At 45.3% G+C, this 120,486-nt stretch overlaps 2 protein-coding genes across 2 annotated transcripts; both read left to right on the forward strand.

The window, feature by feature from the left end:
- The first annotated feature begins 12,751 nt into the window (after positions 1-12,751).
- Positions 12,752-79,743, forward strand: LOC120026453 (FSD1-like protein). The gene is made up of 13 exons (XM_038971315.1): positions 12,752-12,852; positions 28,376-28,471; positions 28,703-28,834; positions 42,136-42,237; positions 45,885-45,907; positions 49,234-49,355; positions 63,347-63,556; positions 64,116-64,214; positions 64,594-64,723; positions 69,534-69,631; positions 75,035-75,286; positions 77,821-77,909; positions 79,499-79,743. The coding sequence occupies exons 1-13, from the start codon at positions 12,838-12,840 to the stop codon at positions 79,619-79,621; spliced, it is 1,491 nt and encodes a 496-aa protein (XP_038827243.1). The 5' UTR covers positions 12,752-12,837; the 3' UTR covers positions 79,622-79,743.
- Positions 79,744-90,329: 10,586 nt separating this feature from the next.
- On the forward strand, positions 90,330-111,072 carry fktn (fukutin). The gene is made up of 10 exons (XM_038970998.1): positions 90,330-90,400; positions 91,186-91,412; positions 91,545-91,601; positions 93,194-93,394; positions 94,068-94,345; positions 94,689-94,821; positions 96,674-96,803; positions 104,938-105,071; positions 107,826-107,950; positions 110,834-111,072. The coding sequence occupies exons 2-10, from the start codon at positions 91,311-91,313 to the stop codon at positions 111,045-111,047; spliced, it is 1,374 nt and encodes a 457-aa protein (XP_038826926.1). The 5' UTR covers positions 90,330-90,400; positions 91,186-91,310; the 3' UTR covers positions 111,048-111,072.
- The last annotated feature ends 9,414 nt before the right edge of the window (positions 111,073-120,486 follow it).

Consider the following 120,486-nt stretch of genomic DNA (forward strand, 5'->3'; position numbering starts at 1 on the left):
TGAGTGAGAGGAGGGAAACTATGAACTGCTGAGTGAGAGGAGGGAAACTATGAACTGCTGAGTGAGAGGGAAACTATGAACTGCTTAGTGAGAGGGAAACTATGAACTGCTGAGTGAGAGGAGGGAAACTATGAACTGCTTAGTGAGAGGAGGGAAACTATGAACTGCTTAGTGAGAGGGAAACTATGCACTGCTTAGTGAGAGGAGGGAAACTATGAACTGCTTAATGAGAGGAGGGAAACTATGAACTGCTTAGTGAGAGGGAAACTATGAAATGCTGAGTGAGAGGGGGAAACTATGAACTGCTGAGTGAGAGGAGGGAAACTATGAACTGCTTAGTGAGAGGAGGGAAACTATGAACTGCTTAGTGAGAGGGAAACTATGAACTGCTTAGTGAGAGGAGGGAAACTATGAACTGCTTAATGAGAGGAGGGAAACTATGAACTGCTTAGTGAGAGGGAAACTATGAACTGCTTAGTGAGAGGGAAACTATGAACTGCTGAGTGAGAGGAGGGAAACTATGAACTTCTTAATGAGAGGGAAACTATGAACTGCTTAATGAGAGGAGGGAAACTATGAACTGCTGAGTGAGAGGGAAACTATGAACTGCTTAGTGAGAGGGAAACTATGAACTGCTTAGTGAGAGGGAAACTAGTAACTGCTTAGTGAGAGGGAAACTATGAACTGCTTAGTGAGAGGAAACTATGAACTGCTTAGTGAGAGGGAAACTATGAACTGCTTAGTGAGAGGGGGAAACTATGAACTGCTGAGTGAGAGGAGGGAAACTATGAACTGCTTAATGAGAGGGAAACTATGAACTGCTGAGTGAGAGGGAAACTATGAACTGCTGAGTGAGAGGGAAACTATGAACTGCTTAGTGAGAGGGAAACTATGAACTGCTTAGTGAGAGGAACCTATGAACTGCTTAGTGAGAGGAGGGAAACTATGAACTGCTTAATGAGAGGAGGGAAACTATGAACTGCTTAATGAGAGGAGGGAAACTATGAACTGCTTAGTGAGAGGAGGGAAACTATGAACTGCTGAGTGAGAGGAGGGAAACTATGAACTGCTGAGTGAGAGGAGGGAAACTATGAACTGCTGAGTGAGAGGGAAACTATGAACTGCTTAGTGAGAGGGAAACTATGAACTGCTGAGTGAGAGGAGGGAAACTATGAACTGCTTAGTGAGAGGAGGGAAACTATGAACTGCTTAGTGAGAGGGAAACTATGCACTGCTTAGTGAGAGGAGGGAAACTATGAACTGCTTAATGAGAGGAGGGAAACTATGAACTGCTTAGTGAGAGGGAAACTATGAACTGCTTAGTGAGAGGAGGGAAACTATGAACTGCTGAGTGAGAGGAGGGAAACTATGAACTGCTGAGTGAGAGGAGGGAAACTATGAACTGCTGAGTGAGAGGGAAACTATGAACTGCTTAGTGAGAGGGAAACTATGAACTGCTGAGTGAGAGGAGGGAAACTATGAACTGCTTAGTGAGAGGAGGGAAACTATGAACTGCTTAGTGAGAGGGAAACTATGCACTGCTTAGTGAGAGGAGGGAAACTATGAACTGCTTAATGAGAGGAGGGAAACTATGAACTGCTTAGTGAGAGGGAAACTATGAAATGCTGAGTGAGAGGGGGAAACTATGAACTGCTGAGTGAGAGGAGGGAAACTATGAACTGCTTAGTGAGAGGAGGGAAACTATGAACTGCTTAGTGAGAGGGAAACTATGAACTGCTTAGTGAGAGGAGGGAAACTATGAACTGCTTAATGAGAGGAGGGAAACTATGAACTGCTTAGTGAGAGGGAAACTATGAACTGCTTAGTGAGAGGAGGGAAACTATGAACTGCTGAGTGAGAGGAGGGAAACTATGAACTTCTTAATGAGAGGGAAACTATGAACTGCTTAATGAGAGGAGGGAAACTATGAACTGCTGAGTGAGAGGGAAACTATGAACTGCTTAGTGAGAGGGAAACTATGAACTGCTTAGTGAGAGGGAAACTAGTAACTGCTTAGTGAGAGGGAAACTATGAACTGCTTAGTGAGAGGAAACTATGAACTGCTTAGTGAGAGGGAAACTATGAACTGCTTAGTGAGAGGGGGAAACTATGAACTGCTGAGTGAGAGGAGGGAAACTATGAACTGCTTAATGAGAGGGAAACTATGAACTGCTGAGTGAGAGGGAAACTATGAACTGCTGAGTGAGAGGGAAACTATGAACTGCTTAGTGAGAGGGAAACTATGAACTGCTTAGTGAGAGGGAAACTATGAACTGCTGAGTGAGAGGAGGGAAACTATGAACTGCTGAGTGAGAGGGAAACTATGAACTGCTTAGTGAGAGGAGGGAAACTATGAACTGCTTAGTGAGAGGGAAACTATGAACTGCTTAGTGAGAGGGAAACTATGAGCTGCTTAGTGAGAAGGAAACTATGAACTGCTGAGTGAGAGGAGGGAAACTATGAACTGCTTAATGAGAGGGAAACTATGAACTGCTTAGTGAGAGGGAAACTATGAACTGCTGAGTGAGAGAAGGGAAACTATGAACTGCTTAATGAGAGGAGGGAAACTATGAACTGCTTAGTGAGAGGAGGGAAACTATGAACTGCTGAGTGAGAGGAGGGAAACTATGAACTGCTGAGTGAGAGGAGGGAAACTATGAACTGCTGAGTGAGAGGGAAACTATGAACTGCTTAGTGAGAGGGAAACTATGAACTGCTGAGTGAGAGGAGGGAAACTATGAACTGCTTAGTGAGAGGAGGGAAACTATGAACTGCTTAGTGAGAGGGAAACTATGCACTGCTTAGTGAGAGGAGGGACACTATGAACTGCTTAATGAGAGGAGGGAAACTATGAACTGCTTAGTGAGAGGGAAACTATGAAATGCTGAGTGAGAGGGGGAAACTATGAACTGCTGAGTGAGAGGAGGGAAACTATGAACTGCTTAGTGAGAGGAGGGAAACTATGAACTGCTTAGTGAGAGGGAAACTATGAACTGCTTAGTGAGAGGAGGGAAACTATGAACTGCTTAATGAGAGGAGGGAAACTATGAACTGCTTAGTGAGAGGGAAACTATGAACTGCTTAGTGAGAGGGAAACTATGAACTGCTGAGTGAGAGGAGGGAAACTATGAACTGCTTAATGAGAGGGAAACTATGAACTGCTGAGTGAGAGGAGGGAAACTATGAACTGCTTAGTGAGAGGGAAACTATGAACTGCTGAGTGAGAGGGAAACTATGAACTGCTTAGTGAGAGGGAAACTATGAACTGCTTAGTGAGAGGGAAACTATGAACTGCTTAGTGAGAGGGAAACTATGAACTGCTTAATGAGAGGAGGGAAACTATGAACTGCTTAGTGAGAGGAGGGAAACTATGAACTGCTTAGTGAGAGGGGGAAACTATGAACTGCTGAGTGAGAGGATCGAAACTATGAACTGCTGAGTGAGAGGGAAACTATGAACTGCTTAGTGAGAGGGAAACTATGAACTGCTTAGTGAGAGGGAAACTATGAACTGCTTAGTGAGAAGGTAACTATGAACTGCTTAATGAGAGGAGGGAAACTATGAACTGCTTAGTGAGAGGAGGGAAACTATGAACTGCTTAGTGAGAGGGGGAAACTATGAACTGCTGAGTGAGAGGAGGGAAACTATGAACTGCTTAGTGAGAGGAGGGAAACTATGAACTGCTTAGTGAGAGGGAAACTATGAACTGCTTAGTGAGAGGGAAACTATGAACTGCTGAGTGAGAGGAGGGAAACTATGAACTGCTTAATGAGAGGGAAACTATGAACTGCTTAGTGAGAGGGAAACTATGAACTGCTGAGTGAGAGAAGGGAAACTATGAACTGCTTAATGAGAGGAGGGAAACTATGAACTGCTTAGTGAGAGGAGGGAAACTATGAACTGCTGAGTGAGAGGAGGGAAACTATGAACTGCTGAGTGAGAGGAGGGAAACTATGAACTGCTGAGTGAGAGGGAAACTATGAACTGCTTAGTGAGAGGGAAACTATGAACTGCTGAGTGAGAGGAGGGAAACTATGAACTGCTTAGTGAGAGGAGGGAAACTATGAACTGCTTAGTGAGAGGGAAACTATGAACTGCTTAGTGAGAGGAGGGAAACTATGAACTGCTTAATGAGAGGAGGGAAACTATGAACTGCTTAGTGAGAGGGAAACTATGAAATGCTGAGTGAGAGGGGGAAACTATGAACTGCTGAGTGAGAGGAGGGAAACTATGAACTGCTGAGTGAGAGGAGGGAAACTATGAACTGCTTAGTGAGAGGGAAACTATGAACTGCTTAGTGAGAGGAGGGAAACTATGAACTGCTTAATGAGAGGAGGGAAACTATGAACTGCTTAGTGAGAGGGAAACTATGAACTGCTTAGTGAGAGGGAAACTATGAACTGCTGAGTGAGAGGAGGGAAACTATGAACTGCTTAATGAGAGGGAAACTATGAACTGCTGAGTGAGAGGAGGGAAACTATGAACTGCTTAGTGAGAGGGAAACTATGAACTGCTGAGTGAGAGGGAAACTATGAACTGCTTAGTGAGAGGGAAACTATGAACTGCTTAGTGAGAGGGAAACTATGAACTGCTTAGTGAGAGGGAAACTATGAACTGCTTAATGAGAGGAGGGAAACTATAAACTGCTTAGTGAGAGGAGGGAAACTATGAACTGCTTAGTGAGAGGGGGAAACTATGAACTGCTGAGTGAGAGGAGGGAAACTATGAACTGCTGAGTGAGAGGAAAACTATGAACTGCTTAGTGAGAGGGAAACTATGAACTGCTTAGTGAGAGGGAAACTATGAACTGCTTAGTGAGAAGGTAACTATGAACTGCTTAATGAGAGGAGGGAAACTATGAACTGCTTAGTGAGAGGAGGGAAACTATGAACTGCTTAGTGAGAGGGGGAAACTATGAACTGCTGAGTGAGAGGAGGGAAACTATGAACTGCTTAGTGAGAGGAGGGAAACTATGAACTGCTTAGTGAGAGGGAAACTATGAACTGCTTAGTGAGAGGGAAACTATGAACTGCTGAGTGAGAGGAGGGAAACTATGAACTGCTTAATGAGAGGAGGGAAACTATGAACTGCTTAGTGAGAGGGAAACTATGAACTGCTTAGTGAGAGGGAAACTATGAACTGCTGAGTGAGAGGAGGAAAACTATGAACTGCTTAGTGAGAGGGAAACTATGAACTGCTTAGTGAGAGGGAAACTATGAACTGCTTAATGAGAGGAGGGAAACTATGAACTGCTTAGTGAGAGGAGGGAAACTATGAACTGCTTAATGAGAGGGAAACTATGAACTGCTTAATGAGAGGAGGGAAACTATGAACTGCTGAGTGAGAGGGAAACTATGAACTGCTTAGTGAGAGGAACCTATGAACTGCTTAGTGAGAGGGAAACTATGAACTGCTTAGTGAGAGGAACCTATGAACTGCTTAATGAGAGGAGGGAAACTATGAACTGCTTAGTGAGAGGGAAACTATGAACTGCTTAGTGAGAGGGAAACTATGAACTGCTTAGTGAGAGAGAAACTATGAACTGCTTAGTGAGAGGAACCTATGAACTGCTTAGTGAGAGGAGGGAAACTATGAACTGCTTAATGAGAGGAGGGAAACTATGAACTGCTTAGTGAGAGGGAAACTATGAACTGCTTAGTGAGAGGGAAACTATGAACTGCTTAATGAGAGGAGGGAAACTATGAACTGCTTAGTGAGAGGAGGGAAACTATGAACTGCTTAGTGAGAGGGAAACTATGAACTGCTTAGTGAGAGGGAAACTATGAACTGCTGAGTGAGAGGAGGGAAACTATGAACTGCTTAATGAGAGGAGGGAAACTATGAACTGCTTAGTGAGAGGGAAACTATGAACTGCTTAGTGAGAGGGAAACTATGAACTGCTGAGTGAGAGGAGGGAAACTATGAACTGCTTAGTGAGAGGGAAACTATGAACTGCTTAGTGAGAGGGAAACTATGAACTGCTTAATGAGAGGAGGGAAACTATGAACTGCTTAGTGAGAGGAGGGAAACTATGAACTGCTTAATGAGAGGGAAACTATGAACTGCTTAATGAGAGGAGGGAAACTATGAACTGCTGAGTGAGAGGGAAACTATGAACTGCTTAGTGAGAGGAACCTATGAACTGCTTAGTGAGAGGGAAACTATGAACTGCTTAGTGAGAGGAACCTATGAACTGCTTAATGAGAGGAGGGAAACTATGAACTGCTTAGTGAGAGGGAAACTATGAACTGCTTAGTGAGAGGGAAACTATGAACTGCTTAGTGAGAGAGAAACTATGAACTGCTTAGTGAGAGGATCCTATGAACTGCTTAGTGAGAGGAGGGAAACTATGAACTGCTTAATGAGAGGAGGGAAACTATGAACTGCTTAGTGAGAGGAGGGAAACTATGAACTGCTTAGTGAGAGGGAAACTATGAACTGCTTAATGAGAGGAGGGAAACTATGAACTGCTTAGTGAGAGGAGGGAAACTATGAACTGCTTAGTGAGAGGGAAACTATGAACTGCTTAGTGAGAGGGAAACTATGAACTGCTGAGTGAGAGGAGGGAAACTATGAACTGCTGAATGAGAGGGAAACTATGAACTGCTTAATGAGAGGAGGGAAACTATGAACTGCTGAGTGAGAGGGAAACTATGAACTGCTTAGTGAGAGGGAAACTATGAACTGCTTAGTGAGAGGGAAACTAGTAACTGCTTAGTGAGAGGGAAACTATGAACTGCTTAGTGAGAGGAAACTATGAACTGCTTAGTGAGAGGGAAACTATGAACTGCTTAGTGAGAGGGGGAAACTATGAACTGCTGAGTGAGAGGAGGGAAACTATGAACTGCTTAATGAGAGGGAAACTATGAACTGCTGAGTGAGAGGGAAACTATGAACTGCTGAGTGAGAGGGAAACTATGAACTGCTTAGTGAGAGGGAAACTATGAACTGCTTAGTGAGAGGGAAACTATGAACTGCTGAGTGAGAGGAGGGAAACTATGAACTGCTGAGTGAGAGGGAAACTATGAACTGCTTAGTGAGAGGAGGGAAACTATGAACTGCTTAGTGAGAGGGAAACTATGAACTGCTTAGTGAGAGGGAAACTATGAACTGCTGAGTGAGAGGGAAACTATGAACTGCTTAGTGAGAGGAGGGAAACTATGAACTGCTTAGTGAGAGGAGGGAAACTATGAACTGCTTAGTGAGAGGGAAACTATGAACTGCTTAGTGAGAGGGAAACTATGAACTGCTGAGTGAGAGGAGGGAAACTATGAACTGCTTAATGAGAGGGAAACTATGAACTGCTGAGTGAGAGGGAAACTATGAACTGCTGAGTGAGAGGGAAACTATGAACTGCTTAGTGAGAGGGAAACTATGAACTGCTTAGTGAGAGGGAAACTATGAACTGCTGAGTGAGAGGAGGGAAACTATGAACTGCTGAGTGAGAGGGAAACTATGAACTGCTTAGTGAGAGGAGGGAAACTATGAACTGCTTAGTGAGAGGGAAACTATGAACTGCTTAGTGAGAGGGAAACTATGAACTGCTGAGTGAGAGGGAAACTATGAACTGCTTAGTGAGAGGAGGGAAACTATGAACTGCTTAGTGAGAGGAGGGAAACTATGAACTGCTTAGTGAGAGGGAAACTATGAACTGCTTAGTGAGAGGGAAACTATGAACTGCTGAGTGAGAGGAGGGAAACTATGAACTGCTTAATGAGAGGGAAACTATGAACTGCTTAATGAGAGGAGGGAAACTATTAACTGCTGAGTGAGAGGGAAACTATGAACTGCTGAGTGAGAGGAGGGAAACTATGAACTGCTTAGTGAGAGGGAAACTATGAACTGCTTAGTGAGAGGGAACTATGAACTGCTTAGTGAGAGGAAACTATGAACTGCTTAGTGAGAGGGAAACTATGAACTGCTTAGTGAGAGGGAAACTATGAACTGCTGAGTGAGAGGAGGGAAACTATGAACTGCTTAATGAGAGGGAAACTATGAACTGCTGAGTGAGAGGAGGGAAACTATGAACTGCTTAGTGAGAGGGAAACGATGAACTGCTTAGTGAGAGGGAAACTATGAACTGCTGAGTGAGAGGAGGGAAACTATGAACTGCTTAGCGAGAGGAGGGAAACTATGAACTGCTTAGTGAGAGGAACCTATGAACTGCTTAATGAGAGGAGGGAAACTATGAACTGCTTAGTGAGAGGAGGGAAACTATGAACTGCTTAATGAGAGGGAAACTATGAACTGCTTAATGAGAGGAGGGAAACTATGAACTGCTGAGTGAGAGGGAAACTATGAACTGCTTAGTGAGAGGGAAACTATAACCTACTTAGTGAGAGGGAAACTATGAACTGCTGAGTGAGAGGAACCTATGATCTGCTTAGTGAGAGGAACCTATGAACTGCTTAGTGAGAGGGAAACTATGAACTGCTTAATGAGAGGAGGGAAACTATGAACTGCTTAGTGAGAGGAACCTATGAACTGCTTAGTGAGAGGAGGGAAACTATGAACTGCTTAATGAGAGGAGGGAAACTATGAACTGCTTAGTGAGAGGAGGGAAACTATGAACTGCTTAATGAGAGGGAAACTATGAACTGCTTAGTGAGAGGAGGGAAACTATGAACTGCTGAGTGAGAGGGAAACTATGAACTGCTTAGTGAGAGGAGGGAAACTATGAACTGCTTAGTGAGAGGAGGGAAACTATGAACTGCTTAGTGAGAGGGAAACTATAAACTGCTTAGTGAGAGGGAAACTATGAACTGCTGAGTGAGAGGAGGGAAACTATGAACTGCTTAATGAGAGGAGGGAAACTATGAACTGCTTAGTGAGAGGGAAACTATGAACTGCTTAGTGAGAGGGAAACTATGAACTGCTGAGTGAGAGGAGGGAAACTATGAACTGCTTAATGAGAGGGAAACTATGAACTGCTGAGTGAGAGGGAAACTATGAACTGCTTAGTGAGAGGAGGGAAACTATGAACTGCTTAGTGAGAGGAACCTATGAACTGCTTAGTGAGAGGGAAACTATGAACTGCTTAGTGAGAGGGAAACTATGAACTGCTTAGTGAGAGGAGGGAAACTATGAACTGCTTAATGAGAGGGAAACTATGAACTGCTTAGTGAGAGGGAAACTATGAACTGCTTAGTGAGAGGGAAACTATGAACTGCTTAATGAGAGGGAAACTATGAACTGCTTAATGAGAGGGAAACTATGAGCTGCTTAATGAGAGGGAAACTATGAACTGCTTAATGAGAGGGAAACTATGAGCTGCTTAATGAGAGGGAAACTTTGATGAGATAATAGCATACATCTTGAATAATAACTTCAACATAACTTGTCATCCTATTTACAGGCTGTGAACTGTAGCAACAAGACACTGAAATTCATACCCTCAAATTGCAGTCAAACCATCACCAAACTAATTCTGAGCAATAACCTCATAGAGCTGTCCAGAGCTGATGAAGCTGCTCTGAGGAACTACTCCAATCTGACTGAGCTCCATCTAGATGGTAACAGGTTGACTGACCTGACAGGGAAGCTGTTTGAGGCCATGTCAAAGCTGGAGGTCCTCAACCTGTCCCACAATAACATCAGTAGAGTGGAGCCTAAGGCGTTGGCTGGCCTGGTTAACCTGAGGGAGCTGGACCTGTCCTACAATCGTCTACAGTCACTACCTCTACATCTACTGGATGATTTAAAGAAGCTGTCTATCCTCAGGCTAAGGGGGAACACACTGCGGGAGTTAGACATCTCTGTGGAGAGGAATCCATTAAAGGTGCTAGATCTGAAGGAGAATCCCTGGAACTGCTCTTGTGTATTTCTCAACCGGATTAAATCGATTACCGACTCAAAGGACCAGATAAGTAAGCAGCTTCTTCTATCTCTGTTAGCTTGTAATCCCCATGGTCTATTTGTTCCATTCAATGCCTGGCTGTGGTTCCTTACTTTACGCCATGCTGACATCTACTGACAACAATGTTTTAAATGAGGCCTACTTTACCGAAATTTGCCTTCATGTTGTTAGTTTGTTGATGATCAAAACCGGAATGTGTGTATTTCTTCACGAGTCTCAGATGCCACCTGCGCCAGCCCTGAGGACCTGTCCGGTAAAGGGATAATGGACAACGGTACCAGCTGCTTTTCAGGGTCATCATCAACAACAACACTTCCACCACCTACAACTCAGTCAATCACTAAGACAACCTCAGCCCAGATCACTACACACTCAGTGTTACTTGCAGTTACTACAAAGGCAAGCCTCGTCATAACAGGTAAGATAAAATATATATATTAAATCAATTGACTTGGTCTTACAGTAGATATAGTCTCCTCTTGTCTACATCATATGATGTAGACTTTTCAAACTAAAAAGCTGTGATTTGCCGGATGGATGACACGGTTAAAACACTGAATACAGCTATTGTTGAGAACAGAAGCATGTGAGAGAGAGAGGTGACCTACAAAAAATACTGTCGTAGATGACTTCAGTTATGATTCTACGGCGTCAGTCAGCAGACAAGGAAAACCGTCATCTAGACAAGAGCAGCTGCACTCTAAGGAAGAGTTCAGAACGTGACTCCCGGGTCCGTATTCATTAGGAGTAAGGGTGCTGATCTAGGATCAGTGTTGCTTTTAAGATCATAATAAATAAGATTACACAGACAGAGGGGGGGTGGGGGGGGGGGGGGGGGGGGCCTGATCCTAGATCACCACTCTTACCCTGAGAAGGGAGGTTAAATCACCTGATCCTAGATCACCACTCTTACCCTGAGAAGGGAGGTTAAATCACTCTATAACAATGTGGTCTGAGGAGGCCCCGTATCCCGAGGAACAAGGTTGGGGTCAATTCAAATTGAAAATTGACAAACATGAAAAAATAATGAAATAAATAGCTTCTACTTTCCAGGTTATTGATAAGATATTGAAAATAGACACCCCCTTTTTCCTAGATATTGAATTGGAATTTCAGTGTACTTTCTGAATTGGCAGACTTCAATTCAAATTGACCCCCGTCCTGCTGAGGAGACCTCAGAAGAATGTTAAACAGTATGTGACCCCTGGATGTTTCTGTTTGCTCAGGCGTGGACCGTGGCAGTGGGGTGCCAGTGGTGGGGAACACCTGGAAGTTTCTCCTGGGTGTGGTAGCCATCGCCCTGACCACCACTATGCTCCTCGTGTGTGCCGTCAAGTCCCCGTCCTGGTACAAGCTGCTGTTCAACTACCGGCACCAGCGGTTGAGAGATGAGGAGGATGCCGACGTGTACACTACGGGACGCTACTCTAGTTTCAGCTTGGACACGGAGCAAACGGAGACCAGCGCCCATGAGCTGGACCACGGGCTAGACGAGTTGGATAACGAGGAGGATGGATACATAGAGGACCGCTATATAGAGACTGAGGTCTATGAAGACAACACAGAACCATAATGCTCTCTGAGCTGCTCCCAGACTTCTGGTTGTGGTTATGTCAGTTTGATTTGATTTGATTTGGATATCTTTTAGTCTTCGTTTGGACTAATCTTCCAAGAGTCCTGAGTTTGGGTATTGTGACATCAAAATGATCCCTTTCCAATGAAATAATGGACGATAAATTATTCTATTCGACTCTATTCACTGATAGTATCAGAAGGCCATGGTTGTCCGTCCGTAACCCATGCATAACCTGCTGCCACTGATGATCATTTATTGTTTGGTTTGACAAAATGTGCCCCTAAAAGTTGTGTACATTTGTAAATATTTGCAAGTTTTGAAAATGTTGGAATTCAGTGAAAGGACCGACCATGTGAGGTGTTTTGAGGTTATGATTTAGGCTACTTGCAAAGTTCTACTGCCGGAGACATAGTGTAGGTAATCAACGTTTTGTCTTATTAAATATATATTTGAGTACTTACTCTCGTCTCTGTAAACAGTTAGGGTTAGGGCTGAATGAAGGAATGAATACATGAATACCAGGCGGTGATGCAACCGGTCAGGATGCTCTCGATGGTGCAGCTGTAGAACGTTTTTGAGGATCTGAGGACCTAATGCCAAATCTTTTCTGTCTTCTGAGGGTGAATAGGTTTTGTCGTGCCCATTTCACGACTGTCTTGGTGTGTTTTATTTTTAAAAATTATATATTTTTTAACTGCATTGTTGGTTAGGGGCTCGTAAGTAAGCATTTCACTGTAAGGTCTACCTACACCTGTTGTATTAGGCGCATGTGACAAATACAATTTGATTTGATTTAATAATATTAGGTACATTTCATATTCACAAATGCAAATGGTCTAATTCAACTATATTCAAAATCTAACTTTTTTCACTTTATAAATGAATTTAAACAATATGGCACTACTAAAATGAAAAACAAAAAGGCAACTAAAACTTGTTTTATTAGTAAGATTTGTTAGTTTTAGGATTCCTGGCAATGTAAATAGTTTGTAAGCTTGTTTGCATTTGACTATTCCTATTTTGTTTGTTGATATTTGTTTGTTAATAAAAAATAATATTAAAAAACCAGACGTAACCACAGCAACCGAACATTATCGCGAGACTGTGGAAATCCCTGAGAGTAGAGTGATCCATATGCAAAATCCTGATCCTCGTGCCTGAACTTGGAAGTGGACTTAGAAATCTCTGCAAGTCATCTTTAGGCCAGTGGAGGGCACAACGACTCTACGGTTTAGTTATCAAGCTTCACTAATTTATGAGGGTCGGGGTTACAAAACTATTGCGCATGTACACTAAACTCCGACCACCATCCAGTGGGATTAACCGTCTTCTTCTTTTGAGAAAACGTGGCGTGCCTGCCTGCCTATGCATTGGATTTGATTACGTTTGTGTTTCGGTCCGCGGGATGGACTCTCAAAAAGTAAGTACACCCGGCGTATCATGAACCGATATCGATTCTGATCGGCGACATTGTGTATCCAGCTTTGAAGCAGCGCGGTTAGTCAACGTGATAGTTATGTGTAATTGGACGATCTGTGAACGGTCGAAACGATCTCCAACATTAGTTCAACACGCCGTTATTCTGTCAATGTCAAATCATCAATATGCGTTCATCGGCTTTCAGGGGGTGGAAACGTTTTCACATTAGCTCTGTTGCCTGCTCGTGAAGAATCTATTGACCTGGAAACTAGATACCATCTGAAAAGCTACAATGTCTCTTTCCAGCCTTTTACTTCTTCTCTGTATTCATTCAACGGCTTGTGGTTCTGTTCGGATATTTCCTGGGACAACTCTACCCTTTCAATGATTTGACACGTTGATATTGAGATAGCCTATGATTGCACGGGTGCACTTCTTCTGTAAAGTAATTCACTTCCTACTTGCTAGTAGTATGGCTTTGAGAGTTTGACAGTCACGGCAGGTGTTAAAGTCATTCATTTCTTTATTGTATAGATCTGTCTTTACTATAGGATAATTGTCTATTTGCCTGCGTGGACATCAGACAGTCTGTTATTGCAACAACTAACCTACAAAACATCAACGTGATGACCCCCCCCAAAAAAAGCTAATTGTAGTGGTCTTTATGTTTTTATGGTCTTGTCACCCATCTCAGAACATGCTCATATTTATCACCCTGAAAAGAAGCATCAGATTTGTTTTGAAATGCAAAAGACACTTTGTTTCAAGTCTGTTGTCAAGGGACTGTATAGCAACCAGAGGAGCTTATCTTTTGGCTTCGTTTGTTATCAGTGTAACTCGGGTGTGAAAAGACATGTCCCTCTGTCCTCCTTTGTACTGGATAAATGGAGGTAGAGTAGAGTAAAAGGACAGTTTAGTCTTGAGCACGTGTTGTCAATCTAAGCTTCTTCTAAGTCTATTACTCAGTCAGAGGGAGAGAGAGGTCACACCAGTGGTACAGGTCTATTATAACTGTTAGAGAGAGAGAGAGGTCACACCAGTAGTACAGGTCTATTATAACTGTTAGAGAGAGAGGTCAGACCAGTGGTACAGGTCTATTATAACTGTTAGAGAGAGAGGTCACACCAGTGGTACAGGTCTATTATAACTGTTAGAGAGAGAGAGAGGTCACACCAGTAGTACAGGTCTATTATAACTGTTAGAGAGAGAGAGAGGTCACACCAGTAGTACAGGTCTATTATAACTGTTAGAGAGAGAGAGGTCACACCAGTGGTACAGGTCTATTATAACTGTTAGAGAGAGAGAGAGGTCACACCAGTAGTACAGGTCTATTATAACTGTTAGAGAGAGAGGTCACACCAGTGGTACAGGTCTATTATAACTGTTAGAGAGAGAGGTCACACCAGTGGTACAGGTCTATTATAACTGTTAGAGAGAGAGGTCACACCAGTGGTACAGGTCTATTATAACTGTTAGGGAGAGAGGTCACACCAGTGGTACAGGTCTATTATAACTGTTAGAGAGAGAGAGAGGTCACACCAGTAGTACAGGTCTATTATAACTGTTAGGGAGAGAGGTCACACCAGTGGTACAGGTCTATTATAACTGTTAGAGAGAGAGAGAGATCACACCAGTGGTACAGGTCTATTATAACTGTTAGAGAGAGAGAGAGAGAGAGAGAGAGAGAGAGAGGTTACACCAGTGGTACAGGTCTATTATAACTGTTAGGGAGAGAGGTCAGACCAGTGGTACAGGTCTATTATAACTGTTAGAGAGAGAGAGAGAGATCACACCAGTGGTACAGGTCTATTATAACTGTTAGAGAGAGAGAGAGAGAGAGAGAGAGAGAGAGGTTACACCAGTGGTACAGGTCTATTATAACTGTTAGAGAGGTCACACCAGTGGTACAGGTCTATTATAACTGTTAGAGAGAGAGAGGTCACACCCGTGGTACAGGTCTATTATAACTGTTAGAGAGAGAGAGAGGTCACACCAGTGGTACAGGTCTATTATAACTGTTAGAGAGAGAGAGAGAGGTCACACCACTGGTACAGGTCTATTATAACTGTTAGAGAGAGAGGTCACACCAGTGGTACAGGTCTATTATAACTGTTAGAGAGAGAGGTCACACCAGTGGTACAGGTCTATTATAACTGTTAGAGAGAGGTCACACCAGTAGTACAGGTCTATTATAGCTGTTAGAGAGGTCACACCAGTGGTACAGGTCTATTATAACTGTTAGAGAGAGAGAGAGAGGTCACACCAGTGGTACAGGTCTATTATAACTGTTAGAGAGAGAGAGGTCACACCAGTGGTACAGGTCTATTATAACTGTTAGAGAGAGAGGTCACACCAGTGGTACAGGTATATTATAACTGTTAGAGAGAGAGGTCACACCAGTGGTACAGGTCTATTATAACTGTTAGAGAGAGAGAGAGGTCACACCAGTGGTACAGGTCTATTATAACTGTTAGAGAGGGAGGTCACACCAGTAGTATGGGTCTATTATAACTGTTAGAGAGAGAGGTCACACCAGTGGTACAGGTCTATTATAACTGTTAGAGAGAGAGAGGTCACACCAGTGGTACAGGTATATTATAACTGTTAGAGAGAGAGGTCACACCAGTGGTACAGGTCTATTATAACTGTTAGAGAGAGAGGTCACACCAGTGGTACAGGTCTATTATAACTGTTAGAGAGAGAGAGGTCACACCAGTGGTACAGGTATATTATAACTGTTAGAGAGAGAGGTCACACCCGTGGTACAGGTCTATTATAACTGTTAGAGAGAGAGAGATCACACCAGTGGTACAGGTATATTATAACTGTTAGAGAGAGAGAGAGAGGTCACACCAGTGGTACAGGTATATTATAACTGTTAGAGAGAGAGAGAGGTCACACCAGTAGTACAGGTCTATTATAGCTGTTAGAGAGGTCACACCAGTGGTACAGGTCTATTATAACTGTTAGAGAGAGAGAGAGGTCACACCAGTGGTACAGGTCTATTATAACTGTTAGAGAGAGAGAGAGAGAGAGAGAGGTTACACCAGTGGTACAGGTCTATTATAACTGTTAGAGAGAGAGGTCACACCAGTGGTACAGGTCTATTATAACTGTTAGAGAGAGAGGTCACACCAGTGGTACAGGTCTATTATAACTGTTAGAGAGAGAGAGGTCACACCAGTGGTACAGGTCTATTATAACTGTTAGAGAGAGAGAGAGAGGTAGAGAGAGAGAGGTCACACCAGTGGTACAGGTCTATTATAACTGTTAGAGAGAGAGAGAGAGAGGTCACACCAGTGGTACAGGTCTATTATAACTGTTAGAGGGAGAGAGGTCAGACCAGTGGTACAGGTCTATTATAACTGTTAGAGAGAGAGAGAGGTCACACCAGTGGTACAGGTCTATTATAACTGTTAGAGAGAGAGAGAGAGAGAGAGAGGTTACACCAGTGGTACAGGTCTATTATAACTGTTAGAGAGAGAGGTTACACCAGTGGTACAGGTCTATTATAACTGTTAGAGAGAGAGGTCACACCCGTGGTACAGGTCTATTATAACTGTTAGAGAGAGAGGTCAGACCAGTGGTACAGGTCTATTATAACTGTTAGAGAGAGAGAGAGGTCAGACCAGTGGTACAGGTCTATTATAACTGTTAGAGAGAGAGAGAGAGAGAGAGGTCACACCAGTGGTACAGGTATATTATAACTGTTAGAGAGAGAGGTCACACCAGTGGTATAGGTATATTATAACTGTTAGAGAGAGAGAGAGAGGTCACACCAGTGGTACAGGTCTATTATAACTGTTAGAGAGAGAGAGAGGTCACACCAGTGGTACAGGTCTATTATAACTGTTAGAGAGAGAGGTCACACCAGTGGTACAGGTCTATTATAACTGTTAGAGAGAGAGAGAGGTCACACCAGTGGTACAGGTCTATTATAACTGTTAGAGAGAGGTCACACCAGTGGTACAGGTCTATTATAACTGTTAGAGAGAGAGGTCACACCAGTAGTACAGGTCTATTATAACTGTTAGAGAGAGAGGTCACACCAGTGGTACAGGTCTATTATAACTGTTAGAGAGAGAGAGAGGTCACACCAGTGGTACAGGTCTATTATAACTGTTAGAGAGAGGTCACACCAGTGGTACAGGTCTATTATAACTGTTAGAGAGAGAGAGTGTGTGTGTGTTATACAGCATTAATCTATCTGAATTAGCTTTTTAAGGAGTTATCAATCTCAGGTAAAAGCCATGTAGAGTTCCATTTGATTTCATGTGGATTTAGTTTGTTTCAGTGGGTTGTGAGTCTTGCATCAATGTTTTGCATGTTTTTTGAAAATTGAGCACTGCAGACTAAAGTGTCCTGGAAAGGCATGGCACCTGTCAATTTCTTGTTTTAGCTCTTCCAGGGGAATCAAACCACATTTTCCTTCACTTTACTCTTCAAACTACCCCCCACCCTGCTTGAGCTCTGTCATTTAGGGTTCTGCATTTTGACATTTTCCCTGGACAGTCAGTATTTCACCGTGGAGTAGCCGATTGATCAGAATGCTGCTGAAATAGATACAGGCCAGAGTTGACACATCTCCTAGGCAAGGGGCCTTTGCTGTGGCTACACTATCCAGTCCAGTGGTACTATTGGCCAAAGCTCAAATGACTAGTAGGCTTAAAGTATTGCAGATCCCACTCTTTTCAGAGCTAATTATATGTCACATGTCCTTGCTAAAAAAAGGACCTCCAAAATTTCCTGGATATTTTTGTTCTATTTTTCTTATTTTTGGGGGGGCAATTTCCTCCCACTTGAACTTTACTACTGGGCAATTCCATGGTAACAGAGTGACACTGAAACGGATTTTTCCACTTTAAAATGTATGTCAAGCAAAAACCAATGAGTGAAAGCCTAAGCAAACCATTGGACTACATTTAACAATCTCCACAGAAAATGTGACAAAAACAAATCTACTTGACGAACAGTGCAGATGCAAAGTTTGGTAACAGAATGACGTGCAAACAGCACTTTTTTATGTAAGCTCGTGAGATCTAGCTGGTCGTAGAGGTCAGATCAGAAAACATATTATTTCCATGTCAAGCCATGACACTCACCATCTCAGATTGTTCTCAAATCGTCCCTGTAGTCAAAGACGGGTAAAATTGGCATTCCTGAAACATTATTTTGTTGACATTTTATTTCGGCCATTTTAATTGATACGATTCAGATCATATTCAATATAAGTACCAAACATCAGATTTGGACAAAACTTCTTCCTACCAATGAGTAAGACATGAAGAATAATGATTGGTTGTTGTCAAAAGACACCCACGGACCCCCCCCCCCCCCCCACCCACACACACACACACACACCTCACGCCAATCCCACCCCAACAACCAGTATACAGTCGTGTCCAAAAGTTTTGAGAATGAGACAAATATTAATTTTCACAAAGTCTGCTGCCTCAGTTTGTATGATGGCAATTTGCATATACTCCAGAATGTTATGAAGAGTGATCAGATGAATTGCAATTAATTGCAAAGTACCTCTTTGCCATGCAAATTAACTGAATCCCCAAAAAACATTTCCACTGCATTTCAGCCCTGCCACAAAAGGACCAGCTGACATTGGGGTGGGATTGGTGTGGGGTGGGGTGTGGTGTGAGATGTGGGGTGTGATTGGTGTGAGATGTGGGGTGTGGTGGGATTGGTGTGGGGTGTGGTGGGATTGGTGTGGGGTATGGGGTGGGATTGGTGTGAGATGTGGGGTGTGGTGGGATTGGTGTGGGGTGGAATTGGTGTGGGGTGTGGGGTGGGATTGGTGTGAGATGTGGGGTGGGATTGGTGTGAGATGTGGGGTGTGGTGGGATTGGTGTGGGGTGTGGTGGGATTGGTGTGGGGTATGGGGTGGGATTGGTGTGGGGTGGGATTGGTGTGGGGTGGGATTGGTGTGAGATGTGGGGTGGGATTGGTGTGAGATGTGGGATTGGTGTGGTGGGATTGGTGTGGGGTATGGGGTGTGATTGGTGTGGGGTGGGATTGGTGTGGGGTGGGATTGGTGTGAGATGTGGGGTGTGATTGGTGTGGGATTGGTGTGAGATGTGGGGTGTGATTGGTGTGGGGTGGGATTGGTGAGAGATGTGGGGTGTGATTGGTGTGGGGTGTGGGGTGGGATTGGTGTGAGATGTGGGGTGGGATGTGGGGTGTGGGGTGGGATTGGGGTGTGAGATGTGGGGTGGGGTGGGATTGGGGTGTGAGATGGGATTGGTGTGGGGTGGGATTGGTGTGGGGTGTGGGGTGGGATTGGTGTGGGGTAGGATGTGGGGTGTGGGGTGGGATTGGGGTGTGAGATGTGGGGTGGGGTGTGGGGTGGGATTGGTGTGGGGTGTGGGGTGGGATTGGTGTGGGGTGGGATTGGGGTGTGAGATGTGGGGTGGGATTGGGGTGGGGTATGGGGTGGGACTGGTGTGGGGTGGGATTGGTGTGAGATGTGGGGTGGGATTGGTGTGAGATGTGGGGTGTGATTGGTGTTTGGTGGGATTGGTGTGGGGTGTGGGGTGGGATTGGTGTGGGGTGGCATTGGTGTGGCATTGGTGTGGGGTGTGGGGTGGGATTGGTGTGGGGTGGGATTGGGGTGTGGGGGGGGGGGTCCGTAGGTGACTTTTGACCATTTCTTTGGATTCTCATTGGTAGAAAAAGGTTTGGTCCGAATCAGATGTTGGGTACTAATATTGAATATTATCTGAATCCTGTTAATTAAAATTGTTCATCTGGGTGCAATCAATTTGCTTTATTTCTCAGAGATCAAATTCTATTTCAACAAAATAAGGTTTCAGGAAAGCTACTCGTATCTTTTATTAACTACAGAACCGATTTCAGAATAATCTGAGATGGTGGGTGTCAGTGCTTCTTTTTCTTTTTGAGGTGGAACGACCCAGTAGGGTTATGGAACGACCCAGTAGGGTTATGGAACGACCCGGCAGGGTTCTGGAACAACCCAGTAGGGTTCTGGAATGACCCGGTAGGGTTATGTAACGACCCAATATGGTCATGGAACGACCCAGTAGGTTTATATAACGACCCGGTAGGGTTATGGACGACCCGGTAGGGTTATGGAACGACCCAATAGGGTTATATAACGACCCGGTAGGGTTATGGAACGACCCAATAGGGTTATATAACGACCCGGTAGGGTCATGGAACGACCCAATAGGGTTATATAACGACCCAATAGGGTTATGGACGACCCGGTAGGGTCATGGAACGACCCAAGAGGGTTATATAACGACCCGGTAGGGTTATGGAACGACCCAATAGGGTTATGGAACGACCCAGTAGGGTCATGGAACGACCTAGCAGGGGTTATGGAACGACCCGGTAGGGTTATGGAACGACCCAGTAGGGTTATATAACGACCCGGTAGGGTCATGGAACGACCCAAGAGGGTTATATAACGACCCGGTAGGGTTATGGAACGACCCAATAGGGTTATGGAACAACCCAATAGGGTTATATAACGACCCGGTAGGGTTATGGAACGACCCAGTAGGGTTATGGAACGATCCAATAGGGTTATATAACAACCCAATAGGGTTATGGAACGACCCAGCAGGGTTATATAACAACCCAATAGGGTTATGGAACGACCCAGCAGGGGTTATGGAACGACCCGGTAGGGTTATGGAACGACCCAATAGGGTTATATAACGACCCGGTAGGGTCATGGAACGACCCAGTAGGTTTATATAACGACCCGGTAGGGTTATGGACGACCCGGTAGGGTCATGGAACGACCCAATAGGGTTATATAACGACCCAATAGGGTTATGGAACGACCCAGCAGGGTTATATAACGACCCGGTAGGGTTATGGAACGACCCAGTAGGTTTATATAACGACCCGGTAGGGTTATGGACGACCCGGCAGGGTCATGGAACGACCCAATAGGGTTATATAACGACCCAATAGGGTTATGGACGACCCGGTAGGGTCATGGAACGACCCAAGAGGGTTATATAACGACCCGGTAGGGTTATGGAACGACCCAATAGGGTTATGGAACGACCCAATAGGGTTATATAACGACCCGGTAGGGTTATGGAACGACCCAGTAGGGTTATGGAACGACCCAGTAGGGTTATGGAACGACCCAATAGGGTTATATAACAACCCAATAGGGTTATGGAACGACCCAGCAGGGTTATATAACGACCCGGTAGGGTTATGGAACGACCCAATAGGTTTATATAACGACCCGGTAGGGTTATGGACGACCCGGTAGGGTTATGGACGACCCGGTAGGGTCATGGAACGACCCAATAGGGTTATATAACGACCCGGTAGGGTTATGGACGACCCGGTAGGGTTATATAACGACCCGGTAGGGTTATGGAACGACCCAATAGGGTTATGGAATGACCCGGCAGGGTTATGGAACGACCCGGTAGGGTTATATAACGACCCAGCAGGGTTATGGAACGACCCAATAGGGTTATATAACGACCCGGTAGGGTTATGGAACGACCCAATAGGGTTATGGAACGACCCGGCAGGGTTATGGAACGACCCGGTAGGGTTCTGTATAATCATATATAGTAATACTCTGTCCTAGTGTCGTGCAGCAGTTTTAAATAGAAGTGAAGCCTAATCCTCAAATCTGCCTAATCATGTCATGTTGCACTCGGGCCCACCGGGAACTCTCACATGACATAACAGATACAAAATGCCCAAACATTTGGAGATTACACATCCCAAATGCCCCTCAATGACTAGCCTTCATCAATAATTAACATGTAGTATACATTGGTGTGTGTGTGGTTATCTTATGCCGTCTATAGGCTGAACATGGACTGTGGACTGGGCCGGTCTGTGGGCTTGGCCTATGGGCTGAACATGGTCTGTAGGCTGGGCCTATAAACTAAACATGGTCTGTGGGCTGGGCCTATAAGCTGAACATGGTCTGTGGGCTGGGCCTATAAGCTGCTGAACATGGTCTGTGGGCTTGGCCTATGGGCTGAACATGGTCTGTGGGCTTGGCCTATGGGCTGAACATGGTCTGTGGGCTTGGCCTATGGGCTGAACATGGTCTGTGGGCTTGGCCTATGGGCTGAACATGGTCTGTGGGCTTGGCCTATGGGCTGAACATGGTCTGTGGGCTTGGCCTATGGGCTGAACATGGTCTGTGGGCTTGGCCTATGGGCTGAACATGGTCTGTGGGCTTGGCCTATAAGCTGAACATGGTCTGTGGGCTGGGCCTATAAGCTGAACATGGTCTGTGGGCTGGGCCTATAAGCTGCTGAACATGGTCTGTGGGCTGGGCCTATAAGCTGCTGAACATGGTCTGTGGGCTGGGCCTATGGGCTGAACATGGTCTGTGGGCTGGGCCTATGGGCTGAACATGGTCTGTGGGCTTGGCCTATGGGCTGAACATGGTCTGTGGGCTTGGCCTATGGGCTGAACATGGTCTGTGGGCTGGGCCAAATGAGATCAGGACAGGACTCAGGCCACACCCCTTATTGTTGAGAAGCATTATTGTACAGTGGATATCTGATATTATTGTGGAGAAGCCTTATTATACAGTGGATATTTAATATTATTGTTGAGAAGACTTATTGTATATTGTGGTTGGACATGATGGAAACTGACCTGAGTCAATGGGTTATTTTATATCTATTATTCTGTTCTGTTGATTCTATTCTCCATTAACATGCATGATGCATTGACCATATTAGCTAACATACTAGAATGTAATGAATATATACATAATATAGCCCTAAAGGTTTATGTTTTTCAGAGAATTATGTTTCCTGACGCCCATAATAATATGATGCGTCACAATGACCACAATGAAATTCAAATGAACATTTTGATGTTATTCATTTAGGCTTAATTCCATTGAAGTTCTTTCAGGTAGGCAATATTGACAGTGTACAGTCGTGGCCAAAAGTTTTCAGAATGGCACAAATCTTTAGATATTTTTGTCAGATGTTACTATGGAATGCTGAAGTATAATTACAAGCATTTCATAAGTGTCAAAGGCTTTTATTGATAATTACATGAAGTTGAATCAAAGAGTCAATATTTTCAGTGTTGACCCTTCTTTTTCAAGACCTCTGCAATCCGCCCTGGCATGCTGTCAATTAACTTCTGGGCCACATCCTGACTGATGGCAGGCCATTCTTGCATAATCAATGCTTGGAGTTTGTCAGAATTTGTGGGTATTTGTTTGTCCACCCGCCTCTTGGGGATTGACCACAAGTTCTCAATGGGATTAAGGTCTGGGGAGTTTCCTGGCCATGGACCCAAAATATCGATGTTTTGTTCCCCGAGCCACTTACTTATCACTTTTGCATTATGGCAAGGTGCTCCATCATGCTGGAAAAGGCATTGTTCGTCACCAAACTGCAAAAATTGTGAGTGAGCCCACTCCCTTGGCTGAGAAGCAACCCCACACATGAATGGTCTCAGGATGCTTTACTGTTGGCATGACACAGGACTGATGGTAGCACTCACCTTGTCTTCTCCGGACAAGCTTTTTTCCGGATGCCCCAAACAATCGGAAAGGGGATTCATCAGAGAAAATGACTTTACCCCAGTCCTCAGCAGTCCAAACCCTGTACCTTTTGCAGAATATCAGTCTGTCCCTGATGTTTTTCCTGGAGAGAAGTGGCTCCTTTGCTGCCCGTCTTGACACCAGGCCATCCTCCAAAAGTCTTTGCCTCACTTTGTGTGCAGATGCACTCACACCTGCCTGCTGCCATTCCTGAGCAAGCTCTGTACTGGTGGTGCCCCGATCCCGCAGCTGAATCAACTTTAGGAGACGGTCCTGGCGCTTACTGGACTTTCTTGGGCGCCCTGAAGCCTTCTTCACAACAATTGAACCGCTCTCCTTGAAGTTCTTGATGATCCGATAAATGGTTGATTTAGGTGCAATCTTACTGGCAGCAACATCCTTGCCTGTGAAGCCCTTTTTGTGCAAAGCAATGATGACGGCACATGTTTCCTTGCAGGTAACAATGGTTGACAGAGGAAGAACAATGATTCCAAGCACCACCCTCCTTTTGAAGCTTCCAGTCTGTTATTCGAACTCAATCAGCATGACAGAGTGATCTCCAGCCTTGTCCTCGTCAACACTCACACCTGTGTTAACGAGAGAATCACTGACATGATGTCAGCTGGTCCTTTTGTGGCAGGGCTGAAATGCAGTGGAAATGTTTTTTGGGGATTCAGTTCATTTGCATGGCAAAGAGGTACTTTGCAATTAATTGCAATTCATCTGATTACTCTTCATAACATTCTGGAGTATATGCAAATTGCCATCATACAAACTGAGGCAGCAGACTTTGTGAAAATTAATATTTGTGTCATTCTCAAAACCTTTGGTCACGACTGTACACTGATGCAATGACAGGAGTGGGGTCATAAAGAAGACGGAACCATAACTGGTGTCGTAGTCCTTCTTGTTTCCATGTGTTGACATGAACTCTGGAGCAGGTGATAGAGAACAGGAGACACTATGAGCTGAACATAACAGAATGTACTGAACATAACTGAACATCATGATGGTGTTTTGATGTCAGGGGACTTCAACATGGTGTTTTGATGGCAGGGGACTTCAACACGATGGTGTTTTGATGTCACGGGTCTTCAACATGATGGTGTTTTGATGTCAGGGGTCTTCTACACCATGGTGTTTTGATGTCAGGGGTCTTCAACACCATGGTGTTTTGATGTCAGGGGTCTTCAACATGATGGTGTTTTGATGTCAGGGGTCTTCAACACCATGGTGTTTTGATGTCAGGGGTCTTCAACATGATGGTGTTTTGATGTCAGGGGACTTCAACACCATGGTGTTTTGATGTCAGGGGTCTTCAACATGATGGTGTTTTGATGTCAGGGGTCTTCAACACCATGGTGTTTTGATGTCAGGGGTCTTCAACACCATGGTGTTTTGATGGCAGGGGTCTTCAACATGGTGTTTTGATGTCAGGGGTCTTCAACATGGTGTTTTGATGGCAGGGGTCTTCAACATGATGTTTTGATGTCAGGGGTCTTCAACACGATGGTGTTTTGATGTCAGGGGTCTTCAACATGATGTTTTGATGTCAGGGGTCTTCAACACGATGGTGTTTTGATGTCAGGGGTCTTCAACATGATGGTGTTTTGATGTCAGGGGTCTTCAACACCATGGTGTTTTGATGTCAGGGGTCTTCAACACCATGGTGTTTTGATGTCAGGGGTCTTCAACATGATGGTGTTCTGATGTTAGGGGTCTTCAACACCATGGTGTTTTGATGTCAGGGGTCTTCAACATGATGGTGTTTTGATGTCAGGGGTCTTCAACATGATGGTGTTTTGATGTCAGGGGTCTTCAACACGATGGTGTTTTGATGTCAGGGGTCTTCAACATGATGGTGTTTTGATGTCAGGGGTCTTCAACATGATGGTGTTTTGATGTCAGGGGTCTTCAACACCATGGTGTTTTGATGTCAGGGGTCTTCAACACGATGGTGTTTTCATTTCAGGGGTCTTCAACATGATGGTGTTTTGATGTCAGGGGTCTTCATCACGATGGTGTTTTGATGTCAGGGGTCTTCAACACCATGGTGTTTTGATGTCAGGGGTCTTCAACACCATGGTGTTTTGATGTCAGGGGTCTACAACATGATGGTGTTTTGATGTCAGGGGTCTTCAACACCATGGTGTTTTGATGTCAGGGGTCTTCAACATGGTGTTTTGATGTCAGGGGTCTTCAACACCATGGTGTTTTGATGTCAGGGGTCTTCAACACCATGGTGTTTTGATGTCAGGGGTCTTCAACATGGTGTTTTGATGTCAGGGGTCTTCAACACCATGGTGTTTTGATGTCAGGGGTCTTCAACACGATGGTGTTTTGATGTCAGGGGTCTTCAACATGGTGTTTTGATGTCAGGGGTCTTCAACACCATGGTGTTTTGATGTCAGGGGTCTTCAACACGATGGTGTTTTGATGTCAGGGGTCTTCAACACCATGGTGTTTTGATGTCAGGGGTCTTCAACACCATGGTGTTTTGATGTCAGGGGTCTTCAACACCATGGTGTTTTGATGTCAGGGGTCTTCAACACCATGGTGTTTTGATGTCAGGGGTCTTCAACATGGTGTTTTGATGTCAGGGGTCTTCAACATGGTGTTTTGATGTCAGGGGTCTTCAACATGGTGTTTTGATGTCAGGGGTCTACAACATGATGGTGTTTTGATGTCAGGGGTCTTCAACATGGTGTTTTGATGTCAGGGGTCTTCAACACCATGGTGTTTTGATGTCAGGGGTCTTCAACATGATGGTGTTTTGATGTCAGGGGTCTTCAACATGATGGTGTTTTGATGTCAGGGGTCTTCAACACCATGGTGTTTTGATGTCAGGGGTCTTCAACACCATGATGTTTTGATGTCAGGGGTCTTCAACACCATGGTGTTTTGATGTCAGGGGTCTTCAACACCATGTATTTTCTGGTGATGTTTGGATTTCTAAGACTCATTTTCCTTCTGTTTGACCAGAAATCTAAGACCATTATTTACGTCTACTTTTTAAGATGCAAAAGGGTTGAACAAATATCTCTACGCCTTGATTTCCCCCCCCAAAAAAATATACTCGTAGCGTTCATTTGACACCCAATTTGATCCTATAAACGTCACAAGGTGGTGTTCATGAACGTGACCCCAGTGCACTATATAAAGAATAAGGTTGGCAGGCACTGCGTTGGTGCCAGATACCCAGCCACATAGAGACAGTACAAAGGCCAGGTTCCATTCCCTAGGCAGTCCAAGTAGAGGAGGTTAGAGCAGTGGTGAAGTTTCAGCATGACTTGTTATGTAGGCCATTCACAACCAGCCTTTAGGGTGATTTCGTCATAATGTGGGTTACTGAATATGACTCGATTTTATAGAAACACAGAAAAAATTAGGGCAGATTTATACAAATCATGTGTAGCCTGGACTATGTGTGGCCATAGTTCAACAGAAGGCATGTCAGCTCTCTACACACAGCACCAGGAACAGCTTTAAATGACTAGTGGAGTTGCAGGTGCTGATCCTGAATCTGGCTGGAGGTACCCTGGCTGGGTGGCTGGAGGTGCCCTGGCTGGGTGGCTGGAGGTGCCCTGGCTGGGTGGCTGGAGGTACCCTGGCTGGGTGGCTGGGGGTGCCCTGGCTGGGTGGTTGGAGGTGCCCTGGCTGGGTGGCTGGAGGTGCCCTGGCTGGGTGGCTGGAGGTGCCCTGGCTGGGTGGCTGGGGGTGCCCTGGCTGGGTGGCTGGAGGTGCCCTGGCTGGGTGGCTGGAGGTGCCCTGGCTGGGTGGCTGGAGGTGCCCTGGCTGGGTGGCTGGAGGTGCCCTGGCTGGGTGGCTGGGGGTGCCCTGGCTGGGTGGCTGGGGGTGCCCTGGAGGTGCCCTGGCTGGGTGGCTGGGGGTGCCCTGGCTGGGTGGCTGGAGGTGCCCTGGCTGGGTGGCTGGAGGTCCCCTGGCTGGGTGGCTGGAGGTGCCCTGGCTGGAGGTACCCTGGCTGGGTGGCTTGAGGTGCCCTGGCTGGGTGGCTGGAGGTGCCCTGGCTGGGTGGTTGGAGGTGCCCTGGCTGGAAGTGCCCTGGTAGAGATTGTCTCTGTCTCACACTGTAAATCTGTATGGACCAAACAGTGGACGAGGGGTCCAGACCTCGGTCTTATACCGGCTAGTATACTACCTGATAACAAATTACTAATTGTCTTTTGCATCACACTAGTCTGGCAAACTTATTGTACGCCTGCTGTGTGGATTCTGACTGTCTGACACTTCTGATGATGGTAAGGAAGTCACAGTCCCGTTTCTCCCTATTGCCTGAAGCAGGGCAGGAGACGTATGGTAGGAACCAAGAGGTCAGTCAGTTAGGGTCCTGAACATAGAGGGAGGTTATAATTGGTCATGAGTGAACTTCTAACACGGAAACAAACCTGACAAGCAATTTGAACATGTGACTGAATAGCCTGAAATACAATAGTAGGCCAATGGATTGATGTATTGATGTATTGATGGATTGATGTATTGATGTATTGATGGATTGATGTATTGATGGATTGATGGATTGATGTATTGATGTGATGATGATGATGGATTGATGATGATGTATTGATGTATTGTATTGATGTATGATGGATTGATGTTATTGTATTGATGGATTGATGGATTGATGTATTGATGTATTGATGTATTGATGTATTGATGGATTGATGGATTGATGGATTGATGTATTGATGTATTGATGGATTGATGTATTGATGGATTGATGGATTGATGGATTGATGGATTGATGTATTGATGGATTGATGGATTGATGGATTGATGGATTGATGTTTGATGGATTGATGGATTGATGTATTGATGGGTTGATGGATTGATGGGTTGATGGATTGATGGATTGATGTATTGATGTATTGATGGGTTGATGGATTGATGTATTGATGGATTGATGTATTGATGGATTGATGGATTGCAGACACTTTAACGTATACATAATGTGTCTGTCTTTCAGGAGGCCCTACAAAGGATAATAACCACGTTGGCCAATAAAAATGAGGAGCTCCATAACTTCATGGAAACACTTAGCCACTCTCTGGCTGGTGTCCAGGTAAGACAAATAATAACACTCAACATTTATGTAATTACATTAAACATAACATAAAGCAATATTAACTGTGAAATCACAATTTTGTACAGTAACTTTCATTTGCCAAATATGCCATATTAAATCAATCAAATGAAATATGAATGAAATATGAAATGTTAATGAATCTATAGAGTAGTGACGCAGAGATTGATTCTGGATGCAGAGATGAATCAAGGTGTGTGGTCGTGACAGGTGAACTCCACGCGAGCAGTGTCCGACCTGGAGGAGGAGTTTGACTTGTTATTCACCGTCCTGGTTGAGGTGAAGGAGAGCATGATCAACATCATCAAACAGGAAGGGGCCAAGAAGACACAGGAAATACAGGTACCTGACCCCTAACCCCTAACCCCTAACCCAACATCATCAAACAGGAAGGGGCCAAGAAGACACAGGAAATACAGGTACCTGACCCCTAACCCCTGACCCTAACCCCTAACCCAACACCATCAAACAGGAAGGGGCCAAGAAGACACAGGAAATACAGGTACCTGACCCCTAACCCCTGACCCTAACCCCTAACCCAACACCATCAAACAGGAAGGGGCCAAGAAGACACAGGAAATACAGGTACCTGACCCCTGACCCCTAACCCCTAACCCAACACCATCAAACAGGAAGGGGCCAAGAAGACACAGGAAATACAGGTATCTGACCCCTGACCCCTAACCCAACACCATCAAACAGGAAGGGGCCAGAAGCACAGGAAATACAGGTACCTGACCCCTGACCCCTAACCCAACACCATCAAACAGGAAGGGGCCAAGAAGACACAGGAAATACAGGTACCTGACCCCTGACCCCTAACCCAACACCATCAAACAGGAAGGGGCCAAGAAGACACAGGAAATACAGGTACCTGACCCCTGACCCCTAACCCAACACCATCAAACAGGAAGGCGCCAAGAAGACACAGAACTACAGGTACCTGACCCCTGACCCCTAACCCAACACCATCAAACAGGAAGGGGCCAAGAAGGCTCACTAGCTACAGGTACCTGACCCCTGACCCCTAATCCAACACCATCAAACAGGAAGGGGCCAAGAAGGCTCAGTAGCTACAGGTACCTGACGCTAAACCCAACCTTAACCTTAACCCCAACACAGGATAGGTCTGTAAGTCTTAGGAGCTACAGGGATCAATAGACAGCCTACTACTGTATCATATCCCAGAGACATACTACAGACTGAGAGGATTTGTCTCTTATCCCAGAGACATACTACACCCTGAGAGGATTTGTCTCATATCCCAGAGACATACTACACCCTGAGAGGATTTGTCTCATATCCCAGAGACATACTACAGACTGAGAGGATTTGTCTCATATCCCAGAGACATACTACACCCTGAGAGGATTTGTCTCATATCCCAGAGACATACTACACCCTGAGAGGATTTGTCTCATATCCCAGAGACATACTACAGACTGAGAGGATTTGTCTCATATCCCAGAGACATACTACACCCTGAGAGGATTTGTCTCATATCCCGAGACATACTACACTGAGAGGATTTGTCTCATATCCCAGACATACTACAGACTGAGAGGATTGTCTCATATCCCAGAGACATACTACACCCTGAGAGGATTTGTCTCATATCCCAGAGACATACTACACCTGAGAGGATTTGCTCATATCCCAGAGACATACTACAGACTGAGAGGATTTGTCTCATATCCCAGAGACATACTACAGACTGAGAGGATTTTCTCTTATCCCAGAGACATACTACAGACTGAGAGGATTTGTCTCATATCCCAGAGACATACTACAGACTGAGAGGATTTGTCTCTTATCCCAGAGACATACTACACCCTGAGAGGATTTGTCTCATATCCAGAGAATACTACAGACTGAGAGATTTGTCTCATATCCCAGAACATACTACACACTGAGAGGATTTGTCTCTTATCCCAGAGACATACTACAGACTGAGAGGATTTGTCTCATATCCCAGAGACATACTACAGACTGAGAGGATTTGTCTCATATCCCAGAGAATCTACCAGACTGAGAGGTGTTGTCTCATATCCCAGAGACATACTACAGACTGAGAGGATTTGTCTCTTATCCCAGAGACTCTACACCTGAGGGATTTGTCTCATATCCCAGAGACATACTACAGACTGAGAGGATTTGCTCTTATCCCGAGGACATACTACACCTGAGAGGATTTGTCTCATATCCCAGAGACATACTACAGACTGAGAGGATTTGTCTCTTATCCAGAGACAACTACAGACTGAGAGGATTTGTCTTATCCCAGAGACATACTACACCTGAGAGGATTTGTCTCATATCCCAGAGACATACTACAGACTGAGAGGATTTGTTCTCTTATCCAGAGACATACTACAGACTGAGAGGTTGTCTCATATCCCAGAGACATACTACAGACTGAGAGGATTTGTCTCATATCCCAGAGACATACTACAGACTGAGAGGATTTGTCTCATATCCCAGAGACATACTACAACCTGAGAGGATTGTCTCATATCCCAGAGACATACTACAGACTGAGAGGATTTGTCTCATATCCCAGAGACATACTACACACTGAGAGGATTTGTCTCTTATCCCAGAGAACATACTACAGACTGAGAGGATTTGTCTCTTATCCCAGAGACATACTACACACTGAGAGGATTTGTCTCATATCCCAGAGACATACTACAGACTGAGAGGATTTGTCTCTTATCCCAGAGACATACTACAGACTGAGAGGATTTGTCTTATATCCCAGAGACATACTACAGACTGAGAGGATTTGTCTCTTATCCCAGAGACATACTACAGACTGAAAGGTGTTGTCTCATATCCCAGAGACATACTACAGACTGAGAGGATTTGTCTCATATCCCAGAGACATACTACACCCTGAGAGGATTTGTCTCATATCCCAGAGACATACTACAGACTGAGAGGATTTGTCTCTTTCCCAGAGACATACTACACACTGAGAGGATTTGTCTCATATCCCAGAGACATACTACAGACTGAGAGGATTTGTCTCATATCCCAGAGACATACTACACCCTGAGAGGATTTGTCTCTTATCCCAGAGACATACTACAGACTGAGAGGTGTTGTCTCATATCCCAGAGACATACTACACCCTGAGAGGATTTGTCTCCATATCCCAGAGACATACTACAACCCCTGAGAGGATTTGTCTCATATCCCAGAGACATACTACAGACTGAGAGGATTTGTCTCATATCCCAGAGACATACTACAGACTGAGAGGATTTGTCTCATATCCCAGAGACATACTACACCTGAGAGGGATTTGTCTCATATCCCAGAGACATACTACAGACTGAGAGGATTTGTCTCTATCCCAGAGACATATACACACTAGAGGATTTGTCTCATATCCCAGAGACATACTACAGACCTGAGAGGATTTGTCTCATATCCCAGAGACATACTACAGACTGAGAGGATTTGTCTCTTATCCCAGAGACATACTACAGACTGAGAGGTGTTGTCTGATATCCCAGAGACATACTACAGACTGAGGGATTTGTCTCATATCCCAGAGACATACTACACCCTGAGAGGATTGTCTCATATCCCAGAGACAACTACAGACTGAGAGGTGTTGTTCATATCCCAGAGACATACTACAGACTGAGAGGATTTGTTCTCATATCCAGAGACATACTACAGACTGAGAGGATTTGTCTCATATCCAGAGACATACTACAGACTGAGAGGATTTGTCTCTTATCCCAGAGACATACTACCCTGAGAGGATTGTCTCATATCCCAGAGACATACTACACCCTGAGAGGATTTGTCTCATATCCCAGAGACATACTACACCTGAGAGGATTTGTCTCATATCCCAGAGACATATACACCCTGAGAGATTGTCTCATATCCCAGAGACATACTACAGACTGAGAGGATTTGTCTCTTATCCCAGAGACATACTACACACTGAGAGGATTTGTCTCATATCCCAGAGACATACTACACCCTGAGAGGATTTGTCTCATATCCCAGAGACATACTACAGACTGAGAGGATTTGTCTTATATCCCAGAGACATACTACAGACTGAGAGGATTTGTCTCTTATCCCAGAGACATACTACAGACTGAGAGGATTTGTCTCATATCCCAGAGACATACTACAGACTGAGAGGATTTGTCTCATATCCCAGAGACATACTACACCCTGAGAGGATTTGTCTATCCCAGAGACATACTACAGACTGAGAGGATTTGTCTCTTATCCAGAGACATATTACACACTGAGAGGATTTGTCTCATATCCCAGAGACATACTACACCCTGAGGGATTGTCTCATATCCCAGAGACATACTACAGACTGAGAGGATTTGTCTTATATCCCAGAGACATACTACAGACTGAGAGGATTTGTCTCTTATCCCAGAGACATACTACAGACTGAGAGGATTTGTCTCATATCCCAGAGACATACTACACCCTGAGAGGATTTGTCTCATATCCCAGAGACATACTACACCCTGAGAGGATTTGTCTCATATCCCAGAGACATACTACAGACTGAGAGGATTTGTCTCTTATCCCAGAGACATACTACAGACTGAGAGGTGTTGTCTCATATCCCAGAGACATACTACAGACTGAGAGGATTTGTCTCATATCCCAGAGACATACTACACCCTGAGAGGATTTGTCTCATATCCCAGAGACATACTACAGACTGAGAGGATTTGTCTCATATCCCAGAGACATACTACAGACTGAGAGGATTTGTCTCATATCCCAGAGACATACTACACCCTGAGAGGATTTGTCTCATATCCCAGAGACATACTACACCCTGAGAGGATTTGTCTCATATCCCAGAGACATACTACAGACTGAGAGGATTTGTCTCGTATCCCAGAGACATACTACACACTGAGAGGATTTGTCTCATATCCCAGAGACATACTACACCCTGAGAGGATTTGTCTCATATCCCAGAGACATACTACAGACTGAGAGGATTTGTCTTATATCCCAGAGACATACTACAGACTGAGAGGTGTTGTCTCATATCCCAGAGACATACTACACCCTGAGAGGATTTGTCTCATATCCCAGAGACATACTACACCCTGAGAGGATTTGTCTTATATCCCAGAGACATACTACACCCTGAGAGGATTTGTCTCATATCCCAGAGACATACTACACCCTGAGAGGATTTGTCTCATATCCCAGAGACATACTACAGACTGAGAGGATTTGTCTCTTATCCCAGAGACATACTACACCCTGAGAGGATTTGTCTCATATCCCAGACATACTACAGACTGAGAGGATTTGTCTCATATCCCAGAGACATACTACAGACTGAGAGGTGTTGTCTCATATCCCAGAGACATACTACAGACTGAGAGGATTTGTCTTATATCCCAGAGACATACTACACCCTGAGAGGATTTGTCTCATATCCCAGAGACATACTACAGACTGAGAGGATTTGTCTCATATCCCAGAGACATACTACAGACTGAGAGGATTTGTCTCATATCCCAGAGACATACTACAGACTGAGAGGATTTGTCTCTTATCCCAGAGACATACTACACACTGAGAGGATTTGTCTCTCAGTAGTGAATGCGATGCCTGGGAGGCTCCTGTGACGTTTGTGTGTGTATCTGGCATCTACCCTGGTGTGTGTGTGTATCTGGCATCAACCCTGGTGTGTGTGTGTGTATCTGGCATCAACCCTGGTGTGTGTGTATCTGGCATCAGCCATGGTGTGTGTGTATCTGGCATCAGCCCTGGTGTGTGTGTATCTAGCATCAGCCCTGGTGTGTGTGTATCTGGCATCAGCCATGGTGTGTGTATCTGGCATCAGCCCTGGTGTGTGTGTATCTGGCATCAACCCTGGTGTGTGTGTATCTGGCGTCAGCCCTGGTGTGTGTGTGTATCTGGCGTCAACCCTGGTGTGTGTGTATCTGGCATCAACCCTGGTGTGTGTGTATCTGGCATCAGCCATGGTGTGTGTGTATCTGGCATCAGCCATGGTGTGTGTGTATCTGGCGTCAGCCCTGGTGTGTGTGTATCTGGCATCAACCCTGGTGTTTGTGTATCTGGCATCAGCCCTGGTGTGTGTGTATCTGGCATCAGCCCTGGTGTGTGTGTATCTGGCGTCAGCCCTGGTGTGTGTATCTGGCATCAGCCCTGGTGTGTGTGTATCTGGCATTAGCCCTGGTGTGTGTGTATCTGGCGTCAGCCCTGGTGTGTGTGTATCTGGCGTCAGCCCTGGTGTGTGTGTATCTGGCATCAACCCTGGTGTGTGTGTATCTGGCGTCAGCCCTGGTGTGTGTGTGTATCTGGCGTCAACCCTGGTGTGTGTGTATCTGGCATCAACCCTGGTGTGTGTGTATCTGGCATCAGCCATGGTGTGTGTGTATCTGGCATCAGCCATGGTGTGTGTGTATCTGGCGTCAGCCCTGGTGTGTGTGTATCTGGCATCAACCCTGGTGTTTGTGTATCTGGCATCAGCCCTGGTGTGTGTGTATCTGGCATCAGCCCTGGTGTGTGTGTATCTGGCGTCAGCCCTGGTGTGTGTATCTGGCATCAGCCCTGGTGTGTGTGTATCTGGCATTAGCCCTGGTGTGTGTGTATCTGGCGTCAGCCCTGGTGTGTGTGTATCTGGCGTCAGCCCTGGTGTGTGTGTATCTGGCTTTGGCCCTGGTGTGTGTGTATCTGGCATCAGCCCTGGTGTGTGTGTATCTGGCATCAGCCCTGGTGTGTGTGTATCTGGCGTTAGCCCTGGTGTGTGTGTATCTGGCGTTAGCCCTGGTGTGTGTGTATCTGGCGTTAGCCCTGGTGTGTGTGTATCTGGCGTCAGCCCTGGTGTGTGTGTATCTGGCATCAGCCCTGGTGTGTGTGTATCTGGCGTTAGCCCTGGTGTGTGTGTATCTGGCGTCAGCCCTGGTGTGTGTGTATCTGGCGTTAGCCCTGGTGTGTGTGTATCTGGCATCAGCCCTGGTGTGTGTGTAACTGGCGTCAGCCCTGGTGTGTGTGTAACTGGCGTCAGCCCTGGTGTGTGTGTATCTGGCATCAGCCCTGGTGTGTGTGTATCTGGCGTTAGCCCTGGTGTGTGTGTATCTGGCGTTAGCCCTGGTGTGTGTGTATCTGGCGTTAGCCCTGGTGTGTGTGTATCTGGCGTCAGCCCTGGTGTGTGTGTATCTGGCGTCAGCCCTGGTGTGTGTGTATCTGGCGTTAGCCCTGGTGTGTGTGTATCTGGCGTTAGCCCTGGTGTGTGTGTATCTGGCGTTAGCCCTGGTGTGTGTGTATCTGGCATCAGCCCTGGTGTGTGTGTATCTGGCATCAGCCCTGGTGTGTGTGTATCTGCGTGTGTTTGGGTGTTGAGCTTGTTTGGGTTTATTTATTCTTGCTCAGAGATAAAACTGAAGAAATTCAGAATTGACTAAGAATGGCAAAACACACATTTTAAAATCCATAACACATCATACGAGACAGAATAGAATAGAGAACATTACAGGGCATTTTTTCATTCTGATTGTTAAAAACAGTCTGTCTGTTAAAAATAATGTTTTACCCAAAAATGATCTTCCATAATGTTGTAGTGTCTCCACACACTCCTCTCACCCCTCTCTCGGACAGCCTGGGGGGTGTGTGATGTTGTAGTGTCTCCTACACCCCTCTCACCCCTCTCTCAGACAGCCTGGGGTGTGTGTGATGTTATAGTGTCTCCATACACCCCTCTCACAGACAGCCTGGGGTGTGTGTGATGTTGTAGTGTCTCCATACACCCCTCTCTCAGACAGCCTGGGGTGTGTGTGATATTGTAGTGTCTCCATACACCCCTCTCTCAGACAGCCTGGGGTGTGTGTGATGGTGTAGTGTCTCCATACACCTCTCTGACCCCTCTCTCAGACAGCCTGGGGTGTGTGTGATGTTGTAGAGTCTCCATACACCTCTCTCAGACAGCCTGGGGTGTGTGTGATGTTGTAGTGTCTCCATACACCCCTCTCAGACAGCCTGGGGTGTGTGTGATGTTATAGTGTCTCCATACACCTCTCTGACCCCTCTCTCAGACAGCCTGGGGTGTGTGTGATGTTGTAGTGTCTCCATACACCCCTCTCACACAGCCTGGGGTGTGTGTGATGTTATAGTGTCTCCATACACCCCTCTCAGACAGCCTGAGGTGTGTGTGATATTGTAGTGTCTCCATACACCTCTCTCAGACAGCCTGGGGTGTGTGTGATGTTGTAGTGTCTCCATACACCCCTCTCACACAGCCTGGGGTGTGTGTGATGTTGTAGAGTCTCCATACACCCCTCTCACAGACAGCCTGGGGTGTGTGTGATGTTATAGTGTCTCCATACACCTCTCTCAGACAGCCTGGGGTGTGTGTGATGTTGTAGTGTCTCCATACACCTCTCTCAGACAGCCTGGGGTGTGTGTGATATTGTAGTGTCTCCATACACCCCTCTGACCCCTCTCTCAGACAGCCTGGGGTGTGTGTGATGTTGTAGAGTCTCCATACACCCCTCTCTCAGACAGCCTGGGGTGTGTGTGATGTTATAGTGTCTCCATACACCCCTCTGACCCCTCTCTCAGACAGCCTGGGGTGTGTGTGATGTTATAGTGTCTCCATACACCCCTCTCAGACAGCCTGGGGTGTGTGTGATGTTGTAGTGTCTCCATACACCTCTCTCAGACAGCCTGGGGTGTGTGTGATGTTATAGTGTCTCCATACACCCCTCTCAGACAGCCTGGGGTGTGTGTGATGTTGTAGTGTCTCCATACACCTCTCTGACAGCCTGGGGTGTGTGTGATGGTGTAGTGTCTCCATACACCTCTCTCAGACAGCCTGGGGTGTGTGTGATGTTATAGAGTCTCCATACACCTCTCTCACCCCTCTCAGACAGCCTGGGGTGTGTGTGATGTTATAGAGTCTCCATACACCCCTCTGACCCCTCTCTCAGACAGCCTGGGGTGTGTGTGATGTTATAGAGTCTCCATACACCCCTCTGACCCCCCTCTCAGACAGCCTGGGGTGTGTGTGATGTCATCTTGCTGCTATGGCAGTTCTCTGGCCAACTCTCAAAGTCCATTGAGCAGGAACAAAAAGTGTCTGAAATTACCCCCCCCCCCCCAGATATGAGATTACCCATTGTCCCTCTTTGTAGGGTGAGCGCTGCCTGGTATTCTGTTTCCCATTACATCAAACTCACTTCAGGCCCAGTATCAACTCGCATGTCTCGTCATGTGACTCAGGAAAACATATATTTTCATCAGTTAAATGAAAAACATACACCTGTTTTTGTATTCATTTATTCTAAATTGTTAAATGTCCGACTCTTTTGAAGGACTAAACCCATAGCAGGACGACCACGTTGTTCATGATTAGTTCATTCAACCCTCCCAAGAGCTAGGTTTTGTTTTGCCAGCATTCACCGTTATTATGAGTTGGTCTGTCAGCTGATGAACCAACATGTTATCTGGGTCACTGTAAGCTCATCTAGCCTTTACCAACCAAGTAGATGTTCTGTTACCTCCACACCCTGCTCTGGTCCTCTCTCCTTGGGGTGATCGTTACGTTTCCCCCCGCTCTGGTCCTCTCTCTTTGGGGTAATCGTTACGTTTCCCCCTGCTCTGGTCCTCTCTCCTTGTGGTGATCGTTACGTTTCCCCCGCTCTAGTCCTCTCTCCTTGTGGTAATCGTTACGTTTCCCCCCGCTCTAGTCCTCTCTCCTTGTGGTAATCGTTACGTTTCCCCCCGCTCTAGTCCTCTCTCCTTGTGGTAATCGTTACGTTTCCCCCCGCTCTAGTCCTCTCTCCTTGTGGTAATCGTTATGTTTCCCCCCGCTCTAGTCCTCTCTCTTTGGGGTAATCGTTATGTTTCCCCCGCTCTGGTCCTCTCTCTTTGGGGTGATCGTTACGTTTCCCCCCGCTCTGGTCCTCTCTCCTTGGGGTAATCGTTACGTTTCCGCCCCGCTCTGGTCCTCTCTCCTTGAGGTGATCGTTACGTTTCCCCCCGCTCTGGTCCTCTCTCCTTGTGGTGATCGTTACGTTTCCCCCCGCTCTAGTCCTCTCTCCTTGTGGTGATCGTTACGTTTCCCCCCGCTCTAGTCCTCTCTCCTTGGGGTAATCGTTACTTTTCCCCCGCTCTAGTCCTCTCTCCTTGTGGTGATCGTTACGTTTCCCCCCGCTCTGGTCCTCTCTCCTTGGGGTAATCGTTACGTTTCCCCCCTGCTCTAGTCCTCTCTCCTTGTGGTAATCGTTACGTTTCCCCCCGCTCTGGTCCTCTCTCCTTGGGGTAATCGTTACGTTTCCCCCCTGCTCTGGTCCTCTCTCCTTGGGGTAATCGTTACGTTTCCCCCCGCTCTGGTCCTCTCTCCTTGGGGTAATCGTTACGTTTCCCCCCTGCTCTGGTCCTCTCTCCTTGGGGTAATCATTACGTTTCCCCCCGCTCTGGTCCTCTCTCCTTGGGGTAATCGTTACGTTTCCCCCCGCTCTGGTCCTCTCTCCTTGTGGTAATCATTACGTTTCCGCCCCGGTCTGGTCCTCTCTCCTTGGGGTAATCATTACGTTTCCCCCCTGCTCTGGTCCTCTCTCCTTGGGGTAATCGTTACGTTTCCGCCCCGGTCTGGTCCTCTCTCCTTGGGGTAATCGTTACGTTTCCGCCCCGGTCTGGTCCTTTCTCCTTGGGGTAATCGTTACGTTTCCCCCCTGCTCTGGTCCTCTCTCCTTGGGGTAATCGTTACGTTTCCCCCGCTCTAGTCCTCTCTCCTTGTGGTGATCGTTACGTTTCCCCCGCTCTAGTCCTCTCTCCTTGTGGTGATCGTTACGTTTCCCCCCTGCTCTGGTCCTCTCTCCTTGGGGTAATCGTTACGTTTCCCCCCGCTCTGGTCCTCTCTCCCTTGGGTAATCGTTACGTTTCCCCCCGCTCTGGTCCTCTCTCCTTGGGGTAATCGTTACGTTTCCCCCCGCTCTGGTCCTCTCTCCTTGGGGTAATCGTTACGTTTCCCCCCGCTCTGGTCCTCTCTCCTTGGGGTAATCGTTACGTTTCCCCCCGCTCTGGTCCTCTCTCCTTGGGGTAATCGTTACGTTTCCCCCCGCTCTGGTCCTCTCTCCTTGGGGTAATCATTACGTTTCCCCCCTGCTCTGGTCCTCTTTCCTTGGGGTAATCGTTACATTTCCCCCGCTCTGGTCCTCTCTCCTTGTGGTAATCATTACGTTTCCGCCCCGGTCTGGTCCTCTCTCCTTGGGGTAATCGTTACGTTTCCCCCCTGCTCTGGTCCTCTCTCCTTGGGGTAATCGTTACGTTTCCGCCCCGGTCTGGTCCTCTCTCCTTGGGGTAATCGTTACGTTTCCCCCGCTCTGGTCCTCTCTCCTTGGGGTAATCGTTACGTTTCCGCCCCGGTCTGGTCCTCTCTCCTTGGGGTAATCGTTACATTTCCCCCGCTCTGGTCCTCTCTCCTTGGGGTAATCGTTACGTTTCCGCCCCGGTCTGGTCCTCTCTCCTTGGGGTAATCGTTACGTTTCCGCCCCGGTCTGGTCCTCTCTCCTTGGGGTAATCGTTACGTTTCCCCCCTGCTCTGGTCCTCTCTCCTTGGGGTAATCGTTACGTTTCCCCCCCGGTCTGGTCCTTTCTCCTTGGGGTAATCGTTACGTTTCCCTCGCTCTGGTCCTCTCTCCTTGGGGTAATCATTACATTTCCCCCCGCTCTGGTCCTCTCTCCTTGGGGTAATCGTTACGTTTCCCCCCTGCTCTGGTCCTCTCTCCTTGGGGTAATCGTTACGTTTCCGCCCCGGTCTGGTCCTTTCTCCTTGGGGTAATCGTTACGTTTCCCCCGCTCTGTTCCTCTCTCCTTGTGGTAATCATTACGTTTCCGCCCCGGTCTGGTCCTTTCTCCTTGGGGTAATCGTTACGTTTCCCCCGCTCTGGTCCTCTCTCCTTGGGGTCACAGGAACCTGAGAGGAGGCTCATTGAACAGCACTCCGGTAAACAGCGAGATAGATGTTAATGGTATCAGGTCTTAAAGTCTCAGTGTAGTCAAAATGTTAGTTTTTTCCTTTGCGTTTTATAGTATCATATTGTACCACAGTTGATGAAACTAAACACTGTAAAAGTGTAAAACAATGTGAACATTGTTATTTTCAACCAGCAACAATCAAGAACTAACAATCTACACAGGACCGTCTAATCAGCAGGTTTACGTGGGCGGGAGTTTCAGCTTCCCTTGGTGACATCACCATGTGGTCAATTGGTTAATACACCAGGAGCAAACCTCTCTGCCAATAACAGCTAGGCGAGGGCCCCTGGGAGAGTGGTGCCAGGAAAATAACCTCTCACTCAACGTCAACAAAACAAAAAGGAGCTGATCGTGGACTTCAGGAAACAGCAGAGGGAGCACGCCCCCTTATCCACATCGACGGGACCGCAGTGGAAAAGTTGGAAAGTTCCTCGGGCGTACACATCACTGACGATCTGAAAATGGTCCACCCGCACACAGACAGTGTGGTGAAGAAGGTGCAACAGTGCCTCTTCAACCTCAGGAAGCTAAAGAGATTTTACTTGGCCCCTAAAACCCTCACACACTTTTACAGATGCACAATTGAGAGCATCCTGTCGAGCTATATCATGGTACGGCAACTGCACCGCCTGGTACGGCAACTGCACCGCCTAGTACGGCAACTGCACCGCCTGGTACGGCCACTGCACCGCCCGCAACCACAAGGCTCTCCAGAGCGTGATGCGTTCTGTCCAACACATCACCGGGGGCAAACTACCTGCCCTCCAGGACACCTACAGCACCCGATGTCACAGGAAGACCAAAAAGATCAAGGACACCAACCACCCGAGCCACTGCCTGTTCACCCCGCTATCATCCAGAAGGCGAGGTCAGTACAGGTGCATCAAAGCAGGGACCGAGAGACTGAAAAACAGCTTCTATCTCAATGCCATCAGACTGTTAAACAGCCATCACTAGCCGGCTACCACCCGGTTACGCAACCCTGCACCTTAGAGGCTGCTGCCCTATATACATAGACATGGAATCACTGGCCACTTTAATAATGTTACTCAACCCTGCACCTTAGAGGCTGCTGCCCTATATACATAGACATGGAATCACTGGCCACTTTAATAATGGAACACTAGTCACTTTAATAATGTTTACATACTGCTTTACTCATCTCATATATATATATACTGTATTCTATTCTACTGTATTTTAGTCAAAGCCACTCCAACATTGCTCATCCTAATATTTATATATTTCTTAATTCCATTCTTCTACTTTTAGATGTGTGTGTATTGTTGTGAATTGTTTTTAGATACTACTGTACTGTTGGAGTTAGGAACACAAGCATTTCGCTACATGTGCTAAATTTATGCATGTGACCAATAAAATTAGATTTTCAGTTTTCTACTCCCCACTCGGACAACTCCCAGAATTCTTGCATGAGAAATAGTTTTTTGCCCCAAAAATTATTTGTGCCATTTTTAATGGAAATCTATTACATACAGTAAGGTACTTAATTGTTACCCAGAATTGATTTGATATTGATATAAAAATGGCTGCCTTGGGCCTTTTAATAGAAACCAAACCTGAATGTGCTATAACAGCTCCATATTTCCTTTGTTCCATAGAATCAACTGACACAGAGCAGCGACGCCTTGGAGAGTGCAGAGGAGCTCCTGGAGTTTGCCAACAATGCTCTGGATATTAAAGACGAGGATGAGTTCACTAAGGTAGAGGCTGCTGGTCTGTGATATCATACAGGATGTGGTGTGAAACAACAGCATCTCATTGGCTGTCTAGGCCTTAGACGAGAAGATTATTTGAATGTGATCAGCTGACACGGGATACCAGGAAGTAGGTAAAGGTCAACGTTGAATGCTGCTGGGTAACATGAGTCAGGAAAATCTTGGCCTCATCCAGCTAAATTTGGTAGATTGTAGTCCTCATTCTAAAGTGAAAGTTTATTTGATTGTTTTGGATTTGTTTCTAAATACAATGTGATAAAATGAATGGAAACTAATGAGAACTTTTTTGTTTTAACAAGCTTAAAATATATTTCTAAAGGTGACCCATGAAGAATGGTTCTCTTAATTAAACTAACAAACATTTTCGCCTATCAATTTCCTATCTAATATTTTCAGAAACTTAAAGTGGAACTGACAGTGTTTTAACAACATGAATATGACACTTAAAAAAAAAACATTTTCTGACAAGCGAGCACTTAGATATGGTCCTTTTCACATTTTCAAAAATTCATAGAACGTTTGGGAATGAATAGAGTAAGTCATTTGTGAAAACTCTTTTAATATAAACTTCTTATGGCTGAAGTCCCGGTAACGGGAACGTTATGACAACAGCCAGTCGAAGTGCAGGGCGCCAAATTCAAAAAACAGAAATCTCATAATTAAAATTCCTCAGATATTCATGTGTCTTATATCATTTTAAAGGTAATCTTGTTGTTAATCCCACCAAAGTGTCCGATGTCAAAGAGGCTTTTCAGCGAAAGCACTACAAACGATTATGTTAGGTCACCGCAAAACCACAATAATCACAGGCCATTTTTTTTTCATTTGTGAAAACTCGATAGCAACATAGAGGTTGTGCTTTTGGACAATTAATAGACGCTGCAGTACATAAAACCTAATAAAAACACCTGCCTCGTCCAGGACCAGAGTCTACACAGACTGGTGCAGCACAGCCAATCAGAGCTACAGACCTAATGAAAACACCTGCCTCGTCCAGGACCAGAGTCTACACAGACTGGTGCAGCACAGCCAATCAGAGCTACAGACCTAATAAAAACACCTGCCTCGTCCAGGACCAGAGTCTACGCAGACTGGTGCAGCACAGCCAATCAGAGCTACAGACCTAATAAAAACACCTGCCTCGTCCAGGACCAGAGTCTACGCAGACCGGTGCAGCACAGCCAATCAGAGCTACAGACCTAATAAAAACACCTGCCTCGTCCAGGACCAGAGTCTACGCAGACCGGTGCAGCACAGCCAATCAGAGCTACAGTAGGCCTATACGCAGACTGGTGTGATATAGCCACCAAAAGGGCCTGCCATCATTCACTTTCAACTGGACTGTGTGTAAGTAGATCATTAGAACACATTCGTGTGTTAATGATAAACAAACACATGTTAACCAGGTAGGCTAGTTGAGAACGAGTTCTCATTTGCAACTGCGACCTGGCCAAGATAAAGCAAAGCAGTTCGACACGTACAACAACACAGAGTTACACATGGAATAAACATACAGTCAATAATACAGTAGAAAAAAAAGAAGAAAAAAAAGTCTATATACAGTGTGTGCAAATGAGGTAAGATAAATAAATACAGTATGGGGATGAGGTATTTGGATGGGCTATATTTCAGATGGGCTATGTACAGGTGCAGTGATCTGGGAGCTGCTCTGACAGCTGGTGCTTAAAGCTAGTGAGGGAGATATGAGTCTCCACCTTCAGTGATTTTTGCAGTTTGTTCCAGTCATTGGCAGCAGAGAACTGGAAGGAAAGGCGGCCAAAGGAGGTGTTGGCTTTGGGGGTGACCAGTGAGATATACCTGCTGGAGCACGTGCTACGGGTGGTTGCTGCTATGGTGACCAGTGAGCTGAGATAAGGCGGGGCTTTACCTAGCAAAGACTTATAGATGACCTGGAACGAGTGGGTTTGGCGACGAATATGTAGCGAGGACCAGCCAACGAGAGTGTACAGGTCGCAGTGGTGGGTAGTATATGGGGCTTTGGTGACAAAACGGATGGCACTGTGATAGGCAAATACATTTAATTGATAACTAAGTGTGCGTTCGTAAATTGCCTCCAGTGGTTTTGAGTGATCTCTGCGCTCATAAATTCAGAGCGTTTTGCTCTCTGAGCGCACACTATTGACACTGGACGGTCTGGCGGAGGGTTGAACCGAGCATTCCTCACAACGGCAGTCAAGCTAACTGGCTAACGTTGGCTAGCTACTTCCAGACACAAATGAGAGAACACCTAACGCTTGCCAGCTGTTATCTATAGCGTTGGTGACTGTAACTGTGCTGTGACTCGTTCTCCTTACGTTTACTGACACCGGTCATATTCAGCAGGTGTTGCGAGTTTGTAAATGCGCCAGTTTTTCTGCGCTTTGGCAGACGAGAGTGTTCTGAAATCGGAGTAGATAGCCAGTGAATTGTAGAACGAGAGATATGCTAACTGGATAACAGTCGTTCAAGCTCAGCATAGCTAGCGAGCAAAGCGATTCACATGTCTTGCTAGCTAACCAAATGACACCTGCATCACTAGCTGTGTATAGCCACCGAAAAACAATATGAGGGGAAACAGTCAGTCACTCCTCCAATGACATGACATCCTCCTAGCAGCTAGCTATCTAGCTAACGTTAGGCTCCGTGTTTTTACCTTGCTACATAAATAGATACGCTAGCCTGTTAGCCACGTTATGACATGACATCCTCCTAGCAGCTAGCTATCTAGCTAACGTTAGGCTCTGTGTTTTTACCTTGCTACATCAATAGATACGCTAGCCTGTTAGCCACGTTATGACATGACATCCTCCTAGCAGCTAGCTATCTAGCTAACGTTAGGCTCCGTGTTTTTACCTTGCTACATCAATAGATACGCTAGCCTGTTAGCCACGTTATGACATGACATCCTCCTAGCATCTAGCTATCTAGCTAACGTTAGGCTCCGTGTTTTTACCTTGCTACATCAATAGATACGCTAGCCTGTTAGCCACGTTATGACTGACGTGTGATCATTGCCCTTGCTAGTTTGATTGTATTGACATTCCCAGCTGTAGTAACATTCGTCCGTTTTTGTCCAAAATATTGAACTGAAGAAGTGCATCCTGAATGGAGGCAGCAAACGATGTACCAGACCAGCTGGGATTTACAACCTGATTTAGGATTTTGGGGGGATTAGCAAGAAATGTATTGGTGAATTATATTAATCAAGCATTGAACTGCAACCATCTATTCTGCCAACAATACCTTACTGTAAGTCATGGAATGTTGAGTCAAATTTAACTTATTTTTAAAACTTTTTATAAAGTTGGTTTTGTAGCATAAACTAGGAATTTTTACATTTTTGACTGGTATTATGATTGTCTGTTTATTTCATATCTGCAAAGTAGTTTAAAACGCAGTCAGTTCCACTTCAACTAATGTTTAAATCCAAAGTCATGCTGCTTTTTTCTGTGTGATGTTGATCACCATGCTCTACTCAGCGTCCCACTGTGAGGGCCCTGCCTGCCTATCTGTGTCCACTACAGCCACTGAGCAGAACATTGCTGCACGCCCACCAACCCTCACCTGCATGGCTGTACTAACCAACCTCTTCTTCTTTCTCCTATACGCTCCTCTCCTCCTCTTCTGCCAAGGCTGCCAAGCAGATCAAAGATAGGTAGGTATACTCGTCCCTTGTCTAGTCTGTGGACATGTCTGTTATCGGCTGCAGTGAGAAGCCTTGTTTGGAGCATAGTTGAGATCGATAGTTTAGCAGATGTATTTGTGCTATTTTCATCAGTAGTCTGACGTCAGTGAACTGATAGTAACATGTACTTGACCTACACTACCGTTCAAAAGTTTGGGGTCACTTAGATATGTCTTTGTTATAAAAAAATATATAATAAAAACACTTTGTCCATTTAAATAACATCAAATTGATCAGAAATACAGTGTAGACATTGTTTATGTTGTAAATGACTATCGTAGCTGGAAATGGCTGATTTTAAAATTTAAATAAAACAAAATTGGGAATAATAAAGAAAAGCCCCAAAAAGTCAATTTTTTTAAATACAATCAAATTGATCAGAAATGCAGTGTAGACATTGTTAATGTTGTAAATGATTATTGTAGCTGGAAACGGCTGATTTTTTATGGAATATCTACATAGGTGTACAGAGGCCCATTATCAGCAACCATCATTCCTGTGTTCCAATGGCACGTTGTGTTAGCTAATCCAAGTTTATCATTTTAAAAGGCTAATTGATCATTAGAAACCCTTTTGCAATTATGTTAGCACAGCTGAAAACTGTTGTTCTGATTAAAGAAGCAATAAAACTGGCCTTCTTTAGACTAGTTGAGTATCTGGAGCATAAGCATTTGTGGGTTCGATTCCAGGCTCAAAATGGCCAGAAACAAATACCTTTCTCCTGAAACTCATCAGTCTATTCTTGTTCTGAGAAATGAAGGCTATTCCATGCGAGAAATTGCCAAGAAACTGAATATCTCGTACAACGCTGTGTACTACTCCCTTCACAGAACAGCGCAAACTGGCTGTAACCAGAATAGAAAGAGGAGTGGGAGGCCCCGGTGCACAACTGAGCAAGAGGACAAGTACATTAGAGTGTCTAGTTTGAGAAACAGACGCCTCACAAGTTCTCAACTGGCAGCTTCATTAAATAGTACCCACAAAACACCAGTCTCAACGTCAACAGTGAAGAGGTGACGAACACAGGAGCCATTGGAACACAGGAGTGATGGTTGCTGATAATGGGCCTCTGTACGCCTATGTAGATATTCCATTAAAAATCTGCTGTTTCCAGCTACAATAATCATTTACAACATTAACAATGTCAACACTGTTCTAATCAATTTGATGTTATTTTTAATGGACAAAAAAATTGTTTATCTTTTTCTTTTAAAGGACATTTCTAAGTGACCCCAAACTTTTGAATGGTAGTGTATATGTGGTTACATGTTATGTGTGTTTACATGCCGTGTGTGGTTACATGCCGTGTGGTTACATGCCGTGTGGTTACATGCCGTGTGTGGTTACATGCCGTGTGGTTACATGCCGTGTGGTTACATGCCGTGTGGTTACACGCCGTGTGTGGTTACACGCCGTGTGTGGTTACACGCCGTGTGTGGTTACACGCCGTGTGTGGTTACACGCCGTGTGTGGTTACACGCCGTGTGGTTACACGCCGTGTGTGGTTACACGCCGTGTGTGGTTACACGCCGTGTGGTTACACGCCGTGTGGTTACACGCCGTGTGGTTACACGCCGTGTGTGGTTACATGCCGTGTGTGGTTACATGCCGTGTGGTTACACGCCGTGTGTGGTTACACGCCGTGTGTGGTTACACGCCGTGTGTGGTTACACGCCGTGTGTGGTTACATGCCGTGTGGTTACATGCCGTGTGGTTACATGCCGTGTGTGGTTACACGCCGTGTGTGGTTACACGCCGTGTGGTTACACGCCGTGTGGTTACACGCCGTGTGGTTACACGCCGTGTGTGGTTACACGCCGTGTGTGGTTACACGCCGTGTGTGGTTACACGCCGTGTGGTTACACGCCGTGTGGTTACACGCCGTGTGTGGTTACACGCCGTGTGTGGTTACACGCCGTGTGTGGTTACACGCCGTGTGTGGTTACACGCCGTGTGTGGTTACATACCGTGTGGTTACATGCCGTGTGGTTACACGCCGTGTGGTTACACGCCGTGTGGTTACACGCCGTGTGGTTACACACCGTGTGGTTACACACCGTGTGGTTACACGCCGTGTGTGGTTACACGCCGTGTGTGGTTACACGCCGTGTGTGGTTACACGCCGTGTGGTTACACGCCGTGTGTGGTTACACGCCGTGTGTGGTTACACGCCGTGTGTGGTTACACGCCGTGTGTGGTTACACGCCGTGTGTAGTTACACGCCGTGTGGTTACACGCCGTGTGGTTACACGCCGTGTGTGGTTACACGCCGTGTGTGGTTACACGCCGTGTGTGGTTACACGCCGTGTGTGGTTACACGCCGTGTGGTTACACGCCGTGTGGTTACACGCCGTGTGTGGTTACACGCCGTGTGGTTACACGCCGTGTGTGGTTACACGCCGTGTGTGGTTACACGCCGTGTGTGGTTACACGCCGTGTGGTTACACGCCGTGTGGTTACATGCCGTGTGTGGTTACATGCCGTGTGGTTACATACCGTGTGGTTACATGCCGTGTGGTTACATGCTGTTTGTTTGCTGTGACTGATCCCAGGTCAGTGTCTGTTAGCTGGAGGGTGGTCTGAAAGACCCCACACACCAGAACGATGGATGACCATGTGTAACTGAGTGTCGCTGACCAGAATATATTTTGTAGAATCATCAAAAACAGCCAGAAGGCGTTGCCAATAACACACTGTAGTCACAGCAATGGAACGGCTTCCTTCTGTCCTCTGCTGTTTCAGCATGGTAGGGTGGTGGTGTTAGTCTCACTGTGCCTCGTTCCTCCCTGTCCTCTGCTGTTTCAGCATGGTAGGGTGGTGGTGTTAGTCTCACTGTGCCTCGTTCCTCCCTGTCCTCTGCTGTTTCAGCATGGTAGGGTGGTGGTGTTAGTCTCACTGTGCCTCGTTCCTCCCTGTCCTCTGCTGTTTCAGCATGGTAGGGTGGTGGTGTTAGTCTCACTGTGCCTCGTTCCTCCCTGTCCTCTGCTGTTTCAGCATGGTAGGGTGGTGGTGTTAGTCTCACTGTGCCTCGTTCCTCCCTGTCCTCTGCTGTTTCAGCATGGTAGGGTGGTGGTGTTAGTCTCACTGTGCCTCGTTCCTCCCTGTCCTCTGCTGTTTCAGCATGGTAGGGTGGTGGTGTTAGTCTCACTGTGCCTTGTTCCTCCCTGTCCTCTGCTGTTTCAGCATGGTAGGGTGGTGGTGTTAGTCTCACTGTGCCTTGTTCCTCCCTGTCCTCTGCTGTTTCAGCATGGTAGGGTGGTGGTGTTAGTCTCACTGTGCCTCGTTCCTCCCTGCAGGGTAACCATGGCCTCAGCCTTCAGACTGACTATGAAGCCCAAGGTCACAGACAACATGAACCATCTGATGGTGGACTTCAACCAGGAGAGACAACTTCTCCAGAACCTCAAGTTCCTGCCTGGTATGTGATGAGACAATGGCTGCCATCCCAAATGGCACCCTATTCCCTATATAGTGCACTACTATAGACCAGGACTGGCACCCTGTTCCCTATGCGGTGCACTACTATAGACCAGGACTGGCACCCTATTCCCTATGCGGTGCACTACTATAGACCAGGACTGGCACCCTGTTCCCTATGCGGTGCACTACTATAGACCAGGACTGGCACCCTGTTCCCTATATAGTGCACTACTATAGACCAGGACTGGCACCCTGTTCCCTATGCGGTGCACTACTATAGACCAGGACTGGCACCCTGTTCCCTATATAGTGCACTACTATAGACCAGGACTGGCACCCTATTCCCTATGCGGTGCACTACTATAGACCAGGACTGGCACCCTGTTCCCTATATAGTGCACTACTATAGACCAGGACTGGCACCCTATTCCCTATATAGTGCACTACTATAGACCAGGACTGGCACCCTGTTCCCTATGCGGTGCACTACTATAGACCAGGACTGGCACCCTGTTCCCTATATAGTGCACTACTATAGACCAGGACTGGCACCCTGTTCCCTATGCGGTGCACTACTATAGACCAGGACTGGCACCCTATTCCCTATGCGGTGCACTACTATAGACCAGGACTGGCACCCTGTTCCCTATGCGGTGCACTACTATAGACCAGGACTGGCACCCTATTCCCTATATAGTGCACTACTATAGACCAGGACTGGCACCCTATTCCCTATATAGTGCACTACTATAGACCAGGACTGGCACCCTATTCCCTATGCGGTGCACTACTATAGACCAGGAATGACACCCAGTTCCCTATGCGGTGCACTACGTTTGACCCCTTGTCAATAGGGCCCTTGGGGCCAGGGCCCTTTGAACTGCAAGTCACTCTGGATAAGAGCGTCTGCTAAATGACTCAAATGTAAAAGTAGTGCTCTATATACGGAATAGGGCCCTGGTATATAGTAGTGGACTGTGTAGGGAATAGGGCCCTGGTATATAGTAGTGGACTGTGTAGGGAATAGGGCCCTGGTATATAGTAGTGGACTGTGTAGGGAATAGGGCCCTGGTATATAGTAGTGGACTGTGTAGGGAATAGGGCCCTGGTATATAGTAGTGGACTGTCTGTGGGGTTGTCCTCAGGTGCCTGAAGGATATGGACCAGGTTGTCCTCAGGTGCCTGAAGGATATGGACCAGGTTGTCCTCAGGTGCCTGAAGGATATGGACCAGGTTGTCCTCAGGTGCCTGAAGGATGTGGACCAGGTTGTCCTCAGGTGCCTGAAGGATGTGGACCAGGTTGTCCTCAGGTGCCTGAAGGATGTGGACCAGGTTGTCCTCAGGTGCCTGAAGGATGTGGACCAGGTTGTCCTCAGGTGCCTGAAGGATGTGGACCAGGTTGTCCTCAGGTGCCTGAAGGATGTGGACCAGGTTGTCCTCAGGTGCCTGAAGGATGTGGACCAGGTTGTCCTCAGGTGCCTGAAGGATGTGGACCAGGTTGTCCTCAGGTGCCTGAAGGATGTGGACCAGGTTGTCCTCAGGTGCCTGAAGGATGTGGACCAGGTTGTCCTCAGGTGCCTGAAGGATGTGGACCAGGTTGTCCTCAGGTGCCTGAAGGATATGGACCAGGTTGTCCTCAGGTGCCTGAAGGATATGGACCAGGTTGTCCTCAGGTGCCTGAAGGATATGGACCAGGTTGTCCTCAGGTGCCTGAAGGATATGGACCAGGTTGTCCTCAGGTGCCTGAAGGATGTGGACCAGGTTGTCCTCAGGTGCCTGAAGGATGTGGACCAGGTTGTCCTCAGGTGCCTGAAGGATGTGGACCAGGTTGTCCTCAGGTGCCTGAAGGATGTGGACCAGGTTGTCCTCAGGTGCCTGAAGGATGTGGACCAGGTTGTCCTCAGGTGCCTGAAGGATGTGGACCAGGTTGTCCTCAGGTGCCTGAAGGATGTGGACCAGGTTGTCCTCAGGTGCCTGAAGGATGTGGACCAGGTTGTCCTCAGGTGCCTGAAGGATATGGACCAGGTTGTCCTCAGGTGCCTGAAGGATATGGACCAGGTTGTCCTCAGGTGCCTGAAGGATATGGACCAGGTTGTCCTCAGGTGCCTGAAGGATATGGACCAGGTTGTCCTCAGGTGCCTGAAGGATGTGGACCAGGTTGTCCTCAGGTGCCTGAAGGATGTGGACCAGGTTGTCCTCAGGTGCCTGAGACGTAGTGGATGTAGACCAGGTTGTCCTCAGGTGCCTGAGACGTAGTGGATGTAGACCAGGTTGTCCTCAGGTGCCTGAGACGTAGTGGATGTAGACCAGGTTGTCCTCAGGTGCCTGAGACGTAGTGGATGTAGACCAGGTTGTCCTCAGGTGCCTGAGACGTAGTGGATGTAGACCAGGTTGTCCTCAGGTGCCTGAGACGTAGTGGATGTAGACCAGGTTGTCCTCAGGTGCCTGAGACGTAGTGGATGTAGACCAGGTTGTCTTCAGGTGCCTGAGACGTAGTGGATGTGGACCAGGTTGTCCTCAGGTGCCTGAGACGTAGTGGATGTGGACCAGGTTGTCCTCAGGTGCCTGAGACGTAGTGGATGTAGACCAGGTTGTCCTCAGGTGCCTGAGACGTAGTGGATGTAGACCAGGTTGTCCTCAGGTGCCTGAGACGTAGTGGATGTAGACCAGGTTGTCCTCAGGTGCCTGAGACGTAGTGGATGTAGACCAGGTTGTCCTCAGGTGCCTGAGACGTAGTGGATGTGGACCAGGTTGTCCTCAGGTGCCTGAGACGTAGTGGATGTGGACCAGGTTGTCCTCAGGTGCCTGAGACGTAGTGGATGTGGACCAGGTTGTCCTCAGGTGCCTGAGACGTAGTGGATGTGGACCAGGTTGTCCTCAGGTGCCTGAGACGTAGTGGATGTGGACCAGGTTGTCCTCAGGTGCCTGAGACGTAGTGGATGTGGACCAGGTTGTCTTCAGGTGCCTGAGACGTAGTGGATGTGGACCAGGTTGTCCTCAGGTGCCTGAGACGTAGTGGATGTGGACCAGGTTGTCCTCAGGTGCCTGAGACGTAGTGGATGTGGACCAGGTTGTCCTCAGGTGCCTGAGACGTAGTGGATGTGGACCAGGTTGTCCTCAGGTGCCTGAGACGTAGTGGATGTGGACCAGGTTGTCCTCAGGTGCCTGAGACGTAGTGGATGTGGACCAGGTTGTCCTCAGGTGCCTGAGACGTAGTGGATGTGGACCAGGTTGTCCTCAGGTGCCTGAGACGTAGTGGATGTGGACCAGGTTGTCCTCAGGTGCCTGAGACGTAGTGGATGTGGACCAGGTTGTCCTCAGGTGCCTGAGACGTAGTGGATGTGGACCAGGTTGTCCTCAGGTGCCTGAGACGTAGTGGATGTGGACCAGGTTGTCCTCAGGTGCCTGAGACGTAGTGGATGTAGACCAGGTTGTCCTCAGGTGCCTGAGACGTAGTGGATGTAGACCAGGTTGTCCTCAGGTGCCTGAGACGTAGTGGATGTAGACCAGGTTGTCCTCAGGTGCCTGAGACGTAGTGGATGTAGACCAGGTTGTCCTCAGGTGCCTGAGACGTAGTGGATGTAGACCAGGTTGTCCTCAGGTGCCTGAGACGTAGTGGATGTAGACCAGGTTGTCCTCAGGTGCCTGAGACGTAGTGGATGTAGACCAGGTTGTCCTCAGGTGCCTGAGACGTAGTGGATGTAGACCAGGTTGTCCTCAGGTGCCTGAGACGTAGTGGATGTGGACCAGGTTGTCCTCAGGTGCCTGAGACGTAGTGGATGTGGTACAGGACATCAGTTTTAACTCGTTGACATTTGAAACCATCCAATCTGACAACACATCTCTTTATTATTAAACTAATAGACAATGAGATTGCTAATATTTGCATTATTATAATTCTGTATTTGAACTGTTTTGGTGTCATAAATTATATGGCCTGTTGTTAAATTGAGTTTCTACCTTTGATCGTTTTTTTCTGCTTATTTGGTATGTATTAGGATCGCCATTAGCCGCTGCAAAAGCATCAGCTATAGAGGACAGGAAATCAAATCACATGTTTTGTCACATGCGCCAAATACAACTTACCATGAAATGCTTACAAGCCCTTAACCAACAATGCAGTTCAATAAATAGAGTTAAGAAAATATTTACTAAATAAATTAAAGTATAAAAATCTAATCAAAAAGAAACACAAGAAGATGACATAACAATAACGAGCCTTTATACAGGGGGGACCGGTAGGGAGGAACAGACAGACAGACCTCAGCCAGAGGGAGGAACAGACAGACAGACAGACAGACCTCAGCCAGAGGGAGGAACAGACAGACAGACAGACAGACCTCAGCCAGAGGGAGGAACAGACAGACAGACCTCAGCCAGAGGGAGGAACAGACAGACAGACCTCAGCCAGAGGGAGGAACAGACAGACAGACCTCAGTCAGCCAGAGGGAGGAATGGACAGACAGACAGACAGACAGATCTCAGTCAGCCAGAGGGAGGAATGGACAGACAGACAGACCTCAGTCAGCCAGAGGGAGGAATGGACAGACAGACAGACCTCAGTCAGCCACAGGGAGGAATAGACAGACAGACAGACAGACAGACAGACCTCAGTCAGCCAGAGGGAGGAATAGACAGACAGACAGATCTCAGTCAGCCAGAGGGAGAGACAGACAGACAGACAGACAGACAGACAGACCTCAGTCAGCCAGAGGGAGGAATAGACAGACAGACAGATCTCAGTCAGCCAGAGGGAGGAATAGACAGACAGATCTGTCAGCCAGAGGGAGGAATAGACAGACAGATCTGTCAGCCAGAGGGAGGAATAGACAGACAGACAGATCTCAGTCAGCCAGAGGGAGGAATAGACAGACAGATCTGTCAGCCAGAGGGAGGAATAGACAGACAGACCTCAGTCAGCCAGAGGGAGGAATAGACAGACAGACAGATCTCAGTCAGCCAGAGGGAGAGACAGACAGACAGACAGACAGACAGACAGACAGACAGACCTCAGTCAGCCAGAGGGAGGAATAGACAGACAGATCTCAGTCAGCCAGAGGGAGGAATAGACAGACAGACCTCAGTCAGCCAGAGGGAGGAATAGACAGACAGACAGATCTCAGTCAGCCAGAGGGAGGAATAGACAGACAGATCTGTCAGCCAGAGGGAGGAATAGACAGACAGATCTGTCAGCCAGAGGGAGGAATAGACAGACAGACAGATCTCAGTCAGCCAGAGGGAGGAATAGACAGAGACAGACAGACAGACCTCAGTCAGCCAGAGGGAGGAATAGACAGACAGACAGATCTCAGTCAGCCAGAGGGAGGAATAGACAGACAGACAGACAGACCTCAGTCAGCCAGAGGGAGGAATAGACAGACAGACAGATCTCAGTCAGCCAGAGGGAGGAATAGGCAGACAGATCTCAGTCAGCCAGAGGGAGGAATAGACAGACAGACAGATCTCAGTCAGCCAGAGGGAGGAATAGACAGACAGATCTGTCAGCCAGAGGGAGGAATAGACAGACAGATCTGTCAGCCAGAGGGAGGAATAGACAGACAGACAGATCTCAGTCAGCCAGAGGGAGGAATAGACAGAGACAGACAGACAGACCTCAGTCAGCCAGAGGGAGGAATAGACAGACAGACAGATCTCAGTCAGCCAGAGGGAGGAATGGACAGACAGATCTCAGTCAGCCAGAGGGAGGAATGGACAGACAGATCTGTCAGCCAGAGGGAGGAATGGACAGACAGATCTCAGTCAGCCAGAGGGAGGAATGGACAGGCAGACAGATCTCAGTCAGCCAGAGGGAGGAATGGACAGACAGCTAATTTATTTTTCTTTCAGAGCAACAGAGCATCAGCTGCCACAACAGTCATCCAAAGATTCTCCAGAGACTTTCTCTTCGTGGTCGAATGTAGAACAGATCTGTTCGGACTCTTTTGTAGATATTCTAGAGGATTCTAGGGAGCACCAAGCCTCGTCTTTACAGGGTTATAATGACTGGCCCTCCTATTGGAATATTAGTGATATCTGTGCTGCTCAGATCCAGGATCATCTGACGATGACTCCCCCTCTCCTCCTCTTCCCAGCGCTGTGTCATACAGGGTCCCTAAAGGCTCTGCACCAGCGCTCGACCCCAGATGATGCACTGAGCTCTGCACTAAATATTACTCTGACTGAACTAGCCCTGAATGTAGATGCGCCCCAAGCTCAGAGCTAGCCACTCAACAAAGACTAAAAATAACCCAGAAAAATAACAATTTCCTCAGGGAACTAACCTGGGCAGTAGTCCTTTCTCATGCTAGTCAATCCCTCCATAAACTACTGTTGTAATGTGCTGTATGGATGTATGGCTGTGTAGCTATATGGATGTATGGCTGTGTAGCTATATGGATGTATGGCTGTGTAGATGTATGGTTGTATGGATGTATGGCTGTGTAGCTATTTGGCTGTGTAGCTATATGGCTGTGTGGCTATATGGATGTATGGCTGTGTAGCTATATGGATGTATGGCTATATGGATGTATGGCTGTGTAGCTATATGGATGTATGGCTGTGTAGCTATATGGATGTATGGCTGTGTAGCTATATGGATGTATGGTTGTGTAGCTATATGGATGTATGGCTGTGTAGCTATATGGCTGTGTAGCTATATGGATGTATGGCTGTGTAGCTATATGGATGTATGGCTATATGGATGTATGGCTGTGTAGCTATATGGATGTATGGCTATATGGATGTATGGCTGTGTAGCTATATGGATGTATGGCTGTGTAGCTATATGGATGTATGGCTGTGTAGATGTATGGTTGTATGGATGTATCGCTGTGTAGCTATATGGCTGTGTAGCTATATGGCTGTGTGGCTATATGGATGTATGGCTGTGTAGCTATATGGATGTATGGCTATATGGATGTATGGCTGTGTAGCTATATGGATGTATGGCTGTGTAGCTATATGGCTGTGTGGCTATATGGATGTATGGCTGTGTAGCTATATGGATGTATGGCTGTGTAGCTATATGGATGTATGGTTGTGTAGCTATATGGATGTATGGCTGTGTAGCTATATGGATGTATGGTTGTGTAGCTATATGGATGTATGGTTGTGTAGCTATATGGCTGTGTAGCTATATGGATGTATGGCTGTGTAGCTATATGGTTGTATGGATGTATGGCTGTGTAGCTATATGGTTGTATGGATGTATGGCTGTGTAGCTATATGGCTGTGTGGCTATATGGATGTATGGCTGTGTAGCTATATGGCTGTGTGGCTATATGGATGTATGGCTGTGTAGCTATATGGCTATGTAGCTATATGGATGTGTGGCTATATGGATGTATGGCTGTGTAGCTATATGGATGTATGGCTATATGGATGTATGGCTGTGTAGCTATATGGCTGTGTGGCTATATGGATGTATGGCTGTGTAGCTATATGGATGTATGGCTATATGGATGTATGGCTGTGTAGCTATATGGATGTATGGCTATATGGATGTATGGCTGTGTAGCTATATGGCTGTGTAGCTATATGGATGTATGGCTGTGTAGCTATATGGATGTATGGCTATATGGATGTATGGCTGTGTAGCTATATGGCTGTGTGGCTATATGGATGTATGGCTGTGTAGCTATATGGATGTATGGCTATATGGATGTATGACTATATGGATGTATGGCTGTGTAGCTATATGGATGTATGGCTGTGTAGCTATATGGATGTATGGCTATATGGATGTATGGCTGTGTAGCTATATGGCTGTGTGGCTATATGGATGTATGGCTGTGTAGCTATATGGCTGTGTAGCTATATGGATGTATGGCTGTGTAGCTATATGGATGTATGGCTGTGTAGCTATATGGATGTATGGCTGTGTAGCTATATGGATGTATGGCTGTGTAGATATATGGATGTATGGCTGTGTAGATGTATGGCTGTATAGTGACTGGGTTACTAGTAGCTTGAGAGGCGAGAACTGCTTGTGTAGCTTCTACAGCTTGAGGACAAATCCTTCTCAAGCTGACTATTGTCTGTGTGTGTGTTTGCATTGATACATTAGCCTGTACACATCGTTGTGGACCTGGAGCAGCTTTGAGGGCAATCGGTCAGAGGAGTGGCTAGACTAGTGAACTGTTTGAATCGGTCAGAGAAGTGGCTAGACTAGTGAACTGCTTGAATCGGTCAGAGAAGTGGCTAGACTAGAGAACTGCTTGAATCGGTCAGAGGAGTGGCTAGACTAGAGAACTGCTTGAATCGGTCAGAGAAGTGGCTAGACTAGAGAACTGCTTGAATCGGTCGGAGAAGTGGCTAGACTAGAGAACTGGGGGGGTGGTGGAGGCTCCTGGGGGGGTGGAGGCTCCTGGGGGGGGGGTGGAGGCTCCTGGGGTGGGGGTGGTGGAGGCTCTTGGGGGGGTGGAGGCTCCTGGGGGGGTGGAGGCTCCTGGGGGGGTGGAGGCTGCTGGGGGGGATGGAGGCTCCTGGGGAAGGTGGAGGCTGCTGGGGGGGGGGGGGGGGGGGATCCTGGGGAAGGTGGAGGCTCCTCGGGAAGGTGGAGGCTCCTGGGGGGTGGAGGCTCCTGGGGAAGGTGGAGGCTCCTGGGGGGTGGAGGCTCCTGGGGGGTGTGGAGGCTCCTGGGGAAGGTGGAGGCGATGTGAGCAGATCTCGCCCCTCAGCAGCCTCCAAGTAGCTTAGCGGTTAGAGAGGCGAGCCAGCAGCCTGAGGGTTGTCAATTTGAATCCCGGGTCTGACGGGAAAAATCTGGCAGGAAATGCCATTGCCTGTCGTTATGCCCTTGAACAAGGCACTTGAACCCCACAACAACAGTTCCACGGGCGCCCAGTGTTGGGTTAAAAGCAGAAGCCACATTTCGGTTGGACCTTGTGTGTAACTGACCAATAACGTGATCTTTATGTTATTTTAATCTTGTGTGGTTGCGTAATCCGTATGAGAGGGCCAGTGTGTGTTCCGTATAACTAGGCAGTCTGTGGCTGCTCTGCTCTCGCTGTTCCTCAGAGCTAGTAGACATGTTCACTGGACCGTGTGAGCAGAAAGAGACAGAAATAATCATCACAGCTCAGACTAGCCTCTACCTCTGTCACATGATTGGAGAGCAGTCTGTTTGACATTTTTTTAAATGCATTTCCTGCAATTCTACAGTTTGACGGGATTTATTATGCCTCTTGGGGGATAGAGGGGTATATGGAGGGGTATATGGAGCGGTACAGTGCATTCGGAAAGTATTCAGACCCCTTGACTTTTTCCATGTTTTGTTGCGTTACAACCTTATTCTAAAATGTTTTAAAAAGTTGTTTCCCCCCACCCCATCAATGTACACACAATACCCCATAATGACGAATCAAAAACAGGTTTTTAGGCATTTTGAAAAAACTGAAATATCACATATACATAAGTATTCAGACCCTTTACTCAGTACTTTGTTGAAGCACCTTTGGCAGCGATTACAGCCTCGAGTCTTCTTGGGTATGACGCTACAAGCTTGGCACACCTGTATTTGGGGAGTTTCTCCCATTCTTCTCTGCAGATCCTCTCAAGCTCTGTCAGGTTGAATGGGGCGTGTCGCTGCACAGCTATTTTCAGGTCTCTCCAGAGATGTTCGATCGGGTTCAAGTCCGGGCTCTGGCTGGGCCACTCAAGGACATTCAGAGACCTGTCCCGAAGCCACTCCTACGTTGTCTTGGCTGTGTGCTTAGGGGCTCGTCTTCCTATTGGAAGGTGAACCTTCGCCCCAGTCTGAGGTCCTGAGCGCTCTGGAGCAGGTTTTCATCAAGGATCTCTCTGTACTTTGCTCCGATCATCTTTCCCTTGATCCTTACTAGTCATAGTTGATCAGGATGTTGATTGTGACCTGTGGAATGTTGTCCCACTCCTCTTCAACGGCTGTGCAAAGTTGCTGGTTATTGGCGGGAACTGGAACACGCTGTCGTACACGTCAATCCAGAGCATTCCAAACATGCTCAATGGGTGACATGTCTGGTGAGTACATCATGCATACTAACCTTCACACACAATACCCATATCCAACAGACACCAGTCAGTCAACCACACCATCAACAAGACACATGTCATGGAAAGATTTTACTATATTTTAGTAAGATTTTAGGTAACTTAAACTAGTTCCTGGTGCTGAGCTTGATGTTGATGCCTCCTGAAGATGTTGATGGGATCGGACTCTAAATGGAACACAGTCACGTTAGCCTCTGTGGTATTTAGTTTGCTAGCTAGCTAACGGTTAGCTAACGTAACCTAACAAAGCTAACGTTAGCATGAAAAGTTCCAAATCACAGATAGCAGCTGCCTATTTACATTGATGTGCTTTGGAATGTCTAGCCAGCGTATTATGAAAGCCAGCTAGCTAGATTTTGGTTAAGATAAACAAATGTAGTTTGATAGCTAGCTAGTTAACGTTAGCTTGACTTATTTTCTGCTGTGCTGATGTTAGCTGATAGCTCCCTCCTTTGAAGTGAAGTGGAAAATCGATAGAATAGCATCACTTTTCAATGTTCGACGACATGGCAACCCCATCAGTTGAGACTTCAGTTCTGTTTCGAAAGCCTCTGGCTGAAAGTGCAAACTCAGAAATGTTTATATTTCTCACACCTCCACGGAGCGGTCCTCCACATCCCGAAATCGCTTTGAATTCTGGATATTGTGGTTTGCTTACAACCAGGCAATGTAGTTGGCCCGTTTTCTACCGTTGAGATGCAGAAACGCTCGTATTTGCGTGTTATTACGAAATTCTACATTTTTAATACACATATAGGTTAATAGCATATTAATGGACATGCGTAGAGCAATGCCCCTTTAAAATAACTGTCCAGTTAAAATCTCACTCTTAAAAGTTAATATTCTGTTAACTCATTCCTAAATAATGTTTTTATTTTGTCCTATACTCGTATTTGTGGCCAAAGCATGAATTGTACAAAAAAACACAAAATACCACCTCAAACAGACTGTTTTTAAAAAAGCTAGCTATTTCCTCAGAGGATGATGTCATCCTCCTGAGGAGGTTGAGATGGCCAATCAGCGGTCTACTCGCGTAAATATTTTGAATGACCGTTATACGTCCACACCATTCTGTTGTTGGGGTACGGCCCTGCCACACCAGAGCGTGTGAGCGGAGTTGAGCATTCGGAAATCCCGCTCATCGCTCACGGAGCACCGCATCTTTTCCAACCGCTCCGCTAAAAACCGCTCCTCACTCACAAAAATATTCTGCCGCTCCAAATTCGCTCCATTCATGAAAATCACAATTTATCCGACATCCATCTATTTGTGTGTCTAGCTGGACCTACCATTTGATTTTAAAGTATTGAAACCAAATCATATGATTTCAATGAAAAGTAACTTATTAAACAACATGAACCCGTAAGAAACACTCATCATTTCAAATAGGCTACATGTCATATTACACTATTATTATTACATATTGCACTGACAGGATGACTTGGGTCTTTTTGATATGGCTGATTTAAGATAATTTTATTTGTCAATTGTACTTAATGTCCAACCGAAATGTTACTTCTACTTAATCCCATCGCCTCCGGTTGGAGCAGGGGGCTGCCACACTGGGCGCTGTGGAGCAGTTGCTGTGGGGGGTTAAGTGCCTTGCTCAAGGGCACAACGGCAGATAATGGCATCTAGGATTTGATACCAACAACCCTCCAGTTGCCAGTTTACTTCCCCGTCAGATGTTTTCCCCTGGAATTCGAACTGGCAACCCTCCGGTTGGTCCGGTCCCTCTCTAACCGCTAGGATACCTGGCAACCCTCCGGTTGGTGGCTCGCCTCTCTAACCGCTAGGATACCTGGCAACCCTCCGGTTGGTGGCTCGCCTCTCTAACCGCTAGGATACCTGGCAACCCTCCAGTTGGTGGCTCGCCTCTCTAACCACCAGGATACCTGGCAACCCAAATGGGAAAAAGTGGATGTCTTTCCAACGCTGGGCCAATTGTGCGCCGCCCTATGGGACTCCCGATCACGGCCGGATGTGATGCGGCCTGGATGTAATCATTGTAACTATGGATACAATATAGAGGTCATAAACGACACTGTAAATGACATTACTTTTATAATATGGAAATTGTGAAGTCACATTTGGCCTCACGGGTGTGTGGTTTGCTTGTATGACATCAAAGCGGTATTTATTATAATTCTCAATGTCTCATCTTTCAGAACACATCGACTCCTCTCCATTTACAGAATTCAACTCTCGGACAACAAATGAGGAAAAGTAGTCCAATTAGGGGGCGGGATGGGGGCGTCTTGTCGCGCACGGTGCTCACTCTCAGAGCGTCCGACAGTCTAAACCCATGCTGCGCGTCAAAGCCAAGAGCCTGAGCTCTAACGGCATGTATAACATGTTACTGTACAGTGACAGCGTTCCAATCTAGGTGCTTATCAATGACAGAATCTGCCATTTTCAACCCATATACGGGATGACCGAGGCTGTGAGTGGAAAGGGCTACCATAGACAGGATGTTTGAAAAAGTCCTAAAAGCTGGTGTTAGTACCAGTGGTGTTAGTACCAGTGGTGTGACCCTGACCTCTAGAACCTGAAGGCTGCTGTTAACACCAGGGGTGTTAGTACCAGTGGTGTGACCCTGACCTCTAGAACCTGAAGGCTGCTGTTAACACCAGGGGTGTTAGTACCAGTGGTGTTAGTACCAGTGGTGTGACCCTGACCTCTAGAACCTGAAGGCTGCTGTTAACACCAGTGGTGTGACCCTGACCTCTAGGATAACTTAGTCAATGGAAGCTCTCTAACTATTATAATAAGTAAACCATCTGATCCACAGTGGTGTTAGTACCAGGGGGTGTTAGTACCAGGGGGTGTGAGTACCAGGGGGTGTGAGTACCAGGGGGTGTGAGTACCAGGGGGTGTGAGTACCAGGGGGTGTGAGTACCGGGGGGTGTTAGTACCGGGGGGTGTTAGTACCGGGGGGTGTTAGGACCAGGGGGTGTTTACTGTCATGTTAATAAGACAGATCTGTCACACTCCTCTTATTTTTTTATAATAAAAAAATGTAAATAAAAAAACAACATGAATGATAGGAATTATTGATTGTGATATGTACGTGTCACGTAGAGTAGGCCAGAAGGCTAAACTGGAAAACCTAACCTCTATCAAAATAAAAAGATGGCGGAGCCGCAAAGTTCTTCTGTGCAAAGGTGTTTATTTACAAGGTGATTCCGGAACAAAAACAACAGTACTGCCATCAAACGTCTACCTTATGGGACAGCTTAAAACAATGCTGCCCCATCCACAGCTCGATCCAAAATGCCTCCCCATGAACTGAAAGAGAGGCTCCTTTTGTAGGGCTAGCCCCTCCCCTCAGAACAATTAACACTAATTAATTAAGCAATTAACTATACAAACCTACATTTTCCATTAACTAAACATACTAAAGGATATACATTGCAACACGTTTTTTAAACAATATCACAACATAACATTTACAACATTACATCACTACTGACAGTATCTTTCAATATGCCCATTTACATTAATAAGCCATTTGGGACAGGCACTATAAAGTCAGCCCAATCCCTTAGCTCGGGTCCTTTTCCAGCATACCCGGAAGCTACCGAGATGGAGAGAGAGAGGAACAGAACAAACAAACAAAAGCGCTCATCCACAACATTGATAAGTATAATAAATATTGCATATCTTAAATATGAACACTGACAAGTGTGAAATGTATGTACTAAGACAGAAGTTAATTTGTGTGTCAACCCACATTGTTAACTTATCTTATAATGGAGCAGGGAGGGGTGATGAATGTGTGTGTGCGCGTTAACGAACCAAATGCTGCCCGCGGCCAGTGACGGACTTCTACGTCACATACGAATTGATGAAGTTAGAACATTTTCCAAATAAAGCTTAGACTCATTTATTTACCAATATCTTCCTATGCAAAAATCTTGTCCAGCTTTTAAAGATGCCTTCCTCTCTATGTCATTCCAGTCCCCTGGGCCCCAGAAATGGAGGTAGGGGACTGTCTGGTGTTAGACAACACGGTGTCCGTAGCCTGGAAGATGCCAGTGGAGGACAGTAAGATAGACCACTACATACTGGAGTACAGAAAGACCGACCACGAAGGACTGCCACGCATCAAAGACCAACGGTGCTGGGAGGTGGTGGACAACATCAAGACCACAGAATACTCACTGTCAGGTACAAAACTGACAGTTTAGGCCTACTGTAGCCTGGGCCCAGATCTGTTTGTGCCATCTTGCCTACTGTAGCCTGGGCCCAGATCTGTTTGTGCCATCTTGCCTACTGTAGCCTGGGCCCAGATCTGTTTGTGCCAACTCCAATGGCGTTTTTAAAACCTTTTTTTAACCTTTGTTTAACTAGGCAAGTCAGTTAAGAACATATTCTTGTTTTCAATGACGGCCTACTGGGGAACAGTGGGTTAACTGCCTTGTTCAGGGGCAGAACGACAGATTTTTACCTTGTCAGCTCGGGGATTCGATCCAGCAACCTTTCGGTTACTGGCCCAACGCTCTAACGAGGGGCTACCTGCCGCCACTTGGCAAGGCAGCACAAACAGATCTGGGACCAGGCTAAGACTGTACTCTCTTCATGTATCGTCCTGTGTTTTAAAACGTGAACAGTCCAGTCTTGCTTTACCGAAACGTTTGTAACTTTATCGAAGTGTAAAAGCTTGTTTCTATTTGTTGTTTACAGAACATAATGAACCAAAGCAGATAATATGCTAATCATCCCCCAGGTTTAAAGTTTGACTCCAAGTTCATGAACTTCCGGGTACGAGCATGCAACAAGGCAGCAGCTGGAGAATACTCGGATCCAGTTACCCTGGAAACCAGAGGTAAGACGGTTAGTTACCCTGGAAACCAGAGGTAAGACGGTTAGTTACCCTGGAAACCAGAGGTAGGACGGTTAGTTACCCTGGAAACCAGAGGTAGGACGGTTAGTTACCCTGGAAACCAGAGGTAGGACGGTTAGTTACCCTGGAAACCAGAGGTAGGACGGTTAGTTACCCTGGAAACCAGAGGTAGGACGGTTAGTTACCCTGGAAACCAGAGGTAAGATGGTTGCACGATGTTGTCTTGGATCCTTAATTACGTAGTCATTCCAATATTGATATAAAGTTAATTGAACAAAGTGTTTTGCCCGGCAACAAAAACATAAGAAAATGCCTGCTATATCTCGTGTTTGGTTAGTTGATTGTTTGATTCCCTCCCCAGCGTTTAACTTCGGTTTCGACTCGTCGTCGTCCCATCTGAACCTGAAGGTAGAGGACAGGACTGTGGAGTGGGACCCCCAGGGAAGCAAGGGGCTGGAGAGCAAGGTCAAGGGCAAGGAGAACAAGGGCAGGTGAGAACTGAACTGGAACAAGTACGTGTCTCAAATGGACCCCTAGGCCCTATGCACTTATGGAGATCTGAGAGGATTTGATTGGTATAAAGCAATATGTAGACACTTCGACTAAGCCTATCAGAGGGAAAGGAGGAGCTATTACCATATTGACTGCACCTGTCAAATCCTCTCAGCTCTCAACATAGGATTTAGGGTCTAGGGATCTATTTGGGATTGGGCCTAATCCTGATTTTACTTGGAACTCCCTTTTGAAATAGCCTGATCCTAGATCTGTGTGATGTCTTTCCAACTTCTATGGTCATTGTCACTTTTTGGCGTGACAGGACACACACAGGTCTGGGACCAGGCTACCATTCAACTGCTATTTCTCCCACATTCTTCTTTGTTTAGTTCTCATGGGCTGTGTTTCCACAGGACACCCTTTATCTGATTGGTCAAAAGGCCAGTACACTTGCAGCGTTGTTACTACAGACACTGTCTGCCAAGTTGAGATCTCATTTCCTCAAGTGATAGAAGTTTTACAAGCTGCAGTGTTGATACTCTTAGAAGAGGATCTTGAAAAAACAATTGCAGGTTCCGTCTTAAAGGGTGACATGCAGCTGGCTACATGCAGCTGGCTACATGCAGCTGGCTACATGCAGCTGGCTACATGCAGCTGGCTACATGCAGCTGGCTACATGCAGCTGGCTACATGCAGCTGGCTACATGCAGCTGGCTACATGCAGCTGGCTACATGCAGCTGGCTACATCCAGCTGGCTACATCTAGCTGGCTACATCTAGCTGGCTACATCTAGCTGGCTACATCCAGTTAAATACATCTAGCTGGCTACATCCAGTTGGCTACATCTAGCTGGCTACATCTAGCTGGCTACATCTAGCTGGCTACATCTAGCTGGCTACATCTAGCTGGCTACATCCAGCTGGCTACATCCAGCGGGCTACATCCAGCGGGCTACATCCAGCGGGCTACATCTAGCGGGCTACATCCAGCTGGCTACATCTAGCTGGCTACATCCAGCTGGCTACATCTAGCTGGCTACATCTAGCTGTCAAACCTGTGGCATTGGGCCACCTGGATGTAGCATTGGGCCACCTGCAACCTGTGGAATTGGGCTACCTGGATGTAGCATTGGGCCACCTGTAACGTCGTGTTCGTACGCTCCAGCAAACCAAAACCCTCATATGTTTTATTCATTAAGTCCCTTCCAGGTTTTTGTGTGAACAGTTTACGGATCTTTTCAGCAAAGTTGATTTTTTGCTCGTTGAGGTCTGTGAGAATCAACCTCCTGAAAATGGCTTGATATTGAGAATCTGTGTGGATTCTGTGTGTGACTAACTTCACTAGATGGAGAGGGTATCTCTTTACCAACTCTTGATTTAGTCCAAATCATTGCACATTGCACATTTGATTTGGTTAAACTGGACATGGTTGCCGCCCACAAACAAAGAAAATGATTACATCTTATTCTGTCCTGAGAGCAGCTCCATCTGTAGAGGACATCCTTAACTCTGTTTCTCTTTCTTAAAACCTTTCCTTATTTCGCCCTCTCCTTCTAAAGAAATGGTGGCAAAATAAATCAAATGAACCTCTACCTTCAGCCAACCAATCTCTGTGACAGAATCAATGTGTAGTTAGAATCAATGTGTAGTTAGAACCAATGTGTAGTTAGAATCAATGTGTAGTTAGAATCAATGTGTAGTTAGAATCAATGTGTAGTTAATCAATGTGTAGTTAGAATCAATGTGTAGTTAGTAGCACATCATTAATTTTGTTTTTACCCGTTTTTCCTGCTTGCAACAAATGGTTTTGGTGAGTAACATTTCTAGTGTACTAGCTGTAATATCCATGGTTTTCATTCGTTCCATATCATGTTTACAAAAACAAAACGATCACAGCCACGATTACAACAACGATTACAGCCACGATTACAACAACGATCACAGCCACGATTACAACAACGATCACAGCCACGATTACAACAACGAGCACAGCCACGATTACAACAACGAGCACAGCCACGATTACAACAACGAGCACAGCCACGATTACAACAACGAGCACAGCCACGATTACAACAACGAGCACAGCCACGATTACAACAACGAGCACAGCCACGATTACAACAACGAGCACAGCCACGATTACAACAACGAGCACAGCCACGATTACAACAACGAGCACAGCCACGATTACAACAACGAGCACAACCACGATTACAACAACGAGCACAGCCACGATTACAACAACGAGCACAGCCACGATTACAACAACGAGCACAGCCACGATTACAACAACGAGCACAGCCACGATTACAACAACGATCACAGCCACGATTACAATGCTCTCTTAGAAAAAAAACTAGAAAATTAAGTCCGTTTTAAATTAGGTTCTGCTTATAAAGACTTCATGCCTTCATAAGCGCTACATAAGTGTTACAAAGCATCTATAACCGTATGCCATGCTTTATAAAGGGTTCATAAATGTGGTATAACCCACTATGTCGAATTATTATTTTACATTTTACCTCTCCTTAGATGCCAGGTTAGGGTTACACACTAATGTTCTGTCATGGTCTATGGACCCCCTGAAGTAGACCTGGCAACTCCATGTATAGAACTCTAGTTCTGCCACTGCTGTGAAGCCACCAAAGTTATTTAAAATAACTATTGAAGTAGCTACATTATGTGAGAGAACGCAACACTTAAATGCTACAAACTAAAATGAATTACAATAAATAAAAGGTTAACTTGTTTTCCACTGGCAGCACAAGTGGAGCATTTTTTATTTGCGAACTCATCACATGATCAGCAACACTAAAAAAGTACTTCCGGGGCACGGAATTTCAGAATTAAAATAAAATATATATCAAAGTCACCCACGTAATAGTAGAAAAGTGTCAATAACCATTCATGATATATGAAAAGTGGTCTAACCATTAACAATGATTCAAGTGTGTTCATATTTATGTGACTTGCATTAAATGTGGGGTTTTAAAACAATGTTCCAATGTTAAAGAAATGCCCCCAATGTGAATCACTGTATATGGAATACATATTGGATTAGAGCAGAAACTATTTTGCATGCCGCAGCAAAAGTATTGAAGGGAATACTCAGTAGGGTCTGTAGAATGTGTATATGGTGTCATTTCATGGTGCTCTGAATAATCCGGAGTGTTGCTGGCCTTTTACTGTGGTCAAAGTACAGGAAAAACGATTATATGTGCCAATGGAGAGTACCTAGTAGGGTCTGTAGAATGTGTATATGGTGTCATTTCATGGGGCTCTGAATAATCCGGAGAGTGGCTGGCCTTTAACTCCGTCCGTCCCATTGGCGGCCCGAATCACAACACGTGTTCCTCCTGCACTACAGAAAAGCCGCTAACCAAAAAAAAAAATGGGGGAAATCCGAAACCTGGAAAAAGAAAACCAAGAAAACGGAATTTGGGGGGGAAAAAATATTTTTTAAAGGCCCTACCAACGTGACTGCACTTGAGTGTGTCATCCTGCAGCACAGCATTATGGGGGAAGTTGAGGTCAGGCCCAATATTGTCTATGCACCCAGGAGGGCAAGAGGTTGGGCCATCCTAGAAATGTTTTACAGTAACATAAAAGCGTCTGCTAAATTTGATATATTATCTAAATCGACTTACAGTCATGCGTGAATACATTTCTACGTATGGGTGGTCCCTGGAATTGAACCCACTATCCTGGTGTTGCAATGCTCTACCAAGATGCATCACAGGGTTATAGATGCTTTGTGAAGCCTCAATTTAATATGATGTAATAAGGCCTTTATTAAGCGGTGCTTATGCCACCCTTTATAAAGCAGAGGTTTATATCATATTTGACATAGTGTGTTATGTGACACAGTTATGAACCCTTTATAAAGCATGACATATGGTTATAGATGATTTGTAACACATTTCTATGGTGTTTCTATGTGTATCGACCCCGTCTGCTTGTGTCTATCGACCCCGTGTCTATCGACCCCGTGTCTATCGACCCCGTCCGCTTGTGTCTATCGACCCCGTCCGCTTGTGTCTATCGACCCCGTCCGCTTGTGTCTATCGACCCCGTCCGCTTGTGTCTATCGACCCCGTGTCTATCGACCCCGTGTCTATCGACCCCGTCCGCTCGTGTCTATCGACCCCGTCCGCTCGTGTCTATCGACCCCGTCCGCTCGTGTCTATCGACCCCGTCCGCTCGTGTCCATCGACCCCGTCCGCTCGTGTCCATCGACCCCGTCCGCTCGTGTCCATCGACCCCGTCCGCTCGTGTCCATCGACCCCGTCCGCTCGTGTCCATCGACCCCGTCCGCTCGTGTCCATCGACCCCGTCCGCTCGTGTCCATCGACCCCGTCCGCTCGTGTCCATCGACCCCGTCCGCTCGTGTCCATCGACCCCGTCCGCTCGTGTCCATCGACCCCGTCCGCTCGTGTCTATCACCACTAAGCTTCAGTTTGTTTGCGTTCTAATAAACGGTTTGAGTGCGTTGGAAGACCGTCTTCATCCGCTTCATACTGCAAGGGGTGTTGTTTATCTTCATAGTTTACCATCTGTGGGAAAACTCCTGGTCCTTGGAGCTGGATATCTAGCTGAAAGGAAAATGGGCTTCTCCACAGCATCCTTGTTCACTTTACTGTCTTGTCTGTTGTACTGTAATACTCATCGTTAGGGTAACGTCTGTGTGTTGTACTGTAATACTCATCGTTAGGGTAACGTCTGTGTGTTGTACTGTAATACTCATCGTTAGGGTAACGTCTGTGTGTTTTATGTTGTAATGTCCTTCCTTCCTCTCGGTTGTAGAAGTGGAACTCCGTCTCCCAAGAGAACGTTGACGACTCGGTCGCCTGCCATCAGAGGAAGCAGAGACCGGTTCACTGGAGAGTCCTACACCGTGCTAGGTAAACGTGCGCGCGCAAACAAAGTAATGTAGCAGAGACAGGTTCACAGGAGAGTTATACACTGCTAGGTACGTAAACACAACATTAACACATCGCTGTGATAGGTAGGTAAACGCTACCAACCTTATAGCACTCACGCCTGTAGCCATGAAGTGCTTAGAAAAGGCTGGTCATGCCTCACATCAACACCAGAAACCCTAGACCCACTCCAATTAGCATACCGCCCCAACAGATCCAAAGATGATGCAATCTCTTTTGCACTCCACACTGCCCTTTCCCACCTGGACAAGAAGATCCACTATGTGAGAATGCTGTTTGTTGACTACAGCTCAGCATTCAACATCATAGTGTCTTCCAAGCTCAACACCAAGCTCAGGATCCTGAGACTGAACACCTCCCTCTGCAACTGGATCCTGTACTTCCGGTACAGGCCGCCCCCAGATGGTGAGGGAAGGTAACAACACATCAGCACACATCCAAAACAGGGGCCCCTCTGGGGTGCGTGCTTAGTCCCCTCCTGTACTCCCTATTTACCCACGACTCCAATACCATCATCAAGTTTGCTGACGACACGACGGTGGTAGGACTGATCACCCACGACGATGAGGTAGCCTATAGGGGGGAAGTGGTCAGAGACCTGGCAGTATGGTGCCAGGACAAAAAACTTCTCCCTCAACGTCAGCAACACAAAGGAGCTAATCGTGGACTACAGGAAACGGAGGGGCGATCAAGTCCCCATCGATGTCGCTGTGGTGGAGTTGGTCGAGAGCTATAAGTTCCTCGGTGTCCACTAGGGTTGCACATTTTGGGGAATATTCAGAGGTGGAAACTTTCCGTTAACGGAAATATATGCATATTGTAATATTAATACCATTTAAATGTAGATGTTTTTTGCATTGGATATATTTATGGAAACATAAACCTTTTACCTTATCATAAGTAGACATAATTGCAAATGATTAAATCCTTCCAATAGAAAAAAAAAATACAATTGAGTTACAAATTTAACTTTGATTAAATGAGTTGACTCTTCAAATGGGATGATTTCACTGAACAACAAAAGAAAGGGAATATTGAATGATCCCAATGATCCATCACATCTCCCAAAAACGTTTTAAACAGATCTGTAAAATGATAGTCTAGAAACTAAAGCTTTGGTTGTCTTCCTCTCAGGCTTCCATGTCTTCTCCCTGGACCTCCTCAATATCCACCTCTTGGACATCAGACTCTGAGGCCTAATCTTCACTGTCACTTTCCAACCTTGTTGAGGATGGCTCGTTGTCAGGCTCAAAAAGCCTCAAATTCGCCCAGATAGACAATTCTTCAACCCTTGTATTGGTCAGCCTGTTGCGTGTTTTGGTGTGTCCCCAAACAAGGACCAGTTGCGCTCAGAGGCGGCTGATGTTGGTGGGATTTGGAGGATGATGGAGGTACAGGGGAAAGAACCTCAGATCCACAAAGTCCCTTCCACCAGGTGGCTGATGAGATATGTTGGCACCACTGCCATATTGCATCTCCATCCCAAAGCCCTTGCTTGGAAGTGTACTTCGTCAGACTGCCCAGAACCTTGTCCTCATCCAGGCCAAGGTGGCGAGACACGGTAGTGATGACACCATAGGCCTTGTTGATCTCTGCAGCAGACAGGATGCTTTTGCCAGCATACTTGGGGTCCAACATGTACGCTGCGGCGTGTTTGGGCTTCAGGCAGAAGTCTTCACGCTTTTTGATGTATTTCAGCACTGCAGTTTCCTCTGCTTGGAGCAACAGTGAAGTGGGCAGTATGGATTTCTTCTCTTACATCTGCAAACAGAGTCTGAACATCAGACAGGATGGCATTGTCTCCCTCAATCCGTGCAATGGCTACTGCTATAGGTTTCAGGAGTTTCAGGCTGCTTACCACTCTCTCCCAAAATACATCATCCAGGAGGATACTCTTGTTGGGGCTGTCCATATCGGCAGACTGTGATATGGCCATTTCTTGGAGAGACTCCTTCCCCTCCAGGAGACTGTCAAACATGATAACATCACCCCAACGGGTGTTGCTGGACAGCTTCAATGTGGTGCTCTTCAATGTGGTGCTCTTATTCTTCTCACTTTGCTTGGTGAGGTAGATTGCTGCTATAACTTGATGACCCTTCACATACCTAACCATTTCCTTGGCTCTCTTGTAGAGTGTATCCATTGTTTTCAGTGACATGATGTCCTTGAGGAGCAGATTCAAAGCATGAGCAGCACAGCCAATGGGTGTGATGTGAGGGTAGGACTCCTCCACTTTAGACCAAGCAGCCTTCGTGTCCGCAGCGTTGCCTGTCACCAGTGCAAATACCTTCTGTGGTCCACAGTTTGGATGGTGTATCAATACACCCAGTCACTAAAAAGACACATGCGTTCTTCCCAACTCAGTTTCCGGAGAGGAAGGAAACTGCTCAGATTTCACCATGAGGACAATGGTGACTTTAAAACAGTTACAGAGTTTAATGGCTGTGATAGGAGAAAACTGAGGATGGATCAACAATATTGTAGCTACTCCACAATACTAACCTAATTGACAGAGTGAAAAAATATAGAATATCAAAAATATTCTAAAACATGCATCCTGTTTGCAACAAGGCACTAAAGTAATACTGCAAAAAATGTGGCAAAGTAATTAACTTTTTGTCCTGAATACAAAGTGTGATGTTTGGAGCCAATCCAACACATTATTGAGTACCACTCTCCATATTTTCAAGCATAGTGGTGGCTGCATCATGTTATGGGAATGCTTGTCATCGTTAAGCACTGGGGAGTTTCAGGATAAAAAAATAAATAAATGGGATCAAATCAAACATTATTTGTCACATGTGCCGAATACAACAAGTGTAGACCTTACCGTTAAATGCTTACTTACAAGCACCTAACCAACAGTGCAGTTAAAAAATATTTACCAAATAAACAAAAGTAAAAAATAATAATAGAAAGTAACACAAAATAACAATAACGGGACTTTATACAGGGGGTACTGCTACCGAGTCACTGTGGAGGTTATATACAAGGGGAACCGGTACCGAGTCAGTGTGGAGGTTATATACAGGGGGTACTGCTACCGAGTCAGTGTGGAGGTTATATACAGGGGGTACTGCTACCGAGTCAGTGTGGAGGTTATATACAGGGGGTACTGCTACCGAGTCAGTGTGGAGGTTATATACAGGGGGTACTGCTACCGAGTCAGTGTGTGGGGGTACAGGTTAGTTGAGATCATTTGTACATGTAGGTAGGGGTGAAGTGACAATGCATAAATATTAAACAGCGAGTGTACAAAACAAATGGAGGGTGCGTCAATGTGAATAGTCCGGTGGCCATTTGATTAATTGTTCAGCAGTCTTATGGCTTGGGGGTAGAAGTTAAGGAGCCTTTTGGTCCTAGACTTGGTGCTCTAGTACCGCTTGCCGTACGGTAGCAGAGAAAACAATATGACTTGGGTGACTGGAGTCTCTGAGAATTTTATGGGCTTTCCTCTGACACCGCCTATTATATAGGTCCTGGATGGCAGGAAGCTTGGCCCCAGTGATGTACTGGGCCGTACACACTACCCTCTGTAGCGCCTTACGGTTAGATACCGAGCAGTTGCCGTACCAGGCGGTGATGCAACCCGTCAGGATGCTTTCGATAGTGCAGCTGTAGAACGTTTTGAGGATCTGGCGACCAATGCCAAATCTTTTAAGTCTCCTGAGGGGGAATAGGTTTTGTTGTGCCCTCTTCACGACTGTCTTGGTTTGTTTGGACCTTGATAATTTGCTGGTGATGTGGACACCAAGTAACTTGAAGCTCTCGACCGCTCCACTACAGCCCCGTCGATGTTAATGGGGCCTGTTCAGCCCTCCTTTTCCTGTAGTCCACGATCAGCTCCTTTGTCTTGCTCATATTGAGGGAGAGGTGGTTGTCGTGGGATGTTGTCGTGGGTTGTTGTGGGAGATGGATTCAGAAGGAAAATATCCGAAAACACAAGGCCAAATCTACACTGGAATTGTTTACCAAGAAGACGGTGAAAGTTCCTGAGTGGCCAAGTTACAGTTTTGACTTAAATCTGCTTGAAAATCTATGGCAAGACTCGAAAATGGTTGTCTGGCAATGATCAACAACCAATTTAACAGAGCTTGAAGAATTTTAAAAAGGAAAATGTTGCACAATCCAGGTGTGCAAAGGGCTTAGAGTCTGGGCTGTGAATACTTATGTAAATGAGATACAGGTATTTCATTTTCAATAAATTTGCAAATATTTCTAAAAACATGTTTTTTCTTTGTCATTGTGGGGTATTTGGTGTAGATGGGTGAGAATTGTATTTATTTATTCCATTTTGAATTTAGGCTGTAACACAACAAAATGTGGAATAAGTCAAGTGGTTTGAACCCTTTTCTGAAGGCTCTGTATTCCTAGACTGTGACATTGTGCCATCTATGATTCTGATTAAGCACAACCAACCCGTAGTGGATGTCAGGTAGGCCTATAGCCCTGATTTAAAACCTACTACAGAACTAAGCAGCATGTTAAATGAGTCTGGGAAACCAGTCCCAGAGTATTTGGGTGTCTTGAGACACACGCAAACACAAAGTCACCACCCACATAGTATAGTTATTAGTGGTGTGTTGTCAGTCACTACCCACATAGTATAGTCATTGGTGGTGTGTTGTGTCAATCACTACCCACGTAGTATAGTCATTAGTGGTGTGTTGTCAGTCACTACCCACATAGTATAGTCATTAGTGGTGTGTTGTCAGTCACTACTCACATAGTATAGACTTTAGTGGTGTGTTGTCAGTCACTACCCACGTAGTATAGTCATTAGTGGTGTGTTGTCAGTCACTACCCACGTAGTATAGTCATTAGTGGTGTGTTGTCAGTCACTACTCACATAGTATAGACTTTAGGGGTGTGTTGTCACTGCTCTGTCAGATGGTTAATAAGAGAGGACACGGTACTCTGTAAATATGTTCAACAGGGTTTTCCCTGTTACTGTATATTGTCGTGTTTTGGGTGTCAGTGTTTGTTCACTCCCAAGGGATTGAAAAGGTTTCCTGTCCTCCACACCCAGGTATAACATGACGATATAATTATATCATATCCACTCCCAAGAGACCACCAGCAAAGAAAAACACTATGCAAGTCTATGTAGTGATTGATTCAAATGTCCTCTCTGTCCTGTCCAGGCACCAGCCAGGTATTATGTAAGACGTTGTAATAACATAGTGTCCACCCACCAGGTGACACCAACATTCAAGTTGTGTAGTTTGCTCTGTCTGTCAAGGGATTGATAAGCCTCCATGTTTGTCCACCACCCACCCAGGTGATACCAACATGCAAGTTGTGTAGTTTGCTCTGTCTGTCAAGGGATTGATAAGCCTCCATGTCTGTCCACCACCCCCCCAGGTGATACCAGTATGGACTGTGGTCAACACTACTGGGAGGTGAAAGCCCTGAAAGACTGTAAGTCCTACAGTGTTGGAGTCTCCTACAGGAACCTGGGAAAGTTTGACCAGCTGGGTAAGACCAACACTACCTGGTGTATCCACATCAACCACTGGCTGCAGGCCTCCTTCGCTGCCAAGCACAACAACAAGGCCAAGAGCCTGGACGGCACCGTGCCTGATCGCATCGGAGTCTTCTGTGACCTGGACTCAGGTGGGTTTATGTTAGAGACCACACCTGGGTTCAAATATTATTTGAAATATTTCAGATACTTTTGCGTATTTGCTTTAGCGTGCCTGAGATGGCAGATAGGTGGTGTTTACACTTTGGGGACTATTTAGTTGGTTACTTTTCGGCAGGAAAGCTCAGTCAAGCACAGCTAAAGTATTAGGAGCTAGCAGTCGTGGTTGATCCATACATTTGATGCAGCTAGGACTCGTTGTTGATCCATACATTTGATGCAGCTAGGACTCATTGTTGATCCATACATTTGATGCAGCTAGGACTCGTTGATCCATACATTTGATGCAGCTAGGACTCGTTGTTGATCCATACATTTGATGCAGCTAGGACTCGTTGTTGATCCATACATTTGATACAGCTAGGACTCGTTGTTGATCCATACATTTGATACAGCTAGGACTCGTTGTTGATCCATACATTTGATGCAGCTAGGACTCGTTGTTGATCCATACATTTGATGCAGCTAGGACTCGTTGTTGATCCATACATTTGATGCAGCTAGGACTCGTTGTTGATCCATACATTTGATGCAGCTAGGACTCGTTGTTGATCCATACATTTGATGCAGCTAGGACTCGTTGTTGATCCATACATTTGATACAGCTAGGACTCGTTGTTGATCCATACATTTGATACAGCTAGGACTCGTTGTTGATCCATACATTTGATGCAGCTAGGACTCGTTGTTGATCCATACATTTGATGCAGCTAGGACTCGTTGTTGATCCATACATTTGATGCAGCTAGGACTCGTTGTTGATCCATACATTTGATGCAGCTAGGACTCGTTGTTGATCCATACATTTGATGCAGCTAGGACTCGTTGTTGATCCATACATTTGATGCAGCTAGGACTCGTTGTTGATCCATACATTTGATGCAGCTAGGACTCGTTGTTGATCCATACATTTGATGCAGCTAGGACTCGTTGTTGATCCATACATTTGATGCAGCTAGGACTCGTTGTTGATCCATACATTTGATGCAGCTAGGACCCGTTGTTGATCCATACATTTGATGCAGCTAGGACCCGTTGTTGATCCATACATTTGATGCAGCTAGGACCCGTTGTTGATCCATACATTTGATGCAGCTAGGACCCGTTGTTGATCCATACATTTGATGCAGCTAGGACCCGTTGTTGATCCATACATTTGATGCAGCTAGGACCCGTTGTTGATCCATACATTTGATGCAGCTAGGACCCGTTGTTGATCCATACATTTGATGCAGCTAGGACCCGTTGTTGATCCATACATTTGATGCAGCTAGGACCCGTTGTTGATCCATACATTTGATGCAGCTAGGACCCGTTGTTGATCCATACATTTGATGCAGCTAGGACCCGTTGTTGATCCATACATTTGATGCAGCTAGGACCCGTTGTTGATCCATACATTTGATGCAGCTAGGACCCGTTGTTGATCCATACATTTGATGCAGCTAGGACCCGTTGTTGATCCATACATTTGATGCAGCTAGGACCCGTTGTTGATCCATACATTTGATGCAGCTAGGACCCGTTGTTGATCCATACATTTGATGCAGCTAGGACCCGTTGTTGATCCATACATTTGATGCAGCTAGGACCCGTTGTTGATCCATACATTTGATGCAGCTAGGACCCGTTGTTGATCCATACATTTGATGCAGCTAGGACTCGTTGTTGATCCATACATTTGATGCAGCTAGGACTCGTTGTTGATCCATACATTTGATGCAGCTAGGACTCGTTGTTGATCCATACATTTGATGCAGCTAGGACTCGTTGTTGATCCATACATTTGATGCAGCTAGGACTCGTTGTTGATCCATACATTTGATGCAGCTAGGACTCGTTGTTGATCCATACATTTGATGCAGCTAGGACTCGTTGTTGATCCATACATTTGATGCAGCTAGGACTCGTTGTTGATCCATACATTTGATGCAGCTAGGACTCGTTGTTGATCCATACATTTGATGCAGCTAGGACTCGTTGTTGATCCATACATTTGATGCAGCTAGGACTCGTTGTTGATCCATACATTTGATGCAGCTAGGACTCGTTGTTGATCCATACATTTGATGCAGCTAGGACTCGTTGTTGATCCATACATTTGATGCAGCTAGGACTCGTTGTTGATCCATACATTTGATGCAGCTAGGACTCGTTGTTGATCCATACATTTGATGCAGCTATACCTGTGGTATCTTGTACTGACAATTTCACCAACTGAGTTACAATGCGGGTCCTCATTGTTCTACGCGGTACAGATTGGTGTGTTTTACAGTCAGTCAGGGTGGAATACCATATCCCTCAGGCGCCGGCGACCCGTGACACGTATACACAGGCCATCGGATACGGCCATATTAAATTTAATCTCTCTTCCCCAGGAAGTGATTACAAACTGGGCTTTTCTCCTGAGTACCAGAAAACACTTTACATCGTGCTCTCTCTGTGCATGACGTGACGTGGATACAATAGTTTGAATTCTGTTTTGTTTTCTCTTGGTCTTCCTCAGGACAACTGTCCTTCTACAACGCTGAAACTAAGCAGTTGATCCACACGTTCAAGGCTAAGTTTAGCCAACCTGTAGTACCGGCCTTCATGGTAAGTTTTGTCTGTATTCTGGTTGATATTCTTGTCTTGTCTGCCACTCCCTCATACCTGTACTGTATACCCCCTGCCTGTCCTAGATAACTAGATAAAAACCTAGAGAACACCAGAGAACTTGTCCTGCCTTTCTTGAACTCAACACTGGTACTTGTCTTTTCTAACTAGCGCTGACATTGCTGAGGAAATGTCCTTACTGTGACTAGTATCTGGTTGTCCCACCTTTCTGTCTCATGATGATGAATGCACTAACTGTACATCTCTCTGGATAAGTCCCAGACCACAGGTCCGTAGGTCACAGGCTAGTTCAGTCCCAGACCACAGGTCCGTAGGTCACAGGCTAGTTCAGTCCCAGACCACAGGTCCGTAGGTCACAGGCTAGTTCAGTCCCAGACCACAGGTCCGTAGGTCACAGGCTAGTTCAGTCCCAGACCACAGGTCCGTAGGTCACAGGCTAGTTCAGTCCCAGACCACAGGTCCGTAGGTCACAGGCTAGTTCAGTCCCAGACCACAGGTCCGTAGGTCACAGGCTAGTTCAGTCCCAGACCACAGGTCCATAGGTCACAGGCTAGTTCAGTCCCAGACCACAGGTTCATAGGTCACGATAAAACAGGTCCCTAGGGGACCAACACAATATGACACGTGTTACACAAAATTGGGATTTTAAAAGAGAGAGTGAGAGAGAGAAAAACACACTTTGGTGCATTTGTCAACTATGCTTATTTTAACCCTAACGTTGCCCCGAACTGCTGCTCTTATGGGTCAGAATAGAATGATGTAATTACGTGTTGAAGGTCTCCGACGGGGTGTCTCAGCTTGGACCGGATTCCGACATCTCTGATGGCGGTCCGTCTTCGGTTACCGGGTGTAACTCTCTCGTTTCTCCTCACGATGTCAGTGTCCTTTCTCTTAGTGGTCTGTTTCCTCGCCCTGAAAACGGGTCTTCGGAGGAGAGCTAATCAACCGTGTGGATGGTTCCAGCGTGGGAAGGAAAACAGTGTAGACACACGATTCCTTGGAGAGTGGTGACCTGGTGGTCCTGCTGGAATTCACCCCCTTTAGATACGGCTACTCATCCATAGGTTGTTAAAAGGTCTTCTTCAACCTCGTGTTGCGTTTTGGGTTTCCTGACCACTTAGACCTTGGCTGCAGCTCATGGTCACTTAGTCTGATATGTTAAAAGGAATTTTGTCTGCTGCCTTAGTTTTACAGTGGGCGTGAGGTGTCATAAACCCCCCCCCCCCCCCATCTCCATACCTCTCCATCTCTTCCCCTCTGGTGGGTGTAAGAGATCTCTCTGTAGGATTGTGGTCCACGGTAACCTGACCTGAGCAGGCCAGTCATGACGTGTGTTTTGTTATCTACAGACATGTAGGTCCCGTGTGGCTCAGTTGGTAGAGCATGGCGCTTGCAACGCCAGGGTTGTGGGTTCATTCCCCACGGGGGGACCAGGATGAATATGTATGAACTTTCCAATTTGTAAGTCGCTCTGGATAAGAGCGTCTGCTAAATGACTTAAATGTAAATGTAAAATAATGTGGTGGACTATGATAGAGGTTTTGTATTAATGTATTGTGTTCTTCCAGGTATGGTGCGGAGGACTGAGCCTCAGTACAGGGATGCAGGTCCCCAGTGCAGTCAAGAGTTTCCAGAAGACCGAGAACGGCCTGGGAGGATCCAACAGCAGCCTCAACAGCATGGCCCAGTAGCCCAGACTGACTGGATGTGTCTGGAACAGCACCCTATTCCCTAGAACTCTCTAACTCAACTCTGGAGCTGCAAGCCAGTTCCACTGCGTTTTTTCATTGTTCCCCTCTAATCAGGGACTGATTTAGACCTGGGACACCAGGTGGGTGATTCCCCTCTAATCAGGGACTGATTTAGACCTGGGACACCAGGTGGGCGATTCCCCTCTAATCAGGGACTGATTTAGACCTGGGACACCAGGTGGATGATTCCCCTCTAATCAGGGCCTGATTTAGACCTGGGACACCAGGTGGGTACAATAATGATCAGGTACAACAGAAACACAGCAGGCTCCGGACCTCGTGGGGTCAGAGTTCAATACCCCTGACCTCGTGGGGTCAGAGTTCAATACCCCTGACCTCGTGGGGTCAGAGTGCAATACCCCTGCTCTAGAGGCACTATATAAGGAATAGGGTGCCATTTCGGATGCAACCAATGATTAACTGAACTCGCTCCTGTTCTGACTTCCTGCTTCCTGTGCAAGTACAATCCCTTCCTGTTCTTGATCTGTCAGTCAACCCAGAGCCGCCCCAACGCATGAGAAACACTGAGCCTTTTTTCTCTGTCTGGCGCTAGAAGAAACCAAACCAGCCTCGCATTCTCTCCTCACAGTTTAACCAAGTTTAACCAAGCAGCTACAGACCCTTAAGGGAATGAAGATCTGACCCCCGTGGTGCACAACAATAACCCAGCTGCAGCATTAGGGGAACCCCTCTGAACCAGGTTCCAGATCTCTTTAGGGAATCGACCACCCATAGGATTCTCACTCTGTATCGGGAATGCTAGATGTTTAATCAGGGAATAGACCAGTGCTTTTCTCCCTTGTTTTAGTTAGAATGCTGAGTTTTAGATCATTCTGTGTCTCTCTGAAGTGTGAAGGTGCGTTTTGGCATGATGAGAAACTCTGTTGTTTACTTACCAGCTGTATATTGTCTCCTATATTTCTGTTTTTGATGTATGGCAGTATGGCAGTGTGAGTGAATGGCTTAGAAACACTTTCCTCTCTCCTAGAGGCTTCTTTTGGTTTGAACCCTCAGTTTCTTCAGTATGACAGACACCAAAACCTTGTCGGAACAGAACTGCAAGCTTACTCTATTATTCCTGATGATGTAGGGTTGAATAATGGAGGACTTCTGTACTGTATGCTGTGCTGTATGGTACTGTATGATACTCTATGGTACTGTATGATACTGTATGGTACTGTGTGGTACTGTTAGGTACTGTATGGTACTGTATGATACTATATAGTACTGTATGATACTGTATGATACTATATGGTACTGTGTGGTACTGTATGATACTGTATGGTACTGTATGATACTGTATGGTACTGTATGGTACTGTATGGTACTGTATGGTACTATATGGTACTGCATGATACTGTATGATACTGTATGATACTGTATGGTGCTGTATAATACTGCGTGGTACTGCGTGGTACTGCGTGGTACTGTATGGTACTGTTAGGTACTGTATGATACTATATGGTACTGTATGATACTATATGGTACTGTATGATACTGTGTGGTACTGCGTGGTACTGCATGGTACTATATGGTACTGTATGGTACTGTATGGTACTGTATGGTACTGTATGGTACTGTATAATACTGTATAATACTGTATGATACAGTATGCTACTGTATGGTACTATGTGGTACACTATGGTACTGTTAGGTACTGTGTGGTACTGTATGGTACTGTACATACTGTATGATACTGTATGGTACTGTATGGTACTGTATGGTACTGTATGATACTGTATGGTACTGCATGATACTGTATGGTACTGCGTGGTACTGCATGATACTGCGTGGTACTGCATGGTACTGCGTGGTACTGCATGGTACTGCGTGGTACTGTATGATACTGCGTGGTACTGCATGATACTGCATGGTACTGCATGATACTGTATGGTACTGCGTGGTACTGTATGATACTGCGTGGTACTGCATGATACTGTATGGTACTGCATGGTACTGTATGGTACTGCGTGGTACTGTATGGTACTGCGTGGTACTGTATGATACTGCGTGGTACTGCATAATACTGTATGGTACTGTATGATACTGTGTGGTACTGTATGATACTGTATGGTACTGTATGGTACTGTATGATACTGTATGGTACTGCATGGTACTGTATGGTACTGCGTGGTACTGTATGATACTGCGTGATACTGTATGATACTGTATGATACTGTGTAATACTGTATGGTACTGTATAATACTGTATGGTACTGTATACTGTATGGGTACTGTATGATACTGTGTAATACTGTATGGTACTGTATGATACTGTGTAATACTGTATGGTACTGTATGATACTGTATGGTACTGTATGGTACTGTATGGTGCTGTATGATACTATGGTACTGTATGGTACTGTGGGGTACTGTATGATACTGTATGGTACTGTATGATGCTGTATGATACTGTATGGTACTGTATGATACTGTGTGGTGCTGTTAGGTACTGTATGGTGCTGTATAATACTGTATGGTGCTGTATAATACTGTATGGCACTGTGATACTGTATGGTGCTGTATAATACTGTATGGTACTGTATGATACTGTGTGGTGCTGTATGGTACTGCTAGGTACTGTATGGTGCTGTATAATACTGTATGGTGCTGTATAATACTGTATGGTACTGTATGGTGCTGTATAATACTGTATGATACTGTATGGTGCTGTATAATACTGTATGGTACTGTATGGTGCTGTATAATACTGTATGGTGCTGTATAATACTGTATAATACTGTATGGTACTGTATGGTGCTGTATAATACTGTATGGTGCTGTATAATACTGTATGGTACTGTATGATACTGTATGGTGCTGTATAATACTGTATGATACTGTATGGTGCTGTATAATACTGTATAATACTGTATGGTACTGTATGATACCGTATGGTGCTGTATAATACTGTATGGTACTGTATGATGCTGTATAATACTGTATGGTGCTGTATGGTACTGTATGGTGCTGTATGGTAGTGTATGGTGCTGTATGGTGCTGTATAATACTGTATGGTGCTGTATGGTGCTGTATAATACTGTATGGTACTGTATGATGCTGTATAATACTGTATGGTACTGTATAATACTGTATGGTACTGTATGGTGCTGTATGGTACTGTATGGTACTGTATGGTAGTGTATGGTACTGTATGGTAGTGTATGGTACTGTATGGTACTGTATGGTGCTGTATGGTACTGTAGGGTAGTGTATGGTGCTGTATGGTGCTGTATGGTGCTGTATGGTACTGTATGGTACTGTATGGTACTGTATGGTAGTGTATGGTGCTGTAGGGTAGTGTATGGTACTGTATGGTGCTGTAGGGTAGTGTATGGTACTGTATGGTGCTGTATAATACTGTATGGTACTGTATGGTGCTGTATAATACTGTATGGTACTGTATGGTGCTGTATAATACTGTATGGTAGTGTATGGTGCTGTATGGTGCTGTATAATACTGTATGGTGCTGTATGGTAGTGTATGGTGCTGTATGGTACTGTATAATACTGTATGATACTGTATGGTGCTGTATAATACTGTATGGTACTGTATGGTGCTGTATAATACTGTATGGTACTATATGGTGCTGTATAATACTGTATGGTAGTGTATGGTGCTGTATGGTAGTGTATGATAAGTAGTGCTGCTATTGATGCAGCCCTTCTGTTCCTATGTTCTGCCTGTTAGTTGTGGACCAGGGTGCCTCCCAAATGGCTGTTCTCTGTGTACTGCACTACTTTTAGGGAATAGGATGTGAACCTGGACGCAGGCTGTGAACCTGGACGCAGACTGTGAACCTGGACGCAGACTGTGAACCTGGACCACTGGCTGTGAACCTGGACGCAGACTGTGAACCTGGACGCAGACTGTGAACCTGGACGCAGGCTGTGAACCTGGACGCAGCCTGTGAACCTGGACGCAGACTGTGAACCTGGACGTAGACTGTGAACCTGGACGCAGGCTGTGAACCTGGACGCAGGCTGTGAACCTGGACGCAGGCTGTGAACCTGGACGCAGGCTGTGAACCTGGACGCAGGCTGTGAACCTGGACGCAGGCTGTGAACCTGGACGCAGACTGTGAACCTGGACGTCAGAGCGTGTTCTTATCCATGTCTGTGGTGTTCTTATGTCTGTCTGTCTCTGTCTGTCGTGTTCTTATCCGTGTCTGTCTGTCTTGTTCTTATCTCTGTCTGTTTGTCTGTCGTGTTCTTATCTCTGTCTGTTTGTCTGTCGTGTTCTTATCCCTGTCTGTCTGTCGTGTTCTTATCCCTGTCTGTCTGTCGTGTTCTTATCCCTGTCTGTCTGTCTGTCGTGTTCTTATCCCTGTCTGTCTGTCTGTCGTGTTCTTATCCCTGTCTGTCTGTCTGTCGTGTTCTTATCCGTGTGTCTGTCGTGTTCTTATGTCTGTCTGTCTGTCGTGTTCTTATCCCTGTCTGTCTGTCTGTCGTGTTCTTATCCGTGTGTCTGTCGTGTTCTTATCCCTGTCTGTCTGTCTGTCTGTCGTGTTCTTATCCGTGTCTGTCTGTCTTGTTCTTATCCCTGTCTGTCTGTCTATCGTGTTCTTATCTCTGTCTGTCGTGTTCTTATCCCTGTCTGTCTGTCTATCGTGTTCTTATCCCTGTCTGTCTGTCTGTCGTGTTCTTATCCCTGTCTGTCTGTCTGTCGTGTTCTTATCCCTGTCTGTCTGTCGTGTTCTTATCCCTGTCTGTCTGTCTGTCGTGTTCTTATCCCTGTCTGTCTGTCGTGTTCTTATCCCTGTCTGTCTGTCTTGTTCTTACCTGTCTGTCTGTCTGTCATTCTTATTCTCCTCAAATAGCGCATCCTCAGTCAGTTTCCTATTACTGTACCTTAGGATGCATCCTCAGTCAGTTTCCTATTACTGTACCTTAGGATGCATCCTCAGTCAGTTTCCTATTACTGTACCTTAGGATGCATCCTCAGTCAGTTTCCTATTACTGTACCTTAGGATGCATCCTCAGTCAGTTTCCTATTACTGTACCTTAGGATGCATCCTCAGTCAGTTTCCTATTACTGTACCTTAGGATGCATCCTCAGTCAGTTTCCTATTAGTTTCCTAGGATGCATCCTCAGTCAGTTTCCTATTACTGTACCTTAGGATGCATCCTCAGGCAGTTTCCTATTACTGTACCTTAGGATGCATCCTCAGGCAGTTTCCTATTAGTTTCCTAGGATGCATCCTCAGTCAGTTTCCTATTAGTTTCCTAGGATGCATCCTCAGTCAGTTTCCTAGGATGCATCCTCAGTCAGTTTCCTATTAGTTTCCTAGGATGCATCCTCAGTCAGTTTCCTATTAGTTTCCTAGGATGCATCCTCAGTCAGTTTCCTATTAGTTTCCTAGGATGCATCCTCAGTCAGTTTCCTATTACTGTACCTTAGGATGCATCCTCAGTCAGTTTCCTATTACTGTACCTTAGGATGCATCCTCAGTCAGTTTCCTATTACTGTACCTTAGGATGCATCCTCAGTCAGTTTCCTATTACTGTACCTTAGGATGCATCCTCAGTCAGTTTCCTATTACTGTACCTTAGGATGCATCCTCAGTCAGTTTCCTATTACTGTACCTTAGGATGCATCCTCAGTCAGTTTCCTATTACTGTACCTTAGGATGCATCCTCAGTCAGTTTCCTATTACTGTACCTTAGGATGCATCCTCAGTCAGTTTCCTATTAGTTTCCTAGGATGCATCCTCAGTCAGTTTCCTATTACTGTACCTTAGGATGCATCCTCAGTCAGTTTCCTATTACTGTACCTTAGGATGCATCCTCAGTCAGTTTCCTATTACTGTACCTTAGGATGCATCCTCAGTCAGTTTCCTATTAGTTTCCTAGGATGCATCCTCAGTCAGTTTCCTATTACTGTACCTTAGGATGCATCCTCAGGCAGTTTCCTATTACTGTACCTTAGGATGCATCCTCAGGCAGTTTCCTATTAGTTTCCTAGGATGCATCCTCAGTCAGTTTCCTATTAGTTTCCTAGGATGCATCCTCAGTCAGTTTCCTATTAGTTTCCTAGGATGCATCCTCAGTCAGTTTCCTATTACTGTACCTTAGGATGCATCCTCAGTCAGTTTCCTATTACTGTACCTTAGGATGCATCCTCAGTCAGTTTCCTATTACTGTACCTTAGGATGCATCCTCAGTCAGTTTCCTATTACTGTACCTTAGGATGCATCCTCAGTCAGTTTCCTATTACTGTACCTTAGGATGCATCCTCAGTCAGTTTCCTATTAGTTTCCTAGGATGCATCCTCAGTCAGTTTCCTATTACTGTACCTTAGGATGCATCCTCAGGCAGTTTCCTATTACTGTACCTTAGGATGCATCCTCAGGCAGTTTCCTATTACTGTACCTTAGGATGCATCCTCAGGCAGTTTCCTATTAGTTTCCTAGGATGCATCCTCAGTCAGTTTCCTATTACTGTACCTTAGGATGCATCCTCAGTCAGTTTCCTATTAGTTTCCTAGGATGCATCCTCAGTCAGTTTCCTATTAGTTTCCTAGGATGCATCCTCAGTCAGTTTCCTATTAGTTTCCTAGGATGCATCCTCAGTCAGTTTCCTATTACCTTCAAAGCATTTAAACAGAATTTCATCTCATGATTAAGGCTCAGGAACGGCAGGTCTTAAAATGAGGTTTGAAAAGGGTATTATACAGATATATAGATATTCATAATCATATAGTCATCATTAGTTGGAAGGAGTCTGTCAAATAATTGTGTCAAAACCACCACCTAAGATTGTTTTTAGTGGAGGGGAAATGTAAATAGGATACTGTCTTCTGTCACCTGGTGTCTGGACAATGCCTTGGAAATAATTCCAGAAAACAACCAAGCGGGCGGCAGATCTAACCACCGCCGACAAGAAAACATATTTCATCATACATAACAACATTCTTGATTTTGTTTTGAAATAATTATTTAACTTGACACAATTTAGTTCTCAGTGGTCTGAACGCTGGAGACATTTACCTTGATTATTGAGCCAGATTGATTCATTCATTAAAATAACAGACCCATCGTTTTCATCTGTACATCATGTATAATGGTCCAACTCTTTTCAATGTTTGGTTATTTCATTTTCTACTATATTTTCCCATGCTGCTGTTCTGTTCTGTGTTTGGCCCTGGTGGGGGGGGGGGGGGAGAGAATGACATCTCTCCTGTTGTCTTCAAGTGGGTCAACCTTTTTTGAGACACATTCACACTTTACATAAATATTTGTTTGATATTTGACCGTGACATCAATCAATCAATCAAATGTATTTATAAAGCCCTTTTTTGCATCAGCAGATGTTACAAAGTGCTGTACAGAAACCCAGTCTAAACCCCCAAACAACAAACATTGCAGATGTAGAAGCACGGTGCATGTGACTCTATAGATATCTCCTCTTTGTTGAACACCAAATAAACTGTTTCACCCCTAGCCAAGTGTTTTATCTTCATACCCTCGATTATAAATAATTGACCCCTAAATCTAGGGTATTGAGGCAGCTTGATTTCATTTTTTTTTTTTTTTGTGAAGAATTTCTATGTTTTCGCTTACAAACATTTTGAAATGCAATGAGCTATCTATTTTAAATGTATTCCACAGATGGTAGGCTAGGGCTATTCTAGTGTGACCTGTTATCATCTATTCTTCCACAGATGGTAGGCTAGGGCTATTCTAGTGTGACCTGTTATCATCTATTCTTCCACAGATGGTAGGCTAGGGCTATTCTAGTGTGACCTGTTATCATCTATTCTTCCACAGATGGTAGGCTAGGGCTATTCTAGTGTGACCTATTATCATCTATTCTTCCACAGATGGTAGGCTAGGGCTATTCTAGTGTGACCTGTTATCATCTATTCTTCCACAGATGGTAGACTAGGGCTATTCTAGTGTGACCTGTTATCATCTATTCTTCCACAGATGGTAGGCTAGGGCTATTCTAGTGTGACCTGTTATCATCTATTCTTCCACAGATGGTAGGCTAGGGCTATTCTAGTGTGACCTGTTATCATCTATTCTTCCACAGATGGTAGGCTAGGGCTATTCTAGAGATGTATTTTTCATTTAACTAGGCAAGTCAGTTAAGAACAAATTCTTACTTACAATGACGGCCTAGGAACAGTGGGTTAACTGCCTTGTTCAGGGGCAGAACTACATATTTTTACCTTGTCAGCTCGGGGATTCAATCTAGCAACCTTTCAGTTACTGGCCCAACGCTCTAACCACTAGGCTGGTAGTGGCCAGACGAAAGCCACATGACCGCCCGCTTGGAGTTTACCAAAAGACACCTAAAGGACTCTGACCATGAGGAACAAGATTCTCTGGTCTGATGAAACCAAGATTGAACTCTTTAGCCTGAATGCCAAGCGTCAAGTCTCGAGGAAACCTGGCACCATCCCTACGGGGAAGTGTAGTGGTAGCAGCATCATGCTGTGGGGATGTTTTTCAGCGACAGTGACTGGGAGACTGGTCAGGATCGAGGGAAAGATGAAAGGAGCAAAGTACAGAGAGATCCTTGATGAAAACCTGCTCCAGAGCACTCAGGACCTCAGACTGGGGTGAAGGTTCACCTTCCAACAGGACAACAACCATAAGTACACAGTCAAGACAATGCAGGAGTGGCTTTGGGACAAGTCTCTGTATGTCCTTGAGTGGCCCAGCCAGAGCTCGGACTTGAACCCGATCAAACATCTTTGGAGGGACCTAAAAATAGCTGTGTAGCGATGCTCCCCATCCAACCTGACAGAGCTTGACAGGATCTGTATAGAAGAATGGGAGAAACTCCCCAAATACAGGTGTGCCAAGCATGTAGTGTCATACACAAGAAGACTTGAGGCTGTAATCGCTGCAAAAGTTGCTAACCTTACCACAGCCAGAGATATTAGCACAGAAAATGGCTAGCTAAAGGTAGCTAACTAGCTAACACTAAAGCTATCTACATAATTATGATCGGACAACCTACAGTATTTAACCTGAATGACCATCAAATTTAATCATTCTTAATGTTTGTTACCGTTTTGTCAGCCAAAACACATTTAGTCTGTCGAAATAATTTTTGCCGTTTTCCACTCGTCAGCGAATCAGTCGCACAAGAACTACAATACTTGCAAGTACACTGGTGGACTCCACGCGCTAGTGGCGGGAGAATTAACCCACTGTCTGAGTCAAATATCCACAGCCAAAACGTAATAACCCAGCACCAACAACCTCGCTATATTTACAGAAAACAACACAACTATTGACCCCAGTGCCTGCAACCCAGCAATTAGGTCATCCAAACAACCCAACATTTTGTTGAGTGTAACTTGCAAGAAGCCTTGACCTGTCTGGTGCACATTATTTCTGTACTCCAATGATCACGATGAGCTAGCTACTAGTTTTATTGCAATGAAAGATCTAATTGTTACAAAGAATGAATGTATCTGCAGCATTTATGAGAATAATACCTGCATTTACTTACCTTATCAATCTGAAAAGACGATATACTCATTTATCACTCAAAAAAGCTTTATGAGGGAGCGTACCAGGAACATCTCTCCAGGGTGTCGATGCATCCTCCTCCCAATACAGCCTCCTCCAACACCACGGGTAGGAGAAGGGTATCCATCTGCTACAGGGAAGTTTTACTCTGATGTCAAATCGACTCATTTTGTTGCTAGCTCAGCTGTTGTCCTAGCTAACATGCTACTGAACCGTGACACTATCATATTGACATGCATATTTTGTATTAAAAAACCGCAATGTATTAAACATTGTTCTGACATAATTTAACCATATGGATTAGTCTACTGAGACGGTCGCAAATTAGATTGGTGTATTATTATTTTTATTATTTTTTACTTGTTGCCAATTGTGCAACTCTTGTTCCTAAATGTATTTAGTTACTTATTTGGTCCTTAAACTTGAACTCCAGATAAGTCATTTCCCGCGAAATGCCTCGTTTCACACTCCCTCATCTGATTGGTCGAGTAGGCGGCTTCTGACTTTGTGGCTGTGATAACGAGTGACGACCAGAAGACGGTCATGACTAGAAGGAAACCAGCATTTATCAAATTAACGTCAAACGCTAACCTTAACATTTTACCTAAATATCCTAACCTGCTACTTGAATTATTCTAAACTGCTGCGTAAATTATCCTAATTTGCTACGAAAAATCTGATTCTGAAGTTAATTAGACAAAAGCTGGTTCTGTCTAGCCAAGACCCCATCAGACAGCTCAGTGCAGACGGCCGTCGAGAGCTTCCAAACGACTGCAGGCGACTGCCTGACTGATTTACAAATCACATAGCATCATAAATAACTACTCATCCTTATTTGTAGATCAGTCAGTCACAATTTACCCATGATACATTTCGGTTTTAACGCTCTCGAACACGGCCTATGAAATGCTTGCACCATCTGACATGGATTTCAGAGTTTAGCTCAATTATGTGTGGTTGTTATTGTATGTGGGGCATATGAGTCAGTCACCTTGTTGTTTTCCTTCATACTGTCATAGAATGTCATAAAATAGACAGAAGAGGTTAGTTCTAAATATATTTGGTCATACTCTCACAGAATACAGCGTGTACTCCTCCAGCCCAGCAGGAGGCGATGTAACTAGATGTAGCCTGATGCTGAACAACGTCACTGTCATAGAAGAAGTCAGTAGTTTGTTTAGATTTTTATTTTTGTTCGGACGTTGAAGCTACAAAGACTAAACTGGCTTTGGTAAGTTAACATGTAATTCAGTAATGTTACATCTTGGACCATTATTATCCAGTTAGCTGGCTTTTTCAATCTCGGTTTTATCAGGATATCCCTGATAATGATTGTTGTTTGCTGGGCCCATCGGCTGTCTAGGCTAACGCACCGGTAACATCGTACCGTTATTGATGTCCGAGTACTGTCATTTCAGGCTGTAATATCTTCTCTCGGTTACACTAAATGTAGCTACTTCAAAGTGACATGTGTGTCAACATGAGATGCAGTGCTATATTTTTGCTGAAGAGTAACGTTAGATGGAGACTATATAGTACCTATACCAGGGATGGGAAACTTTGTTGGTGGTGGGGGCCAGCAATAAAATATGAACTCATCATGAGGGTTCCGCAGTGGCTCGCAGGTTAGCGTAGTTTTAACATAAGAGAAGAAACTGCTGATGTGATGCGCAGACAAATTTCAAAATTGCACCTTGTGTATTATACTATTCTAACTGTCAACAGTAAGTTGAGACCCAGACAGAGTTAATTAAAAAAAAAACATTAAAACAGGCCATTATATATATTTTTTCCTTCAGTTTTTGAAAATTGATCAGCAAGCATACAAAAGGTGGGGGTCCTGCCAGTTGCCTGCTCTAGTGAGCATCTCTCTCTGTCTCTCTCTCTCCCCCTCTCTCTCTGTCTCTCTCTCCCTCTCCCTCTGTCTCTCTGTCTCTCTCTCCCTCTGTCTCTCTCTCTCTCTCTCTCTCTCTCTCTGTCTCTCTCTCTCTCTCTCTCTCTGTCTCTCTCTCTCAGTATCCCTGCCATCTGATGAACATGCTCAACACTACTACTCTACCACAGTAGAGGACCACCTCAACACTACTACTCTACTACAGATGACATCTTTGGCTCTGTGCCAGAGCAACTAAGGAGGACTGATGCTTCGCTTTAACAAAACAGCGGTTCTGGCCCTCCTCATAGCTACCAGCTCTGTTTTCCTCCTATTTCAGCTCTATCACTACAGACAGCACGTCTCTCAGGTGAGTTGAACTTGACAACATAGGTTTTGCTGTAAATCTATGCATGGATATTGACCCACTGGCTGGCCTAATTTTCCATACAAACTGGACGTTGTGTGCACCACAATGTTTAACTTTTGATTTCGTTTTTAGAATGGACCACATATCTTTGGCAGGACAGTTCATCTGTCAGGAAAGGATACTCAATGGGTAAGCTCTTTATAGGCCTTCTATTCCATTACCGTTTTCACCACAGATAAGCAACACGTACAGTTGAAGTCGGGAAGTTTACATACACCTTAGCCAAATACATTTAAACCCAGTTTTACAGACACCTTAGCCAAATACATTTAAACCCAGTTTTACGTACACCTTAGCCAAATACATTTAAACTCAGTTTTTCACAATTCCTGACATTTAATCCTAGTAAAAATTCCCTGTCTTACGTCAGTTAGGATCACCACTTTATTTTAAGAATGTGAAATGTCAGAATAATAGTAGAGAGAATGATTTATTTCAGCTTTTATTTCTTTCATCACATTCCCAGTGGGTCAGAAGTTTACATACACTCAATTAGTATTTGGTAGCATTGCCTTTAAATTGTTTAACTTGGGTCAAATGTTTCAGGTAGCCTTCCACAAGCTTCCCACAATAAATTTGGTGAATTTTGGCCCATTCCTCCTGACAGAGCTGGTGTAACTGAGTCGGGTTTGTAGGCCTCCTCGCTCGCACACGCTTTTTCAGTTCTGCCCACAAATTTTCTGTAGGTTTGAGGTCAGGGCTTTGTGATGGCCACTCCCAATACCTTGACTTTGTTGTCCTCAAGCCATTTTCTCACAACTTTGGAAGTATGCTTCGGGTCATTGTCCATTTGGAAGACCCATTTGCGACCAAGCTTTAACTTCCTGACTGATGTCTTGAGATGTTGCTTCAATATATCCACATAATTTTCCCACCTCATGATGCCATCTATTTTGTGAAGTGCACCAGTTCCTCCTGCAGCAAAGCACCCCCACAACATGATGCTGCCACCCCCGTGTTTCACGGTTGGGATGATGTTCTTCGGCTTGCAAGCCTCCCCCTTTTTTCTCCAAACATAACGATGGTCATTATACAGATGAACGTGGTACCTTCAGGCGTTTGGAAATTGCTCCCAAGGATGAACCAGACTTGTGGAGGTCTACATTTTTTTTCTGAGGTCTTGGCTGATTTCTTTTGATTTTCCCATGATGTCAAGCAAAGAGGCACTGAGTTTGAAGGTAGGCCTTGAAATACATCCACAGGTACACCTCCAATTGACTCAAATGTCAATTAGCCTATCAGAAGCTTCTAAAGCCATGACATCATTTTCTGGAATTTTCCAAGCTGTTTAAAGGCACAGTCAACTTAGTGTATGTAAACTTCTGACCCACTGGCGTTATGATACAATGAATTATAAGTGAAATAATCTGTCATGCACAAAGTAGATGTCCTAACTGACTTGTCAAAACTCTAGAAATTTGTGGAGTGGTTGAAAAACGAGTTTTAATGTCTCCAACCAAAGTGTATGTAAACTTCCGACTTCAACTGTATAATCAAATCAAATATTATTGGTCACATACACAGGATTAGCAGATGTTATTGCGAGTGTAGCGAAATGCTTGTATACAAAATGACTTTCCGCTAGTCTTTGAATATCATTTATGTTGGGTTAAAATTATGAATAGTCTATGTGAGTAACCTGTTAATTTCCAGTCCTCTGAGCCATATGTTCAAATGGGTTTGTTGTTGTTGTTGAATCGGGACCCTGTCTACTAATACAGCAGGTGGTGAAGAAGTTCATGGGTCTTGTCCATAAGTACAACATGCCAGTGTTCCTGGTGGACACAGCCTCCCTAGGCCTCCTGTCTCAGGACTCTATGCTGCTGAGAGACAGCCTGGTTAAAGAACCCCACTGTGCTTTCCTCTGCACTAACAGAGACGTCCTCACCTTCGCTCTGCTCAACAACCTTTGGAAATACGACGTAAGGACTTAAGCGACACTCGGCTACAGATAACAAGAGCTAAATATAGAGCGAAATATAGCGCTATAGAGCGAGATGTAGAGCTAGATATAGAGCTGTAGAGCTAGTTATAGAGCTGTAGAGCTAGATTTAGAGCTAGATTTAGAGCTGTAGAGTGAGATATAGAGATGTAGTGCGAGATATAGAGATGTAGAGCTAGATGTAGAGATATAGAGCGAGATATAGATGTAGAGCTTGATATAGATATATAGAGCTAAATATAGAGAGATGGAGCTAGATAGAGCGAGATGTAGAGATATAGAGTGAGATGTAGAGCGAGATATAGAGCTGTAGAGCGAGATGTAGAGATATAGAGCGAGATGTAGAGCGAGATATAGAGCTGTAGAGCTAAATGTAGAGATATAGAGCTAGATGTAGAACTGTTTGTCTAATTATGTCCTCATTTGATTCTAAGCAGAGCTTTGTTTTCATTATAGTTGATAACGTCATTGATGTGTTTGACTTCTCTGACTTGTCCAGTAGTTATTTGAGCAGAAGTCTGGGTTGTATTCATTAGTACACACCGTAGCTAAATGTTTTTCAACGGAAAATTAACTATTGGACAAGTTTCTGTTCTTTTTCTTCCATTTGGTGCCTAATGAACACAACCCTGGTATCTGTCTGTTTTGATCAGGCTGGTTTGGTGGCAGCAGCTGAAGAGAAGGGCTTTGAACTGTTGGAGGTGCGAGGGAAAGACCCTCGATTGGTCAGCATGGACGACCTGTCAGGAAACGAGATCCCCCTCCACTTCCTGTTCCGTCTCCAAGGTTACGTGGTCCATGTGGTGGTCCTATACGAGCGCAGCGGGAACTACCTGTGGCATGGTGTCCTGCGACTCAAACCAAACATGGACAGGAAGTTCGCCCCATTCAGAAGGCTGGACTACGGCCGCAACGCTGGAGCCTATGACAGGTAGGTAGACACCAGGAGTGTGTATTCATTAGTGCACATAGTAGCAAACCTTAGTAAAACCTTTTAAAACAGAACTTTTACAACGGAAACAATAGTTTCTTATTGGATAAGTTAAAGTTAGTCCCTTCCAGTTTGCTTCCCTTTTGGTTTCTAGTGAATACACCCCAGCCCTTCTTTCTTCTTCTGTAAACCTCCGTAGTCCAGAAACAACATCGGAAGGGGTCATACATGCTCATGACAAGTCGTACAATGCATTATAACTGCAGATGTTGAGTATTTGTCAATAACCACAGAAGGCTGTAGATTGCAAGAAAACTTAGCTTGGTTGTCTCTCTCCCGTCAGGCCAGAGCTGGTACTGACCACCTTGGACGGGCTAGATGTCCGGATCCCCAGGAACATCTCTGGATTCCTGACTGAATATTCCCACGCTCGTTTTCTGGAGTGTAGGTACAGAGATGCACGCTCCTTCTTCCAGGTCTGTACCTTCAAGTCTCACTATTTTGCAACATTTTGTTACGTTACAGCCTTTTGTTACGTTACAATTGATTAAATAGTTTTTTCCCCTCATCAATCTATACACAATACCCCATAATGACGTCACAATACCCCATAATGACGTCACAATACCCCATAATGACGTCACAATACCCCATAATGACGTCACAATACCCCATAATGACGTCACAATACCCCATAATGACATCACAATACTCCATAATGACAAAGCAAAACTGTTTTTTCAAAATGTTTGCTAATTTCTATCACATTTACGTAAGTATTCAGACCCTTTACTCAGTACTTTGTTGAAGCACCTTTGGCAGCGATTACAGCCTCGAGTCTTCTTAGGTATGACGCTACAAGCTTGGCACACCTGTATTTGGGGAGTTTCTCCCATTTCTTCTCTGTAGATCCTCTCAAGCTCTGTCAGGTTGGATGGGGAGCGTCGCTGCACAGCTATTTTCAGGTCTCTCCAGAGATATTAGATCGGATTCAAGTCTGGGCTCTGGCTGGGCCTCTCAAGGACATTCAGAGACTTGTCCCAAAGCCACTTCTGCGTTGTCTTGGCTGTGTGCTTATGGTTGTTGTCCTGTTGGAAGGTGAACCTTCGCCCCCAGTCTGAGGTCCTGAGCGCTCTGGAGCAGGTTTTCATGAAGGATCTCTCTGTACTTTGCTCTGTTCATCTTGACCTCGATCTTGACTAGTCTCTCTGCCGCTGAAAAACATCCCCACAGCATGATGCTGCCACCACCATGCTTCACCGTAGGGATGGTGCCAGGTTTCCTCCAGACGTGGCGCTTGGCATTCAGGCTAATGAGTTCAATCATGTTTTCATCAGACCAGAGAATCTTGTTTCTCATGGTCTGAGAATCATTTAGGTGCCTTTTGGAAAACTCCAAGTGGGCTGTCATGTGCCTTTTACTGAGGAGTGGCTTCCATCTGGCCACTCTACCATAAAGGCCTGATCGGTGGAGTGCTGCAGAGATGGTTGTCCTTCTGGAAGGTTCTCCCATCTTCACAGAGGAACTCTGGAGCTCTGTCAGAGTGACCACCGGGTTCTTGGTCAACTCCCTGACGAAGGCCCTTCTCCCCCAATTGCTCAGTTTGGCCGGGCGGCCAGCTCTAGGAAGAGTCTTGGTGGTTACAAACTTCAGTTCTTGGGGACCTTCAATGCTGCAGACATTTTTTGGTACCCTTCCCCAGATCTGTACCTCGACACAATCCTGTCTCGGAGCTCTACGGACAATTCCTTCGACCTCATGGCTTGGTTTTTGCTCTGACATGCACTGTCAACTGTGGGACCTTTATATAGACAGGTGTGTGCCTTTCCAAATCATGTCCAATCAATTGAATTTACAACAGGTGGACTCCAATCAAGTTGTAGAAACATCTCAAGGATGATCAGCGGAAACAGGATGCACCTGAGCTCAATTTCCAGTCTCATAGCAAAGGGTACTTATGTAAATACGTTATTTCTGTTTTTAACTTTTAATACATTAGCAAACATTTCTATAAACCTGTTTTCGCTTTGTCATTATGGGGTATTGTGATGTCATTATGGGGTATTGTGATGTCATTATGGGTATTGTGTGTGTATATAATAATATTTCATCCATTTTGGAATAAGGCTGTAATGTAATAACATTTGGAAAACTTCAAGGGGTCTGAATACTTTCTGAAGGCAGGACCCACAGGGCCTTTGGACTTTGGTTTCGTCCACTAGCTGAGTGTTGTTGCCTGCTGTTGAATCAGCTGTATCTCAAGTTTTAAGATTCCAGCCTTTGGTTTAGTCCACGACATCTAACCAGTGTTGTTCCCTGTTGGATCAGCTGTACCCTGATGACACGTCTCCTGAGGCAATGAACTTCAGGATGAAGGCTAAGGCTCTGCTCCACCTCGCTGCCAGGATCCTCACTGAGCTCAGAGTCCCCTTCTGGCTGAGCAGTGGTACCTGCTTGGGTAAGACCCTACATAACCCTAACTCTACTTATCCTTAACCCTACATAACCCTAACCCTTCTGGCTGAATAGTGGTACCTGCCTGGGTAAGACCCTACATAACCCTAACCCTTCTGGTTGGGTAGTGGTACCTGCCTGGGTAAGACCCTACATAACCCTAACCCTTCTGGCTGAGTAGTGGTACCTGCCTGGGTAAGACCCTACATAACCCTAACCCTTCTGGCTGAGTAGTGGTACCTGCCTGGGTAAGACCCTACATAACCCTAACCCTTCTGGCTGAGTAGTGGTACCTGCCTGGGTAAGACCCTACATAACCCTAACCCTTCTGGCTGAGTAGTGGTACCTGCCTGGGTAAGACCCTACATAACCCTAACCCTTCTGGCTGAGTAGTGGTACCTGCCTGGGTAAGACCCTACATAACCCTAACCCTTCTGGCTGAGTAGTGGTACCTGCCTGGGTAAGACCCTACATAACCCTAACCCTTCTGGCTGAGTAGTGGTACCTGCCTGGGTAAGACCCTACATAACCCTAACCCTTCTGGCTGAGTAGTGGTACCTGCCTGGGTAAGACCCTACATAACCCTAACCCTTCTGGCTGAGTAGTGGTACCTGCCTGGGTAAGACCCTACATAACCCTAACCCTTCTGGCTGAGTAGTGGTACCTGCCTGGGTAAGACCCTACATAACCCTAACCCTTCTGGCTGAGTAGTGGTACCTGCCTGGGTAAGACCCTACATAACCCTAACCCTTCTGGCTGAGTAGTGGTACCTGCCTGGGTAAGACCCTACATAACCCTAACCCTTCTGGCTGAGTAGTGGTACCTGCCTGGGTAAGACCCTACATAACCCTAACCCTGTAGGGAGTACTCCCTACAGTGTGTTGTGTCTTTGACTATGCCAGATTGATTGCTATGACATGCTATTCTATAAAATTATTTCTCCGTAATTAATATTACCTGATTGAACTAATAATGTAAATATGAATTAACTAGAGAGGGACACCACGAAAGAATATTTATAGAGCTGTTATCTTTCGAATAAACTCTTAAAGATTTAGTAATATTTTACTAAATAGCAGTCGCATTAATCGTAATTTTATTCAGTCTCATCTGAAAGTTGTAAGTCCTTGATTATCTGCAAGAATCCTGGCTAACAAGTTGAATCAGCAATACAAAATTGGGTTTAATTATTTATTTACTAAATACCTAACTAATCACACAGAAACACATATACACAATTAAATCATAACTTGATCACAAATTACGTCATACAGAAAAACGTCCCTAGCGGGCAGAATCGATATGACAGCTTGTTACACAAAGGAAAGGGGGGGAGTCCTAGTGAAAGCGCGGGAGACTTGAGCATAGGCGAGCTGTGCTATCGTAAATCTTATCTTATGCATTCTAAATTACCGCCATTTGAAGAGGAAAATGCAATGAATATTTACTCTGAGCTGCGCTTCAGTAGGTTGGTGGTAGATGGCCTGTGTCGCCAACCCGAGTCCTCTGTCCTTTGAAGAAGTCTCTGGTAGTCACGGGAACACGTTGTGTGTATTAGAGGGGATACTTGGACTGTCCTTCCGAACCTGCGTTTAGCTGTTGCTAACTCCAAGGCTAGGAGATATCACTTCTGTAGTGAATACGAGTTCAAAGTTCATACCATTCACAATCAAAGTCCATGCTGATGTTGGCTTCATCTATAGTGATTATCTGAACCATTCTGACCCTGGATCGTCATCCTAGAGTACCCGGAACAGGAAGTTATATTCTTGTCTCTGGCTTCATATAGTGGAGGGAGAGGGGTGTGTCTGAAAAGTCTATTACCCAGGTCTCTTCACAGGGGCGGGCCCCTGGTTGAGCAGAAGCCAAATTTATGAAAACACAGATCTCTCATTTGGAAGGTAAAATTACATTTCACCTCTTCACAAACAATGTCATATTCAAACATTTGAATTAAACAACAATTCCATGTGAATCCGATACCTCTGACGTTTAGACTTTTCACAGTAGCGTTTATGTCATTCTATCATTGATGAGAATGTGTCAGAGGGCAACCGAACTGACATAATATACCTTAAGTACCACCGCATATGTACAGTTGGTTGGATTACCAGAATATAGTTAATTTCCCCCAACTTCTGATGTTACCCAGAATCTCTATGTTAACCCATGGGTTTCCTTATGTCACATCAGTTATAGTGGGGAGAGAGAAAAAGGGGGAAAGAGGTATTTATGACTGTCGTAAACCTACCCCCAACCCAACGTCATGACAAGTGTCACCCCTTACAGTATCATTACCTACAGTATCACTCCCTACGGTATCACTCCCTACGGTATCACTCCCTGCAGTATCACTCCCTACAGTATCATTACCTACCGTATCACTCCCTACGGTATCATTACCTACAGTATCACTCCCTACAGTATCACTCCCAACAGTATCATTACCTACAGTATCACTCCCTACAGTATCACTGTCCTACGGTATCATTACCTACAGTATCACTCCCTACGGTATCATTATCTACAATATCACTCCCTACAGTATCATTACCTACAGTATCACTCCCTACAGTATCATTACCTACAGTATCACTCCCTGCAGTATCACTCCCTGCAGTATCACTCCCTGCAGTATCACTCCCTACCGTATCACTCCCTACCGTATCACTCCCTACAGTATCACTCCCTACCGTATCACTCCCTACAGTATCACTCCCTACAGTATCACTCCCAACAGTATCATTATCTACAGTATCACTCCCTACAGTATCACTCCCTACGGTATCATTACCTACGGTATCACTCCCTACAGTATCACTCCCTACAGTATCACTCCCTACAGTATCACTCCCTACAGTATCATTACCTACAGTATCACTCCCTACAGTATCATTACCTACAGTATCACTCCCAACAGTATCATTACCTACAGTATCACTCCCAACAGTATCATTACCTACAGTATCACTCCCAACAGTATCACTCCCAACAGTATCACTCCCAACAGTATCACTCCCAACAGTATCACTCCCAACATTATCATTACCTACGGTATCACTCCCTACGATATCACTCACTACAGTATCACTCACTACAGTATCACTCCCTACAGTATCATTACCTACAGTTTCATTACCTACAGTATCACTCCCTACAGTATCATTACCTACAGTTTCATTACCTACAGTATCACTCCCTACAGTATCATTACCTACAGTATCACTCCCAACAGTATCACTCCCAACAGTTTCATTACCTACAGTATCACTCCCTACAGTATCATTACCTACAGTATCACTCCCAACAGTATCACTCCCTACGGTATCACTCCCTACGGTATCACTCCCTACGGTATCACTCCCTACGGTATCACTCCCTACAGTATCATTACCTACAGTATCACTCCCAACAGTATCATTACCTACAGTATCACTCCCTACAGTATCACTGTCCTACGGTAGCATTACCTACAATATCACTCCCTACAGTATCATTACCTACAGTATCACTCCCTACAGTATCATTACCTACAGTATCATTACCTACAGTATCATTACCTACAGTATCACTCCCTGCAGTATCACTCCCTGCAGTATCACTCCCTGCAGTATCACTCCCTGCAGTATCACTCCCTGCAGTATCACTCCCAGCGGTATCACTCCCAGCGGTATCACTCCCAGCGGTATCACTCCCTACAGTATCACTCCCTACGGTATCACTCCCTACGGTATCATTACCTACGGTATCACTCCCTACGGTATCACTCCCTACAGTATCACTCCCTACAGTATCTTTACCTACAGTATCACTCCCAACAGTATCATTACCTACAGTATCACTCCCAACAGTATCATTACCTACAGTATCATTACCTACAGTATCACTCCCTACAGTATCACTCCCAACAGTATCACTCCCAACAGTATCATTACCTACGGTATCACTCCCTACGATATCACTCACTACAGTATCACTCACTACAGTTTCATTACCTACAGTATCATTACCTACAGTATCACTCCCTACAGTATCATTACCTACAGTATCACTCCCAACAGTATCACTCCCAACAGTATCATTACCTACGGTATCACTCCCTACGATATCACTCACTACAGTATCACTCCCTACAGTGTCATTACCTACAGTATCACTCCCAACAGTATCATTACCTACAGTATCATTACCTACAGTATCACTCCCAACAGTATCATTACCTACGGTATCACTCCCTACGATATCACTCCCTACGATATCACTCACTACAGTATCACTCCCAACAGTATCATTACCTACGGTATCATTACCTACGGTATCACTCCCTACGATATCACTCCCTACAGTATCACTCCCTACAGTATCATTACCTACAGTATCACTCCCAACAGTATCACTCCCTACAGTATCACTCCCTACAGTATCACTCCCAACAGTATCATTACCTACGGTATCACTCCCTACGATATCACTCACTACAGTATCACTCACTACAGTTTCATTACCTACAGTATCATTACCTACAGTATCACTCCCTACAGTATCATTACCTACGGTATCACTCCCTACAGTATCACTCCCTACAGTATCACTCCCTACGGTATCACTCCCTACGGTATCATTACCTACGATATCACTCCCTACAGTATCACTCACTACAGTATCACTCACTACAGTATCACTCCCTACAGTATCATTACCTACAGTATCATTACCTACAGTATCACTCCCTACAGTATCACTCCCTACAGTATCACTCCCAACGGTATCATTACCTACGGTATCACTCCCTACGATATCACTCCCTACAGTATCACTCACTACAGTATCACTCCCTACAGTATCACTCCCTACAGTATCACTCCCAACAGTATCATTACCTACAGTATCACTCCCAACAGTATCATTACCTACGGTATCACTCCCTACGATATCACTCCCTACAGTATCACTCCCTACAGTATCACTCCCTACAGTATCACTCCCTACAGTATCACTCCCTACAGTATCATTACCTACAGTATCACTCCCTACAGTATCACTCCCTACAGTATCACTCCCTACAGTATCATTACCTACAGTATCATTACCTACAGTATCATTACCTACAGTATCACTCCCTGCAGTATCACTCCCTGCAGTATCACTCCCTGCAGTATCACTCCCAGCAGTATCACTCCCTACGGTATCATTACCTACAGTATCACTCCCTACGGTATCATTCCCTACGGTATCACTCCCTACGGTATCACTCCCTACGGTATCACTCCCTACGGTATCATTACCTACGGTATCACTCCCTACGGTATCACTCCCTACGGTATCACTCCCTACAGTATCACTCCCTACAGTATCACTCCCTACAGTATCACTCCCAACGGTATCATTATCTACAGTATCACTCCCTACAGTATCACACCCTACGGTATCACACCCTACGGTATCATTACCTACGGTATCACTCCCTACGGTATCACTCTCTACAGTATCACTCCCTACGGTATCACTCCCAACAGTATCACTCCCAACGGTATCATTATCTACAGTATCACTCCCTACAGTATCACACCCTACAGTATCACACCCTACGGTATCACACCCTACAGTATCATTACCTACAGTATCATTACCTACAGTATCACTCCCTACAGTATCACTCCCTACGGTATCATTACCTACAGTATCACTCCCTACAGTATCACTCCCTACAGTATCACTCCCTACAGTATCACTCCCTACAGTATCATTACCTACAGTATCACTCCCTACAGTATCATTACCTACAGTATCACTCCCAACAGTATCATTACCTACAGTATCACTCCCAACAGTATCATTACCTACAGTATCACTCCCTACAGTATCACTCCCTACAGTATCACTCCCTACAGTATCACTCCCAACAGTATCATTACCTACGGTATCACTCCCTACGATATCACTCACTACAGTATCATTACCTACAGTATCATTACCTACAGTATCACTCCCTACAGTATCATTACCTACAGTATCACTCCCAACAGTATCACTCCCAACAGTATCATTACCTACGGTATCACTCCCTACGATATCACTCACTACAGTATCACTCCCTACAGTGTCATTACCTACAGTATCACTCCCAACAGTATCATTACCTACAGTATCATTACCTACAGTATCACTCCCAACGGTATCATTACCTACGGTATCACTCACTACGATATCACTCACTACAGTATCACTCCCTACAGTATCATTACCTACAGTATCATTACCTACAGTATCATTACCTACAGTATCACTCCCTACAGTATCATTACCTACAGTATCACTCCCAACAGTATCATTACCTACGGTATCACTCCCTACGGTATCACTCCCTACGATATCAGTCCCTACAGTATCACTCCCAACAGTATCATTACCTACAGTATCACTCCCAACAGTATCACTCCCTACAGTATCACTCCCTACGGTATCACTCCCTACGGTATCACTCCCTACGGTATCATTACCTACAGTATCATTACCTACAGTATCACTCCCTACAGTATCACTCCCTACAGTATCACTCCCTACAGTATCACTCCCTACAGTATCACTCCCTACAGTATCATTACCTACAGTATCACTCCCAACAGTATCATTACCTACGGTATCACTCCCTACGATATCACTCCCTACAGTATCACTCCCTACAGTATCACTCCCTACAGTATCACTCCCTACAGTATCACTCCCTACAGTATCACTCCCTACAGTATCATTACCTACAGTATCATTACCTACAGTATCATTACCTACAGTATCATTACCTACAGTATCACTCCCTACAGTATCACTCCCTACAGTATCACTCCCTACGGTATCACTCCCTACGGTATCACTCCCTACGATATCACTCCCTACAGTATCACTCCCTACAGTATCACTCCCTACAGTATCACTCCCTACAGTATCATTACCTACAGTATCATTACCTACAGTATCACTCCCAACAGTATCACTCCCAACAGTATCATTACCTACAGTATCACTCCCTACAGTATCACTCCCTACAGTATCACTCCCTACAGTATCATTACCTACAGTATCACTCCCTACAGTATCACTCCCTACAGTATCACTCCCTACAGTATCACTCCCTACAGTATCACTCCCTACAGTATCATTACCTACGGTATCACTCCCTACGATATCACTCCCTACAGTATCACTCCCTACAGTATCACTCCCTACAGTATCACTCCCTACAGTATCATTACCTACAGTATCATTACCTACAGTATCACTCCCTACAGTATCACTCCCTACAGTATCACTCCCTACAGTATCACTCCCTACGGTATCACTCCCTACGGTATCACTCCCTACAGTATCACTCCCTACAGTATCACTCCCTACAGTATCATTACCTACAGTATCACTCCCTACAGTATCACTCCCTACAGTATCACTCCCTACAGTATCACTCCCTACAGTATCACTCCCTACAGTATCACTCCCTACGGTATCATTACCTACGGTATCACTCCCTACGATATCACTCCCTACAGTATCACTCCCTACAGTATCACTCCCTACAGTATCATTACCTACGGTATCACTCCCTACGATATCACTCACTACAGTATCACTCCCTACAGTATCACTCCCTACAGTATCATTACCTACAGTATCACTCCCAACAGTATCATTACCTACGGTATCACTCCCTACGATATCACTCACTACGATATCACTCCCTACAGTATCACTCCCAACAGTATCATTACCTACGATATCACTCACTACAGTATCACTCCCTACAGTATCACTCCCTACAGTATCATTACCTACAGGTTAACATGGCCTTCGTCTGTTAAGTTCATGTTTTAAGTATCCCTATATTTCTGTTATTACGGGGCTATCACTCAGTCAAGAGTGCGCATGCGCAGGAAGGCTGGTGGTTGGTGGACCTAGCCTGGAGTGTAATGGCTACCTTGTAGTGTGTTCATATAGTAGAGTAAACTTTGTTAAACTGGAACCTTGTCGTTGTTGGACCTAGCCTGGAGTGTAATGGCTACCTTGTAGTGTGTTCATATAGTAGAGTAAACTTTGTTAAACTGGAACCTTGTCATTTCGAGTTAACACGTCTACTCCTCTCTCCTCAGGTTGGTTTCGGCAGTGTGGCGTCATTCCCTACAGTAAAGATGTGGACCTGGGCATCTGGATTAAAGACTACAGACATGATATCACTCAAGCTTTTCAAAAGGCTGGCCTTCCGTTGAAACACAAGTTTGGAAAGGTGTTTCAGTTCATAACATATACTATTAGAAACGTTGTAATGTTATGTGTCTGTGCAGGTGGAGGATAGCCTGGAACCGTCCTTCCAGGGTTAATGTTATGTGTCTCTGTGGAGGATAGCCTGGAACCATCCTTCTAGGGTTAATGTTATCTGTCTCTGTGGAGGATAGCCTGGAACCGTCCTTCTAGGGTTAATGTTATCTGTCTCTGTGGAGGATAGCCTGGAACCGTCTTTCTAGGGTTAATGTTATGTGTCTGTGCAGGTGGAGGATAGCCTGGAACCGTCCTTCTAGGGTTAATGTTATCTGTCTCTGTGTAGGATAGCCTGGAACCGTCCTTCTAGGGTTAATGTTATGTGTCTGTGCAGGTGGAGGATAGCCTGGAACCATCCTTCTAGGGTTAATGTTATGTGTCTGTGCAGGTGGAGGATAGCCTGGAACCGTCCTTCTAGGGTTAATGTTATGTGTCTGTGCAGGTGGAGGATAGCCTGGAACCGTCCTTCTAGGGTTAATGTTATGTGTCTGTGCAGGTGGAGGATAGCCTGGAACCGTCCTTCTAGGGTTAATGTTATCTGTCTCTGTGTAGGATAGCCTGGAACCGTCCTTCTAGGGTTAATGTTATGTGTCTGTGCAGGTGGAGGATAGCCTGGAACCATCCTTCTAGGGTTAATGTTATGTGTCTGTGCAGGTGGAGGATAGCCTGGAACCGTCCTTCTAGGGTTAATGTTATGTGTCTGTGCAGGTGGAGGATAGCCTGGAACCGTCCTTCCAGGGTTAATGTTATGTGTCTCTGTGGAGGATAGCCTGGAACCATCCTTCTAGGGTTAATGTTATCTGTCTCTGTGGAGGATAGCCTGGAACCGTCCTTCTAGGGTTAATGTTATCTGTCTCTGTGGAGGATAGCCTGGAACCGTCTTTCTAGGGTTAATGTTATGTGTCTGTGCAGGTGGAGGATAGCCTGGAACCGTCCTTCTAGGGTTAATGTTATCTGTCTCTGTGTAGGATAGCCTGGAACCGTCTTTCTAGGGTTAATGTTATGTGTCTGTGCAGGTGGAGGATAGCCTGGAACCATCCTTCTAGGGTTAATGTTATCTGTCTCTGTGGAGGATAGCCTGGAACCATCCTTCTAGGGTTAATGTTATCTGTCTCTGTGGAGGATAGCCTGGAACCGTCTTTCTAGGGTTAATGTTATCTGTCTCTGTGGAGGATTGCCTGGAACCGTCTTTCTAGGGTTAATGTTATGTGTCTGTGCAGGTGGAGGATAGCCTGGAACCGTCCTTCTAGGGTTAATGTTATGTGTCTCTGTGTAGGATAGCCTGGAACCGTCCTTCTAGGGTTAATGTTATGTGTCTCTGTGTAGGATAGCCTGGAACCGTCTTTCTAGGGTTAATGTTATGTGTCTCTGTGGAGGATAGCCTGGAACCGTCTTTCTAGGGTTAATGTTATCTGTCTCTGTGGAGGATTGCCTGGAACCGTCTTTCTAGGGTTAATGTTATGTGTCTGTGCAGGTGGAGGATAGCCTGGAACCGTCTTTCTAGGGTTAATGTTATGTGTCTGTGCAGGTGGAGGATAGCCTGGAACCGTCTTTCTAGGGTTAATGTTATGTGTCTCTGTGGAGGATAGCCTGGAACCGTCCTTCTAGGGTTAATGTTATGTGTCTCTGTGTAGGATAGCCTGGAACCGTCCTTCTAGGGTTAATGTTATGTGTCTCTGTGTAGGATAGCCTGGAACCGTCCTTCTAGGGTTAATGTTATGTGTCTCTGTGGAGGATAGCCTGGAACCGTCTTTCTAGGGTTAATGTTATGTGTCTGTGCAGGTGGAGGATAGCCTGGAACCGTCCTTCTAGGGTTAATGTTATCGTGTTATCTGTCTCTGTGGAGGATAGCCTGGAACCGTCCTTCTAGGGTTAATGTTATGTGTCTCTGTGGAGGATAGCCTGGAACCGTCCTTCTAGGGTTAATGTTATGTGTCTCTGTGTAGGATAGCCTGGAACTGTCCTTCTAGGGTTAATGTTATGTGTCTCTGTGGAGGATAGCCTGGAACCGTCCTTCTAGGGTTAATGTTATGTGTCTCTGTGGAGGATAGCCTGGAACCGTCCTTCTAGGGTTAATGTTATGTGTCTCTGTGGAGGATAGCCTGGAACCGTCCTTCTAGGGTTAATGTTATGTGTCTCTGTGTAGGATAGCCTGGAACTGTCCTTCTAGGGTTAATGTTATGTGTCTCTGTGGAGGATAGCCTGGAACTGTCCTTCTAGGGTTAATGTTATGTCTCTGTGGAGGATAGCCTGGAACCGTCCTTCTAGGGTTAATGTTATGTCTCTGTGGAGGATAGCCTGGAACCGTCCTTCTAGGGTTAATGTTATGTCTCTGTGGAGGATAGCCTGGAACCGTCCTTCTAGGGTTAATGTTATGTCTCTGTGGAGGATAGCCTGGAACCGTCCTTCTAGGGTTAATGTTATCGTGTTATGTGTCTGTGCAGGTGGAGGATAGCCTGGAACCGTCCTTCTAGGGTTAATGTTATGTGTCTCTGTGTAGGATAGCCTGGAACCGTCCTTCTAGGGTTAATGTTATGTGTCTGTGCAGGTGGAGGATAGCCTGGAACCGTCCTTCTAGGGTTAATGTTATCTGTCTCTGTGTAGGATAGCCTGGAACCATCCTTCTAGGGTTAATGCTATCGTGTTATGTGTCTGTGCAGGTGGAGGATAGCCTGGAACCGGCCTTCCAGGGTTAATGTTATCGTGTTATGTGTCTGTGCAGGTGGAGGATAGCCTGGAACTTTCCTTCCAGGGTTTGGATGTTAAACTGGACATTTTCTTCTTCTATGAGGAAACAGACGTTGTGTGGAACGGAGGAACCCAAGCTAAGAGTGGGAAGAAATTCAAGTAAGTCTCTGTTTTTACTATGCTGGTTGTTATGGAGCTGAGTCACTGTTGCTTAGTAATAGACTATAACAAACTACTGCTAAGAAGTCTTCAGTTTATTGAGCTTCGGGCTTTTAAAAAAAAAACATGTATTTAGAAATTCAAAAAGCACTCGCACATCTGAGCTATCTTTGTTGCCTGGTAACAGTTGAAGAAGATGAGGGGGAAATAAAGAACCCAAACACTGCTCTTTAATAAGCTTTACGTATCGGCCTTCCTCAGAGCTTTTGTGAGTGTTTTATAAATTACACCCTTATGTAGACATAGCTCCACCCACATCCGCGTCGAATGGGGTTTTAGTTGAGGGGACAATAAGTGTATGTTACTAAATATAACAATATGCATTTCAGAAGTATTACCTACATAAAAGGTATTAAACACGTCTGTAAAAACCACAATGAGGACATCGACCTATCAAGTGAGTTTTTATAAATCCTTGGGTAACAGCGCAAGAAAAAACGTCAGAGTAGTGGTGGCATTAGTTCACGTTCACGTTTACAACATAACACGTATGGGCGTTTCGTCAGGAAGACCTCTAGGAAATAATGTCTGGAGGGTGGAAATCACAAAACATTCTCTTTTACTCAGAGTATTATTAATATCACCTCTGTCTGATATCTTAACTTTCTCTAAGCCACAAAATCGAAAAGGTAGAAATGTCATGCTTTTAATGTACTGCGACTGGATAATCCCTGTCGTTTCTCCTGTTTTATTTACATACAATGGCTTGCGAAAGTATTCACCCCCCCCTGGCAGTTTTCCTATTTTGTTGCCTTACAACCTGGAATTGAACTTTATATTGGGGGGTTTGTATCATTTGATTTACACAGCATGCCTACTACTTCAGATGCTAAATATTGTTTTATTGTGAAACAAACAAGAAATATGACAAAAAAACAGAACTTGAGTGTGCATAACTATTCACCCCCTCCCAAAGTCAATAGTTTGTAGAGCCACCTTTTGCAGCAATTACAGCTGCAAGTCTCTTGGGGTGTGTCTCTATAAGCTTGGCACATCTAGCCACTGGGATTTTTGCCCATTCTTCAAGGCAAAACTGCTCCAGCTCCTTCAAGTTGGATGGGCTCCGCTGGTATACAGCAATCTTTAAGTCATACCACAGATTCTCAATTGGATTGAGGTCTGGGCTTTGACTAGGCCATTCCAAGACATTTAAATGTTTCCCCTTAAACCACTCGAGTGTTGCTTTAGCAGTATGTTTAGGGTCATTGTCCTGCTGGAAGGTGAACCTCCGTCCCAGTCTCAAATCTCTGGAAGACTGAAACAGGTTTCCCTCAAGAATTTCCCTCAGTTTTCCAGTCCCTGCCGGTGAAAAACATCCCCACAGCATGATGCTGCCACCACCGTGCTTCACTGTCGGGATGGTGTTCTCAGGGTGATGAGGTATTGGGTTTGTGCCAGACGGAGCGTTTTCGATGATGGCCAAAAAGCTCAATTTTTGTCTCATCTGACCAGAATACCTTCTTCCATATGTTTGGGGAGTCTCCCACATGCCTTTTGGCGAACACCACACGTGTTTGCTCATTTTTTTCTTTAAGCAATGGCTTTTTTCTGGCCACTCTTCCATAAAGCCCAGCTCTGTGGAGTGTACAGCTTAAAGTAGTCCTATGGACAGATACTCCAATCTCCGCTGTGGAGCTTTTCAGCTCCTTCAGGGTTATCTTTGGTCTCTTTGTTGCCTCTCTGATTAATGCCCTCCTTGCCTGGTCCATGAGTTTTGGTGGGCGGCCCTCTCTTGGCAAGTTTGTTGTGGTGCCATATTCTTTCCATTTTTTTATAATGGATTTAATGGTGCTCTGTGGGATGTTCAAAGTTTGGGATATTTTTTTTTTTATAACCCGGATCTGTACTTCTCCACAACTTTGTCCCTGACCTGTTTGGAGAGCTCCTTGGTCTTCATGATGCTGCTTGCTTGGTGGTGCCCCTTGCTTAGTGGTGTTGCAGACTCGGGGGCCTTTCAGAACAGGTGTGTGTGTATATACAGTGGGGAGAACAAGTATTTGATACACTACCGATTTTGCAGGTTTTCCTACTTACAAAGCATGTAGAGGTCTGTAATTTATCATAGGTACACTTCAACTGTGAGAGACGGAATCTAAAACAAAAATCCAGAAAATCACATTGTATGATTTTTAAGTAATTAATTTGCATTTTATTGCATGACATAAGTATTTGATACATCAGAAAAGCAGAACTTAATATTTGGTACAGAAACCTTTGTTTGCAATTACAGAGATCATACGTTTCCTGTAGTTCTTGACCAGGTTTGCACACACTGCAGCAGGGATTTTGGCCCACTCATCCATACAGACCTTCTCCAGATCCTTCAGGTTTCGGGGTTGTCGCTGGGCATTACAGACTTTCAGCTCCCTCCAAAGATTTTCTATTGGGTTCAGGTCTGGAGACTGGCTAGGCCACTCCAGAAATGACTAACAGAAATGGAATAATGTATCCCTGAACAAAGGGGGTTCAAAATCAAAAGTAACAGTCAGTAACAATTTAAAGGCAATGCTACCAAATACTAATTGAGTGTATGTAAACTTCTGACCCCCTGGGAATGTGATGAAAGAAATAAAAGCTGAAATAAATCATTCTCTCAACGATTATTTTGACGTTAAACATTCTTAAAATAAAGTGGTGATCCTAACTGACCTAAGACAGGGAATTTTTACGAGGATTAAATGTCAGGAATTGTGAAAAAGTTTAAATGTATTTGGCTAAGGTGTCTGTAAACTTCCGACTTCAACTGTATATAGTGTATATTTTAAAGATGTTTTTGATACCATTCCAGACGTGCTAACCAGAGACTCCTACCCATTCTGTTAGGTATGTGTTCCCCAAGTTTACGCTCTGCTGGACTGAGCTGATGGACCTAAAGGTGCGTGTCCCCTGTGAGACGGTAGACTATGTGTCAGCTAACTATGGGCCTACCTGGAACACACCTGTAAAGACCTGGGACTGGAAGAGCTCTCCGCCCAACGTGCAGGACAACGGGGTGTGGCCTGTCAGGGAGTGGGATGAGGTCATCCAGGTGTACTGATGTAATACTACACTACATATGAGTAGACTACATTTGGAGTACACTTAAACCACACGGAAGAAAATGGACTGAAACAGGGAGGGACTGTCGATCTGGACCGTCGATCTGGACAGTCGATCTGGACCGTCGATCCTGTCTTTGTACGTTTTGCTACGGCGTGCACTATATGACCCTGAGTACACTCTTCCGAAGTACACTACACCTGAAAACCCTACACCAAAGTAGCAACTTTAAAGACTACTACTAAGGGTGTGAGTCTGAACTGGTGGCTTACCATTGGCTGGTGGCTTACCATTGGCTGGTGGCTTACCATTGGCTGGTGGCTTACCATTGGCTGGTGGCTTACCATTGGCTGGTGGCTTACCATTGGCTGGTGGCTTACCATTGGCTATTTGGTTGTAAACTGCAGACCACCAATACTGGACTCTCTTCATCCTTTGGACTGAAGCAACTGTCTATTGATATGTACTGTGTTCCTTGTTTGAAATACTGTATTACGTTGACAAATACTGTATTATGTTGACAAATACTGTATTATGTTGACAAATACTGTATTATGTTGACAAATACTGTATTATGTTGACAAATACTGTATTATGTTGACAAAAACATGTCACTGACATTTACATAGCTACTGACATTACTACTGACATAGCTACTGACATTACTACTGGCATTACTACTGACATTACTATTACCACTGACATGTTGGGTAGGCCCAGGGTAAGACCATATTACGTCCTTGGTTACTTGATATCGGGGTATTACGGCCTTGGTTACTTGATATCGGGTTATTATGGCCTTGGCTACTTGATATCGGGTTATTACGGCCTTGGCTACTTGATATCGGGTTATTACGGCATTGGTTACTTGATATCGGGTTATTACGGCCTTGGTTACTTGATATCGGGGTATTATGGCCTTGGTTACTTGATATCGGGTTATTACGGCCTTGGCTACTTGATATCGGGTTATTACGGCCTTGGCTACTTGATATCGGGTTATTACGGCATTGGTTACTTGATATCGGGTTATTATGGCCTTGGTTACTTGATATCGGGTTATTATGGCCTTGGTTACTTGATATCGGGTTATTATGGCCTTGGTTACTTGATATCGGGTTATTATGGCCTTGGTTACTTGATATCGGGTTATTACGGCCTTGGTTACTTGATATCGTGTTATTATGGCTTTGGTTACTTGATATCGGGTTATTACGGCCTTGGTTACTTGATATCGGGTTATTGCGGCCTTGGTTACTTGATATCGGGTTATTATGGCTTTGGTTACTTGATATTGTGTTATTACGGCCTTGGTTACTTGATATCGGGTTATTACGGCCTTGGTTACTTGATATCGGGTTATTGCGGCCTTGGTTACTTGATATCGGGTTATTATGGCTTTGGTTACTTGATATTGTGTTATTACGGCCTTGGTTACTTGATATCGGGTTATTGCGGCCTTGGTTACTTGATATCGGGTTATTGCGGCCTTGGTTACTTGATATCGGGTTATTGCGGCCTTGGTTACTTGATATTGTGTTATTACGGCCTTGGTTACTTGATATCGGGTTATTGCGGCCTTGGTTACTTGATATCGGGTTATTACGGCCTTGGTTACTTGATATCGGGTTATTGCGGCCTTGGTTACTTGATATCGGGTTATTGCGGCCTTGGTTACTTGATATTGTGTTATTACGGCCTTGGTTACTTGATATCGGGTTATTGCGGCCTTGGTTACTTGATATCGGGTTATTACGGCCTTGGTTACTTGATATCGGGTTATTGCGGCCTTGGTTACTTGATATCGGGTTATTGCGGCCTTGGTTACTTGATATCGGGTTATTGCGGCCTTGGTTACTTGATATCGAGTTATTATGGCCTTGGTTACTTGAAGTGCTAGGTGGTGGTGATGACCACGGACTGAACTTGATTATTGTGTGTGTCCCAAATTGCACCATATTTCCTACATAGTGCACTACTTTAGACCAGAGCCAAAGGTAGTGCACTATATTGGGAGTGGACATTATGTTCATATTGTATATATTTTATGCCTCTTGTGTTTCAGGAATCATTGATTTGCCAACAAATTGTATCTTACTTTCCTTTGGATTGAGTTTTGTCATCGTGGTTGAAGGGAACCATGATCACGCTAGCCTGAGTGCCAGTCTGTCTGTGCTATCATGCCAACTCCTTGTCACTCATTTAGCTTGACAATGACCGCATTGAAGTTATCAAGAGAACAAACAGATCTGGGACCAGGCTATGCTCACCAGCTGACAACTCCAACTTTTAAAATGAATAAAAGCTTTGACATGATGAGACAGATCAGAAATATGCAGTGTTCCATAAAACAACCCAGACCAGAACCGTAGGCCTGATCAACGACGAGACATCCTATAGGGAGGTCAGAGACCTGGCCGTGTGGTGCCAGGACAACAACCTCTCCCTTAATGTGACCAAGACAAAGGAGATGATTGTGGACTACAGGAAAAGGAGGACCGAGCACGCCCGTCTCATCGACGGGGCTGTAGTGGAGCAGGTTGAGAGCTTCAAGTTCCTTGGTGTCCACATCACCAACAAACTAACATGGTCCAAGCACACCAAGACAGTCGTGAAGAGGGCACGAAAATGCCTATTCCCCCTCAGGAGACAAAATATTTGGCATGGGTCCCCAGATCCTCAAAAAGTTCTACAGATGCACCATCGAGAGCATCCTGACCGGTTGCATCACTGCCTGGTATGGCAACTGCTCGGCCTCCGACCGCAAGGCACTACAGAGGGTAGTGCGTACAGCCCAGTACATCACTGGGGCCAAGCTTCCTGCCATCCAGGACCTCTATAGCAGGCGGTGTCAGCGGAAGGCCCTAAAAATTGTCAAAGACTCCAGCCACCCTAGTCATAGACTGTTCTCTCTGCTACCGCACGGCAAGCGGTAGCAGAGAGAGGTCCAAGAGGCTCCTAAACAGCTTCTACCCCCAAGCCATAAGACTCCTGAACATCTAATCAAATGGCTACCCAGACTATTTGCATTGCCCCCCTCCCCCTCTTTTACACCGCTGCTACTCCCTGTTGTTATCATCTATGCATAGTCACTTTAATAACTCTACCTACATGTACATATTATCTCAATTACCTTGACAAAGCTGTAGCCCTGCACATTGACTCTGTACTGGTACCCCCTGTATATAGTCTCCACATTGACTCTGTACCGTAACACCCTGTATATAGCCTCCACATTGACTCTGTACCGTAACACCCTGTATATAGCCTCCATATTGACTCTGTACCGGTACCCCCTGTATATAGCCTCCACATTGACTCTGTACCGTAACACCCTGTATATAGCCTCCACATTGACTATGTACCGTAACACCCTGTATATAGCCTCCACATTGACTCTGTACCGGTACCCCCTGTATATAGCCTCCACATTGACTCTGTACCGTAACACCCTGTATATAGCCTCCACATTGACTCTGTACCGTAACACCCTGTATATAGCCTCCACATTGACTCTGTACCGTAACACCCTGTATATAGCCTCCACATTGACTCTGTACCGGTACCCCCTGTATATAGTCTCTACATGGACTCTGTACCGGTACCCCCTGTATATAGCCTGTACATGGACTCTGTACCGGTACCCCCTGTATATAGCCTCCACATGGACTCTGTACCGGTACCCCCTGTATATAGCCTCCACATGGACTCTGTACCGTAACACCCTGTATATAGCCTCCACATTGACTCTGTACCGTAACACCCTGTATATAGCCTCCACATTGACTCTGTACCGTAACACCCTGTATATAGTCTCGCTATTGTTATTTTACTGCTGCTCTTTAATTACTTGTTACTTTTATTTTTTATTCTTATCCATCTTTTTTTTTTTAACTGCATTGTTGGTTAGGGGCTCATAAGTAAGCATTTCACTGTAAGGTCTACACTTTTTGTTTTCGGGTGCATGTGACTAATAAAGTTTGATTTGATTAGAATCAAAATGCTGTGCATGACTGTATAGTTGGTACACAGCACATGGAACTGTTTTCTATACTACACCAAATGTAGCCTGATCTATATGTTGCTGTATTTCATGGTTTTAGCAACTTCATTAAATAAAAAAACACCTAAAAAAAAAGGCATTTTTAAGGCTACCTTTACGTGGTATGCTGGTTTTCCCTTCAAAACATTCCTGAATGGGAGAGATTATGTAGTCCTGATATTGCTATAGGTCTGCCAGTAGTGTTTGTCTCAGACCATGTGACAAGTCTTTACATCATGCCTGCATCCTAAATAGTGCACTACTTTTTAATGGGCTCTGGTCAAAAGTAGTGCATTATATTGGGAGTGGACATTATGTTCAGGGAATAGGGGCTCCGTTTGGGACGCTGTCTTATTAGTCATGAAGTACCCAGGTCTCCTCAGTCGGTGTTTTCTCATTGCCTCATCATGCCTGCTATGTTGGTGCTGCTGTTGCCTGCACTGGGCCTGCTCCAGTCTGTGTACCCGGGGACCAAGGTGCGGATTTGGCCGGGAGAATACACCCACTCGTAACGATACACCCACTCGTAACGATATACCCACTCTTGACGATACACCCACTCGTGACGATACACCCACTCGTGACGATACACCCACTCGTGACGATACACCCACTCGTGACGATACACCCACTCGTGACGATACACCCACTCGTAACGATACACCCACTCGTAACGATACACCCACTCGTAACGATCCACCCACTCGTAACGATCCACCCACTCGTGACGATACACCCACTCGTGACGATACACCCACTCGTGACGATACACCCACTCGTGACGATACACCCACTCGTGACGATACACCCACTCGTGACGATACACCCACTCGTAACTTGAAGACCCTGGTGGAGGAGCTGTCACAGAGAGGCCACCATCAGCAACATTTCCCTCGACGGCTACCGCTTCGAGATCCTCCAGGTTCCCTTCACCAGGCAGGAAGTCCAGGGGTACATGGATAAGATGCTGAGATACTGGAAATACGATATGCCCAATGATAATTTAATCCAGTCGTCAGTGAAGGTCAAGGCCATGATAGATGTTGGCGTGAGACAGAACCAGGAAGTGCTGTTATCAGAGCTGCTGGAGAGACTGTGGAGTGAGCGGTATGACTTTCTGCTGACTGACTCAATGAGGTAGGGAGCTTCTTGCAGAGACTTTGGGTCTACCCTTCGTTCTCACAATGCTCTTCTTCTTTGGTAACACCACGGAACGACTCTGCAGACAAATGCCATCACCTCTGTCTTATGTCCCAGGCGTTGGTTTTGAATACACTGTTTTGTATATCTCAAGACGACATGTTCAAGATCGTGGCAGCTACGAGTTTTATACGCCTCAATCCACCGCATCCACCAATCAAAATGGCTACATGATCCCTGGTATGACCAATTACATATGTTAGCTTAGTAGAACACTCAGCATAGGCCTATTCAGTTCATATCCATATTATTCATATTTGATTCAGTGATTGGAATTACGACCCCATCCTCAGTAGCCTATTCCCGCAGGCTATTGGCCAATGGAAGGATTTCTTACCTCGAAATCACCTCGCTGTTCATGTTGAATAAATGAGTCTGTCAATTTTCAGATTTCCCTGCAGGCAGCTTGGTGGTTTGAATAACGGCCTGTCTTTCTAACCTGGAAGCTACTGCAGCCCGTGGGTGAAAACTATCCCTTAAACCCCCCCCCCCCCCCCCCCCTAGATTAACCCCTAGAGGTTAATCCGAGCAGTTAAGAGCATTGGGCCAGTAGTAACTGATAAGTCGCTGGTTCGACTCCCCGAACCCGCTATGTGGAACAATCTGCAGTTTTTGTCCTTGAACAAGGCAAGTTAACCCCCGACAACAACAGTTCCCCGGGTACTGAAGACGTGGATGTCGATTTAAGGCAGCCCCTCCGCACCTCTGATTCACGCAGTGAATATTCTGTAAACATCATCTTTTTGTTATACATGAGGGGGAGGTCCTTGGGACACACACACACGAATACATAGGACTGTGGACACACCAAGCACTGAGCAGTCGGCGGGTCTTGCCAGGTACATGTTGAAAGATTTGTCTATTTTAAAATCGGATTTGTTAAAAGGAATTTATAATTAATTGTATACTTTGTGCTCATAACAGTCAAATGTGAGAGAGCAGCCCAGATGACTAAGTGGCTGAACAACATCTGGCTGACCAACCAGGATGTGGAGTACATAGAGACCACGATCCAGAAGGCTAAGTGGACCAGACAGAATGGGGTCAAGATAGTCTGAGAGTCTCCACGTCTGCATGGATACTCCAGGCATGGTGGGTTAGATTTTTCCAGAAACATTAGACTTGAATTTGATTCTGTTTGCTGTGATTAACTAGTCATGCTGACGCGACCCACGTGACTCAAGTAACAGACACATCTCAACATCAACTGTTCAGAGAGACCACGTGAATCAGGCCTTCATGGTCCAATTGCTGCAACAACAACAACTAAAGGAACAACTAAAGGACACCAATAAGAAGAAGAGACTTTCTTGGGCCAAGAAACACGAGCAATGGACATTAGACCGGTGGAAATCTGTCCTTTGGTCTGATGAGTCACAATTCGAGATTTTTGGTTCTAACCGCTGTGTCTTTGTGAGACGCAGAGTAGGTGAACGGATGATCTCTGCATGTGTGGTTCCCACCGTGAAGCATGGAGGAGGAGGTGTGATGGTATCGGGCTGCATTGCTGGTGACACTGTCGTTGATTTATTTAGAATTCAAGGCACACTTAACCAGCATGGCTACCACAGCATTCTGCAATGATACGCCATCACATCTGGTTTGTGCTTAGTGGGACTATCATGTGTTTTTCAACAGGAAAATGACCCAAAACACACCTCCAGGTTGTGTAAGGGCTATTTGACCAAGAAGGAGAGTGATGGAGTGCTACATCAGATGACCTGGCCTCCACAATCACCCGACCTCAACCCAATTGAGATGGTTTGGGATGAGTTGGACCACAGAGTGAAGGAAAAGCAGCAAACAAATGCTCAGCATATGTGGGAACTCCTTCAAGACTGTTGGAAAAGCATTCCTCATGAAGCTGGTTGAGAGAATGCCAAGAGTGTGCAAAGCTGTTAAGGCAAAGGGTGGCTACTTTGAAGAATCTAAAATATAAAGTATTTAGATTTGTTTAAAACTTTTTTGGTTACTACGTGATTCCATATGTGTTATTTCACAGTTTTGATGTCTTCACTGATAGTACAATGTAGAAAATAGTAAAAAATAAAGAAAAACCCTTGAATGAGTAGGTGTGTCCAAATTTTTTGACTGGTACTGTATCGTGAATCACCCATAAATTGAAAAAAAAATTACATGATTTTTAGGCGTAAAATACTTAAGTAGTACTTTAAATAATGTTACTTAAGTTGTTTTTGGAGTTTCTGTACTTTTCTATTTTTCTGACAACTTTTACTCCACTACATTCCTAAAGAAAATGCAAAGCTCTCCCCCGCCCTCCATTTGGCAAAGCTGACCATAATTATAACCTCATTATTCCTGCTTACAAGCAAAGAAAATTGCAGGAAGTACCAGTGACTAGCTCAATACGGAAGTGGTCAGGTGACGTGGATGCTACGCTACAGGACTGTTTTGCTAGCACAGACTGGAATATGTTCTGGGATTCATCCAATGACATTGAGGAGTCAATAAGTGCATCGACGACGTTGTCCCCACAGTGACCGTACGTACATATCCCAACCAGGACCCATGGATTACAGGCAACATCCACACAGAGCTAAAGCCTAGAGCTGCCGCTTTCAAGGAGCGGGACACTAATCTGGACACTTATAAGAAATCCTGCTGTGCCCTCAGACGAACCATCAAACATGCAAAGCGACAATACATGACTAAGATTGAATCCTACTACACCGGCTCTGATGATTGTCGGATGTGGCAGGGCTTGCAAACTATTACGGACTACAAAGGGTAACCCAGCCGCGAGCTGCCCAGTGGCGCGAGCCTACCAGAAGAGCTAAAAGCCTTTGATCCTCGCTTCGAGGCAAGCAACTCTGAAGCATGCATGAGAGCACCAGCTGTTCCAGATGACTGAGTCATCACGCTCTCCGTAGTCGATATGAGCAAGACTTTTATGGGAGTCTCTCCTGTCTGAGGCAACACTGATTGCTACGCAAATGGATGTTGCGCCTCAATTTATCAAGGCACACAGCCGCCAGAGGAAAAGGAAGAGATTCCATGATGAGACCTCTCAAGAGGAGACGGCTCAGGACAGTGCAGCAACAGTGTTTCGGAACACACTGTTTTTTTTTACTGCTATGGACAACATCAGAAGTGACTTGGACACTAGGTTCCACACCACTGATAATTATTAATTATAATTATTTTCTGCTGTTCTGAAAGTTAGGCAGATTAGTGAGGATAAAGTCCCTTCTGTGTGCCATCCACTGATCATGAAGTATTCCAGAGATCTCACACCTGAGTTTCATAATGAAGTAAGACACCTGAACACTGTATATGCTGCCACTTTCCCCCCTAACTTGTCCCCTCTTGGTCTCCTGAATGCAATTTGTAAGATGCAGCTGCAGAGTATTTTTGGAGAAGTGTGCATTGCTTTACGTATATCTTGCACACTGCCTGTGACTTGCTGGTGGCGAGAGAGCTTTCAGTAAGTGAAAACTGATAAACTATTTGAGGTCCACTATGTCCCAGGACAGGCTTTGCAGTCTTGCTATGCTGTCCATTGAAAGTTAGTTAGCTAGAAAGCTGGACTTCAAAAGACTTGATTAGTGACTTTTCTAGCAAGAAGGCTTGGCGCTGGGCTCTTGGTGAGTAAGGCTGAGCAAGGGCCAGTGATAACTGTTAAATGGCATGGCATTGGATCACTACACACGATGCCCACAGGCTGAGAACAAGATATATCTCAAAGTAATGGCTGGATTGACATAACATTTGTTGTGCACAATCAAGACCCCAAGTGGAAGAAACCTGTTGATTTGGTGACCTCTTGACCTTTCCTCTAGTGCCACCATCAGGCCTTTTCATTTCCATGTTGTTTTCCATTTCCACTTTTACAGCTGCTTATTGTCTCGTTGGTATGTATACTTAGTTAAAATATCTGCTGCAGATTTTATTATTTTGTTTGTTATATCATTCTATAGATGATCATGTTAATTTTATTTTAATCGAAGAGGTTAATGTATATTTAAATTATATTTATTTTAAGTTATTCATTAACGTTAAGGGAATTGTACCATTAAAAATGACACGTAGACTGTAAAAGATGGCTTTTAGCACATTTCTTAGAGGGTATCAGTCTTCCATCAAAGAGTGAATTCCACTGTATGCAGGATGTTGCATGCGTGTCTGCACAGTGTTATATTTTCACAGCTCACTGTCAGTAAATATCATACAGTAA

Source organism: Salvelinus namaycush, chromosome 31 (assembly GCF_016432855.1).
Source record: "Salvelinus namaycush isolate Seneca chromosome 31, SaNama_1.0, whole genome shotgun sequence".
Taxonomy (NCBI): domain Eukaryota; kingdom Metazoa; phylum Chordata; class Actinopteri; order Salmoniformes; family Salmonidae; genus Salvelinus; species Salvelinus namaycush.

Bases quoted from the DNA above. Each gene is read 5' to 3' on its own strand.
- LOC120026453 (XM_038971315.1), top strand. The intron at 42,238-45,884 runs GTAGAGGCTGCT...TCTTCTGCCAAG, and splicing joins ACGAGGATGAGTTCACTAAG to GCTGCCAAGCAGATCAAAGA. The intron at 77,910-79,498 runs GTAAGTTTTGTC...GTGTTCTTCCAG, and splicing joins CTGTAGTACCGGCCTTCATG to GTATGGTGCGGAGGACTGAG.
- fktn (XM_038970998.1), top strand. From the start codon at position 91,311: ATGCTTCGCTTTAACAAAACAGCGGTTCTGGCCCTCCTCATAGCTACC. The intron at 91,413-91,544 runs GTGAGTTGAACT...TTTCGTTTTTAG, and splicing joins ACAGACAGCACGTCTCTCAG to AATGGACCACATATCTTTGG. The intron at 107,951-110,833 runs GTAAGTCTCTGT...CCATTCTGTTAG, and splicing joins AAGAGTGGGAAGAAATTCAA to GTATGTGTTCCCCAAGTTTA.